The sequence below is a fragment of the Petromyzon marinus genome, chromosome 31, assembly GCF_048934315.1.
Source record: "Petromyzon marinus isolate PM22_M1 ecotype Great Lakes invasive population chromosome 31, UKy_Petmar_22M1.pri1.0, whole genome shotgun sequence".
Classification (NCBI taxonomy): domain Eukaryota; kingdom Metazoa; phylum Chordata; class Hyperoartia; order Petromyzontiformes; family Petromyzontidae; genus Petromyzon; species Petromyzon marinus.
The window spans coordinates 3,075,065-3,216,546 of NC_133697.1; the positions used below are offsets into that span (position 1 = coordinate 3,075,065).

Sequence of the window (141,482 nt, forward strand, 5' to 3'; positions counted from 1 at the left end):
GTGATGGGTGTGACTGCATGGTGTGATGGGTGTGACTGCATGGTGTGATGAGTGTGACTGCGTGGTGTGATGGGTGTGACTGCATGGTGTGATGGGTGTGACTGCATGGTGTGATGGGTGTGACTGCGTGGTGTGATGAGTGTGACTGCGTGGTGTGATGGGTGTGACTGCGTGGTGTGATGGATGTGACTGCGTGGTGTGATGGATGTGACTGCATGGTGTGATGGGTGTGAGTGCGACAGTGACTGTAGTGATGGTGATAATAATATAAAGTGTTTAAAGTGGCGTTCTGTATTCAACTGCATCTGGAGTGCGGAAAGATGACGATGTTTTCTGCAAATTAATGATGAGAGGTATACACGTGGGAGGAAACCGGAGCATGCAGAGAACCTCCGCGTGTTTGCGAGGGGGCAACACTCCATCCCATTAATAAGACACCCATTATATTATTCCGCACTTTGCTGTATCGCGTTCTCCTGGCGATCCACGCTCCTCAACTCCCGACGGGAGGGAGTTTCGCAACGCGTGTGTGATCCACCAGCCCTTGCCTCCACACAACGCTGGATTATAAGCCACGTATCTAGCCACCACCGTCTGTCGATTGTTGAGTGATCAGTGATGGTAGTGACGGCTATTGTACTTACAGTATGGTTGCGGGGTGGGGGTGGCACACGCCTGTAATCTAGCACTGTGGAGGCAGCGAGGGTTGATGGATCGAACGAACAACAAAAGTCTTGCGAGACTCCCTTCCCGTGGGCATCGAGGAACCATATACCCTGGCTCGCCAGCAGAATGCAGTACAGCAAAGTGTTGCCTTAATATCAGCTGTCCCTTCTGTATGATGGGATAGAGTGTTGCCCCCTCGCATGCGTGGGTTTTCTCCGGGTACTCCGATTTCTCCACCGCATTATAAACACTTACTAATTGATTGAGAAACTTTTCATATATAGATAACTGTGGAGCAATTGTTCGCACCTGCTTACCAACTGGCAGTCTTCCAGCTTGGTCTTTGGTTGATCATCGATTGTGAGATGCAATTTGCATACACGACGGCGCAAACATCTAAAATGTATCAATTTGATTATTTTTTTACATAGTATAGTGATGTTAGGGTTAAGTAATGGGAATAATGATGATGATGGCAGTGGTGTGATATTAGGCTTAAATAATGGCAGTGATGGCGCTGGTACTGATGGTTCAGAGATGGCAGTGATGGTAGGGTTAAGTGTTGATAGGTGTAAGTGATGGCAGTGACTGTAGGGTTAAGTGTTGGGGTGATGGTAGTGATGGTCGTGTTAAGTGATGGTAATCATGGCAGGGTTAAGTGATGGTAGTGTTTGTGATTGTAGTGAGAGTAGGGTTAAGTGATGGTAGTGGTGGTAGGATTAAGTGATAGTAGTGAAGGTAGGGTTAAGTGATGGTAGTGATGGTGATGGTAGGGTTAAGTGATGGTAGTGGTGGTAGGGTTAAGTGAGGGTAGTGATGTCAGTGTTAAGTGATGGTAGTGTTTGTGATTGTAGTGAGAGTAGGGTTAAGTGATGGTCGGGTTACGTGACGGCAGTGGTGGTAGTGTAGTGTTTGACTTTACGCGGACACTGTGATGCCGCCGCCACGGAGCCGATCGGCGGGCGGCCCACCTGCGATCTCGCTGCCCCGAGCGACGAGGCCGACATTGCTCCACCCCACCACCTCCCCACCCCCCCACCGGAACACACACGCACGCACTCCCCCCACCATTAGAGCGCGTGGGGAGACACCCTGGCCGACAGGTTTTCACCCAGAAGCCCTCGTAAAGGGATAATCTTCACGGTTTCCTGCGGCCAGGGAATTGGACGGTCTCCTCCGACGCTAACACACACGGTGGCGCCGTGACTTGAGTAAAAATGACATGTTCACGGCGGGGCTGCCCCGCCACCGCGGTTAGTACGCACCTCACGCACACGGGTCGGCAGGGCAGGTAGGGAGGAGGGCAGAGCCACGAGCGGCGGGAAAGCAGGGTCGCCCTCTGGCTGGATGGCCGCTGAGCAGGTAAATTTAGATGCGGACGTCGCTGAAAGCAACGGCCCGGGGGATGCTGGGATACAGATGGGCCTACCGATTGGCGGGTGATCCCAGCGAGCTGATTGGCCCGCGAGTCGGCACCAGGTAGCCCTTTTGATGTAGAAAGAATAAAGCGAGCGAGGGCAAAGGAAAAAGGTCTCTGGCTACTCGAGTCAACCCCAGGCCCGTCAACTCCCGAGTCCAGCCGCGCGAACGTCCGTGGGACGTATCGACGCGCCGCGAGGACCAGCCGGCGGTGACGACGAACCGTGAGGTGTGGAAAGAGAGTGGAAGCGTGGGTGCGCTTGCTGTCGCGGTGGTCGCCGCGTGTGTGGAGCGGCGCCGCGTGGAGTGTGTGCGCTACAAACCGTCGGCTGCGGACTCCCACGTTGCGAGCGGATACCCATCTCGCACGCATGCCCATCGCATAGCCCTTTAAACCCGTTTAATCCAATCCCCCCAATCGCCGGAGTGAGCACGAACGACGTCGCTTACCCTCCGACCTTCAACCCCCTGTTACCCGCGTGTGATTGGTGCGTGGGACTGCGCAGGCGGGGAGCGTCGCTTTTGGGTGCCGGCGAAGCGCTAGCGGGTCCCAGGGCGGTCGAGGGTGATGCCTCACCGGCAGGAAACCCGGACTCGGGGAGGGACAGCACAGGGGGGGGAACAGGAGCGCGACGACCTTTCCCCGCCCGGGGAGGAGTGCGGCGGCGGCAGCTTCCACACTAGTGGAGAGTCTGGGAGCGTCGGTACTTCGCGGACAGGGTCGCAGGCAGGAGAGATCCCGGGGGCCGGCGACCCTAACAATTTGGCGTCAGAAGCGGTACGAACCCCCGCGTTACCCCACGCGAAAATAAGGCATATATTCACTGGCCGGGGTACACCTTCGTGGAAAGCATTTGCCCGCAACGTCCTAGGGGCTAAGGAAATTAATGGGTGGACGGACGCGCAGACGCTACGTCAACTTAATATGAATCTGGATGGGCGGGCAGCCGATTTTGTGGAAGCCCTACCCGCAAGCGCACAGACACAGCTAGAGGAGCTGATGCGCCGACTTGATCTGCGCTTCGGTACGCGCGATGAGGAGGAGGCAAAAGCGGCCTTAGAGGCACGCCATCGCCAACCCGGCGAGGACCTGCGCGATTATGCCGAGGATGTGCGTGAGCTAACAAAGATCGCACGCCCGAGGTACACCACGGAAGCGATTGAGGAGCTGGCCGCAGAGAAAATCCAGCGATACTTAACGCGCACGGCGTGGTGGCAGCCAGACGTGAACTGTACACGCCTCCCCTTTGATGCCCTTGTCGAGCGCGCGCGCAAATGTGAAAGAATTTCTAGCGAACGCGCACAGCTCCGAGGACTGGGACGGGAGCGCACCATCGCAAGTCTGTCCACCGAGGAGGAAGAGGAGGAACAGGAGCTCGCCAGGACAGTAGGAGGTCGGGAAAGGGGGCCTCCGGTATCCCGCGAGACCACCCCGGGATGGGTAGCGGGGATACAGGCGGGCATTGGGGGGATCGACAACAAGGTAACCCAAGTGGACAACAAGGTAACCCAAGTACGGGCACATATGACTACGCTGCAGACTACGGTAGAGACGGTTCAGACCGAGTTGGGAGGGCTGGCTGGGAGGGTAGCCCGACTAGAGGCGGAGTCTGGGCAGCGGCGTACGGGAGGGGAAAGAGGGAGCGGGCGGGGAGGCTCCTACTGGGCCGCCGCCCTTCCCCGAGCATGCTACCTGTGCGACCAGCGAGGGCACCTGGTGAGGGACTGTCCCCAGATCGCCCCCGCTAGAAAGGCGCCGGGGTTAAACGCCAACGCCCCCTAGAGGGTGGACCACCTAGGGGTGCAATCAACGAGGTTCCGACACATATCCACGACAGTGGGAATAATGGTGAGCGAGTGATCTTCACACAGGTTCCAGCGACAACGCCGATGGACGCGGTGACTCCTGGCGACTGGCTACGGGAGCTGGTGGCAGGAATCACGGGGGCCACGTCGCTGGTAGAAGGGCAGGTTAACGGAATGCGTACCCGGATCCTGCTGGATACGGGGGCGGTGGCCTCGCTTTTGAGCGCGGCGCACTGCAGTGCGGTCGGGGTCGACGTGAGCCGCCTGCAGGCCCCGGACCGCGCACTGCACACGGCGAGCGGAGCCGGAATGGGGCTCCTGGGGAGGGCCACCCTGGAGGTCCGCATAGGCCAGCAGGTGTGCACCCAGGAGTTCTACGTCTCGAGTGTGCTGTGCCACGAGTGTATCGCAGGTACCGACCTCCTGGAGAAGCTGGGCCTCAACGTGCAGCCCCGACAGCGGTGCGCCACCGTGGAAGGCAGCGGGGAACGGATTCCATTCCTGGGACGGGAGCCGAATCGCCCCCGCTTCACACCCGTGGCTGCTACCCTGACGGCGGCCGTCAGCATCGGACCGCTCGCCGAGATGCTGGTGCCTGTGGCGACACCCTCCACCGACCCCGCGCACCGACCATCGGGGGAGGTAATGCTAACTCCTCACCCGGAGTTGGCAAAACGATATGGGGTTGTGGGGTCAGCCACGTTGGTAAACGCCGATGGGGGCCGATTGTTTATGCGTGTGTTTAACCCCCACGGCACCCCAGCAATACTACGACGGCGGACCACAGTAGCCACCGTGCACCCCCTACACGCGTGCCACTCCAGCGACTCGGTATTCGCACTCTGGGCGGAGGACCCCGGTCGCCCCGAGGACCAACAGGACCTGGCCTGGCGAGTCGGCCCGACTCCCCACGCCGAGGTCGTCCCCCTTCTTGACGTGGTACACATACCTTGGGCAGATTTACCCAAGGGAGAGGCCGATCAGCTACGCGGGTTACTGCGGGAGTACGCCGACGTGTTCAGCGAACACGATTCAGACGTGGGTCGCACAGATCTCGTTAAGCACCAAATCGACACCGGGGCCGCCCGACCCATAAAACTCCCCGCGTACCGCGTGGGCGCACCCGAACGCGCCCAGATCAAAGAGGCGGTCAGGGACATGCTCCGCGATAACATAATTCAGCCCTCGGCGAGCCCCTGGTCTGCCCCGGTGGTACTAGTAACGAAAAAGGATGGGTCAACCCGTTTTTGCGTCGATTACCGCAAACTAAACGCAGTCACCCTCGGCGACGCCTTTCCCATACCGCGTATCGACGACACCTTTGACAGCCTCGCCGGAGCGCGGTATTTTTCCACCCTCGATCTCGCGTCCGGGTACTAGCAGGTGGAGATGACGGAGGAGGATCGGCCAAAAACCGCATTCACCACCCCGATGGGACTATTCGAGTTTCGAGTACTCCCGTTCGGGCTCACCAACGCGCCCGCGACGTTCCAGCGGCTGATGGAGTTGGTGATGCGGGGCTTGCAGTGGGAGCAATGCCTGATTTACCTGGATGATGTGATCGTGTTCAGTAGATCTCTGTCTGAGCACTGGTCCAGGTTACGGGAGGTGTTCCAGCGACTGCGAGCGGCTCATCTCAAGCTCAAGCCGCGTAAGTGTTACATCGCACAGCGCGAGGTGGGGTACCTCGGACATCGCGTCAGCGAGGCGGGGGTGTGCACCGATCCGGACAAGGTACGCGCCGTAGTGGATTGGCCACAGCCAAGAACCCTGACGGAGATAAGATCCTTTTTGGGGCTCGCCACCTATTATCGTCGATTTGTAAAGGGATTCAGCGAGATTGCACGCCCCCTCACCCAACTCACTTCCCCCAAGAACCCCTATCAGTGGACGGAGGCCTGCCAGACGGCCTTCACCACCCTCAAAGACCACCTCACACACACCCCCACACTGGCTTTCCCCGATTTTACCACCGACTTTATTTTGGACACCGACACCTGCAGCAGCGGGCTGGGTGCGGTGTTTTCGCAGGTGCAGGAAGGAATGGAACGGGTGATTGCGTACGCCAGCCGGACCCTGAGCGGGGCCGAGCTGAACTACTGTGTGACCCGTCAGGAATTGTACGCGGTGATCTTCGCGTGTAAACAGTTTCGGCCGTATTTGTACGGCAGGAAATGTCGGGTGCGCACGGACCATTATGCTCTGCAGTTCCTCCTCACCTTCAAGGAACCGCGGGGGCAGATGGCCCGATGGCTGGCGCAGCTGCAGGAGTACAACCTGCAAATCGAGTACCGGGCGGTGCGGACGCATGCAAACGCGGACGCATTATCACGGTGACCCGCGGTGTGTGCTGAGACGAGGGCGGAGGAGGCCTGCCCGTGCTTCACGGGGGGACGTTGCCGATAGGCAACGGGACCCCCGGGAACCCGCTGAACCTAACCCCCCCCCGGCGAGAGAGAGTGCGGTATGCGCCACAGAGACCCCCACAGGTGGAGGCGCGGACCCAGTCGACCGCCCGGCGAGCGCAGGGCCCACGACTCGGGACCCAGCGGACCACCCCGCCCCGATCGGACGGATCCAGGAGGACGTCGGCTGCGCCTTCCCGGGCCTGAACGACGAGCAGCTGAGGCAGACCCAGCAGCGGGATCCGGAGCTGGCGGCGGTGGAAGCGGCCCTGCGGGAGGGGAAAAGCACCCTACCAGGGCCCTGGAGCGGTTTGTATGCCCGGTTGTGTGTGCAGAACGAGGTGGTACGGGAGTTAACCGAGGCCGGCCAGCCGGGGTGCATCTGTGTTCCCGCCCAGGTGCGACCCCAGCTGCTACGGCTGGTACACGACCACCCGCTCGGGGGCCATGACGGGGAATGGCGCACTCGGGAGACTCTGCGTCGCCAGTATCTCTGGCCCAAATTGACGCAAGATGTGGCCGCCTGGGTAGAGGGCTGCCGCGCTTGTCAGCAGTGCGGACCGAAACCGGCACGATACCAGGTACCCCTAAGGCCGTTCCGCGTCAGTCGGACGAACCAGCTGGTCGGCATCGATCTCCAGGGGCCGTTCCCACGATCCCACCGGGGCAACCGCTATATCCTCGTAGCGGTGGAATACTTCACCCGCTACCCCGTGGCGGTGGCCATCCCCGATAAAACGGACCTGGTAGTGGCCCGGGCGTTCGTGGAGCACTATGTACTTAAGCACGGGATCCCGGAGCGAGTCCTTACCGACCAGGGTAGCGAGTTCGAGGCCGAGTTGTTTCAGGCGCTGTGCCGGGAGTTCGGAATCCAGAAAGACCGAACCACGGCGTACCACCCCCAGGTGAACGGTATGGTTGAGCGTATGAATCAGACTCTGGCCGGAAAGCTCAAGCGTATGGCGGCCGCAAACCAACGGGATTGGGACGAACACCTCCCCTACGCCCTGTTCGCGTACGCCACCACGGTGCACACATCGACAGGACAAACCCCGTTCCTAATGATGTTTGGTCGTGAGTCTCGTCTACCCGCAGACTTGCTGTTCGGCATTCCTCCACCCCAAACGGAGGAAGGGAGTCGCCCCGTGGAGCATCTGATGGAGACCCTACGAGGGGTCCGGGACCGGGCCTACCCGCAAGGGGAGGCCGCGCATCGGCGACAGGAGCAGAGCACCCGACCCCGCGTGGAGCCCCCCCTTTTCTTGACAGGCACCAAAGTGTGGCTACACACCCCTCGCGTCGGGGCCGGACAGGTGGGGAAGCTGACCACCTACTGGCGGGGACCCTGGACCGTGGTACGGCAGATCTCTCCCTGGACGGTATTAATCCAGGGTGGAGAGAGGGGCCGAGAAACGGTGGTTAACGTCCGCCGCTTAAAACCATGGAGGGCAGCCCCGGTGGGGGAGAACCTCGCCGCCCGAGTACCGCGAAATCCCGGTGCCCCTGCGCCACCCGTGCTCGGGGGCCTCGCGCACTACATGGGCCCCGCCGGGCCCCCAGCTCCGAGGCGTCCCGGCCCCGCCAGAGGACGGCGGGGACGCCGCCCCTTAAATCCCGCTGCCGCGGAGTTTGTCCCCCAGCCCCCAGGTGCCGAGGGACAGAAGGAGCCACTGGAGTGGAGAAGGAGACCGCCGCAGGAAACCCCGAGGACGGAGCCACCTCCCCCGAGGCTAGCCACGAGGTCCGGGCGGATCCCCCGGACCCCGCAGCGCTACCTCGTGGGCGCGGCCCAGGCGAGGTGCTCCAGTCAACCCGGGACGGGGACTGGCACCTCGGGGGGCTATGTGATGCCGCCGCCACGGAGCCGATCGGCGGGCGGCCCACCTGCGATCTCGCCGCCCCGAGCGACGAGGCCGACATTGCTCCACCCTACCACCTCCCCACCCCCCCCACCGGAACACACACGCACGCACTCCCCCCACCATTAGAGCGCGTGGGGAGACACCCTGGCCGACAGGTTTTCACCCAGAAGCCCTCGTAAAGGGATAATCTTCACGGTTTCCTGCGGCCAGGGAATTGGACGGTCTCCTCCGACGCTAACACACACCGTGGCGCCGTGACTTGAGTAAAAATGACATGTTCACGGCGGGGCTGCCCCGCCACCGCGGTTAGTACGCACCTCACGCACACGGGTCGGCAGGGCAGGTAGGGAGGAGGGCAGAGCCACGAGCGGCGGGAAAGCAGGGTCGCCCTCTGGCTGGATGGCCGCTGAGCAGGTAAATTTAGATGCGGACGTCGCTGAAAGCAACGGCCCGGGGGATGCTGGGATACAGATGGGCCTACCGATTGGCGGGTGATCCCAGCGAGCTGATTGGCCCGCGAGTCGGCACCAGGTAGCCCTTTTGATGTAGAAAGAATAAAGCGAGTGAGGGCGAAGGAAAAAGGTCTCTGGCTACTCGAGTCAACCCCAGGCCCGTCAACTCCCGAGTCCAGCCGCGCGAACGTCCGTGGGACGTATCGACGCGCCGCGAGAACCAGCCGGCAGTGACGACGAACCGTGAGGTGTGGAAAGAGAGTGGAAGCGTGGGTGCGCTTGCTGTCGCGGTGGTCGCCGCGTGTGTGGAGCGGCGCCGCGTGGAGTGTGTGCGCTACAAACCATCGGCTGCGGACTCCCACGTTGCGAGCGGATACCCATCTCGCACGCATGCCCATCGCATAGCCCTTTAAACCCGTTAATCCAATCCCCCCAATCGCTGGAGTGAGCACGAACGACGTCGCTTACCCTCCGACCTTCAACCCCCTGTTACCCGCGTGTGATTGGTGCGTGGGACTGCGCGGGCGGGGAGCGTCGCGTTTGGGTGCCGGCGAAGCGCTAGCGGGTCCCAGGGCGGTCGAGGGTGATGCCTCACCGGCAGGAAACCCGGACTCGGGGGGGGACAGCACAGGGGGGAGAACAGGAGCGCGACGACCTTTCCCCGCCCGGGGAGGAGTGCGGCGGCGGCAGCTCCCACACTAGTGGAGAGTCTGGGAGCGTCGGTACTTCGCGGACAGGGTCGCAGGCAGGAGAGATCCCGGGGGCCGGCGACCCTAACAACACACCTTCATACTCCACTACAGTAGTAATGGTGATGGTATTAATGGTAGGGTTAAGTGATAGTCGTGTTAGTGATGGTAGTGATGGTAGGATTAAGTGATGGTAGTGATAGTAGTGATGGTAGGGTTAAGTGATGGTAGTAATGGTGATGGTAGGGTTAAGTTATGGTAGTGGTGGTAGGGTTACGTGTTGGTAATGATGATGATTGTAGTAATGGTGATAGTGATGGTAGGGTTAAGTGATGGTCGTGTTAGTGATGGTAGTAATGGTAGGATTAAGTGATAGTGATGGTAGGGTTAAGTGATGGTAGTGATGGTGATGGTAGGGTTAAGTGATGGTAGTGATGGTGATGGTAGGGTTAAGTGATTGTAGTGGTGGTAGGGGTAAGTGATGGTAGTGATGGTGATGGTAGGGTTAAGTGATGGTCGTGATGGTGATGGTAGGGTTAAGTGATAGTAGTGATGGTAATGGTAGGGTTAAGTGATGGTAGTGGTGGTAGGATTAAGTGATAGTAGTGATGGTAGGGTTAAGTGATGGTAGTGGTGGTAGGGTTAAGTGATAGTAGTGATGGTAGGGTTAAGTGAGGGTAGTGATGGTGATGGTAGGGTTAAGTGATGGTAGTGGTGGTAGGGTTAAGTGATGGTAGTGATGGTGATGGTAGGGTTAAGTGATAGTAGTGATGGTAATGGTAGGGTTAAGTGATGGTAGTGGTGGTAGGATTAAGTGATAGTAGTGATGGTAGGGTTAAGTGATGGTAGTGGTGGTAGGGTTAAGTGATAGTAGTGATGGTAGGGTTAAGTGAGGGTAGTGATGGTGATGGTAGGGTTAAGTGATGGTAGTGGTGGTAGGGTTAAGTGATGGTAGTGATGATGATGGTAGGTTTAAGTGATGGTAGTGATGGTGATGGTAGGGTTAAGTGACGGTAGTGATGGTGATGGTAGGGTTAAGTGATGGTAGTGATGGTAATGGTAGGGTTAAGTGATGGTAGTGATGGTAGGGTTAAGTGATGGTAGTGGTGGTAAGGTTAAGTGATGGTAGTGATGGTGATGGTAGGGTTAAGTGATGGTAGTGGTGGTAGGGTTAAGTGATAGTAGTGATGGTAGGGTTAAGTGATGGTAGTGATGGTAGGGTTAAGTGATGGTAGTGATGGTAGGGTTAAGTGATGGTAGTGGTGGTAGGGTGTTTTGTAGAGGCCACGTGACGCGCCCGCTTCTCGGGGTCACGTGGGCGGGGTTTTTACGAGGTCAATGGTTTCCGTAGCAACCAGACGCGTGTCGCCGCGTCTCCCCGTGTCCGCGTCTCCCAGTGTCCGTGTGTCCCCGTGTCCGTGTGTCTGCCTCCCCGTGTCCGTGTCTCCCCGTGTCCGTGTCTCCCCGTGTCCCCGCGTCTCGGAGTGCGGCTATGTGATTGCCACGTGGCACGGATTGATCGAGGAGCTCGCAAAGACAATGTGGCACCCGGGGGAGGGGGGCCCTGGTGGCGCTGAGCAGGGAGGAGTGGGGGGCCCCGAGCGGGGAACAGTGGGGGGCCCTGGCGGCGCGGAGCGGGGAGCAGTGGGGGGCTGCGAGCCGCCAGGAGGCTGGGACGTGGGAGCGCGTCGCCTGCTCACGCTGCACGCCTACAAACTCCTGCAGCTCATCCGCGCCCAGGACGAGGCACAGGTTGGGGGGAGCAGCGTGATGGTGATGATGATGGTGCTGTATGATTGGTGATCCTGTGGTGGTGCTGTGAGTGGTGATGCTGTGATGGTGCTGTGAGTGGTGATGCTGTGATGGTGCTGTGAGTGGTGATGCTGTGGTGGTGCTGTGAGTGTTGATGCTGTGGTGGTGCTGTGAGTGGTGATGCTGTGATGGTGTTGTGAGTGGTGATTGCTGTGATGGTGTTGTGAGTGGTGATGCTGTGATGGTGCTGTGAGTGGTGATGGTACTGAGTAGTGATGCTGTGATGGTGCTGTGAGTGGTGATGCTGTGATGGTGTTGTGAGTGGTGATGGTACTGAGTAGTGATGCTGTGATGGTGCTGTGAGTGGTGATGCTGTGTGATTGGTGATCCTGTGGTGGTGTTGTGATGGTGCTGTGAGTGGTGATGGTACTGAGTAGTGATGCTGTGATGGTGTTGTGAGTGGTGATGCTGTGATGGTACTGTGTGAGTGGTGATGCTGTGATGGTGCTGTGATGGTGCTGTGAGTGGTGATGGTACTGTGAGTGGTGATGCTGTGATGGTGCTGTGAGTGGTGATGCTGTGATGGTGTTGTGAGTGGTGATGCTGTGATGGTGTTGTGAGTGGCGATCCTGTGAGTGGTGATGCTGTGATGGTGCTGTGAGTGGTGATGGTACTCAGTAGTGATGCTGTGATGGTGTTGTGAGTGGTGATGCTGTGAGTGGTGATGCTATGATGGTGTTGTGAGTGGTGATTGCTGTGAGTGGTGATGCTGTGATGGTGTTGTGAGTGGTGATGCTGTGATGGTGTTGTGAGTGGTGATTGCTGTGAGTGGTGATGCTGTGATGGTGTTGTGAGTGGTGATGCTGTGAGTGGTGATGCTGTGATGGTGTTGTGAGTGGTGATGCTGTGATGGTGTTGTGAGTGGTGATGCTGTGATGGTGCTGTGAGTGGTGATTGCTGTGAGTGGTGATGCTGTGATGGTGTTGTGAGTGGTGATGGTGCTGTGAGTGGCGATGGTGTGTTGGTATTTTGAGTAATTCTACCGTAAAGGTATACTGCCATAAGTGGTGGTGCTGGTAATGTGTATGATGGTGATGAGAGCGAAGGTGTTGTGAGTGATGCTGTTGAGTTGGTGTTGCGGGAGATGGTGTGCCGTGAATGATGGTGCTTGTGGGTGGTGTTTGCTGCCCCAGTCACTGACCCTGGAAGTGTCCAGTTTCTGGTCCTGTAGGAGTTGTAGCAGCTGCTCACAGGGGCCCATATCTGTCAACCCCTTATCAGTGGCCTACCGTATTACAGACCTTATTGGTCACCCCGTGCCCTTATACATCTCAACGTTCATCCTACAAAGTCCCATCATAAGGGAGAAACACAAATTGACAAAAATGTTTGCCCGTATTGAAACGGCTGTATGCCGTATGGACCTTAAAACTCTATTTCCCTGTTTAAGAATACGGGTAAACCGTATGGGTTGACACGGTATGCAGGCCGGTTTAACCTTTGTCCTTCTCCGCAAGGTTCGGAAGCTGTGCCGCCTGGGCTCACCGGGCCTGGTGAACACCGCGGAGCCTGAGACGGGCCAGTGTGGCCTGCACGTGGCGGCCGCCATGAACCTCCACGCCATGTGCACCATGCTGCTAGCCCTGGGCGCACGACCAGACGTGCAGGACCACCAGGGCTGGAGCCCCGTGATGGTGGCCGCGGCACTGGGCCACGAGTCCGTGGTGGAGGTGCTGGCCGCCGCCAAGGCCAACATGGCCCTGCTGGACCGCGACGGCAGAGGTATGGCCAAGTGGACGACCGTTCTCAGCCGCAGCGCATCCTTGCCTCGTCACGGCTCTGAACACTTCCTCTGTGACCGAACTCGTGTTGTTTTGGTCTTTTTTTACTGTAATCGCCCAAAGGCCCAGAGAACATCAAACGGCCAGCAAAGCGAACGTAACATAATTCATGTGAATACACGAACCTCTAATTATCACCTCCTGCTCCCTTGTGGACTCACTTTTGATGAACATCTCATAATGCTGGCTGATGATGATGCTGGTTGTAACTACATTTCCATATCCATTGGAGTGAGATTGCTCTCAGACACACCGGTGCACTGAAGCAATGATCGACACATTTGTTTACGTGACTATTGGCTGTGTTGGGTGGAGGAAGGTTTACGACACACATTTTACTTGCGCGATCTGACACTCAAATCAATTAAGAATCAGTGAGTTGAGATTGGGAGACGTAGGTATAGAACGAGTCCATGGAAGATCTAGACAACAGTGAAGTGATGTTGGAGTTCACCCAGGACTGCAATGGGAGCCAAGAGAGGGGTTTGAATATTGGATTGATGCTTACTCATTCACAGGTTTGGGTGAGAAATCTGGCAGCTGTAATTTGGATTATTTTAAGGTGAGGGATGTCAAGAGGCCGTAGTGTATTGAGTTACAGTATTCCAGTTGGGGTGTGATGAAGGCCTGGATGAGGGTCTCACCAGACATCGATGGTGCAAGGAGGTGGTGGATCTGGGCGATGTACAGATGAAGAGAGGAGCTCCTGCAGTGTTCAGAGATGTGAGAGGCGAACAAGAGCTGGGGTTCATTGACAACTCCGTCATAACTGGCACTATTTTCCAACATGATGTCAGGAGTATCGACTGAGAGCATGAGCTTTCAGTCAAGACGTTGCGAATAGGGCCCAATGCACGTAAACTATATTTTTTCTTTCAAGTTCACTCTAACACTGTACACTGTAACTATAGCTGGGAACAAGCTGTACATTCGGAAGATAGACCTACCCATTATTAAAAGTATTCAGTGTTTCCCCTATCATTCTCCTTGCAGAGCGGCATGCCGGGCCTACTGAATATTCAAAATAAATAGCTCGTGTTTAGTTTTGAAGTGCTGTTTTACAATTACATAGTCAATTAAATGATACACAACGCAAGAAGCGGAGATTACAATGTTATTAATCCCCCTGCCCCCCCCCCAAATATAGAAGTCAAACTCTGCCCATAACTGAGAGTAAACTTTTGGATAGTTTTAAGTTTTTTAGTATTCATTCGAAGGAATTTTGAATTCAAAGGCGAAATGTCAAAAGTCGAGAGTGCGGTGCAGCCATGGCAATGCACAACACAGCTCATGCAGCAATCACAGAGTCATTCGAGTCAGCACTTTTCTCCACGTCACACACCAAGGTTACTAAGCTCTCCCACTTGAGGTGGGAGAAGCATGGGGGTGGGGTGAAGGTGCAGTCAGGCGCATTTCACCTCCGTTGGCGTGCCCAGACTCGTAACACTCGCAATAGCGTGGGGGTTGCATCATACCCCCCTCCCCCGTCACTCACTTGGTCATGGGTAGTTGACAGCGTGGCCACCTAAATGAGAGCAGTAAGCAGTAATGTGGTAAATGGTAGCAGAAAATGGGCGCTCCAAATGTGGCCTCTGGCTCTGTACAATTAATGTCAGTTGCCTTCGGTTTATAAATTAGAAAGGCGTGTAAAATGTGAAGACTTGGACGTGGCTAATATCATGTCACTGCTTTGTGATGAAAGAGGTGCCACGTTGGCGAGATGTTAACTACCTCGCTAGGTATACAGGATATCATGGGTTCGATCCCAACTTTAACGCCCGTATATTTTGAGTTTGCATGTTCTCCCCGTGGTCAAGTGGATTTTTCTCCTGGTCCTCTGGTTTTTCTCTCCACATTTAGAAACATGCGTTTAGAGCATTTGGCTGATATCAATTTCAACACGATAAACCACTTAGTTGAGCTATGATTTGTGGCCACGTCGCTTGTGAAAAAGAGCTATGCAGATCAGTGGGCTCACCTGGTAAAATAAAAATAGCTTAGCTTTGAGGTCTGACATCCAGATCTGAATCTGAGATTTAGCCACCCGTGATTAAACTGGGTTGTCAGCCGTAGTGACTTGATGGTTTCATAAAAAATAATGTTAAATTAGTTTCTCACATCATTGAGATTGGTTGACAGTAATGCACACTTTTTAAAGGGCATATTGATGGCGTTCCCCTTGTTGCTATGGGAGTGACTCAGAAGTAATTCTGTAACATTATCTTCTGCAAGACTTGTGAATGGAAAGTTATTCCCCTTGGTCATGATGCCAAAAGCACAATTTGTAGATCCTGCAAATGGGAAGGAAAACAAGGTGATAATTTGGACCTTGTACATTTAGTGCCACGGTGGCAAGATGTTAACTACCTCGCCTGGTATGCAGGAGGTTGTAGGTTGGTTGTAGGTTCGATCCCGACCCTGACACCTGTATATTTGGAGTTTGCATGTTCTCCCCATGGTCGTGTGCATTATTCCCTCCTCATTTGGAAACTTTGCGTTTAAAGAGTATTTGGCTGTTATAAAAAAAAAAAAAACACTTAATTGAGCTATAATTTTGGCCAGGTCGCTTCTGAAAAAAAAGGTACATCCCTTAGTGGGCCTTACCCGGTTAAATAAACAATAGTTTTAGAATATATCATGGGATCTCCTTTGCCAGTACCAAAATATGATCATCGGTTTTTCCTCTTTTTTCTGGCAACAAAACATGTGTTAAGCTGTTAAAACACCAAACTGAAACCTTTTACAAGGAATCATGTCTGCATTAACCACAATGCTTGTGGTCAGAATGCAAACAAAAAACACACTGATAATATATGCATTGTCTTTGAAACTGATTGGTCCACACCAGAGACAGCTTTCTTTTGAGCCTCATCTCAAACGGTGTTGGACCAGAGGACGCCAAAAGAGGACGACGAGGCTCAAAAGAAAGCTGTCTCTGCTGTGGACCAATCAGTTTCAAGGACAATGCATATATTATCAGAGTATGTTTTAGAATAGTTCGTTTTTAAAACATTGCTAATCCATTCCCGCTATACAGTACCGCTGACCCAGCTGGCTGGTCGCTGATGATCACATGCTGCGCGTGCGATTTGAGTGAGACGACAAACCCCAGCCACCCTCTCCATATCATATGAGCATCGCTCTGTGCGGCGTCTTGCAGGGGTTCTCTTCCACTGCTTGCAGCCGTCTCAGCGGCACGAGCGATGCATGCGGCTGGTGCTGCGCGGCAACGCCGATGTGAACGTGGTATCGCGGCCCGGCACACATGCGCTCTTCCTGGCCGCTCAGCTCTCGGCGATCAGCCCCAACATGAGCCTGCAGCTGCTGGAGCACGGAGCCAACGCCAATGCATCCGACAGCGTGAGTAGCTGTGTCACATGACAGCAAGAGTGAGTACGTACACATATTTGTGAATGTTGAACTTCTTTCGCACCGTATGTAGCCAACCGTGCTAATCGGAGGTGCGGGGTGAAGGAAAACAAACCAAACACGAAAAGCAGTTCTGAAAAAATTAGTTTGTCAATCTAAGGAATTTTAAAGTGCATAGCTCCCACCGGCTACCTAATATCGGAAGGAAGAGCATTCCAGATGGCCGCAGAAGTGCATCTGAAAGTGCACAATGCAGCGCCACGTGGCAGCAAGAGTGTCACTGTCATGTGACAGCATAGTCGAGTGGCTTGCCAGAGGACAATGGAGTTACTGTTTCATGTTACAGCATTAACTGCTATATTGTTTGTCATGCGGCAGCAAGAGTTAATCTATGTGTTATGTGACTACACTCCAGTCGCTGACAATTGATGGAATGTGTTTCTTTCATGCCACAGCATTGGTTGAGTATCATACGACAACATTATTGAGTTCCTATGTAATGCCACAGGATAAATCACCGTGTTACGCGGAAACATGAGAAGCTGTGCTGTGTGATCATGGCAGCTTCTCCCTGTGCATGTCAGCGCGCTGGTGTCACATGGAAACTGTAGCTGTTGGAGTGCCACGGTGGCGAGATGTTAACTACCTCTCCTGGCATACAAGATAGTCGTCGGTTCGATCCCGACCCTGACGGCTGTATATTTGGAGTTTGCATGTTTGCTCCGTGGTCGCATGGATTTTTCTTCAGGTCGTCCGTTTTTTATTTCTTCAGGTCTGTTGCTTTTGCAGAAATGCCGCTGAGCGTACACGTCAGCAAAATATGTTTTGCTCTGTTCTAATCGGGCTTGCACTGCTTCCGTGCTATGATAGGGTGGTGATCAACGGTTTATGTTGAAGGTCTGTGAGACTTTTTTTTCTGTAAACAGTTGCTGAGTGCAGGCCAATGGGGCCAAAACGTCAAACGGCCAGCAACAAACGGCAGCATCAAGTTGTAACAGATGAGAGTTGACATGTTTCTTGAATTGAGCAAGGTTATATTATTACCGAATGTGCAAATGGAGTAAAACGGTGCTGGATCATCAATAAACCTGACCGCTGTACCTATTCTTCGAATTCTGTCACGTGCAGTCAGGAAGACACTGGGTGCTCCAGACTAGATAAGACAACATTTTGTGGCTGCCAGGAGTGATGATGTGAATTTCTGCGGCAGTGCTGGAAACTGTCTTCCGTGGGTTGGCTTCAGCGATAACAGTCGCCGTGTGTGCTTAATGGACTCACACTGTGGTTCTGAGACCATAGGTATTGAGATATCTACAGTATTTGTATTCGTATTACGTTGTTTACGCAGTGAATCTCATTCCAATTGTGTAATGTGTGGGTAATTATTCAATGTCGGCTTTTGGCCAATAGCAGTAAGACCTCCGATTAGCATGGTAGGCTACGTGGGGTGCGAAAAAAGTTCAGCATTGTATGGCTTTTTTTAGTTATGGGAGGAAACCAGAGAACCCGGAGAAAATGCATTTAGGACAGAAAACATACAAAGCGCTCAAATCGGGAGCCGAACCCAGGCCCTTGTTGCTGCGTGAGGCGTTACCACTGCACCACCACCACCCTAGCATCCTTGAAGAGACGCACTGTGCGTGCACCAGGCGACTGGCAGGAGCGCCCTCATGGAGGCTGCCGCGGTGGGGGCCGTCGAGGTGGTGCGGGAGATCCTACGCCGCGGCGGTGACGTGAACGCTCGCGACAAGCAAGGCAGCCACTCCGCACACCGCGCCGCCCTCAACGGCCACTTCCAGGTATGACCGTCGGGCACAGGGGCCTGGCGCGCGTGGAGCCTCGCTTGCCAGCAACATGGCCAGAAGGAGGCTGCGTTGCGTGCGCTTACCAGTGCACACATGCCCACGTTACCCTGCATCACGAGGCAACGCGCGAAGCAGCAGCGGTCGCCCTCAGTAAAGTCGGTGTCAGGGTGTGAACGCCGGAGTTTGTGCGCTGGGTGCATATGTACACTGTGGATCTGTGTGTGTTTGCCTGGTGCCTGTAAACTGAGTGCATGCATACCCTGTGTGTGTGTGCATGGTGCCTGTGCACTGGGTGTAATTGTACGCTAGGTGCATGTGTGCCCTGTGTTTGCATGTGTTGCATGTGCACCCTGCTTGTGTGTGCGTGTGTTGTATGTGGCTAAACGGGGGCTCTGGACGGGTGCGAGGGGCTGGTAACCCCTCCACCTTCAAAAAATTACCACGAAATCACGACTAAAATATCTAACTAATAAGCTTGTGCTGGAGGCCCCGGGAGACAGGCGTCTATGACGTGTCCTGGCCAAACCACAATTGGCGGAGCCATGAGATTGAATCTCTACCCTCGGGGCTCCTCCAGAAACAACGAAAAGCCACTTCGTGTGGCCACGTGGAATGCTCAAACGCTCACTGCGGAGGAGAGGCTGCCACTCCTCTGTCGGGAGCTGGACCGGTACCGCCTGGATCTCTGTGGCATTCAGGAGGTCTGGTGGACCAGTTCTGGCTCCTGCCACCATGAGGGGTGGACAGTCCTCTACTCGGGGCAGCAGACTGCCAAACAACAAGATGTGGCTCTTCTTTTGAACAAAAGAATTAAGGGTGTGTGGGAGCGTGGCGGTGATGTGTGGGAAGCTGTAAGCCCCAGGCTACTTTGGGCTGGCCTTCCCATAAACCGGAGGCGAGGAGTGGTGGTCGTGGTTACTTATGCCCCCACCAAAGACGAACATCCATGGAGGGATTCAGGCAAAGCCGATGAGTCAGATGCCTTCTATGACCTGTCACAGGTGCTGGCTAAAGTGGCACCTCGGGATAGAGTCATCTTGTTGGGTGACTTCAATGCCCGAGTTGGTCATGATGCTGGCACCTGGTCTGGAGTGATTGGAGGGCATGGGCCAGATCAGCTCAATAACAACGGTAGGAGGCTGCTAGATTTTTGTACAGCCCATGGGCTTGTAATTACCAACACGCTGTTCCGGCATCGGCGCATCCACACAACATCATGGATACGTGCCGGGTCCAAGCAAAAACATCTGCTGATCTACATAGTGCCGGACCAGCGGATGCGAGCCCATGTCCTTGACACCAGGATCTACCGTGGAGCTGATCTGCCCTCTGACCATCGACTAGTCATCTGTAAGATGCGCCTGCCATTCTTCCACTCTGGCTGTGAGTGTACACCCAGGACCCCATTCCATGGCCTGATCTCAGCCGATGAAAGTTGCAAGTGAGAATTTCATCATCGCTTGCGGTTGGGGTTGGCATCGTCCCCCACTCCTCCTGATGTCGAGGGTAAATGGGCGAGGTTTAGGACTGTGACTCATGCAGCTGCAATGGCTGCTTTGGGTATGCGGTCCAGACCTCCCCAGAGACCCTGGCTGACAGAGGAGGTGTTCAGGATGGTTGAGAAAAAGCGACAGGCCCACTGTCATCGGCTACAGAATCCCACGTCAGAGAATGAGGAGGCTTACCTCAGCCTTCGCTCGGAGGTTCGGAGAGCCGTGAGGCGCTGCATGGATGGGTGGTGGTCGCGGGTTGCTGAGGAGATGGAGTCTGCCTCAGTGGCCCGCGATGACAAATCTCTATTTAACTCCAACAAAAAAGTAACCTGCAGCGCCACACCTATTACCATCATTAGGGGAAAAAATGGTGTTCCAATCTCCGACCCCCAGGAACAGGTTTGCAGATTTGCTGAGCATTTCTGTGAGGTCCTGGGGGAGGGTAAACCCCTCAGCCAGGAAAACATTGTGGCACAAAGTGGGGATGACCCTGCTGAGGCTGCGGTGCCTCAAATATTGGAAGAAGTCACCCCCTGTGAGTGGCTGGCTGAGGTGCCATCTGTTGAGGAAGTACTGAAGGCGATCCGGAGTCTGAGACCAGGAAAGGCACCAGGTAGAGATGATCTCCCAAGCAAAATGCTGAGGGACGGTGGCGTTTGTGCACAGACTGCCCTATATGACATCATAACAACAGTCTGGACCACTGTACGGATTCCGCAGGATTGGAAGGATGCCCTGGTGGTCCCCCTCTTTAAGAAGGGGGACCGCACAGACTGTAACAACTACAGGGGCATCTCACTCCTCAGTGTGCCGGGAAAGGTCCTGGCAAGGATTATTCAACATCGCCTTGCCAGGCACGCTGAGGAGAGGCTTGCAGAGCCCCAATGCGGTTTCAGGAAAGGGCGGTCCTGCACAGATGCCATATTTTCTGTCCGTCTGCTACAGCGGAGGTGTAGGGAATTCCAACAAGACCTACATCTCTGCTTTATTGACCTGGTCAAGGCCTTATTGCTCAACCACGTTATGTATGCCGATGATTTGGTAATAGCTGCTCATTCAGAGGAGAAGTTGGAGACGCTGCTGCTGAGACTGGAGCGTGCCACTAAGAGATGGTGCCTTACCATCAGCCCCACCAAAACTAAGCACCTGCCTGGGTATTTTGTACCATCGGACACTCCATCAATCGGTGATGGGGCAGTTGTGGAGAGAGTGGAGAGCATCCCATACCTGGGCAGTGTGCTTATGACCGGCTCCAGTTTAACAGCAGAGGTCTCACTCCGAATCAGTCGAGCGGCAATATCTTTTCATCGGTTGCGTAACGCTGTGTGGAAGCTACCTGGTCTGTCGCTCCGCACTAAACTTCAGGTCTTTCGGCCACGGTCATTCCCTCCCTTTTCTATGCTTGCGAAACGTGGACCCCCTTAATGGAACATCTTCGCCGGTTAGAAACATTTAGGCTAGCCTGCCTATGATACATCCAGGGTTTAACCAGGCTGGATTGTGTGAGGAGCTCACAAATCCTTGAAAGATCTGGGCAAGGTCCCAACGGTGAGCTCCTCCGGCAGGCAAGGCTGCGTTGGCTGGGTCATGTAGCCCGCATGCCCAGCCACCGCATGCCAAAACAGCTTTTGTTCGGCCGGATCAAGGGGGCTAAACTGGCGCGGCACGGGCTAGAGAAGAGATGGAGTGATGTGGTACAGGAGGATGTGGAGGTGAGTGGACTTGCCGATGACTTGTACCAGCGGTGTCAAGATCGGCCTCTGTGGAGGAGGCTCATGAAGGAAGCTACTGGGCAGTTGGAGGCAGTCGCCCTCCAACAACAACGGAGGGCGGTGGAGCGATGCTCACAACAACGAGCGGAGCGCCGGGTGGCTAAAGCACAGCAGGTTGGCACAGTAGGGGGCACAGGTGGTGCATCAGCCAGTCATCTCAGTCAGTCGACCCGTGGCACCTGGGTCTGCCCCGTGACCTCCTGCCAGCGGGCGTTCAACACTTCACGTCGCCTCAAGGTGCACATGGCCTGGCACAAGCGTCGTGGTGACGTCACCGCCACTTAGTGGAGAATGGCGGTTGTTATTGTTGTATGTGTACCCTGTGTATGTGCCTGAAAAGGTGTTGCATGTGTACCCTGTGTGTGCATGTGTTGTACGTGTAGTGGGGAACGGTAGTGTAGTGGTTAGTGCGCTGCGCTACGAACCTGGCGACCCAGGTTCAAATTCCCGCTCACGGCCAACACCAGTGACGATTATCTGAACCAGTCCTGGGCCTCAGCCTCAAATGAGTACCTGGTGCGATGTGTAAACATCGCCACTAGGGAGACAAAGGCGGCCACCCACCCCCTCGTGTACCGTGCCGGCCTTTATAGGTGCTCGTTAACAGCACTTGCCCCTACAGTCTGCTAAGGCTATAGGGGGATCTTTGTATGTGTACACTGTGTGTGTGCATGTGTTGCATGTGTAGTGAGTTCAAGGAGAGTAGATACGACTTGTAGAGGCAACACGTTTATTCCAATAACAACAGTAACGATCCCTAACACAAAGGGATAGCGGCCCCTCCACCCGATACCTGGGGAGGTATAGCCTCCGGGCTAGCGTGCCCTATCACTGGGGCTACGTACTCTCAGCCCTCCGGCTAAGGGGTCCTAGGGGAGGCTAGCTGACCCGACCCAGCCAAGGTCCTCAGGTCCCAACCACTGACCCACTCGGTCCCGGCCCTTAGAAGGACGTCGGGTCCGGGGTTTCCCAGGGTCCTAGCCGAAGCAGGTCTTCAGTCTTCAGATTGACGATGACTGCCGGACCCATCCAGAGGTCCGGCTTTTATACCTGTTTCAGGGTTTCCCTGCCCCTAGCCACGCCTCCCTTCTGGAACTGTCTCGGGGGCTCTGGAATATCCCCCCAGCCCCTCTCTTAGAGTCTGGGGAGCCCTATTAGCCCAAAAGGCCAACTCATCTCACCCATTCGTTATACCACCCACTATTGACACATGCCTGCTACTACAGGTAAGGATGAGTGGGAAATGTACAGAGCCCAACCACGCTACTACATCATCCCCCCTTGTAGCATTCAGCCGTCCCAGCTGCCAACATACCCCCAAGAACATCAATAAAGCATGTAACCACGTGTGCCTCAATAAAAAATGTTAACAGCAACAAACCGCGTGGTCCCACATAAATACCCCAACCCACCTGTACAAAATTTTACACTATATACATATATACACATTGTCGTACGCCCACCCGCATCCGCATGACACACCCAATGACGACGCGGCCGGCCGTCAGCATGAGAAGGGCAAGACAAGCATCGAACAACGACCAGTCGGACGCAAGGTAAGTGTGCGGTGCGGAGGCCGTGAGAATGTGGGCAAGTTCATGAAAATTGTTTTGATTTCGAGTGAGTCCGTATGGCTGGTCCATCAGGAGCGGTGGAGGGTTGCGGGGGCGGCTTCCTGGTTGGGCGGACAAATGCTCGCCATCTGGAGCGGCCGGCGTGGACAGCCGCGGTGACGTCACTCACGCGGCATCTGAGGGTGCAATGACACGGCTGGGCTGAGGGTTAGTCTCCATAGACGTACGATTCAGCTCGTCAGACACGTCACCTCTCGGCCCCCGTGTAGTTTAGGTAGAGTTTGTGGAGAAACAAAAGGTTTGAGATGCGACAGGTGGACGTATCAGCATCATTTACCATACTGGATTTTCACACACTGGGGCCGGATGACCGGATGATATCTACTTGGCGGCAGTGGAGCCAAGCCCGGTCCCCTTCAACCCAGTCATGGTTAGATACATGAAGGCCCCGCAGGTGTTTGTTAGCCAGCTGACGTGCTTCCGAATTGTGTTTCGCAGCCTCCCGGGCATCCACCAACCTCTGGACGTTCGAACGCATGTGGTCGGCGATTTTAGACTGAGGAGCTGGCTGCTTGATGCGCAATTGGGCGTCCACTGGTGGGTTGACCTCCCTGCCATACATTAGGTAGAATAGCGAGAACCCCATTGCCGTATGAGGTGCCATTCTATACGCGGCCAGGGCACCCGGGATATGCAGGTCCCAATCGATCTGCGACTCGCACACTTGGTGGCTCAACATGGAGGCGAGTGTTCTGTGCAGGCGCTCGATCATACCATCCGTTTGCGGGTGATATGGCGAAGTTCAAATTTTGTGTGTGCCCAGCAGATTGCACATGTCCCGCAACAAGGTAGACGAGAAATTCTTCCCTTGATCGGTCAGCAGCCGTTCGGGAGCACTGTTATCCAGGACATAGCCCTGGAGAAAAGCCTCCGTGATGGCTGCTGCCGATTGGTTGGGGAGTGGCAAGGCCATGGGCCATCGTGTGAAATATTGCACCCCAACCAACAGGTACTTGTTAGCCCAGGGAGTGGCAGGAAATGGCCCAAAAATGTCCAGCACAACTTTGTTGACGCGGGACACGCGAATGGATTGCAGAGGTGGACATGACGGTCTAGCGGGAGGTTTCCACCGTGCACACTGGGTGCAGCCTTGGAGCAAATCGGCCACATCCCTTGCCATGCCTGGCCAGAAGAAGTCCAGCTGGAGCATGGCAAGGGTCCTGTGAATACCCAAATGACAGAGGCGCTCATAAGTAGCCCACACAGCCTTGCCCCGTAGGCAAGTGGGCACCACGAATTTGTATTTTCGTGAGTAGCCATCCCAGCTCATGAGGAGGCCGTCCCGCACGGTCAAAGAAACAAGGCCATCCCGACCTCTGTTCCTGTGCGACTCAGCAATGGGACGGCGAAATTTAAGAAGGGAAACGTCTTGCATTTGGAGACGTCCCCAATCATCCAAACTCAGGCCCAGCAATGCATCCTGCGTGACGGGCGCGTCGGGCACATCAAGGGAACCGACCGCAGCCTCGGCTGCCGCAGCGAGGGGTGGAGGCGAAGTCACGACTGGTTTCTTGCAACGCCCCGAACCCATGAAGCACACGCACGGTGAAGTGCCTACCGTACAGGTATGGCCTGTACTGCTGAACAAAAAAAAATATGGCGAGCTGTTCGCGACGGGTGACGCAATAGCGTTGTTCCGCGGGGGGCAACACCCTTCTGCCATAAGCAATGACACGTTCAACCCCGTCGACGACCTGAGACAGCACCCCCCCAATGCCGGTGTTGCTGGCGTCCGTGTCCAGGACGAACGGCACGGAAAAATTGGGATAACACAAGGGAGGAGCATTTACCAGGGCGTTACGAAGGGCGTCAAATGCGGCCTGTTCCACCTCCCCCCAGTGAAATTTAGCACCGTTTGCAGTCAGTGCATGGAGGGGCTTTGCTATGGACGCGAAACCTGCTACGAACTGCCAATAATAAGAGGCGAAGCCAATGTAACTACGCACCTCCCCACTGAAGTGGGGGTCGGCCACGAGCGGACGCAACTTGTCTTTTCGGGGTCCGTGGCATTGCCAGACCGGCTAACGATGTGGCCAAGGTAACGAACGGAATCCCGGAGGAGATGGCATTTCTGCGGTTAAAATTTGAGATTTGCCGCCCGCATCTTGACAAAAACGGCCTTCAACCGATCGAGATGCTCGTGGAATGTTCGGCTAAAGATGATAACATCGTCCAAATAAATCATGGGCCATAGGACCCAACGGTTACCCTATGGATCGTTATGTTAAAGGGACATACCCCAGACCCCAGAAGGGGAGCTGGGGAATGACATCACTCCCAGATCCTTCTCGAAGGTTTGGAAGGAAGGCGTGGCTAGGGCGGAGCGAGCCACAGGCCGAGGATAAAAGCCGGACCCTGAACGGTCCAAGTTAGTCGTCGTCCAGCTGAAGACAAGAAGCTCCTGAAGATTGAAGAGCCCAAGGGCAGTGTCGTACCCCTGGCAAGGGACAGCTCAGCTTATATACCAGTGAAGTTCCAAGCTCCGCTCAAGGATAACATAGTTAGCCAGTGAGAGGCGTATTAGTCTGGAGGGCACACTCTCCATAGTGTATTGGGTGTGAGGGGCCGTACCCCTCTGTGTTCACTGTTAATTGTTAAAATAAACCTGTATTGCCTCAGATAAGTTTCCTCTCTGTCATTGAACCCACTACACATGTGTACCCTCTGTGTGTATGTGTTGCATGTGTACAGTGTTGCATGTGTTGCATATGTAAACTGTGTTTAACACATAGGCTTTCACAACCAATATCATCCACAATATAGCTGTTTTTGGGTTAAATCGTGTAAGTATAAATGTGTCGTTAAACCCACCACCACCCGACACAGCCAATTAGTAAGGTTTGTCACGTAAACAGAACATGAAATTCGTTACTATTGTAATGAGTCAAACTGAATCACAGACGTTCTTTCGAGGCAACACTTTTATTGTAACATCAACCCTTTAACACAAAGGGGTAACTGCCCCTTCACCAGATACAGCCTAGGGTGGTGACCACCCAGCTAACTACTCTATACGTAGGAGTTATGTTGGGGCCGCCGTCCCCCGTCTCCTCCGTCACGATCATGCTACTGCTCCCTGACTGCTCTGTCAGGTTCGGGCTACCGCCAATTCCTCGCCCCCCTGCACCCCCGACTTTGTTGCTGCCCGCGTATTCATGATTCAATTGGTGGGACCGACCGCTTTACGCTTACGACGTACTACGAGGGCTCAGTGGCGGACGCGCTGCAGTGAGCGCGCCCGTGAAGTAAAACCCCGTCTTGTGCGTAAACAAAAGGGTACAGCGCGCCGACGCGTGACTCCGCGGTCGCACCGAGCACCCACGCACGGGACTCGAGGTCGGGCGTCAGAAGTCAGGGGGCGTCCACCGTGCGCGCGCCGCTGATTGGAGGGAGTCACTCCGCCGTGATTTAAAGGCCGTTTAAACAGCCACGCGTGTACGTGAACACCAGACGCTACACTCTCCCCTTCGCCGTAAACAGCCGCGCATGCACGCGAACACAAAGCACTCCACCCTCTTCACACTCACAAAGACCACACGATACAGTTTATCCTCTACTGGCGATTTTATTCCCCGCGAGTAACCCGCTAAACTACGCGTGATTGAGTGGGTCAGCAGACACTAACTAGCCTATCCCTTGGGGATCCTGGACTCAATTTATCCTGCCTGTCGCTCTACTTTCTACCCTCTGATTAATTATCCCAAACTCACCTCTCTCTTACTTACACTTACGACCAATCTGATGCGCCGGAAGCTGTGGAAGGGCGATGCTGCGCGTCGTCTCCGTGGAGAATTGGGCCTGGCTGCGTTGAACCTCGTCACATGAACGACTCGAACGGCTGGCTCCAACACCCCGCTGATCTCGATGCCTTGAAGGAATCTCCCCTTTACTGCCTGAATCACCCTCTTTTATCGTCCTAGCTCGCATCAAAGAGCAACGTGCTGCCCTGCCCCCCTGGCCTCCTGTCCAATCAGGGGTCCGGATTTTCCCGCTCTTTTGATAGTCGGATGCCAGCTCTGGTGACGTCACCGCAGTGGTCCCCCCGACGTCCGCTTTCTGCTCTTCCCGCTACCGGGATTTTCCCGCTCTTTTGATAGTCAGATCCCAGCTCTGGTGACGTCACCACGCCGGTGGCGGCGTCACGGCGGTGGGCACGGCCCCGACGGAGCGGCTCCGCTGTGGCGGCACCACAGTTACAGCTAGGAAGGGTCAGACCCTCACTCGGGTCCCTGACCACGTGTTGATGCATCGTAGATCTTCCAGCTTGTAGATGTGGAGCTTCCAGCTTGTGGAACAAAGCACCCCGGTCCCTCCCAGGGACCCACCTTATATCCCGCCTTCTCGAGCGTTCTAGCTCGAGAGCTCTCTCTGGACACGTGATCACCCCCTAGCCCCCCCACCTGGGGCCCTCTTTGTGGACACTCCGGATCACGTGTCTACAGGGTCTACCAGAGTGCCATAGACCGGGGCAACTCAGCCCCTGGGCTGACACTCTCCCACTCCACATTGTGGGAGCCCGCACTACACCCAGCGCTCACCAAGCCCCGCTAGGACTGGTACTACATGGTGTACGCGATGACAGTGCATCACACGCCGTGCTGTGCTAGAGCCGGCCTCACACAGCAACCCACACGGTGCTGTCCGCGATGTAGGGACATCGCACGCCACGGCCCTCTCGGGCCGGCACCATACAGTGACATCCCTGATGTCAATACACTATTACAGCACACCGGTGTGTTGGAGAGCAAATCCACAACATTTACAATCTTGAGTACGACGTTTCGCCAGTAATTACAACCAGTATCATCAGGGGACAGCCAGATTTGTGGAGAAATCCTCCTGTTTCATTCCTTAAATAGAAGGACGGATGTGATGACGTCACTTGTGAGCCCTTCTTGTGCGAAGTGGGAGGGGGGGATTAATGAATGGATGTAAACTGTGTTTATGCGTAATAGGTTTTTCCCCTTTTTTCTGGCAACAAAACAGGTGTTAAGATGTTAAAACACCAAACTGAAACCTTTTACAAGGAATCATGTCTGCATTAACCACAATGCTTGCAGTCAGAATGCAAACAAAAAACATACTCTGATAGTATATGCATTGTCCTTGAAACTGATTGGTCCACACCAAAGACCAGAGGACGCCAAAAGGCGTCCTCTTTTGGCGTCCTCTGGTCTAACACCGTTTGAGACCAGGCTCAAAAGAAAGCTGTCTCTGGTGTGGACAAATCAGTGTCAAAGACAATGCATATATTATCAGAGTACATTTTTTGCATTTTGACCACAAGTATTGTGGTTAATGCATATATGATTCTTTGTAAAAGGTTTCAGTTTGGTGTTTTAACATCTTAACACCTGTTTTGTTGCCAGAAAAAAGGGGAAAAACCTATCATCGTATTTTGGTACTGGCAAAGGAGGTCCCATGATGTGTGTGTGCATGTTTTGCATGTGTACACTGTGCGTGTGAGAAGGTGTTGCATGTGTAAACTGTGTGTGAGAAGGTCTTGCATGTGTTCTGTGTGCGTGTATGTGTTGCATGTGTACCCCGTGTGTGTGTGTGAAGGTGTTGCAGGTGCTTGCGGCAATGGGAGCAGACTTGGGCTTGGTTGCTCTCGATGGCAGCACGGCACTGCATCTCGCCGCACTGAAAGGCCACACCGTCTGCTGCCGCTTCCTGGCCCAGCGAGGCGAGGACTGCGTTCTGTGCTCCATCTTTTTACGAGAGGCTTCCGCGACACGCGTGCAGCACTTAGAAAGTGCCGAGGTCGCCAATTGCTTTAGGAGTACTGAGCGAGCCGACGATCTGGCCGACTGGACAAACAAGGAAAATCACTTTAATTGTGCTTTTTTCACTTATTTTGGCTAAATGTATCTCTCCCCTCTACTCTGTGCACGTTTCAGTTTTTGGTCAATTTTCTTCCACTGACGTTCACGTTTAAGATTCACATCACAGGAGGAAGTATGCATTATATATATAAAAGTACTTCCAAGCACACGTCAGGAAGTGTTTCACAATCCATTACGTACGCACGATTTTACTTCCTTGTTTAATGTTCCTCTTGACTTAAAGCTTTCGTGACTGCAGGAATTCATATTCTTTCGGTCTTTCGGTAATGCCACGTAGATAGAAAAAAATTATAAAAATAATAACAATATCACGACGTTTCAATCGCAACACAAGCAAACGTCATCAGTCCACGGTCACTCATGACTACTGCCACTGTGAAGGACTGAGGCACGAGTGTGACGCCTGTGCAATGAACATTTATCTGTAGCAGCACACACGGTGAAGTGTATCCCTGATGTGGACACAAAGGCCTCTTGAAGGAACCTCAGAAGTAGTTCTGTAATATCTTCTACACGCGAGGTTGAGGCACCGCTGTGCAAGAGATCCAAATGCATTCTTAGTCTCATGACGTGACACCGATAACGCACGGTTTATACAATTGGGGAAAACAATACACACACAGTTGTAATTCAGTGGCATCTCAAGATGCTTACAAATACTGGACATCTGTGAAAAAGAGCTTCATGGCTCATTAGATGTCTCCAGGATAAGTAGAGATTCTGCTTCTGATCGGATTCAATCGTACAAATTAACAGAAAATGTTCAGTAAAGTAAACAAAGGATTAAGAACAGGGGCATGGCTGAGCGGTAGCGAGTTGACAGATTCAGCTTATTTTATTTATCACACGGATGATCCCGTTTACATGGGAGGTCCGTGGTTCGTGAGCACAGCAACAACAACAAAACAGAGACAAAATACATCCACATTGTACACGGTCCTTAAGGACTATTGCGTAGGTTTGCAGTTTCAATAAGGTAGTCCGCCTTCGTTAACGTCTTTGGGTGTATTAACCACAAATATCACATTCCGTCCGCTTCATGGTGGATGTTAAATAAGTAATTCGATTAACAGTTGGCCATTGTATGCTGGCGTCATGGTCAACACTTGCCAAATTTAAGAAAATTATTCGCAAACCAATTAATCTGGAAACAATGCAATTGTCGCCCCCTACTGCAGAAACCTGGCAATACCCTCCTGACACTGTCTTGAGACTCAATGAGGCTTTGCTGGGTAAACTGAATAAACACGATTGGGTAATGGTGACAGCACCCACAACTGTCACAACCAGTGCAACCACAAGTGGTGGTTATGACAGAGATGTCTGTCCCAACACCAAAACATCTGCCAATTGTTACGCCAAAGTCTGGAAACTTCCTGTAATGTTTGGGTTTATGCACATGGACTAGGGTATAAGTTTTACAGACTCATTGTTACGTGCCTTCTGAGCGCCAATTTGATGCTAGTGCAGATGCTTGGGTTACCACCTTTCCCACAGACCAAATCCTGATGTATTTCTGAGTCATCCGAGGTCAGGGGTCAGCAGCCTGCTGCTCTGGAGCCGCATGCGTCTCTTTAATGACTACGGTACTTCATGGCGTTATTTATTAAGGACCACCGTTTCGTATTCACATACATTGCGGCTCTTGAAATATTGAAGGGTTTTTACCTAAATTCGAAAAAAATGCCTCTTATTGTTAGTTTACTTTGTCGACCCCTGGCCAAGGTATATCAAACCGTTGCAGTTTACTGTGCTGAAGTTCAACACAACGCCTGCGGATCTTGATACAAATCAATTTCTGCCAACCCGAGCACACAGATGGCAATTCCCGGACTGTCCGGGTCACTCGTCTGGGTCGAAACCCGGACAGGTGGCAACTTTAAGCCTATGTGCACTTTGCGTTGCACCTAGGCTGGTGACCAAGCGCACGTGTGCCACCATCTACATTCAGGTTGTAACCCCAAGCTGAAGAATGCAGAACGCCAGACGGCTCGCATGCTGGCCAAGGAGTCTGGCCACAAGGCGACGGTGAAGGCCCTCCGCAAGGAGGAACGCCTGTTCTCACGCTCCCAACGGCCGCCTGCGGACGGCAAAAAGGGAGTGTGTTCTCAGCCCTGGGCAGTTCGCCTCTACGACTGGACACAGGCAGGGAGTTCGCATGGGCCACTGCAGGGATCATGCAACCTTATTCATTCCCTTTGCAGCTGTGTAGCTGTGCAAATTCAGCTCTTCTTGTGACCATTCTGTCCCTTATGTGTTTCACAGATGTCCTTGTCTGTTTACATATGAGTGCAATTATCACCTTAAACCTAAGTCATTGTTTCTGTAAGTTAATTTTACGATGAATAATTTTTAATAGTCATTTGTCTGCGCCAACTTTCATTCCAGGGAATTATTTAATTTAACATTTAAACATGTCTGTGCACTGCTTTCGATTTCTTCCGTAACATGGTTGTTCTTACTCTGATTTCTATTTGAATGTGTTTGCTCTGATTTCTATTTGCTTCATTACTGCAAATGAAACTCTCCTGGTCTCTTTGAGTCATCACCTGGTCAAAGAAAAAGAACACGAACTTCAAACTCAGTGTCACGTTATGCCGCTTTTGTCATTGTTTGTTTCAAGACATTTCTGTCCTCCATCTGGATGCAGGAGTACAAGGAGGACCTGCGGGCAGAGCTGGGAGCGGTGTGCGGGCCGGACGGCTCCCTGGCCTCGGAACAGCTGCTGGATGCACTGCGTCGGCAACGGGCGCCGCCCTTGGGGCCACCAGAGACGCAGCTCCTCCTTCAGGCTCACGACCTCAACAAAAGTGGAACGGTGGTGTTGGAAGAGTTCTTAAAGGGGAACAAATACCTGGCCAAGTCTTACCTGATGAGTGCCTTCGAGCCCAAAGGGAGGAAAGGGAAGAAGGGTCGCCGCAAGGGGAAGGCCAAGAAATTCACGGTGAAGCATCATACATAAATGTCACCGCACCTTTATTTTACGGCAGCTTTGTTTGAACACAGTGTAATGTTTGCATGCATGCCAACTGTCCTTGCCAGGTGCCCCTGCCCATCTGTGTGGTTCCAGAGGGGGTAACCCCAAGACGGGCAGACGGGGGGCCTCCTTTGCATGCCATTGAGCAGCTGAGTCTCACCACGGACTGTGGACGGTTTGACCGGGACCACCGCCCTGCCCACCCCATCGAGGACGACTCAGCCTGGTCTCTCCCCCCGCACGGTTTTCTCACAACGGAGCTATCACTTGCTAGTCAAGGCTTACAAACACAGGCAACTCATGCTGAGGGTTTTATGGAGTGCAACAAAGAGCCTTGGTAAACACTGCCCGGCGTAAAGTTACGGAACGAGGCACACGAACGGTAACTGTGAACCACGCTACAACGTGAATGACGACACGGAGAGGTGAGCACGGGGCCCACGGTCCCTGCGTATTTACTAGGACTTAAGCACAGCGAGAAATATGAAATGCAAACTCATCAGGCAGGTTTTTGGCAATTCACGTTGTTTACTCGGATTGTTAAACTTTGCTTGTTTTGGTATTTTCAATGAACTGCATGAAAAATTGGTGAATGGCTTCCAGTTTGTATAAATGTCTAGAGCAATACACGTAACGTGCTCACCTTTTTAACTGAGAAATTAAGGGAGCTGCCACATTGTTGGTGTGGGTAACACGCTGGACTTGCCATCCAGAGGCCACCGATTCGATTCCATCCCCTGGTGTGGCAGATGAAACAAATGGGTACATTTTTTTATATTTAACCAGGTAAGGCCCACTAGCTATACAGTTCTTTTTCAGAAGCGACCTGGCCACATATGGTAGCTCAAGGAAGTGGCTTATAACTTGGGAATTAATAGCTGCCTCTCCATGCTGCTGCATGAACAGGTTCACTACATTTAGTCGATCGGCGTGTGGTGATGTAAAATGTGGATACGCCTACTTCTTTCAACACGTCTGCTTAGTGTGGAAGAGTAGACCAAATGCCCTCTAAAACCCTCTCCATTGAATGCCCTGCCACCAGGAGTGGCACAATCAAGCAATTACAGGGCTGCACATTTCTCTTTTAATTATTCGTGGGCCTAATTAACTTATGCTAATCGGTACCTTCATTACCAACATTCCACTGGAATGTTGGCGGCGTCCCGGTGGGATGGGGCGCCGTGAGCATGCCCCCAGCACACGCGCCGTGCCCCTGTCCACCGCAGGTACATGGCAGCGCCAGAGCGCACCTTCGTTGGCGTGACAGCGGCGGTACGCGGCGGTGACTGCGAGTCCCTGCTGCGCGCCTTCTCCCAGGACGTCCCCGTCGATGTGCGAGACCCCTTCTATAAGACGCCGCTCATGGCCGCCGCTGCGCATGGGAACATGGAGCTCGCCGCACACTTGTTACAGCTCGGGTTTGGCCAACACTCCTGCCTGCTTGCACTCACAGTGTGTGTGTGTGCGTGCGAATCCGTGGCTCAGCGGTTGGCAGTCGGTAGGTTGCAAGTTCAAATCCTGGTTGTGGTTGACTCAACCCATAATCCCTTCCTCTGGGTTAATAAAATAAGAACTACTTTGTGAGGAAGTGGGCAGTGATTGTCCTATGAAAATCTTTGCCCTCGTCATGGGAATATGGAATTCCTACCACTGGTTGTAAACGGGAGATGAACACTGCTTCAATGCTCATTTGAGCAGGACATCACTTGGACGTTTGTCATGTGTTGAGCCATACGCCCAAACGGCCTGTCCTGAGGCACACCCTGCCCCTCTGTAGTGAACCATAACCAGCTGTGTGCACTGACCAATTATTAGTGCAGCAAAAGCTCCGTTATCCGGCACTTTACCATCCGGAATGCTCTACGAACTGGCATCTGTCATAGACGCCAATACAAATCTTCCTTTACGTATCCGAAAAAAATTCCGACACCCATCCGGCATCTTGCCGTGCTCTTATCATAGATCTCTTGTTTACGGAAGCTTCAGGACGCTGCCGAGTGTTGGCACGTGTGGCAGTATGTACTGTACATACAGTATTGTGCTACTGTATATTGAGCTCTAAACGCCCTCACTACTCTACAATCAACTTAGAAGGCTCTACAACTGACCGGTGAGTACCTCTGTAAGAGAGTATTTAATATCTTATAGCATAGTTAAAATTTGTGCTTAGTTTCTTTCTTGAAAAGTTTTATGTAAATTTGGTGAACCATAAGCGTATTTGCTTAACCGGTACTCTCCATTCCCTATGGATGCCGGTTAACAGACCATTTGCTGTAATTAGAATAACAATTTACAGGTCTTTGCCCATCCACTGTGGGATGAAGGCCTACCCACGTCAAGTTGGTCCTGTGTATATTATTATTTACCCAGGAAAGCCACAGCCTTACACTGTGTGAACGGAGCCATGGACCCCACCCATGAGTGTACTCGGGCATACACTGTGCGTGTGAACTGAGCTACTCTCCCTGCGGTGACATGGCCCAGTGGTAGCGCATTTGCCACTCATTACAGAGGTTTGTGGTTCTAATCCGGAAGGCCGCCCTGTTTAGTACTGCGAGTGTAATAACCGTAACGGATATATGTGCTGTCAGCTTCATTGTGGACATAATCCAAAGTTGCCAAATTCGAAAAAACTACCCACAATTTACTCAATTGGGATTACACTTGCCAAGAACGTCGCCCCCGACTGCGAAACTAACTAACAGGCTGCGTGAAGCAGAGTTTCTTCCTTCGCGATTATAGCCTTGCACCATAATACCACACGTACTAAATCGCACGTGGTGCTCGCTCCAGGGCCGATGTGCAGGCCCGTGACGCATACCGATGGACGGCGCTGCACCACGCGTGCCACGCGGGGCAGGCGGACATCGCCGCGCTGCTCTTGGACGCCGGCGCCGAGGCCAACGCCATGACGCTCGGTGGCTCCACCGCACTCATGCGAGCCGCTGAGAGTGGCCGCCTGGACTGCGTGACGCTGCTGTTGGAGCGGGGCGCCCGCCTGGCTCAGAGGAACAAGCAAGGTGGTGCCAAGCGCAACACTGCCTTAGCACAAGACGGGTTTGTCAGTCCTCCGTGTCCAAAGAACTGTGCACCTTACAAATTCTCCAGCCATATCTATGGGACCTATTTTTGGCCAATGTCAAATTGGTGAAGAAAGAATATGCTTTATTGCTTTACCCTTTACGGAAATTCTGCGGCATTTGAGATGCAAATGCCCGCGAAACAATTCAATTGTAAAAATAAAAACGTGCTACTGTTCTGCCAGATAATACGGCGCTGGAAGTGGCGCAGGCGTTCGGGGAGCCTCGCATTACCGCCGTGCTGCAGGCGCGGTTCGACGCCCTGCCCAGAGCCAAGGAGAGCCGCGGCGGCAATCGCAAGAAGGGCGACCTGCAGGCGGCATCAGCGAGGGCGAGCTCGCGGCCACACACCTCCCCCACCGAGGCCTCGAGCCAGCCCGCCAGAGACCAGCGCCTCGCTGATAAGGTCGGCAGTCTGCAGAGTTTTAAGGGTCACGTTTTAACTTACGTGGTGCTGCTTCATTGACTCAGTAACTCGGAGCCCTTGCATCACATGTCGTGTCACAAATTCTAAGGGGAACCCACGGTGGAAACTGTTCCTCTCGGGCACAAGGTGGCTCAGCACCTGGCCTGCAAGCTGGAATTAGTCTGCCACCCGGAGGTGGGATGTTGCTTTGTGGAATCCAAATTGAATAATTTTCAGGTCATTTTTTTTACCTTGGCAAAAATTGTCCCATGACACTGGCACATCACGGCCTACTCTTGCAAATGACTCGAGTGGATTTTTTACGTCCACTGTGAAGCACAGAGCGTGTAGAATGTTACAGTTAATAACACCCGCAGCATTGACTAGGGCCGCCTGCCGGATTCGAAACTCGAAACTTTGCAACAAGCGGTGACATGCGCTACCACTGGGCCGTGTCACCGCCGCCTGCAACCCAAAATGAAAGCCACCCCCCCCCCTCGGGCATCCCCATTTGCTACTGATAGGTGGGCACGGTGGAAGAAACCGAGGGAGTCGCGAGGGTGCAGCGAGCACAGCGCAGCAGCATGCTGCACGAGGCGACGCGCTTCGCCAGGAGAGCCAACCAGATCAACGTCACCTTCACTCCCAGGACGGTGAGCTCGCACCGTCGCCACCGCTGCCGCCACCACCAAAGCGGCAACGACCGTCGCATTCCATTCGTCTTCAAACCAACTGGTCATTATTCAATTGAGCGTTGGACCCCAGTGGCACGCTAACAAGGGTGTGTCTTGATTAAAAATAAAAACAGGTTTTACCCTTTCTGGCAATGAAACAGGTTTTGTTCTTGTTGCCTGGTTCTCTGACATTGACATGTTAACATTCTCACTGGCACAGCCCCTGATTGCTGGAGTCGTCTTCAATTGACATGCTAATCTCTTACATTTACATTGAAACTCCATCTCTAGCTCCGCCCACTTACCCTTGGGTTGAGCCCACCTTCAAGCCGATATAACCTTGTGTTGCAGCAGCTCTTTCTCCTGCGTCAGCAGTTCTCCTGCTGTTTTTGTCTCACCTGATGACGGTTGCTTGTGTTGGGATCGAAACGTCGTGACCTATTAATTTTCTATCTACGTGACTTTACCGAAAGTACCAAAGAGTAATGAAACAGGTGTTAAGATGTTCAAATACCAAATAGTTTTGCCACATGTACGTGTGGTTAATGCAGACTTCATGCCTTGCAAAAGGTATATATTAATATATATTTTCATCATTTAGATACTGGCAAAAAGATTGCATAGATGTATCTTGATTATGTGTAGAAATATCTATCAATTCCAGTCATTGTCAATCCAATGCTTGGTGAAGGCCTTCTCATGCTGTGCTGGTTATTGGACTTGTGGCACAATACTGTGAGGGAAAAAAGTATTTGATCCTCTGCTGATTTTGTACGTTTGCCCACTGACAAAGAAATGATCAGTCTATAATTTAATGGTAGGTTTATTTGAACAGTGAGAGACAGAATAACAAAAAAATCCAGAAAAACGCATGTCAAAAGTGTTATAAAATTATTTGCATTTTAATGAGGGAAATAAGTATTTGACCCCTCTGCAAAACATGACTTAGTACTTGGTGGCAAAACCCTTGTTGACAATCACAGAGGTCAGACGTTTCTTGTAGTTGGCCACCAGGTTTGCACACATCTCAGGAGGGATTTTGTCCCACTCCTCTTTACAGATCTTTTCCAAGTCATTAAGGTTTCGAGGCTGACGTTTGGCAACTCGAACCTTCAGCTCCCTCCACAGATTTTCTATGGGATTAAGGTCTGGAGACTGGCTAGGCCACTCCAGGACCTTAATGGGCTTCTTTTTGAGCCACTCCTTTGTTGCCTTGGCCGTGTTTTTTTGGGTCATTGTCATGCTGGAATACCCATCTACGACCCATTTTCAATGCCCTGGCTGAGGAAAGGAGGTTCTCACCCAAGATTTGACGGAACATGGCCCCGTCCATCGTCCCTTTGATGCGGTGAAGTTGTCCTGTCCCCTTAGCAGAAAAACACCCCCAAAGCATAATGTTTCCACCTCCATGTTTGACGGTGGGGATGGTGTTCTTGGGGTCATAGGCAGCATTCCTTCTCCTCCAAACACCGCGAGTTGAGTTGATGCCAAAGAGCTCCATTTTGGCCTCATCTGACCACAACACTTTGACCCAGTTGTCCTCTGAATCATTCAGATGTTCATTGGCAAACTTCAGACGGGCATGTATATGTGCTTTCTTGAGCAGGGGGACCTTGCGGGCGCTGCAGGATTTCAGTCCTTCACTGCGTAGTGTGTTACTAATTGTTTTCTTGGTGACTATGGTCCCAGCTGCCTTGAGATCATTGACAAGAGCCTCCCGTGTAGTTCTGGGCTGATTCCTCACCGTTCTCATGATCATTGCAACTCCACGAGGTGAGATCTTGCATGGAGCCCCAGGCCGAGGGAGATTGACAGTTCTTTTGTGTTTCTTCCATTTGCGAATAATCGCACCACCTGTTGTCACCTTCTCACCAAGCTGCTTGGCAATGGTCTTGTAGCCCATTCCAGCCTTGTGTAGGTCTACAATCTTGTCCCTGACATCCTTGGAGAGCTCTTTGGTCTTGGCCATGGCAGAGAGTTTGGAATCTGATTGATTGATTGCTTCTGCGGACAGGTGTCTTTTATACAGGTAACAAGCTGAGATTAGGAGCACTCCCTTTAAGAGTGTGCTCCTAACCTCAGCTCGTTACCTGTATAAAAGACACCTGGGAGCCAGAAATCTTTCTGATTGAGAGGGGGTCAAATACTTATTTCTCTCATTAAAATGCAAATCAATTTATAACATTTTTGACATGCGTTTTTCTGGATTTTTTTGTTATTCTGTCTCTCACTGTTCAAATAAACCTACCATTAAAATTATAGACTGATCATTTCTTTGTCAGTGGGCAAACGTACAAAATCAGCAGGGGATCAAATACTTTTTTCCCTCACTGTGCATCACTGCACTAGTTATTGCCTTTGCCGAAAATCGAACTCAGATCACCATATTCATAGGGTGGCATATTGATAGCACGTCAAACTTACAGCAATAAGAACCTGCCTGGGTTTGATTCCTGATTCTGGCACCTTTCTTCTGTGTGGAGTTTGTGTTTTCTCTCCCCATTCTGCATCGGTTTCCTCAAGATACTTCAGGTTCCGTCCATAGCTAAAAGTGCACACGGTAATTGGTATTGGACAAACATGCCAATGTGGCAGGCTCCTCTTGGAAAAGAGTCCTCAGACTCAGTTGATATTTTCTTGGGTAAATACGTAATTATTATAGCTCAGTATGCAAACCACTGAACTTTATGAATGCCGTGTGTGTATTTCTATGCACGTGTGGTAGTGGTAGTGTGGTGTTTAGTACACTGCGCTACTAACGCAGCTACCCAAGTTCGATTCCCGCTCACAGCCAACATAAGTAACAGATATCGAAAACCGGTCTTGGGTCTTTCCAAGTTAAATGAGTACCTGGTACAATATATAAACATCATCACTTGGAGGACAAAGACGACTGACCACACTATGTGTCGTGCCGGCCTTGATAGACGATCGCTAACGGCGTGCTGTGTAGGCTATATGTTGGATCGCTGCCTCTGTACGTGTGCGTGTGTTACTGTGGAACTCCAGGACTGGCGCTCCCAAGCCAGCACTCCGGCGCTACTGCATCAGAAAGAGTCCCTGAGGCAGCGCTTCTCAGAAGACATCGATTTCCCAGGATTTCAAATGCCCTTTCAGAAGGGGGTCACACAGCGCGCTGCGCTGTTCGGGGCACTTGACTCAAGGGACTAGTACTCGTCTCAAGGGACTAAACTTGCCCCTGCTTGGTGAGATGGCCGTTGCAAAGGCCACGGTAATGCACTCTACTCTTGCAGGATTATCAAAAACCATAATAAGCCTTGGTGGGGTTTTACCCGGGTTTGACCTGGACAATCCGGAACTTGGCATCTGTGTCCAGGTGGCAAAAATGTATTTGTTACGAGATATCGTGGTATTCTTTGCCTTGAACTTTACAGAAAACTGCACAATTTTGACAGACCTAAGCTGACAGAGATATATGTCTGGGTTTAGTCTGTAAAAAGGGTGCCAAACCATAACTTTGTGTTATTTTAAGCAATGACCTCATAGATCAAACCTATAAGTATAGTTGTCAGTGCCACCGCTGCACATGTGCCCTGTGCATTGTGTAAACTCAGCCATTTGCTGCCCCGTGTTGAGAAGTGAGGATCTGTGGTGCCCCCGTGTGTATCTGGTGCTGCAGGTGACCTTATTTGTGCGGCACACAACGCGGATGTCTGCGTGTGCCTCAATGTAGCTGACACAGCCCGTTGTTTAGGGATATTTCTGTTCTGTATTTCCAAAATAATTTAAAATTTATTCGAGCATTTGCAGTCGTGAATCTGTTTCATCCACCAATGTTGTACCAATAAAAACATTTCAATGCGCACATTGACCATGCGAGATGTAGCCTGTGCCCATGATTCGGATAGGTGCTCCCCACAGGTGCAGCTGAGGAAGTTATGACCTCCCGGGCTCGGAGTCGAGGTGCTGCATACTGGGTTATGCATCTATCAGGCGGTGCTGAGCTCTAGATAAGAGCACCAGGTGGCGCTGTCTAGCAGAGGATGCTATCTCCAGACAGAGCATCAGCCGGGAGCTGTCCAGCAGGGGTGCTGAGCTCCAAGCTGGAACACCAGGGGGGAGCTGTCCAGCGTGGCGTTCTGAATTTCTCCAAGCCGGATCCCTCGCCTTTAACCTTACGCTGGGTTGAGCCTGCCACTGATTACTTAAATATATATAAAACATTGCCTCGTACATGGAAAACACTTCGTTAACCATAGAATGATTACTCAGAATGGCGTGTGAATCTATATCTGGTTATTCTACATCTGGCTCCGAGCTGCGTGCGAGAAGACGACCCTCATACCTACACAGCGGACTATGCAAAGTGTGTGGCTAATAATTCGTTTATATTGATACAAACGTTCCTACATAACACTGCAGTGTGCATATCCTATCAACTTCTTCATCCTCTGATATGTGAAGGTGTCAGTGCTGCCGCCGTTATCAATTGTAGCGCAAGGGGTTAATGTAATAGTGGGTTCTGCACACATACCACAGCTTACTACTACACACGTGGATATTCACTGATCTGATCAAGTCGGAGTGATTTCCTGCTCAAATGAACAATGAGACAGTGCTCATCTCCCGTTTACATCCTTGAGCCCCTGGTGGGAATTCCACGTTACTACGACGGGGCGAGTCTGTCCAGGACAACCACTGTTGACTTTCCTCATATCATCATTGTCCCTTGCAGGTGCAACAGAGCGGTCAAAATAACAGTAGTGGTGGGACGTGTAGTGGCAACCGTGCTCTGGCTTTCGCATATCAAGATCAATGTGTAACCATGGCCAAAGCCGTTGATGCCACAATACCTCACCAAAGTATACAACCATTGGTCTTCCCCTTGGTCGGCGGACTCGTGGAGACCACTTCAATGCTTGTCGTGGCAATTGGCCCTCCCCTGCCCTGCACACACGTTCCACTCAGTGTAACCGTTTTTTTTCTCCGAATCGTATCAAAACGAGTGAAGCGGTGAGATTTTGTTGGGTTGAAGCGTGAGGTGACTGCAGAGTCGTGTAGGCTATCGGCAGCATTGCCTGGAATTGTAACACGGACTGAGAGGGGCGACGTGACGCGGGCAATCCACAGGGACACGGAGCCTCCTCGACTCCTTCATTATTCATGCTCCAGACACGCAGACGCAGTTTGAGATTAAAGCGAGGCCTCAGCCAACAATCCACGTTCAGCAGCTCTCGCCACTGTGATATATGTGCGCCGTGATGCCGAGTTTCCATTAAATATTCATCACTGAGCTGAAATATTTGTCCTGATTCCATACCCCATCAGTATCTTACACCACAAAATGCAAGCGGTGTTCTGAGTTGACATGGAATGGCTCTTAACGTATCGGCTGTGGGCCCCTTAACACATAGGCATTTACTGGCAATTTGTGACTGGATAATGCATGCTGGTGAGTGCTAGGGACAAAACCTATCCGAGTTTACCACGTAATTCATGCAAACCCGTGGATTGAAACATGGCATTTGGAAGATATGTTGACTGATGGATTTTTTTATTCAGAAAACCTCACCTCTAAAACCGTGGTAACGGGACCACGTGTGGACGAGTGGACGCGTGTTAGCGTGTCCGCGTAATAAATAGCAGCCAGTGCGTTGAGTTGCTCTGTGACGCCTCGCATCGATGCCTTCGCGTGTAAATAGTGAAAGGAGCCTCGCATGAATGATTTCAGACACTGGAGGAGATGGGGGGGGGGGAGCGGGCTCCTCCCCCAGTCAGAAACGCGCGGAAGGTCGAGGTCGCCTCGAGTCATCCACTCAGCACGGCTGACCCCACTATCATAGCCACATGATTATAGACCTTCGAGATTGAATCAAGTCGATGTTGTGTCAATAACTCCCAATATTAAAAGCGTTGCTGCGTTGAGATCAATCATCACTGTCGTGACGAACACGCGCACGTACACACAAGGATCCCCCTGGAGCCTGACTGTTGGGACAAGTGCTGTTAGCGAGTACCTTTAAAGACCGGCGCGGAACACGAGGGGATGGTGTGGCTAACATTATTCCTGACCGCCTTTGTCTTCCCAGTGGTGACACCGCACCAGGTAATAATTTAAAGCTGAGTCTACCTAGGGGAGGCCCATACCAGTTCAGATATTCATCATTGATGTTGGCCGTGAGCGGGAACCGAATTCGAATCGCGCATTGCGCTAAGCACTACACTTCCGCTCAACCACAAAATCAACGGCCCCCCATGTATTCCTTGACAGACTCGTGGGGCAATTACTGTTGGGGAGCAACTATCAATACCGGCACTGCACACGTAGGGGTGGGTGGCCATAACCATGCCCGATCGCCTTTGTTTCCCAGTGCTAATGTTAACACACCCCACTCGGCTCTCTTAATCACCCACACGCACATACACGCACACCCAAAAGACCCCCGCCGCGGCGGAGTTTCGCCGCCCCAACGCCGCGACCGGTGATGGTTGATGCAGCGGAAGCCGGGGGCCTCCTCGCCACATTGAGAACCCGAGCACGTGCGAGCGAGCGCAGTTGCTAGGTAACGACGCGGGGCATGTCTGAAGAACCGCTCATGACGCAGGCGGAGGCGGCAGTGAGGGGGTTTCTCAACCAACCCTCACCTCTCCAGCCCCGCCCCCCAACCTCCCACTCCTATACAGCAACTGGGGCTTCATCTGCCCATGCTCGCACGATGGCCGGGCCTTCTGCTGCCCGCATCCTCACGGCTGTGGGGCATCAAGTTCCCTACCCCAATCCCCCTTGGCAGCCCGGCCTTCAAGTCAGCCCCTCCTTACCCCCCATGCCCAACCCTCCCACGGCAGCTGGGAGATGAGGGGGCCACGCTCGTGCTAATCTGAGCCCTCGGGTTGTTCCACGCTCTGTGGATTAGGCGTTGTAGAGCGAGGAATTCCTCTCTGCACGCACCTCGTCGTGATATATATTGGGCACCAGGGGAAACCTGGCGACCTCAGTTCGATTCCCATGAGCCAACACAACTGTATCTATCTTATTGGTTCTTTCGGTAAAGTCACGTAGAATGGAAATAAAATAATAAAGATAAAACATAATAAAATAAGATTCTCACGACGTTTCGGCCACAACACAAGCAGCCCTCCTCAGGTGGAGAAACAGGACTGTCCAAAAGACAGAACTTGAGTGAACACCGTCAAGCATGTGCAGTGTCTTCTAAGTTGTGTGGGAGGAATTAACATATGAACAGGGACAAGCTTCGGAACGGAGGGGGGGGTAAAAAAAGGGGATACTACAACAACAACACCGCCACGGTGCTCTGTCCTGTGCTATAAATTGGACTACTATACAAATTATTAGACTTGTACAAGTCTAATAATTGTACAAGTATAAAAATTTATAGTCTAAAGTATAGTTTATTGCATAGTAACGCATTGTATAATTCAAAGCTGAAATTTGTCTATGGATATGATATTATACCATGTAGTTTAGATTGAAAGGTATAATATTAGATTGTCCCTATTCATATGTTAATTCCTCCCACAGCTTAAAAGACGCTGCACATGCTTGGCGGTGTTCACTCAAGCTCTGTCTTTTGGACAGTCCTGTTTCTTCACCTGAGGAGGGCTGCTTGTGTTGTGGCCGAAACGTTGTGAGAATCTTATTTTATTATGTTTTATTTTTATTATTTTATTTCCATTCTACGTGACTTTACCGAAAGAACCAAGAAGATGAATCCCTGCAGTCACGAAAGCTTTAAGTCGAAATTTAACTGTATCTATATTCTTTGGTTCTTTCGGTAAATTCACGTAGATAGAAGATAGAAGAATAAAGTGAATAAAATACAACTGTATCTACATCTCAATAAACCCACGCAATTCATCGGTCACACTCGCTCGGTGAGCGGGACCAGAGGAGACATTGGATGCGGGATGCCGCTGCACTTCAACGGGGTGCTCAGAGTGGCCCAGGGTGGCATGACCACCGGGTCGTGAGGCCATGCATCGAGGCCACGGGGCCGTGAGGCCACACGTAGCGAGCAGCCTTGCCACCCATAGTGTAAGAGACCGCTGGTGAGGTATTCGTGGTCTCATTCATTCGTTACCTAGAGCCACTGATTGCTATTAACGTTCGTTTCTCCGCCGGCACTTGTCTTCTGAAACGGGTTACAAAGGGGATCTACATTGTTGAATTGTGCAGGACTCAATCGCAAACGCGAGCCCAAAACTGTACAGTCATTGTAGTAACGGAGTGGCAGCCAAAAACTGGAACGCGTCCAGAGGTCGAACCCCTAGGAGACGGAGCGATGATAGCAGCTCGTGTACGCGTGCTTACACGGATTGTTGTATCGCAGGATCGTGAGAGGTGGCGGCGTCTCAGGGATGCATTCATCCAGCAGTGAATTGACCGTGGTTAATGATTATGAGTAAACACTTCCAATCAGTTGCTGAACTCGCCATTTGTTAACTTGAAACAGCATCCGGTGATGGTGCCACGCTGCTAGTGAGGCAAAGGGACAGAGCGACACACCACCTCAACTCTCTTTCCCAATATTGACTCGAGAACCCTCCTGGGTGCTGCGAGGTGACGAGACGGATTCGGTGGCAATCACCCGATGTGGTAATTGTGCCTAATGGATGCTGTGTCTGTGATCCTGGCTCAGCCGTTGTTCGGATGGTGTTTGTGTGGTGGCTCCTGCCTCGTTGCGAACGCGCGAGGCGCGACCGTGGATGACACGGAGCGCGCGCGCTGCACGCTCGTGACGCCTCTTCCATCGCGGCGACTGTCACTCCCCGGCCTGCACGGTGGACTTCGCCGTCCGTCCGGCAGCAAGAGGCAGAGAAGCGGCGCGGGCCACGGGGAAGATGCGCAATGAGGAAAGGGAGGGGGGTGGGTGAGAAGAGGCAGCGTCTGCGAGCGTAGCGCAGCGCTCATCCCGCCCGCGCTGCGCTCGCCTCGCTGATGCGGCGCGGCAGCCAATGGAGCCCTCGGTGCGTCGTGACGCACGGCGCGACGGCTGTGCCCCCCTCCCCGTATTTATGTGCCGCTCTCTCTCTCCCCAGCACCCACCGCAGCTCCATCCAGGACGCGCTTCTACGCGGCTCCTCCATCGGCACTCAGGCAGCGTCCGGCCCGCAGGCTGCGCCGTCCTACAGGTACCCGCTCCTCGCCGCGCACGCACGCACGCGGGCCGCCAGTCGCGATCTGCCTACTCGCGCCTGGCTTTTGCGGCAACTCGAGCAGCGCGTTCCAAAAATAAAAAATCTGCGGGGACGAAGGGCGATTGTGGTTGCAGCATTCACAGAGACAAAGAGTCCCCGTGATTTGTGCGGAATATTTTTTTTTTTGCCAACAGACATCTCGAGGCGACGCCGCGCGTTTCCCCTCCGTATTTATCGCGCTTTGTTGCGACGTTCTCGGCCCCGTGCGAGGGATAAGGGTGGCGGTGCAGGGGGGGGGGGTGCTGCCCCGGGAAGTGGGGGGGGGCACAAGAGTGCCCCCTTTTTCTGGACGGATATAATGGGAGGGGAGGTAGGACCCCCCTTTCCCAAAGCCGTGCGTCATGGCAGGGGCGGGCGGGCGGAGAGGAGGAGGAGGAGGGGGGGGGCGGTGCAGCTGCGCCGCGGGGACTGCAGCAGAGATCAATAACGGCGCGGGGGGCGCTGCTGCTGCTGCGTGCGCCGCCTGCAAAGCGACGCACGCCGCCTTTGTGTGGCGTGCTGCCGTGAGTGGGCGACACAGCACGCGCGTGGTGGGACTTCGAAATCACAATCACGCGAGCGGCTGTGAAATCATGATCACGCGAATGACTGAAATCACAATCACGCGAGCGACTGTGAAGTGACAATCACGCGGACGACTAAAATCACAATCACGCGAGCGACTGTGAAGTGACAATCACGCGAGCGACTGTGAAATCATGATCACGCGAGCGACTGTGAAATCACAATCACGCGGGCGACTGTGAAGTGACAATCACGCGAGCGACTGTGAAGTGACAATCACGCGGGCGACTGTGAAATCACAATCACGCGGGCGACTGTGAAATCACAATCACGCGGGCGACTGTGAAGTGACAATCACGCGAGCGACTGTGAAATCACAATCACGCGGGCGACTGTGAAATCACAATCACGCGGGCGACTGTGGATTCAAAATCACGCGAGCGACTGTTCCATCACAATCAGTCGTGTGGGTAAAATCCTGCGGTGTAAATCTGCCTGTTGAGTGCTGCTGCTGCTGCTGTTGCGTGTTTTCCGTGACCAGGCGACTTCTGTTGCTGTAATTGCGTTGCCGCAGTTGGGGCGGGATGCGGCCAGCTGAGATGAGAGACCTGGGGAGGGAGACCCGCGTGGGATGAGTAACCAGGGCTTAAAGGAGCGGCGATGCGGGAGATCTCGCCATTGCGTCTCCTCCCGGCCTCTGTGCCGCGATCTGGAAATGTACAAAATCCGCGATGGAAACAAAATGGGAATGGATGGGGAGGGGGGGGGCATGCGCACACCGAAGCGGCACAGCGAGATGCACGTCAGCCATTTTGCGATGTGCGATGGGAGCAGAAGAAGAATCGGAGCCGGGCGCTTGCGTCGGGGCGAACTACTCCCTCTGCTGGGGCTCACACACGGGCCGTTCTGTTAAAGGCCCCCTTAAATTGGACGGAAAATTGCACGGTGCGCTCTGACTGCACGGGGCCACGAGAGAGAGAGAGAGACGCTTGCTCTGATGTCTTTGAGAGATTGAGTTTTCCATGATGCAGGCAAGTGCACGTGGACAGGCAGCAGGAGGAGGAGTCGAAACGAGGAGGAATTCGACGGCTTGCAGGCTGATTGACGCCTATGCCGTGTTTATTTGATATATTGATCCTAAAAGCCCCGATTTAAGAAAATAGCATTAGGAGAGCAGACGGGGCGATTGGATTAACTGGGGCGCTTTAGAATACGGAAGCAGATTTGGGTGGCGTGACGAGGCAGTTCTCTCTCTCTGTCACAACCAACCCCACGACTTGCCGTGACGACGCCTCAATCCACGCGAGTTGGAGCCTCGAGCCAGCGGCCCATGGGGTCCGGGGAGGGACCGCGTGGCAGACACCGCGATGATGGGGCAGGGACAGCGGAGCGAGGAAGCGTGCGGGAGCGGATACGGGGGGGGTGGGGGGGGGTGCATTCTCGGGCACACGGAGACACGTGAAGGCAGAGAGAGTTGTGGCGAGATAGACGCTGAGGTACAGAGAGACGACAAAGACAAAGGTCAGGCTCAAAAGGGCAGTTGGGGCAGGTGCTGTTAGCGAGCACCTATTGAAGGCAGTATCGTGATGGAGAGGCGGTCTGCAGGAGCGTGTCTTGGAGACACGATAAGTGTCTCCAAGACAAAGTGTCTTGTAGTGTGGAGAGCGGTGGTGCAGCGGTTAGCGCGCTGCGCCACGAACCCGGCGACCCGAGTACGATTCCCGCTCACGGCCACCAACACCAGTGACGATTATCTTAACCGCTCCCGGACCTTCCCTAGGTCGACTCAGCCTCAAATAAGTACCCGATGCGGCGTGTAAATATCACCACTAGGGAGGCAAAGGCGGCCGGGGGTGGAGTTGGCCACCCACCTCCTCGTGTGCCGTGCAGGTCTTCATAGGTGCTCACTAACAGCACTTGTCCCAACAATCTGTTAAGGCTATAGGAGGGAGCTTTGACGAGAGGAAAATGGAATGCATAGAGGAAGAGGAGGTGGAGGGCAGATAGGAGGAATACAGGGCGGGTGTAAGGCAGGAGAAGAAGGTAGAGGGAGACAGGAGAGGATGGAGATAGGATGAGGAGGAGGGCTCCAGGAGGGGTGGAGGGAGAAGAGGAGGGGGGGAGACGAGAGTCGTTGGACACAGACAGGAGGAGGTGGATGCATTCAGGAAGAGGTGGAGAGGTGGGGGTGGGAGTCAGGTTGCATGTGCACTGTGCTCATTGCTGGAGGACTGCGAGCGCGCGTGGTGATGGGAATGTCAGAGCTGCTCCCCGCGCCAGTGCAGAGCGTGGGCTGCTGGGAGCGCAGCTCCACACAAAATCGCCTCGTCCGGCTCTGCTCCGATTTATCAAGTCGCCGCCTCTGCCTATGAAGCCGCTCTCGAACGAGCAATTGGCGGATGCTCAGGGGCCAGCTGTAAGCTACAGTCTCCATCCCCATCCCTCTCTCACTCCTGCTCATTCAACGTGTGCCTGGTTAAGGGGATAGCGACAAGACGTGGGTTCTACAAGCACGATGTATTTACAACTTCTGCCCTGAGGCATTCGGGTGGCTCTGTGGTTCGAGCGATGAGCTTGGCAACGCTAAGGCCTTGGGATTCGATCCCAGATTGCAGCCGCGCGTGATTCAAGTCAAGGAGATTGTTTCAGCCCGGTCACCAATGATGGCACCTAAAACCCATCGCATTACCTTCTGTTCCGTTTGGCTTCATTCGGCCAAATTTACAGCTCTGAGAATCAAAATTTGACTATGTCAGTGCAGATCTGTGTACACCTATAGCTGTGTATGCAGCTCTGTGTAGCTGTGTCAGTGTGTAGCAGCTGTGTCAGTGTGTAGCAGTGTCAGCGTGTAGCCGTGTCAGCGTGTAGCCGTGTCAGTGTCTAGCTGTGTCAGTGTCTAGCTGTGTCAGCGTGTAGCTGAGACAGTGTGTAGCTGTGTCAGTGTGTAGCTGTGTCAGCGTGTAGCCGTGTCAGTGTGGTGTAGCCGTGTCAGTGTGGTGTAGTCGTGTCAGTGTGTAGCTGTGTCAGCGTGTAGCTGAGACAGTGTGTAGCCGTGTCAGTGTCTAGCTGTGTCAGCGTGTAGCTGTGTCAGTGTGTAGCCGTGTCAGCGTGTAGCTGTGTCAGTGTTTAGCTGTGTCAGTGTCTAGCTGTGTCAGCGTGTAGCTGTGTCAGTGTGTAGCTGAGACAGTGTGTAGCTGTGTCAGTGTGTAGCAGTGTCAGCGTGTAGCCGTGTCAGCGTGTAGCCGTGTCAGTGTGTAGCCGTGTCAGTGTCTAGCTGTGTCAGCGTGTAGCTGTATCAGTGTGTAGCTGAGACAGTGTGTAGCTATGTCAGTGTGTAGCTGTGTCAGCGTGTAGCCGTGTCAGTGTGGTGTAGCCGTGTCAGTGTGGTGTAGCCGTGTCAGTGTGTAGCTGTGTCAGCGTGTAGTTGAGACAGTGTGTAGCCATGTCAGTATCTAGCTGTGTCAGCGTGTAGCTGTGTCAGTGTGTAGCCGTGTCAGCGTGTAACCGTGTCAGTGTGTAGCCGTGTCAGCGTGTAGCCGTGTCAGCGTGTAGCTGTGTCAGTGGTTAGCTGTGTCAGCGTGTAGCTGTGTCAGCGTGTAGCTGAGACAGTGTGTAGCTGTGTCAGTGTGTAGCCGTGTCAGTGTGGTGTAGCCGTGTCAGTGTGGTGTAGCCGTGTCAGCGTGTAGCCATGTCAGCGTGTAGTAGCTGTGTCTGTGTAGCCGTGTCAGTGTGTAGACGTGTCAGTGTGTAGTAGCTGTGTCAGCGTGTAGCCGTGTCAGCGTGTAGCCGTGTCAGCGTGTAGTAGCTGTGTCAGCGTGTAGCAGTGTCAGTGTGTAGTAGCTGTGTCAGCGTGTAGCTGTGTCAGTGTGTAGCCGTGTCAGTGAGTCGCCGTGTCAGTGTGTAGCCGTGTCAGCATGTAGCCGTGTCCGCGTGTAGCTGTGTCAGCGTGTAGCCGTGTCAGTGTGTAGTAGCTGTGTCAGCGTGTAGCCGTGTCAGTGTGCAGTAGCTGTGTCAGCGTGTAGCTGTGTCAGCGTGTAGTAGCTGTGTCAGTGTGTAGCTGTGTTAGGGTGTAGTAACTGTGTCAGTGTGTAGCTGTGTCAGTGTGTAGTAGCTGTGTCGGCGTGTAGCCATGTCAGCGTGTAGCCGTGTCAGTGTGTAGTAGCTGTGTCAGTGTGTAGTAGCTGTGTCAGCGTGTAGCTGTGTCAGTGTGTAGTAGCTGTGTCAGTGTGTAGCCGTGTCAGCGTGTAGCTGTGTCAGTGTGTAGTAGCTGTGTCAGCTTGTAGTAGCCGTGTCAGCGTGTAGCCGTATCAGCGTGTAGCCGTGTCAGCATGTAGCCGTGTCAGCATGTAGCCGTGTCAGTGTGTCACTGTGTTAGTGTGTAGCTGTGTTAGCGTGTAGCCGTGTCAGTGTGTAGTAGCTGTGTCAGTGTGTAGCCGTGTCAGTGTCTAGCTGTGTCAGCGTGTAGCTGTGTCAGTGTGTAGCCGTGTCAGCGTGTAACCGTGTCAGCGTGTAGCCGTGTCAGCGTGTAGCTGTGTCAGTGTTTAGCTGTGTCAGTGTCTAGCTGTGTCAGCGTGTAGCTGTGTCAGTGTGTAGCTGAGACAGTGTGTAGCTGTGTCAGTGTGTAGCAGTGTCAGCGTGTAGCCGTGTCAGCGTGTAGCCATGTCAGTGTGTAGCCGTGTCAGTGTCTAGCTGTGTCAGCGTGTAGCTGTGTCAGTGTGTAGCTGAGACAGTGTGTAGCTATGTCAGTGTGTAGCTGTGTCAGCGTGTAGCCGTGTCAGTGTGGTGTAGCCGTGTCAGTGTGGTGTAGCCGTGTCAGTGTGTAGCTGTGTCAGCGTGTAGCTGAGACAGTGTGTAGCCATGTCAGTGTCTAGCTGTGTCAGCGTGTAGCTGTGTCAGTGTGTAGCCGTGTCAGCGTGTAACCGTGTCAGTGTGTAGCCGTGTCAGCGTGTAGCCGTGTCAGCGTGTAGCTGTGTCAGTGGTTAGCTGTGTCAGCGTGTAGCTGTGTCAGCGTGTAGCTGAGACAGTGTGTAGCTGTGTCAGTGTGTAGCCGTGTCAGTGTGGTGTAGCCGTATCGGTGTGGTGTAGCCGTGTCAGCGTGTAGCCGTGTCAGCGTGTAGTAGCTGTGTCTGTGTAGCCGTGTCAGTGTGTAGACGTGTCAGTGTGTAGTAGCTGTGTCAGCGTGTAGCCGTGTCAGCGTGTAGCCGTGTCATTGTGTAGTAGCTGTGTCAGCGTGTAGCAGTGTCAGTGTGTAGTAGCTGTGTCAGCGTGTAGCTGTGTCAGTGTGTAGCCGTGTCAGTGAGTCACCGTGTCAGTGTGTAGCCGTGTCAGCATGTAGCCGTGTCAGCCTGTAGCTGTGTCAGCGTGTAGCCGTGTCAGTGTGTAGTAGCTGTGTCAGCGTGTAGCCGTGTCAGTGTGCAGTAGCTGTGTCAGCGTGTAGCTGTGTCAGCGTGTAGTAGCTGTGTCAGTGTGTAGCTGTGTTAGGGTGTAGTAACTGTGTCAGTGTGTAGCTGTGTCAGTGTGTAGTAGCTGTGTCGGCGTGTAGCCATGTCAGCGTGTAGCCGTGTCAGTGTGTAGTAGCTGTGTCAGTGTGTAGTAGCTGTGTCAGCGTGTAGCTGTGTCAGTGTGTAGTAGCTGTGTCAGTGTGTAGCCGTGTCAGCGTGTAGCTGTGTCAGTGTGTAGTAGCCGTGTCAGCTTGTAGTAGCCGTGTCAGCGTGTAGCCGTGTCAGCGTGTAGCCGTGTCAGTGTGTCACTGTGTTAGTGTGTAGCTGTGTTAGCGTGTAGCCGTGTCAGTGTGTAGTAGCTGTGTCAGTGTGTAGCCGTGTCAGTGTGTAGCCGTGTCAGCGTGTAGCCGTGTCAGTGTGTAGCCGTGTCAGCGTGTAGCCGTGTCAGTGTGTCACTGTGTTAGTGTGTAGCCGTGTCAGTGTGTAGCCGTGTCAGCGTGTAGCTGTGTTAGCGTGTAGCCGTGTCAGTGTGTAGTAACTGTGTTAGTGTGTAGCCATGTCAGTGTGTAGTAGCTGTGTCAGCGTGTAGCTGTGTCAGCGTGTAGTAGCTGTGTCACTGTGTAGCTGTGTTAGTGTGTAGTAGCTGTGTCAGTGTGTAGCTGTGTCAGTGTGTAGCTGTGTCAGCGTGTAGTAGCTGTGTCAGTGTGTAGCTGTGTCAGTGTGTATCTGTCAGGGTGTAGTAGCTGTGTCAGCGTGTAGCTGTGTCAGCGTGTAGCTGTGTCAGCGTGTAGTATCTGTATCAGTGTTTAGCTGTGTCAGCGTGTAGCTATGTCAGCGTGTAGTAACTGTGTCATTGTGTAGCTGTGTCTGTGTGTAGCTGTGTCAGGGTGTAGTAGCTCTGTCAGTGTGTAGTAGCTGTGTCAGTGTGTAGTAGCTGTGTCAGCGTGTAGCTGTGTCAGCGTGTAGTAGCTGTGTCAGTGTGTAGCTGTGTCAGTGTGTAGTAGCTGTGTCAGGGTGTAGTAGCTGTGTCAGTGTGTAGAAGCTGTGTCAGTGTGTAGCTGTGTCAGGGTGTAGTAGCTGTGTCAGTGTGTAGTAGCTGTGTCAGTGTCTAGCTGTGTCAGCGTGTAGTAGCTGTGTCAGTGTGTAGTAGCTGTCAGTGTGTAGTAGCTGTGTCAGTGTGTAGTAGCTGTGTCAGGGGGTAGTAGCTGTGTCAGTGTGTAGTAGCTGTGTCAGTGTGTAGCTGTGTCAGTGTGTAGCTGTGTCAGGGTGTAGTAGCTGTGCCAGTGTGTAGTAGCTGTGTCAGCGAGTAGCTGTGTCAGCCTGTAGCCGTGTCAGTGTGTAGCTGTGTCAGTGCGTAGCTATGTCAGTGTTTAGTAGCTGTGTCAGTGTCTAGCCCTATCAGCGTGTAGCCGTGTCAGTGTGTAGCTGTGTCAATGTGTAGTAGCTGTGTCATTGTGTAGTAGCTTTGTCCGTGTGTAGCCGTGTCAGCGTGTAGCTGTGTCAGCGTGTAGCCGTGTCAGTGTGTCACTGTGTCAGTGTGTAGCTGTGTCAGCGTGTAACCATGTTAGTGTGTAGCCGTGTCAGTGTGTAGCTGTGTCAGTTTGTAGTAGCTGTGTCAGTTTCTAGCCCTGTCAGCGTGTAGCCGTGTCAGCGTGTAGCTGTGTCAGTGTGTAGCTGTGTCAGTGTGTAGTAGCTGTGTCAGTGTAGCTGTGTCAGTGTGTAGTAGCTGTGTCAGTGTTCAGTAGCTGTGTCAGCGAGTAGCCGTGTCAGTGTGTAGTAGCTCTGTCAGTGTGTAGTAGCTGTGTCAGCGTGTAGCTGTGTCAGTGTGTAGCTGTGTCAGTGTGTAGTAGCTGTGTCAGTATCTAGCCCTGTCAGCGTGTAGCCGTGTCAGCGTGTAGCCGTGTCAGTGTGTAGCTGTGTCAGTGTGTAGTAGCTGTGTCAGCATGTAGCTGTGTCAGTGTGTAGTGGCTGTGTCCGTGTGTAGCTGTGTCAGTGTGTAGCTGTGCAGATGCTGATTGATGGAATCTGCTCGGTCGCCTGCGGGGCCCAAGCTGAATGACCTCACGCACTCGATCCGTTATTGGATCGACTATCGAGTAGCTCCCATTTCACGTGGAATCAAATGGCAGCGAAGCGACTGGAAAATACATCTTCACACCGAACGTCGCTCCCCACAACCAATGCATCTTCATCACTAGTGATGAACCCGCGTGGCACCTGCACGGTTCTCGTTTGCGGAGTCCACGGGGCTCTGGGCCCGAACCTCGGCTGTGGTCCTCTTCACGCAGCATGGACTCCCCCCGCTAGCCCCGCTGGGCCCGATTCCCTTCAAGGCGGACGGACAGCGCCGTCTCCCGACTCTCGTCACAAAACCTGTCCGGGCAGACGCCGGGCTCGTGGTTGATTTGGTTTGATTCATTGCCACCAGGTCTCCCCACACCTCCCTCTCCACGGCAAGATAATCCTCAGTGTCCAAACTGCACCACGTAGCCTCGATCTCTCTTTCTCTCTCCCATTAACCCCCCCCCCCCGCCCCTTCCTTCATCCCCACAATCCATTATCCCTGCGGATGAAATATCAGCGGCACGCCACTCGGAATTCACTGGTCGTCTCACGCACGCATTGCACTGCTTCAACTGTTCACGCACTCCTCCTCCAGGCAGCACTGAGTGTTCAAGCGAAGTCGTGTTCAGTATCGGGTGATACTGTGACCTGGCTTAGTGTCCCTCCTCACTTTGTGTCCCTGCTCACATATTGTCCCTGCTGGATTTGTGTCCCTGCTGGATTTGTGTCCTTGCTCACTTTGTGTCCGTGCTGACTTTGTGTCCGTGCTGACTTTGTGTCCGTGCTGACTTTGTGTCCGTGCTCACTTTGTGTCCGTGCTGACTTTGTGTCCCCGCTGGCTTTGTGTCCCTGATGACTTTGTGTCCGTGATGACTTTGTGTCCGTGCTGACTTTGTGTCTCACATTGTGGCAGCAGCAGCAGCAGCAGGCGTCGTCATTGCATCATCTGTGGGGAGCGGGCCGTAGTTTTATTTTGCTGAGCACAGGACCGAAACGAATAGCGGCCAGCAACAAACAGCACGGTTAATGTTGTTATCGGGGAGCATTGGCACGTGTCTTGAATTGGGCAAGAATGTGTATTCGAAGAGCTTGGGGGGGGGGGGGGAAGCGACGATGGGTGAGGAGGAGGGAATTCCACAGTCGAGCAATGCGATGAAAGAAGCAGGAAGTGGTGTCGTGGTGAGTGAGTGGGTGAGTGAGTGGGTGAGTGAGTGAGTGGGTGAGTGAGTGGGTGAGTGAGTGGGTGAGTGACACTGCCCGGACCAGTTAACACACCGCACTATGAACTCGGTGACCCGAGTTCGATTCCCGCTCAAGGCTAACACCAATGGTAATTATCTGAACCGGTCCAGGGCCTCCCCTACGTCGACTCAGCCTCCAATGAGTACTTGATGGGGTGTGTAAATCTCATCACTGGGGCGACAGAGAGGGTCGAGCGTGGTGCTGGCCACCCACCCCGTCGTGGGCCGTGCCAGCCTAGGTGCTCGCTCACAGCACTTGCTCGCCACGGGTCTGTTCAGGCGGCACGGGGGGATATTTGTCTTTGTAATGTGATCCGTGGTATGGATGAGACCAAACAGTGTGTGGTAGTAAAAAATGTTTCTTGCTGTGGTTGTCACACCTGATGATGATTGCTTATGTTGCAATCGAAACGTCGTGATTTAATTTATTTTATTTTTTTATTTTTTCCACCTACGTGACTTTACCGAAAGAACCAAAGAATATTGATCCTTGCAGTCACGAAAACTTCAAATCTAGAATGAAGTGTGCGGTAGACCGAGTCCTCCTCCACGTTGGTGGAGGAATCAACGAGCCAAGTGCATGGGAAGAGCAACAAAGGTAGTGATGAGGAGGCGCCCGGCAACCGTTGAGCGAATGACAGAATCACTGTTCCGTACCGTATCATCAATCAAGCAGGCCGCTTGACGCTGCATTAAATCAAGTGCGGCGAGCCTCTCCGCCGTGCCCAATGCTGCTTCGCTACCAGCCTCTCCGCGTGTCCTCCTCCCGTGCCCCCGCTGTCCGCAGACCACAGGGATCCCCACGGCCACGCCGCGCCCCCCCCCCCACCCCGCGCTCTTCGTTCGAGGCCGCCTAGTTGGCAAGCGTCACGATGGCCGAGGAAGACATGCGCACCGAGCTGGAGGGCATGCAGCAGCAGGCCGAACAGCTGACCGACGAGGTGACCTCATCACTGGCCGCTCGCGCGACCACACGCTGACACGCACGCACGCGGTTAAAGAGCAAGCGGCGCAGCGCAGGGACGAGGCGTCGTGACCGACCCACGACGGTCTGATCAAATATGCCCCGTAAAAGGCCCTCCCGCCGTCTGACACAGCCAAACAACTGGTGGCGTGGCCTACGAGCGTTTCACGACGCGCAAATACATGCATTTGCTTCAGCTGACCGGTGAGGTGGAGGATCAATTCTTCACAAGCGAGTGTAGGTAACCCGAGGTGGTTTGACTTGTCAGTAATACGGGCTGTGGACACCGCACCAGAGCTCAGCGACTCCACACCGTGCTGGTGGAGCACAGTCCCCGTGTGGCTCTGGGGTCTCTCGGGGCTCGTGGAGATTGTCTGCACATCTGCCTTGTGTCTGAACGTCCCTATGTGTCTGTGTGTGTCTGTACGGCTGTGTCTGAACGTCTCTATGTGTCTGTGTGTGTCTGAACATCTGTGTCTGAACGTCTCTGTTTGTCTGTGTGTGTTTGTACATCTGTCTGTGTCTGAACGTCTCTATGTGTCTGTGTGTGTCTGTACATCTGTCTTGTGTCTGAACGTCTCTATGTGTCTGTGTGTGTCTGTACGGCTGTGTCTGAACGCCTCTATGTGTCTGTGTATGTCTGTACATCTGTCTGTGTTTGAACGTCTCTATGTGTCTGTGTGTGTCTGTACATCTGTCTTGATTGAACGTCTCTATGTGTCTGTGTGTGTCTGTACATGTGTCTGTATCTAAATGTCTCTATGTGTCTGTATGTGTCTGCACATCTGTGTCTGAACGTCTCTATGTGTCTGTGTTTGTCTGTACATCTGTGTCTGAACGTCTCTATGTGTCTGTGTGTGTCTGTACATCTGTCTGTGTCTGAACGTCCCAATGTGTCTGTGTGTGTCTGTACATCTGTCTGTGTCTGAACGTCTCAATGTGTCTGTGTGTGTCTGTACATCTGTCTGTGTTTGAACGTCTCTAGGTGTCTGTGTGTGTCTGCACATCTGTCTGTGTTTGAACGTCTCTATGTTTCTGTGTGTGTCTGTACATCTGTGTATGACGTCTCTATGTGTCTGTGTGTGTCTGTACATCTGTCTGTGTTTGAACGTGTCTATGTGTCTGTGTGTGTCTGTACGTCTGTCTTGTTTGAACGTCTCTATGTGTCTGTGTGGGTCTGTACATCTGTCGGTGTTTGAACGTCTCTATGTGTCTGTGTGTGTCTGTACATCTGTGTCTGAACGTCTCTATGTGTCTGTGTGTGTCTGTACATCGGTCTGTGTCTGAACGTCTCTATGTGTCTGTGTGTGTCTGTACATCTATCTGTGTTTGAACGTCTCTAGGTGTCTGTGTGTGTCTGCACATCTGTCTGTGTTTGAACGTCTCTATGTTTGTGTGTGTCTGTACATCTGTGTTTGAACGTCTCTATGTGTCTGTGTGTGTCTGTACGTCTCTCTGTGTCTGAACGTCCCTATGTGTCTGTGTATGTCTGTACATCTGTCTGAGTTTGAACGTCTCTATGTGTCTGTGTGTGTATGTACATCTGTGTCTGAACGTCTCTATGTGTCTGTGTGTGTCTGCACATCTGTGTCTGAACGTCTCTATGTGTCTGTGTGTGTCTGTACATCTGTCTGTGTCTAAATGTCTCTATGTGTCTGTGTGTGTCTGTACATCTGTCTGTGTCTGAACGTCTCTATTTGCCTGTGTGTGTCTGTACATGTGTCTGTGTCTAAATGTCTCTATATGTCTGTATGTGTCTGCACATCTGTGTCTGAACGTCTCTATGTGTCTGTGTGTGTCTGTACATCTGTGTCTGAACGTCTCTATGTGTCTGTGTGTGTCTGTACATCTGTCTGTGTTTGAACGTCTCTATGTGTCTGTGTGTGTCTGCACATCTGTGTTTGAACGTCTCTATGTGTCTGTGTGTGTCTGTACATGTGTCTGTGTCTCAACGTCTCTATGTGTCTGTGTGTGTCTGTACATCTGTCTGTGTTTGAACGTCTCTATGCATCTGTGTGTGTCTGTACATCTGTCTGTGTTTGAACGTCTCTACGTGTCTGTGTGTGTCTGTACATCTGTCTGTGTTTGAACGTCTCTACGTGTCCGTGTGTGTCTGTACATCTGTGTCTGAACGTCTCTATGTGTCTGTGTGTGTCTGTACATCTGTCTGTGTTTGAACGTCTCTATGTGTCTGTGTATGTCTGTACATATGTCTGTGTTTGAACGTCTCTATGTGTCTGTGTGTGTCTGTACATCTGTCTGTGTTTGAACGTCTCTATGTGTCTGAGTGTGTCTGTACATCTGTGTCTAACGTCTCTATGTGTCTGTGTGTGTCTGTACATCTGTCTGTGTTTGAATGTTTCTATGTGTCTGTGTGTGTCTGTACATCTGTCTGTCTTTGAACGTCTCTATGCGTCTGTGTGTGTCTGTACATCTGTCTGTGTTTGAACGTCTCTATGTGTCTGTGTGTGTCTGTACATCTGTGTCTGAACGTCTCTATGTGTCTGTGTGTGTCTGTACATCTGTCTGTGTTTGAACGTCTTTATGTGTCTGTACATCTGTGTCTAAAAGTCTCTATGTATCTGTGTGTGTCTGTACATCTGTGTCTGAACTTCTCTATGTGTCTCTGTGCGTCCGTACATCTGTCTGTGTTTGAACGTCTCTATGTGTCTGAGTGTGTCTGTACATTCTGTGTCTGAACTTCTCTATGTGTCTCTGTGCGTCCGTACATCTCTCTGTGTTTGAACGTCTCTATGTGTCTATACATCTGTGTCTAAAAGTCTCTATGTATCTGTGTGTGTCTGTACATCAGTCTGTGTTTGAACGTCTCTATGTATCTGTGTGTGTCTGTACATCTGTCTGTGTCTGAACATCTCTATGTGTCTGTGTGTGTCTGTACATCTGTGTCTGAACGTCTCTATGTGTCTGTGTGTGTCTGCACATCTGTGTCTGAACGTCTCTATGTGTCTGTGTGTCTGTACATCTGTCTGTGTTTGAACGTCTCTATGTATCTGTGTGTGTCTGTACATATGTCTGTGTTTGAACGTCTCTATGTGTCTGTACATCTGTCTGTGTTTGAACGTATCTATGTGTCTGTGTGTGTCTGTACATCTGTCTGTGTGTGAACGTCTCTATGTGTCTGTGTGTGTCTGTACATCTGTCTGTGTTTGAACGTCTCTATGTGTCTGTGTGTCTGCACATCTGTGTTTGAACGTCTCTATGTGTCTGTGTGTGTCTGTACATCTGTGTCTGAACGTCTCTATGTGTCTGTGTGTCTGCACATCTGTGTCTGAAAGTCTCTATGTGTCTGTGTGTGTCTGTACATCTGTCTGTGTTTGAACGTCTCTATGTGCCTATGTGTGTCTGCACATCTGTCTGTGTATGAACGTCTCAATGTGTCTGTGTGTGTCTGCACATCTGTGTCTGAACGTCTCTATGCGTCTGTGTGTCTGTACATCTGTCTATGTTTGAACGTCTCTATGTGTCTGTGTGTCTGTACATCTGTGTCTGAACGTCTCTATGTGTGTGTGTGTCTGCACATCTGTGTCTGAACGTCTCTATGTGTCTGTGTGTGTCTGTACATCTGTGTCTGAACGTCTCTATGTGTGTGTGTCTGTACATCTGTCTGTGTCTGAACGTCTTTATGTGTCTGTGCGTGTCTGTACATCTGTCTGTGTTTGAACGTCTCTATGCGTCTGTGTGTGTCTGTACATCTTTCTGTGTTTGAACGTCTCTATGTGTCTGTGTGTGTGTCTGTACATGTCTGTGTTTGAACGTCTCTATGTGTCTGTGTGTGTCTGTACATCTGTCTGTGTTTGAACGTCTCTATGTGTCTGTGTGTCTGTACATGTGTCTGTGTTTGAACGTCTCTATGTGTCTGTGTGTGTCTGTACATCTGTCTGTGTTTGAACGTCTCTATGTGCCTGTGTGTGTCTGTACATCTGTGTTTGAACGTCTCTATGTGTCTGTGTTTGTCTGCACATCTGTGTTTGAACATCTCTATGTGTCTGTGTGTCTGTGCACATCTGTGTCTGAACGTCTCTATGTGTCTGTGTGTATCTGCACATCTGTGTCTGAACAACTCTATGTGTCTGTGTGTCTGTACATCTGTCTGTGTTTGAACGTCTCTATGTGTCTGTGTGTGTCTGCACATCTGTGTCTGAACGTCTCTATGTGTCTGTGTGTGTCTGTACATCTGTCTGTGTTTGAACGTCTCTGTGTGTCTGTGTGTGTCTGTACATCTGTGTCTGAACGTCTCTATGTGTCTGTACATGTGTCTGAACGTCTCTATGTGTATGTGTGTGTCTGTTCATCTGTCTGTGTTTGAACGTCTGTATGTGTCTGTACATCTGTGTCTGAACGTCTCTATGTGTCTGTGTGTGTCTGTTCATCTGTCTGTGTTTGAACGTCTCTATGTGTCTGTACATCTGTGTCTGAACGTCTCTATGTGTCTGTGTGTGTCTGTACATCTGTCTGTGTTTGAACGTCTCTATGTGTCTGTGTGTGTCTGTTCATCTGTTTGTGTTTGAACGTCTCTATGTGTCTGTGTGTCTGTACATCTGTCTGTGTTTAAACGTCTCTATGTGTCTGTGTGTGTCTGTACATCTGTGTCTAACGTCTCTGTGTGTCTGTGTGTGTCTGTACATCTGTCTGTTTGAACCTCTCTATGTGTCTGTGTGTGTCTATACATATGTCTGTGTTTGAACGTCTCTATGCGTCTGTGTGTGTCTGTACATCTGTCTGTGTTTGAAAGTCTCTATGTGTCTGTGTGTGTCTGTACATCTGTCTGTGTTTGAACGTCTCTATGTGTCTGTGTGTGTCTGTACATCTGTCTGTGTTTGAACGTCTCTATGCGTCTGTGTGTATGTGTACATCTGTCTGTGTTTGAACGTCTCTATGTGTCTGTGTGTCTGTACATCTGTCTGTGTTTGAACGTCTCTATGTGTCTGTGTGTGTCTGTACATCTGTGTCTAACGTCTCTATGTGTCTGTGTGTGTCTGTACATATGTCTGTGTCTAACGTCTCTATGTGTCTGTGTGTCTGTACATCTGTCTGTGTTTGAACGTCTCTATGTGTCTGAGTGTGTATGTACATCTGTCTGTGTTTGAACGTCTCTATGCGTCTGTGTGTGTCTGTACATCTGTCTGTGTTTGAACGTCTCTATGTGTCTGTGTGTGTCTGTACATCTGTGTTTGAACGTCTCTATGTGTCTGTATGTCTGTACATCTGTGTCTGAACGTCTCTATGTGTCTGTGTGTCTGTACATGTGTCTGTGTCTGAACGTCTCTATGTGTCTGTGTGTGTCTGTACATCTGTCTGTGTTTGAACGTCTCTGTGTGTCTGTGTGTGTCTGTACATCTGTGTCTGAACGTCTGTATGTGTCTGTACATGTGTCTGAACGTCTCTATGTGTATGTGTGTGTCTGTTCATCTGTCTGTGTTTGAACGTCTGTATGTGTCTGTACATCTGTGTCTGAACGTCTCTATGTGTCTGTGTGTGTCTGTACATCTGTCTGTGTTTGAACGTCTCTATGTGTCTGTGTGTGTCTGTTCATCTGTCTGTGTTTGAACGTCTCCATGTGTCTGTACATCTGTGTCTGAACGTCTCTATGTGTCTGTGTGTGTCTGTACATCTGTCCGTGTTTGAACGTCTCTATGTGTCTGTGTGTGTCTGTACATCTGTCTGTGTTTAAACGTCTCTATGTGTCTGTGTGTGTGTCTGTACATCTGTCCGTGTTTGAACGTCTCTGTGTGTCTGTGTGTGCCTGTACATCTGTCTGTGTTTGAACGTCTCTATGTGTCTGTGTGTGTCTGTACATCTGTCTGTGTTTGAACGTCTCTACGTGTCTGTGTGTATCTGTACATCTGTCTGTGTTTGAACGTCTCTATCGGTCTGTGTGTGTCTCTACATCTGTCTGTGTTTGAACGTCTCTATGTGTCTGTGTGTGTCTGTACATCTGTCTGTGTTTGAACGTCTCTATGTGTCTGTGTGTGTCTGTACATCTGTGTCTAACGTCTCTATGTGTCTGTGTGTGTCTGTACATCTGTCTGTGTTTGAACGTCTCTATGTGTCTGTGTGTGTCTGTTCATCTGTCTGTGTTTGAACGTCTCCATGTGTCTGTACATCTGTGTCTGAACGTCTCTATGTGTCTGTGTGTGTCTGTACATCTGTCCGTGTTTGAACGTCTCTATGTGTCTGTGTGTGTCTGTACATCTGTCTGTGTTTAAACGTCTCTATGTGTCTGTGTGTGTGTCTGTACATCTGTCCGTGTTTGAACGTCTCTGTGTGTCTGTGTGTGCCTGTACATCTGTCTGTGTTTGAACGTCTCTATGTGTCTGTGTGTGTCTGTACATCTGTCTGTGTTTGAACGTCTCTACGTGTCTGTGTGTATCTGTACATCTGTCTGTGTTTGAACGTCTCTATCGGTCTGTGTGTGTCTCTACATCTGTCTGTGTTTGAACGTCTCTATGTGTCTGTGTGTGTCTGTACATCTGTCTGTGTTTGAACGTCTCTATGTGTCTGTGTGTCTGTACATCTGTGTCTGAACGTCTCTATGTGTCTGTGTGTGTCTGTACATGTGTCTGTGTCTGAACGTCTCTATGTGTCTGTGTGTGTCTGTACATCTGTCTGTGTTTGAACGTCTCTGTGTGTCTGTGTGTGTCTGTACATCTGTGTCTGAACGTCTCTATGTGTCTGTACATGTGTCTGAACGTCTCTATGTGTATGTGTGTGTCTGTTCATCTGTCTGTGTTTGAACGTCTGTATGTGTCTGTACATCTGTGTCTGAACGTCTCTATGTGTCTGTGTGTGTCTGTACATCTGTCTGTGTTTGAACGTCTCTATGTGTCTGTGTGTGTCTGTTCATCTGTCTGTGTTTGAACGTCTCTATGTGTCTGTACATCTGTGTCTGAACGTCTCTATGTGTCTGTGTGTGTCTGTACATCTGTCCGTGTTTGAACGTCTCTATGTGTCTGTGTGTGTCTGTACATCTTTCTGTGTTTAAACGTCTCTATGTGTCTGTGTGTGTCTGTACATCTGTCCGTGTTTGAACGTCTCTGTGTTTCTGTGTGTGCCTGTACATCTGTGTTTGAACGTCTCTATGTGTCTGTGTGTCTGTACATCTGTGTCTGAACGTCTCTATGTGTCTGTGTGTGTCTGTACATGTGTCTGTGTCTGAACGTCTCTATGTGTCTGTGTGTGTCTGTACATCTGTCTGTGTTTGAACGTCTCTATATGTCTGTGTGTGTCTGTACATCTGTCTGTGTTTGAACGTCTCTATGTGTCTGTGTGTGTCTGTACATCTGTCTGTGTTTGAACGTCTCTATGTGTCTGTGTGTGTCTGTACATCTGTGTCTAACGTCTCTATGTGTCTGTGTGTGTCTGTACATATGTCTGTGTCTAACGTCTCTATGTGTCTGTGTGTGTCTGTACATGTCTGTGTTTGAACGTCTCTATGTGTCTGTGTGTGTCTGTAAATTTGTCTGTGTTTGAACGTCTCTATGCGTCTGTGTGTGTCTGTACATCTGTCTGTGTTTGAACGTCTCTATGTGTCTGTGTGTGTCTGTACATCTGTGTTTGAACGTCTCTATGTGTCTGTGTGTGTCTGTACATCTGTGTCTGAACGTCTCTATGTGTCTGTGTGTGTCTGTACATCTGTCTGTGTTTGAACGTCTCTATGTGTCTGTGTGTGTCTGTACATGTCTGTGTTTGAACGTCTCTATGTGGCTGTGTGTGTTTGTACATGTGTCTAACGTCTCTATGTGTCTGTGTGTGTCTGTACATCTGTGTCTAACGTCTCTGTGTGTCTGTGTGTGTCTGTACATCTGTCTGTGTTTAAACATCTCTATGTGTCTGTGTGTGTCTGTACATCCGTGTCTAACGTCTCTGTGTGTCTGTGTGTGTCTGTACATCTGTCTGTGTTTGAACGTCTCTACGTGTCTGTGTGTGTCTGTACATCTGTCTGTGTTTGAACGTCTCTATCGGTCTGTGTGTGTCTCTACATCTGTCTGTGTTTGAACGTCTCTATGTGTCTGTGTGTGTCTGTGCATCTGTCTGTGTTTGAACGTCTCTACGTGTCTGTGTGTGTCTGTACATCTGTCTGTGTTTGAACGTCTCTATCGGTCTGTGTGTGTCTCTACATCTGTCTGTGTTTGAACGTCTATATGTGTCTGTGTGTGTCTGTACATCTGTGTCTGAACGTTTCTATGTGTCTGTGTGTCTGTACATGTGTCTGAACGTCTCTATGTGTCTGTGTGTGTCTGTTCATCTGTCTGTGTTTGAACGTCTCTATGTGTCTGTACATCTGTGTCTGAACGTCTCTATGTGTCTGTGTGTGTCTGTACATCTGTCTGTGTTTGAACGTCTCTATGTGTCTGTGTGTGTCTGTTCATCTGTTTGTGTTTGAACGTCTCTATGTGTCTGTGTGTCTGTACATCTGTCTGTGTTTAAACGTCTCTATGTGTCTGTGTGTGTCTGTACATCTGTGTCTAACGTCTCTGTGTGTCTGTGTGTGTCTGTACATCTGTCTGTTTGAACGTCTCTATGTGTCTGTGTGTGTCTATACATCTGTCTGTGTTTGAACGTCTCTATGCGTCTGTGTGTGTCTGTACATCTGTCTGTGTTTGAAAGTCTCTATGTGTCTGTGTGTGTCTGTACATCTGTCTGTGTTTGAACGTCTCTATGTGTCTGTGTGTGTCTGTACATCTGTCTGTGTTTGAACGTCTCTATGCGTCTGTGTGTATGTGTACATCTGTCTGTGTTTGAACGTCTATATGTGTCTGTGTGTCTGTACATCTGTCTGTGTTTGAACGTCTCTATGTGTCTGTGTGTGTCTGTACATCTGTGTCTAACGTCTCTATGTGTCTGTGTGTGTCTGTACATATGTCTGTGTCTAACGTCTCTATGTGTCTGTGTGTCTGTACATCTGTCTGTGTTTGAACGTCTCTATGTGTCTGAGTGTGTATGTACATCTGTCTGTGTTTGAACGTCTCTATGCGTCTGTGTGTGTCTGTACATCTGTCTGTGTTTGAACGTCTCTATGTGTCTGTGTGTGTCTGTACATCTGTGTTTGAACGTCTCTATGTGTCTGTATGTCTGTACATCTGTGTCTGAACGTCTCTATGTGTCTGTGTGTCTGTACATGTGTCTGTGTCTGAACGTCTCTATGTGTCTGTGTGTGTCTGTACATCTGTCTGTGTTTGAACGTCTCTGTGTGTCTGTGTGTGTCTGTACATCTGTGTCTGAACGTCTCTATGTGTCTGTACATGTGTCTGAACGTCTCTATGTGTATGTGTGTGTCTGTTCATCTGTCTGTGTTTGAACGTCTGTATGTGTCTGTACATCTGTGTCTGAACGTCTCTATGTGTCTGTGTGTGTCTGTACATCTGTCTGTGTTTGAACGTCTCTATGTGTCTGTGTGTGTCTGTTCATCTGTCTGTGTTTGAACGTCTCTATGTGTCTGTACATCTGTGTCTGAACGTCTCTATGTGTCTGTGTGTGTCTGTACATCTGTCCGTGTTTGAACGTCTCTATGTGTCTGTGTGTGTCTGTACATCTGTCTGTGTTTAAACGTCTCTATGTGTCTGTGTGTGTCTGTACATCTGTCCGTGTTTGAACGTCTCTGTGTGTCTGTGTGTGCCTGTACATCTGTCTGTGTTTGAACGTCTCTATGTGTCTGTGTGTGTCTGTACATCTGTCTGTGTTTGAACGTCTCTACGTGTCTGTGTGTGTCTGTACATCTGTCTGTGTTTGAACGTCTCTATCGGTCTGTGTGTGTCTCTACATCTGTCTGTGTTTGAACGTCTCTATGTGTCTGTGTGTGTCTGTACATCTGTCTGTGTTTGAACGTCTCTATGTGTCTGTGTGTGTCTGTACATCTGTGTCTAACGTCTCTATGTGTCTGTGTGTGTCTGTACATATGTCTGTGTTTGAACGTCTCTATGTGTCTGAGTGTGTATGTACATCTGTCTGTGTTTGAACGTCTCTATGTGTCTGTGTGTGTCTGTACATCTGTGTTTGAACGTCTCTATGTGTCTGTGTGTCTGTACATCTGTGTCTGAACGTCTCTATGTGTCTGTGTGTGTCTGTACATGTGTCTGTGTCTGAACGTCTCTATGTGTCTGTGTGTGTCTGTACATCTGTCTGTGTTTGAACGTCTCTGTGTGTCTGTGTGTGTCTGTACATCTGTGTCTGAACGTCTCTATGTGTCTGTACATGTGTCTGAACGTCTCTATGTGTATGTGTGTGTCTGTTCATCTGTCTGTGTTTGAACGTCTGTATGTGTCTGTACATCTGTGTCTGAACGTCTCTATGTGTCTGTGTGTGTCTGTACATCTGTCTGTGTTTGAACGTCTCTATGTGTCTGTGTGTGTCTGTTCATCTGTCTGTGTTTGAACGTCTCTATGTGTCTGTACATCTGTGTCTGAACGTCTCTATGTGTCTGTGTGTGTCTGTACATCTGTCCGTGTTTGAACGTCTCTATGTGTCTGTGTGTGTCTGTACATCTTTCTGTGTTTAAACGTCTCTATGTGTCTGTGTGTGTCTGTACATCTGTCCGTGTTTGAACGTCTCTGTGTTTCTGTGTGTGCCTGTACATCTGTCTGTGTTTGAACGTCTCTATGTGTCTGTGTGTGTCTGTACATCTGTCTGTGTTTGAACGTCTCTATGCGTCTGTGTATGTCTGTACATCTGTCTGTGTTTGAACGTCTCTATGTGTCTGTGTGTGTCTGTACATCTGTCTGTGTTTGAACGTCTCTATATGTCTGTGTGTGTCTGTACATCTGTGTTTGAACGTCTCTATGTGTCTGTGTGTCTGTACATCTGTGTCTGAACGTCTCTATGTGTCTGTGTGTGTCTGTACATGTGTCTGTGTCTGAACGTCTCTATGTGTCTGTGTGTGTCTGTACATCTGTCTGTGTTTGAACGTCTCTGTGTGTCTGTGTGTGTCTGTACATCTGTGTCTGAACGTCTCTATGTGTCTGTACATGTGTCTGAACGTCTCTATGTGTATGTGTGTGTCTGTTCATCTGTCTGTGTTTGAACGTCTGTATGTGTCTGTACATCTGTGTCTGAACGTCTCTATGTGTCTGTGTGTGTCTGTACATCTGTCTGTGTTTGAACGTCTCTATGTGTCTGTGTGTGTCTGTTCATCTGTCTGTGTTTGAACGTCTCTATGTGTCTGTACATCTGTGTCTGAACGTCTCTATGTGTCTGTGTGTGTCTGTACATCTGTCCGTGTTTGAACGTCTCTATGTGTCTGTGTGTGTCTGTACATCTGTCTGTGTTTAAACGTCTCTATGTGTCTGTGTGTGTCTGTACATCTGTCCGTGTTTGAACGTCTCTGTGTGTCTGTGTGTGCCTGTACATCTGTCTGTGTTTGAACGTCTCTGTGTGTCTGTTTGTGTCTGTACATCTGTCTGTGTTTGAACGTCTCTATGCGTCTGTGTATGTCTGTACATCTGTCTGTGTTTGAACGTCTCTATGTGTCTGTGTGTGTCTGTACATCTGTCTGTGTTTGAACGTCTCTATATGTCTGTGTGTGTCTGTACATCTGTCTGTGTTTGAACGTCTCTATGCGTCTGTGTGTATCTGTACATCTGTCTGTGTTTGAACGTCTCTATGTGTCTGTGTGTGTCTGTACATCTGTCTGTGTTTTAACGTCTCTATGTGTCTGTGTGTGTCTGTACATCTGTGTCTAACGTCTCTATGTGTCTGTGTGTGTCTGTACATATGTCTGTGTCTAACGTCTCTATGTGTCTGTGTGTGTCTGTACATGTCTGTGTTTGAACGTCTCTATGTGTCTGTGTGTGTCTGTAAATTTGTCTGTGTTTGAACGTCTCTATGCGTCTGTGTGTGTCTGTACATCTGTCTGTGTTTGAACGTCTCTATGTGTCTGTGTGTGTCTGTACATCTGTGTTTGAACGTCTCTATGTGTCTGTGTGTGTCTGTACATCTGTGTCTGAACGTCTCTATGTGTCTGTGTGTGTCTGTACATCTGTCTGTGGTTGAACGTCTCTATGTGTCTGTGTGTGTCTGTACATGTGTCTGAACGTCTCTCTGTGTCTGTGTGTCTGTACATCTGTGTCTGTACGTCTCTATGTGTCCGTGTGTGTCTGTACATGTGTCTGTGTGTGTCTGTACATCTGTCTGTGTCTGAACGTCTCTATGTGTCTGTGTGTGTCTGTACATCTCTGTTTGAACGTCTCTATGTGTCTGTGTGTGTCTGTACATCTGTAGCTGAACGTCTCTATGTGTCTGTGTGTGACTGTACATGTGTCTGAACGTCTCTATTTGTCTGTGTGTATCTGTTCCTCTGTCTGTGTTTGAATGTCTCTATGTGTCTGTACATCTGTGTCTGAACGTCTCTATGTGTCTGTGTGTGTCTGTACATCTGTCTGTGTTTGAACGTCTCTATATGTCTGTGTGTGTCTGTACATCTGTCTGTGTTTAAACGTCTCTATGTGTCTGTGTGTGTCTGTACATCTGTGTGTAACGTCTCTGTGTGTCTGTGTGTTTCTGTACATCTGTCTGTGTTTGAACCTCTCTATGTGTCTGTGTGTGTCTGTACATCTGTGTATAACGTCTCTATGTGTCTGTGTGTGTCTGTACATCTGTCTGTGTTTGTACGTCTCTATGTGCCTGTGGGTGTCTGTACATCTGTGTTTGAACGTCTCTATGTGTCTGTGTTTGTCTGCACATCTGTGTTTGAACGTCTCTATGTGTCTGTGTGTCTCTGCACATCTCTGTCTGAACGTCTCTATGTGTCAGTGTGTATCTGCACATCTGTGTCTGAACAACTCTATGTGTCTGTGTGGTACATCTGTCTGTGTTTGATCGTCTCTATGTGTCTGTGTGTGTCTGCCCATCTGTGTCTGAACGTCTCTATGTGTATGTGTGTGTCTGTACATCTGTCTGTGTTTGAACGTCTCTATGTGTCTGTGTGTGTCTGTACATCTGTGTCTAACGTCTCTATGTGTCTGTGTGTGTCTGTACATCTGTCTGTGTTTGAATGTCTCTATGTGTCTGTATGTCTGTACATCTGTGTCTGAACGTCTCTATGTGTCTGTGTGTGTCTGTACATGTGTCTGTGTCTGAACGTCTCTATGTGTCTGTGTGTCTGTACATCTGTCTGTGTTTGAACGTTTCTGTGTGTCTGTGTGTGTCTGTACATCTGTGTCTGAACGTCTCTATGTGTGTGTGTGTCTGTACATGTGTCTGAACGTCTCTATGTGTCTGTGTGTGTCTGTTCATCTGTCTGTGTTTGAACGTCTCTATGCGTCTGTGTGTATCTGTACATCTGTCTGTGTTTGAACGTCTCTATGTGTCTGTGTGTGTCTGTACATCTGTCTGTGTTTGAACGTCTCTATGTGTCTGTGTGTGTCTGTACATCTGTGTCTAACGTCTCTATGTGTCTGTGTGTGTCTGTACATATGTCTGTGTCTAACGTCTCTATGTGTCTGTGTGTGTCTGTACATGTCTGTGTTTGAACGTCTCTATGTGTCTGTGTGTGTCTGTAAATTTGTCTGTGTTTGAACGTCTCTATGCGTCTGTGTGTGTCTGTACATATGTCTGTGTTTGAACATCTCTATGTGTCTGTGTGTGTCTGTACATCTGTGTTTGAACGTCTCTATGTGTCTGTGTGTGTCTGTACATCTGTGTCTGAACGTCTCTATGTGTCTGTGCGTGTCTGTACATCTGTGTCTGAACGTCTCTATGTGTCCGTGTGTGTCTGTACATGTGTCTGTGTGTGTCTCTACATCTGTCTGTGTCTGAACGTCTCTATGTGTCTGTGTGTGTCTGTACATCTGTGTTTGAACGTCTTTATGTGTCTGTGTGTGTCTGTACATCTGTAGCTGAACGTCTCTATGTGTCTGTGTGTGACTGTACATGTGTCTGAACGTCTCTATTTGTCTGTGTGTGTCTGTTCCTCTGTCTGTGTTTGAACGTCTCTATGTGTCTGTACATCTGTGTCTGAACGTCTCTATGTGTCTGTGTGTGTCTGTACATCTGTCTGTGTTTGAACGTCTCTATATGTCTGTGTGTGTCTGTACATCTGTCTGTGTTTAAACGTCTCTATGTGTCTGTGTGTGTCTGTACATCTGTCTGTGTTTGAACGTCTCTATGTGTCTGTGTGTGTCTGTACATCTGTCTGTGTTTGAACGTCTCTATACGTCCGTGTGTGTCTGTTCATCTGTCTGTGTTTGAACGTCTCTATGTGTCTGTGTGTGTCTGTACATCTGTGTATAACGTCTCTATGTGTCTGTGTCTGTACATCTGTCTGTGTTTGAACGTCTCTATGTGTCTGTGTGTATCTGTACATCTGTCGGTGTTTGAATGTCTCTATGTGTCTGTGTGTGTCTGTACATCTGTCTGTGTTTGAACATCTCTATGTGTCTGTGTGTGTATGTACATCTGTGTATAACGTCTCTATGTGTCTGTGTGTGTCTGTACATCTGTGTCTGAACGTCTCTATGTGTCTGTGTGTGTCTGTACATGTGTCTGTGTCTGAACGTCTCTATGCGTCTGTGTGTCTGTACATCTGTCTGTGTCTGAACATCTCTATGTGTCTGTGTGTGTCTGTACATCTGTGTCTGAACGTCTCTATGTGTCTGTACATGTGTCTGAACGTCTCTATGTGTATGTGTGTGTCTGTTCATCTGTCTGTGTTTGAACGTCTGTATGTGTCTGTACATCTGTGTCTGAACGTCTCTATGTGTCTGTGTGTGTCTGTACATCTGTCTGTGTTTGAACGTCTCTATGTGTCTGTGTGTCTGTTCATCTGTCTGTGTTTGAACGTCTCTATGTGTCTGTACATCTGTGTCTGAACGTCTCTATGTGTCTGTGTGTGTCTGTACATCTGTCCGTGTTTGAACGTCTCTATGTGTCTGTGTGTGTCTGTACATCTGTCTGTGTTTAAACGTCTCTATGTGTCTGTGTGTGTCTGTACATCTGTCCGTGTTTGAACGTCTCTGTGTGTCTGTGTGTGCCTGTACATCTGTCTGTGTTTGAACGTCTCTATGTGTCTGTGTGTGTCTGTACATCTGTCTGTGTTTGAACGTCTCTACGTGTCTGTGTGTGTCTGTACATCTGTCTGTGTTTGAACGTCTCTATCGGTCTGTGTGTGTCTCTACATCTGTCTGTGTTTGAACGTCTCTATGTGTCTGTGTGTGTCTGTACATCTGTCTGTGTTTGAACGTCTCTATGTGTCTGTGTGTGTCTGTACATCTGTGTCTAACGTCTCTATGTGTCTGTGTGTGTCTGTACATATGTCTGTGTTTGAACGTCTCTATGTGTCTGAGTGTGTATGTACATCTGTCTGTGTTTGAACGTCTCTATGTGTCTGTGTGTGTCTGTACATCTGTGTTTGAACGTCTCTATGTGTCTGTGTGTCTGTACATCTGTGTCTGAACGTCTCTATGTGTCTGTGTGTGTCTGTACATGTGTCTGTGTCTGAACGTCTCTATGTGTCTGTGTGTGTCTGTACATCTGTCTGTGTTTGAACGTCTCTGTGTGTCTGTGTGTGTCTGTACATCTGTGTCTGAACGTCTCTATGTGTCTGTACATGTGTCTGAACGTCTCTATGTGTATGTGTGTGTCTGTTCATCTGTCTGTGTTTGAACGTCTGTATGTGTCTGTACATCTGTGTCTGAACGTCTCTATGTGTCTGTGTGTGTCTGTACATCTGTCTGTGTTTGAACGTCTCTATGTGTCTGTGTGTGTCTGTTCATCTGTCTGTGTTTGAACGTCTCTATGTGTCTGTACATCTGTGTCTGAACGTCTCTATGTGTCTGTGTGTGTCTGTACATCTGTCCGTGTTTGAACGTCTCTATGTGTCTGTGTGTGTCTGTACATCTTTCTGTGTTTAAACGTCTCTATGTGTCTGTGTGTGTCTGTACATCTGTCCGTGTTTGAACGTCTCTGTGTTTCTGTGTGTGCCTGTACATCTGTCTGTGTTTGAACGTCTCTATGTGTCTGTGTGTGTCTGTACATCTGTCTGTGTTTGAACGTCTCTATGCGTCTGTGTATGTCTGTACATCTGTCTGTGTTTGAACGTCTCTATGTGTCTGTGTGTGTCTGTACATCTGTCTGTGTTTGAACGTCTCTATATGTCTGTGTGTGTCTGTACATCTGTGTTTGAACGTCTCTATGTGTCTGTGTGTCTGTACATCTGTGTCTGAACGTCTCTATGTGTCTGTGTGTGTCTGTACATGTGTCTGTGTCTGAACGTCTCTATGTGTCTGTGTGTGTCTGTACATCTGTCTGTGTTTGAACGTCTCTGTGTGTCTGTGTGTGTCTGTACATCTGTGTCTGAACGTCTCTATGTGTCTGTACATGTGTCTGAACGTCTCTATGTGTATGTGTGTGTCTGTTCATCTGTCTGTGTTTGAACGTCTGTATGTGTCTGTACATCTGTGTCTGAACGTCTCTATGTGTCTGTGTGTGTCTGTACATCTGTCTGTGTTTGAACGTCTCTATGTGTCTGTGTGTGTCTGTTCATCTGTCTGTGTTTGAACGTCTCTATGTGTCTGTACATCTGTGTCTGAACGTCTCTATGTGTCTGTGTGTGTCTGTACATCTGTCCGTGTTTGAACGTCTCTATGTGTCTGTGTGTGTCTGTACATCTGTCTGTGTTTAAACGTCTCTATGTGTCTGTGTGTGTCTGTACATCTGTCCGTGTTTGAACGTCTCTGTGTGTCTGTGTGTGCCTGTACATCTGTCTGTGTTTGAACGTCTCTGTGTGTCTGTTTGTGTCTGTACATCTGTCTGTGTTTGAACGTCTCTATGCGTCTGTGTATGTCTGTACATCTGTCTGTGTTTGAACGTCTCTATGTGTCTGTGTGTGTCTGTACATCTGTCTGTGTTTGAACGTCTCTATATGTCTGTGTGTGTCTGTACATCTGTCTGTGTTTGAACGTCTCTATGCGTCTGTGTGTATCTGTACATCTGTCTGTGTTTGAACGTCTCTATGTGTCTGTGTGTGTCTGTACATCTGTCTGTGTTTGAACGTCTCTATGTGTCTGTGTGTGTCTGTACATCTGTGTCTAACGTCTCTATGTGTCTGTGTGTGTCTGTACATATGTCTGTGTCTAACGTCTCTATGTGTCTGTGTGTGTCTGTACATGTCTGTGTTTGAACGTCTCTATGTGTCTGTGTGTGTCTGTAAATTTGTCTGTGTTTGAACGTCTCTATGCGTCTGTGTGTGTCTGTACATCTGTCTGTGTTTGAACGTCTCTATGTGTCTGTGTGTGTCTGTACATCTGTGTTTGAACGTCTCTATGTGTCTGTGTGTGTCTGTACATCTGTGTCTGAACGTCTCTATGTGTCTGTGTGTGTCTGTACATCTGTCTGTGGTTGAACGTCTCTATGTGTCTGTGTGTGTCTGTACATGTGTCTGAACGTCTCTCTGTGTCTGTGTGTCTGTACATCTGTGTCTGTACGTCTCTATGTGTCCGTGTGTGTCTGTACATGTGTCTGTGTGTGTCTGTACATCTGTCTGTGTCTGAACGTCTCTATGTGTCTGTGTGTGTCTGTACATCTCTGTTTGAACGTCTCTATGTGTCTGTGTGTGTCTGTACATCTGTAGCTGAACGTCTCTATGTGTCTGTGTGTGACTGTACATGTGTCTGAACGTCTCTATTTGTCTGTGTGTATCTGTTCCTCTGTCTGTGTTTGAATGTCTCTATGTGTCTGTACATCTGTGTCTGAACGTCTCTATGTGTCTGTGTGTGTCTGTACATCTGTCTGTGTTTGAACGTCTCTATATGTCTGTGTGTGTCTGTACATCTGTCTGTGTTTAAACGTCTCTATGTGTCTGTGTGTGTCTGTACATCTGTGTGTAACGTCTCTGTGTGTCTGTGTGTTTCTGTACATCTGTCTGTGTTTGAACGTCTCTATGTGTCTGTGTGTGTCTGTACATCTGTCTGTGTTTGAACGTCTCTATGCGTCTGTGTTTGAACCTCTCTATGTGTCTGTGTGTGTCTGTACATCTGTGTATAACGTCTCTATGTGTCTGTGTGTGTCTGTACATCTGTCTGTGTTTGTACGTCTCTATGTGCCTGTGGGTGTCTGTACATCTGTGTTTGAACGTCTCTATGTGTCTGTGTTTGTCTGCACATCTGTGTTTGAACGTCTCTATGTGTCTGTGTATCTCTGCACATCTCTGTCTGAACGTCTCTATGTGTCTGTGTGTATCTGCACATCTGTGTCTGAACAACTCTATGTGTCTGTGTGGTACATCTGTCTGTGTTTGATCGTCTCTATGTGTCTGTGTGTGTCTGCCCATCTGTGTCTGAACGTCTCTATGTGTATGTGTGTGTCTGTACATCTGTCTGTGTTTGAACGTCTCTATGTGTCTGTGTGTGTCTGTACATCTGTGTCTAACGTATATATGTGTCTGTGTGTGTCTGTACATCTGTCTGTGTTTGAATGTCTCTATGTGTCTGTATGTCTGTACATCTGTGTCTGAACGTCTCTATGTGTCTGTGTGTGTCTGTACATGTGTCTGTGTCTGAACGTCTCTATGTGTCTGTGTGTCTGTACATCTGTCTGTGTTTGAACGTTTCTGTGTGTCTGTGTGTGTCTGTACATCTGTGTCTGAACGTCTCTATGTGTGTGTGTGTCTGTACATGTGTCTGAACGTCTCTATGTGTCTGTGTGTGTCTGTTCATCTGTCTGTGTTTGAACGTCTCTATGCGTCTGTGTGTATCTGTACATCTGTCTGTGTTTGAACGTCTCTATGTGTCTGTGTGTGTCTGTACATCTGTCTGTGTTTGAACGTCTCTATGTGTCTGTGTGTGTCTGTACATCTGTGTCAAACGTCTCTATGTGTCTGTGTGTGTCTGTACATATGTCTGTGTCTAACGTCTCTATGTGTCTGTGTGTGTCTGTACATGTATGTGTTTGAACGTCTCTATGTGTCTGTGTGTGTCTGTAAATTTGTCTGTGTTTGAACGTCTCTATGCGTCTGTGTGTGTCTGTACATATGTCTGTGTTTGAACATCTCTATGTGTCTGTGTGTGTCTGTACATCTGTGTTTGAACGTCTCTATGTGTCTGTGTGTGTCTGTACATCTGTGTCTGAACGTCTCTATGTGTCTGTGTGTGTCTGTACATCTGTGTCTGAACGTCTCTATGTGTCCGTGTGTGTCTGTACATGTGTCTGTGTGTGTCTCTACATCTGTCTGTGTCTGAACGTCTCTATGTGTCTGTGTGTGTCTGTACATCTGTGTTTGAACGTCTTTATGTGTCTGTGTGTGTCTGTACATCTGTAGCTGAACGTCTCTATGTGTCTGTGTGTGACTGTACATGTGTCTGAACGTCTCTATTTGTCTGTGTGTGTCTGTTCCTCTGTCTGTGTTTGAACGTCTCTATGTGTCTGTACATCTGTGTCTGAACGTCTCTATGTGTCTGTGTGTGTCTGTACATCTGTCTGTGTTTGAACGTCTCTATATGTCTGTGTGTGTCTGTACATCTGTCTGTGTTTAAACGTCTCTATGTGTCTGTGTGTGTCTGTACATCTGTCTGTGTTTGAACGTCTCTATGTGTCTGTGTGTGTCTGTACATCTGTCTGTGTTTGAACGTCTCTATACGTCCGTGTGTGTCTGTTCATCTGTCTGTGTTTGAACGTCTCTATGTGTCTGTGTGTGTCTGTACATCTGTGTATAACGTCTCTATGTGTCTGTGTCTGTACATCTGTCTGTGTTTGAACGTCTCTATGTGTCTGTGTGTATCTGTACATCTGTCGGTGTTTGAATGTCTCTATGTGTCTGTGTGTGTCTGTACATCTGTCTGTGTTTGAACATCTCTATGTGTCTGTGTGTGTATGTACATCTGTGTATAACGTCTCTATGTGTCTGTGTGTGTCTGTACATCTGTGTCTGAACGTCTCTATGTGTCTGTGTGTGTCTGTACATGTGTCTGTGTCTGAACGTCTCTATGCCTCTGTGTGTCTGTACATCTGTCTGTGTCTGAACATCTCTATGTGTCTGTGTGTGTCTGTACATCTGTGTTTGAACGTCTCTATGTGTCTGTGTGTGTCTGTACATCTGTGTCTGAACGTCTCTATGTGTCTGTTTGTGTCTGTACATGTGTCTGAACGTCTCTATGTGTCTGTGTGTGTCTGTTCATCTGTCTGTGTTTGAACGTCTCTATGTGTCTGTACATCTGTGTTTGAACGTCTCTATGTGTCTGTGTGTGTCTGTACATCTGTCTGTGTTTGAACGTCTCTATGCGTCTGTGTGTATGTGTACATCTGTCTGTGTTTGAACGTCTATATGTGTCTGTGTGTCTGTACATCTGTCTGTGTTTGAACGTCTCTATGTGTCTGTGTGTGTCTGTACATCTGTGTCTAACGTCTCTATGTGTCTGTGTGTGTCTGTACATATGTCTGTGTCTAACGTCTCTATGTGTCTGTGTGTCTGTACATCTGTCTGTGTTTGAACGTCTCTATGTGTCTGAGTGTGTATGTACATCTGTCTGTGTTTGAACGTCTCTATGCGTCTGTGTGTGTCTGTACATCTGTCTGTGTTTGAACGTCTCTATGTGTCTGTGTGTGTCTGTACATCTGTGTTTGAACGTCTCTATGTGTCTGTATGTCTGTACATCTGTGTCTGAACGTCTCTATGTGTCTGTGTGTCTGTACATGTGTCTGTGTCTGAACGTCTCTATGTGTCTGTGTGTGTCTGTACATCTGTCTGTGTTTGAACGTCTCTGTGTGTCTGTGTGTGTCTGTACATCTGTGTCTGAACGTCTCTATGTGTCTGTACATGTGTCTGAACGTCTCTATGTGTATGTGTGTGTCTGTTCATCTGTCTGTGTTTGAACGTCTGTATGTGTCTGTACATCTGTGTCTGAACGTCTCTATGTGTCTGTGTGTGTCTGTACATCTGTCTGTGTTTGAACGTCTCTATGTGTCTGTGTGTGTCTGTTCATCTGTCTGTGTTTGAACGTCTCTATGTGTCTGTACATCTGTGTCTGAACGTCTCTATGTGTCTGTGTGTGTCTGTACATCTGTCCGTGTTTGAACGTCTCTATGTGTCTGTGTGTGTCTGTACATCTGTCTGTGTTTAAACGTCTCTATGTGTCTGTGTGTGTCTGTACATCTGTCCGTGTTTGAACGTCTCTGTGTGTCTGTGTGTGCCTGTACATCTGTCTGTGTTTGAACGTCTCTATGTGTCTGTGTGTGTCTGTACATCTGTCTGTGTTTGAACGTCTCTACGTGTCTGTGTGTGTCTGTACATCTGTCTGTGTTTGAACGTCTCTATCGGTCTGTGTGTGTCTCTACATCTGTCTGTGTTTGAACGTCTCTATGTGTCTGTGTGTGTCTGTACATCTGTCTGTGTTTGAACGTCTCTATGTGTCTGTGTGTGTCTGTACATCTGTGTCTAACGTCTCTATGTGTCTGTGTGTGTCTGTACATATGTCTGTGTTTGAACGTCTCTATGTGTCTGAGTGTGTATGTACATCTGTCTGTGTTTGAACGTCTCTATGTGTCTGTGTGTGTCTGTACATCTGTGTTTGAACGTCTCTATGTGTCTGTGTGTCTGTACATCTGTGTCTGAACGTCTCTATGTGTCTGTGTGTGTCTGTACATGTGTCTGTGTCTGAACGTCTCTATGTGTCTGTGTGTGTCTGTACATCTGTCTGTGTTTGAACGTCTCTGTGTGTCTGTGTGTGTCTGTACATCTGTGTCTGAACGTCTCTATGTGTCTGTACATGTGTCTGAACGTCTCTATGTGTATGTGTGTGTCTGTTCATCTGTCTGTGTTTGAACGTCTGTATGTGTCTGTACATCTGTGTCTGAACGTCTCTATGTGTCTGTGTGTGTCTGTACATCTGTCTGTGTTTGAACGTCTCTATGTGTCTGTGTGTGTCTGTTCATCTGTCTGTGTTTGAACGTCTCTATGTGTCTGTACATCTGTGTCTGAACGTCTCTATGTGTCTGTGTGTGTCTGTACATCTGTCCGTGTTTGAACGTCTCTATGTGTCTGTGTGTGTCTGTACATCTTTCTGTGTTTAAACGTCTCTATGTGTCTGTGTGTGTCTGTACATCTGTCCGTGTTTGAACGTCTCTGTGTTTCTGTGTGTGCCTGTACATCTGTCTGTGTTTGAACGTCTCTATGTGTCTGTGTGTGTCTGTACATCTGTCTGTGTTTGAACGTCTCTATGCGTCTGTGTATGTCTGTACATCTGTCTGTGTTTGAACGTCTCTATGTGTCTGTGTGTGTCTGTACATCTGTCTGTGTTTGAACGTCTCTATATGTCTGTGTGTGTCTGTACATCTGTGTTTGAACGTCTCTATGTGTCTGTGTGTCTGTACATCTGTGTCTGAACGTCTCTATGTGTCTGTGTGTGTCTGTACATGTGTCTGTGTCTGAACGTCTCTATGTGTCTGTGTGTGTCTGTACATCTGTCTGTGTTTGAACGTCTCTGTGTGTCTGTGTGTGTCTGTACATCTGTGTCTGAACGTCTCTATGTGTCTGTACATGTGTCTGAACGTCTCTATGTGTATGTGTGTGTCTGTTCATCTGTCTGTGTTTGAACGTCTGTATGTGTCTGTACATCTGTGTCTGAACGTCTCTATGTGTCTGTGTGTGTCTGTACATCTGTCTGTGTTTGAACGTCTCTATGTGTCTGTGTGTGTCTGTTCATCTGTCTGTGTTTGAACGTCTCTATGTGTCTGTACATCTGTGTCTGAACGTCTCTATGTGTCTGTGTGTGTCTGTACATCTGTCCGTGTTTGAACGTCTCTATGTGTCTGTGTGTGTCTGTACATCTGTCTGTGTTTAAACGTCTCTATGTGTCTGTGTGTGTCTGTACATCTGTCCGTGTTTGAACGTCTCTGTGTGTCTGTGTGTGCCTGTACATCTGTCTGTGTTTGAACGTCTCTGTGTGTCTGTTTGTGTCTGTACATCTGTCTGTGTTTGAACGTCTCTATGCGTCTGTGTATGTCTGTACATCTGTCTGTGTTTGAACGTCTCTATGTGTCTGTGTGTGTCTGTACATCTGTCTGTGTTTGAACGTCTCTATATGTCTGTGTGTGTCTGTACATCTGTCTGTGTTTGAACGTCTCTATGCGTCTGTGTGTATCTGTACATCTGTCTGTGTTTGAACGTCTCTATGTGTCTGTGTGTGTCTGTACATCTGTCTGTGTTTGAACGTCTCTATGTGTCTGTGTGTGTCTGTACATCTGTGTCTAACGTCTCTATGTGTCTGTGTGTGTCTGTACATATGTCTGTGTCTAACGTCTCTATGTGTCTGTGTGTGTCTGTACATGTCTGTGTTTGAACGTCTCTATGTGTCTGTGTGTGTCTGTAAATTTGTCTGTGTTTGAACGTCTCTATGCGTCTGTGTGTGTCTGTACATCTGTCTGTGTTTGAACGTCTCTATGTGTCTGTGTGTGTCTGTACATCTGTGTTTGAACGTCTCTATGTGTCTGTGTGTGTCTGTACATCTGTGTCTGAACGTCTCTATGTGTCTGTGTGTGTCTGTACATCTGTCTGTGGTTGAACGTCTCTATGTGTCTGTGTGTGTCTGTACATGTGTCTGAACGTCTCTCTGTGTCTGTGTGTCTGTACATCTGTGTCTGTACGTCTCTATGTGTCCGTGTGTGTCTGTACATGTGTCTGTGTGTGTCTGTACATCTGTCTGTGTCTGAACGTCTCTATGTGTCTGTGTGTGTCTGTACATCTCTGTTTGAACGTCTCTATGTGTCTGTGTGTGTCTGTACATCTGTAGCTGAACGTCTCTATGTGTCTGTGTGTGACTGTACATGTGTCTGAACGTCTCTATTTGTCTGTGTGTATCTGTTCCTCTGTCTGTGTTTGAATGTCTCTATGTGTCTGTACATCTGTGTCTGAACGTCTCTATGTGTCTGTGTGTGTCTGTACATCTGTCTGTGTTTGAACGTCTCTATATGTCTGTGTGTGTCTGTACATCTGTCTGTGTTTAAACGTCTCTATGTGTCTGTGTGTGTCTGTACATCTGTGTGTAACGTCTCTGTGTGTCTGTGTGTTTCTGTACATCTGTCTGTGTTTGAACCTCTCTATGTGTCTGTGTGTGTCTGTACATCTGTGTATAACGTCTCTATGTGTCTGTGTGTGTCTGTACATCTGTCTGTGTTTGTACGTCTCTATGTGCCTGTGGGTGTCTGTACATCTGTGTTTGAACGTCTCTATGTGTCTGTGTTTGTCTGCACATCTGTGTTTGAACGTCTCTATGTGTCTGTGTGTCTCTGCACATCTCTGTCTGAACGTCTCTATGTGTCAGTGTGTATCTGCACATCTGTGTCTGAACAACTCTATGTGTCTGTGTGGTACATCTGTCTGTGTTTGATCGTCTCTATGTGTCTGTGTCTGTCTGCCCATCTGTGTCTGAACGTCTCTATGTGTATGTGTGTGTCTGTACATCTGTCTGTGTTTGAACGTCTCTATGTGTCTGTGTGTGTCTGTACATCTGTGTCTAACGTCTCTATGTGTCTGTGTGTGTCTGTACATCTGTCTGTGTTTGAATGTCTCTATGTGTCTGTATGTCTGTACATCTGTGTCTGAACGTCTCTATGTGTCTGTGTGTGTCTGTACATGTGTCTGTGTCTGAACGTCTCTATGTGTCTGTGTGTCTGTACATCTGTCTGTGTTTGAACGTTTCTGTGTGTCTGTGTGTGTCTGTACATCTGTGTCTGAACGTCTCTATGTGTGTGTGTGTCTGTACATGTGTCTGAACGTCTCTATGTGTCTGTGTGTGTCTGTTCATCTGTCTGTGTTTGAACGTCTCTATGCGTCTGTGTGTATCTGTACATCTGTCTGTGTTTGAACGTCTCTATGTGTCTGTGTGTGTCTGTACATCTGTCTGTGTTTGAACGTCTCTATGTGTCTGTGTGTGTCTGTACATCTGTGTCTAACGTCTCTATGTGTCTGTGTGTGTCTGTACATATGTCTGTGTCTAACGTCTCTATGTGTCTGTGTGTGTCTGTACATGTCTGTGTTTGAACGTCTCTATGTGTCTGTGTGTGTCTGTAAATTTGTCTGTGTTTGAACGTCTCTATGCGTCTGTGTGTGTCTGTACATATGTCTGTGTTTGAACATCTCTATGTGTCTGTGTGTGTCTGTACATCTGTGTTTGAACGTCTCTATGTGTCTGTGTGTGTCTGTACATCTGTGTCTGAACGTCTCTATGTGTCTGTGTGTGTCTGTACATCTGTGTCTGAACGTCTCTATGTGTCCGTGTGTGTCTGTACATGTGTCTGTGTGTGTCTCTACATCTGTCTGTGTCTGAACGTCTCTATGTGTCTGTGTGTGTCTGTACATCTGTGTTTGAACGTCTTTATGTGTCTGTGTGTGTCTGTACATCTGTAGCTGAACGTCTCTATGTGTCTGTGTGTGACTGTACATGTGTCTGAACGTCTCTATTTGTCTGTGTGTGTCTGTTCCTCTGTCTGTGTTTGAACGTCTCTATGTGTCTGTACATCTGTGTCTGAACGTCTCTATGTGTCTGTGTGTGTCTGTACATCTGTCTGTGTTTGAACGTCTCTATATGTCTGTGTGTGTCTGTACATCTGTCTGTGTTTAAACGTCTCTATGTGTCTGTGTGTGTCTGTACATCTGTCTGTGTTTGAACGTCTCTATGTGTCTGTGTGTGTCTGTACATCTGTCTGTGTTTGAACGTCTCTATACGTCCGTGTGTGTCTGTTCATCTGTCTGTGTTTGAACGTCTCTATGTGTCTGTGTGTGTCTGTACATCTGTGTATAACGTCTCTATGTGTCTGTGTCTGTACATCTGTCTGTGTTTGAACGTCTCTATGTGTCTGTGTGTATCTGTACATCTGTCGGTGTTTGAATGTCTCTATGTGTCTGTGTGTGTCTGTACATCTGTCTGTGTTTGAACATCTCTATGTGTCTGTGTGTGTATGTACATCTGTGTATAACGTCTCTATGTGTCTGTGTGTGTCTGTACATCTGTGTCTGAACGTCTCTATGTGTCTGTGTGTGTCTGTACATGTGTCTGTGTCTGAACGTCTCTATGCGTCTGTGTGTCTGTACATCTGTCTGTGTCTGAACATCTCTATGTGTCTGTGTGTGTCTGTACATCTGTGTCTGAACGTCTCTATGTGTCTGTACATGTGTCTGAACGTCTCTATGTGTATGTGTGTGTCTGTTCATCTGTCTGTGTTTGAACGTCTGTATGTGTCTGTACATCTGTGTCTGAACGTCTCTATGTGTCTGTGTGTGTCTGTACATCTGTCTGTGTTTGAACGTCTCTATGTGTCTGTGTGTCTGTTCATCTGTCTGTGTTTGAACGTCTCTATGTGTCTGTACATCTGTGTCTGAACGTCTCTATGTGTCTGTGTGTGTCTGTACATCTGTCCGTGTTTGAACGTCTCTATGTGTCTGTGTGTGTCTGTACATCTGTCTGTGTTTAAACGTCTCTATGTGTCTGTGTGTGTCTGTACATCTGTCCGTGTTTGAACGTCTCTGTGTGTCTGTGTGTGCCTGTACATCTGTCTGTGTTTGAACGTCTCTATGTGTCTGTGTGTGTCTGTACATCTGTCTGTGTTTGAACGTCTCTACGTGTCTGTGTGTGTCTGTACATCTGTCTGTGTTTGAACGTCTCTATCGGTCTGTGTGTGTCTCTACATCTGTCTGTGTTTGAACGTCTCTATGTGTCTGTGTGTGTCTGTACATCTGTCTGTGTTTGAACGTCTCTATGTGTCTGTGTGTGTCTGTACATCTGTGTCTAACGTCTCTATGTGTCTGTGTGTGTCTGTACATATGTCTGTGTTTGAACGTCTCTATGTGTCTGAGTGTGTATGTACATCTGTCTGTGTTTGAACGTCTCTATGTGTCTGTGTGTGTCTGTACATCTGTGTTTGAACGTCTCTATGTTTCTGTGTGTCTGTACATCTGTGTCTGAACGTCTCTATGTGTCTGTGTGTGTCTGTACATGTGTCTGTGTCTGAACGTCTCTATGTGTCTGTGTGTGTCTGTACATCTGTCTGTGTTTGAACGTCTCTGTGTGTCTGTGTGTGTCTGTACATCTGTGTCTGAACGTCTCTATGTGTCTGTACATGTGTCTGAACGTCTCTATGTGTATGTGTGTGTCTGTTCATCTGTCTGTGTTTGAACGTCTGTATGTGTCTGTACATCTGTGTCTGAACGTCTCTATGTGTCTGTGTGTGTCTGTACATCTGTCTGTGTTTGAACGTCTCTATGTGTCTGTGTGTGTCTGTTCATCTGTCTGTGTTTGAACGTCTCTATGTGTCTGTACATCTGTGTCTGAACGTCTCTATGTGTCTGTGTGTGTCTGTACATCTGTCCGTGTTTGAACGTCTCTATGTGTCTGTGTGTGTCTGTACATCTTTCTGTGTTTAAACGTCTCTATGTGTCTGTGTGTGTCTGTACATCTGTCCGTGTTTGAACGTCTCTGTGTTTCTGTGTGTGCCTGTACATCTGTCTGTGTTTGAACGTCTCTATGTGTCTGTGTGTGTCTGTACATCTGTCTGTGTTTGAACGTCTCTATGCGTCTGTGTATGTCTGTACATCTGTCTGTGTTTGAACGTCTCTATGTGTCTGTGTGTGTCTGTACATCTGTCTGTGTTTGAACGTCTCTATATGTCTGTGTGTGTCTGTACATCTGTGTTTGAACGTCTCTATGTGTCTGTGTGTCTGTACATCTGTGTCTGAACGTCTCTATGTGTCTGTGTGTGTCTGTACATGTGTCTGTGTCTGAACGTCTCTATGTGTCTGTGTGTGTCTGTACATCTGTCTGTGTTTGAACGTCTCTGTGTGTCTGTGTGTGTCTGTACATCTGTGTCTGAACGTCTCTATGTGTCTGTACATGTGTCTGAACGTCTCTATGTGTATGTGTGTGTCTGTTCATCTGTCTGTGTTTGAACGTCTGTATGTGTCTGTACATCTGTGTCTGAACGTCTCTATGTGTCTGTGTGTGTCTGTACATCTGTCTGTGTTTGAACGTCTCTATGTGTCTGTGTGTGTCTGTTCATCTGTCTGTGTTTGAACGTCTCTATGTGTCTGTACATCTGTGTCTGAACGTCTCTATGTGTCTGTGTGTGTCTGTACATCTTTCCGTGTTTGAACGTCTCTATGTGTCTGTGTGTGTCTGTACATCTGTCTGTGTTTAAACGTCTCTATGTGTCTGTGTGTGTCTGTACATCTGTCCGTGTTTGAACGTCTCTGTGTGTCTGTGTGTGCCTGTACATCTGTCTGTGTTTGAACGTCTCTGTGTGTCTGTTTGTGTCTGTACATCTGTCTGTGTTTGAACGTCTCTATGCGTCTGTGTATGTCTGTACATCTGTCTGTGTTTGAACGTCTCTATGTGTCTGTGTGTGTCTGTACATCTGTCTGTGTTTGAACGTCTCTATATGTCTGTGTGTGTCTGTACATCTGTCTGTGTTTGAACGTCTCTATGCGTCTGTGTGTATCTGTACATCTGTCTGTGTTTGAACGTCTCTATGTGTCTGTGTGTGTCTGTACATCTGTCTGTGTTTGAACGTCTCTATGTGTCTGTGTGTGTCTGTACATCTGTGTCTAACGTCTCTATGTGTCTGTGTGTGTCTGTACATATGTCTGTGTCTAACGTCTCTATGTGTCTGTGTGTGTCTGTACATGTCTGTGTTTGAACGTCTCTATGTGTCTGTGTGTGTCTGTAAATTTGTCTGTGTTTGAACGTCTCTATGCGTCTGTGTGTGTCTGTACATCTGTCTGTGTTTGAACGTCTCTATGTGTCTGTGTGTGTCTGTACATCTGTGTTTGAACGTCTCTATGTGTCTGTGTGTGTCTGTACATCTGTGTCTGAACGTCTCTATGTGTCTGTGTGTGTCTGTACATCTGTCTGTGGTTGAACGTCTCTATGTGTCTGTGTGTGTCTGTACATGTGTCTGAACGTCTCTCTGTGTCTGTGTGTCTGTACATCTGTGTCTGTACGTCTCTATGTGTCCGTGTGTGTCTGTACATGTGTCTGTGTGTGTCTGTACATCTGTCTGTGTCTGAACGTCTCTATGTGTCTGTGTGTGTCTGTACATCTCTGTTTGAACGTCTCTATGTGTCTGTGTGTGTCTGTACATCTGTAGCTGAACGTCTCTATGTGTCTGTGTGTGACTGTACATGTGTCTGAACGTCTCTATTTGTCTGTGTGTATCTGTTCCTCTGTCTGTGTTTGAATGTCTCTATGTGTCTGTACATCTGTGTCTGAACGTCTCTATGTGTCTGTGTGTGTCTGTACATCTGTCTGTGTTTGAACGTCTCTATATGTCTGTGTGTGTCTGTACATCTGTCTGTGTTTAAACGTCTCTATGTGTCTGTGTGTGTCTGTACATCTGTGTGTAACGTCTCTGTGTGTCTGTGTGTTTCTGTACATCTGTCTGTGTTTGAACGTCTCTATGTGTCTGTGTGTGTCTGTACATCTGTCTGTGTTTGAACGTCTCTATGCGTCTGTGTTTGAACCTCTCTATGTGTCTGTGTGTGTCTGTACATCTGTGTATAACGTCTCTATGTGTCTGTGTGTGTCTGTACATCTGTCTGTGTTTGTACGTCTCTATGTGCCTGTGGGTGTCTGTACATCTGTGTTTGAACGTCTCTATGTGTCTGTGTTTGTCTGCACATCTGTGTTTGAACGTCTCTATGTGTCTGTGTGTCTCTGCACATCTCTGTCTGAACGTCTCTATGTGTCTGTGTGTATCTGCACATCTGTGTCTGAACAACTCTATGTGTCTGTGTGGTACATCTGTCTGTGTTTGATCGTCTCTATGTGTCTGTGTGTGTCTGCCCATCTGTGTCTGAACGTCTCTATGTGTATGTGTGTGTCTGTACATCTGTCTGTGTTTGAACGTCTCTATGTGTCTGTGTGTGTCTGTACATCTGTGTCTAACGTATATATGTGTCTGTGTGTGTCTGTACATCTGTCTGTGTTTGAATGTCTCTATGTGTCTGTATGTCTGTACATCTGTGTCTGAACGTCTCTATGTGTCTGTGTGTGTCTGTACATGTGTCTGTGTCTGAACGTCTCTATGTGTCTGTGTGTCTGTACATCTGTCTGTGTTTGAACGTTTCTGTGTGTCTGTGTGTGTCTGTACATCTGTGTCTGAACGTCTCTATGTGTGTGTGTGTCTGTACATGTGTCTGAACGTCTCTATGTGTCTGTGTGTGTCTGTTCATCTGTCTGTGTTTGAACGTCTCTATGCGTCTGTGTGTATCTGTACATCTGTCTGTGTTTGAACGTCTCTATGTGTCTGTGTGTGTCTGTACATCTGTCTGTGTTTGAACGTCTCTATGTGTCTGTGTGTGTCTGTACATCTGTGTCAAACGTCTCTATGTGTCTGTGTGTGTCTGTACATATGTCTGTGTCTAACGTCTCTATGTGTCTGTGTGTGTCTGTACATGTATGTGTTTGAACGTCTCTATGTGTCTGTGTGTGTCTGTAAATTTGTCTGTGTTTGAACGTCTCTATGCGTCTGTGTGTGTCTGTACATATGTCTGTGTTTGAACATCTCTATGTGTCTGTGTGTGTCTGTACATCTGTGTTTGAACGTCTCTATGTGTCTGTGTGTGTCTGTACATCTGTGTCTGAACGTCTCTATGTGTCTGTGTGTGTCTGTACATCTGTGTCTGAACGTCTCTATGTGTCCGTGTGTGTCTGTACATGTGTCTGTGTGTGTCTCTACATCTGTCTGTGTCTGAACGTCTCTATGTGTCTGTGTGTGTCTGTACATCTGTGTTTGAACGTCTTTATGTGTCTGTGTGTGTCTGTACATCTGTAGCTGAACGTCTCTATGTGTCTGTGTGTGACTGTACATGTGTCTGAACGTCTCTATTTGTCTGTGTGTGTCTGTTCCTCTGTCTGTGTTTGAACGTCTCTATGTGTCTGTACATCTGTGTCTGAACGTCTCTATGTGTCTGTGTGTGTCTGTACATCTGTCTGTGTTTGAACGTCTCTATATGTCTGTGTGTGTCTGTACATCTGTCTGTGTTTAAACGTCTCTATGTGTCTGTGTGTGTCTGTACATCTGTCTGTGTTTGAACGTCTCTATGTGTCTGTGTGTGTCTGTACATCTGTCTGTGTTTGAACGTCTCTATACGTCCGTGTGTGTCTGTTCATCTGTCTGTGTTTGAACGTCTCTATGTGTCTGTGTGTGTCTGTACATCTGTGTATAACGTCTCTATGTGTCTGTGTCTGTACATCTGTCTGTGTTTGAACGTCTCTATGTGTCTGTGTGTATCTGTACATCTGTCGGTGTTTGAATGTCTCTATGTGTCTGTGTGTGTCTGTACATCTGTCTGTGTTTGAACATCTCTATGTGTCTGTGTGTGTATGTACATCTGTGTATAACGTCTCTATGTGTCTGTGTGTGTCTGTACATCTGTGTCTGAACGTCTCTATGTGTCTGTGTGTGTCTGTACATGTGTCTGTGTCTGAACGTCTCTATGCGTCTGTGTGTCTGTACATCTGTCTGTGTCTGAACATCTCTATGTGTCTGTGTGTGTCTGTACATCTGTGTTTGAACGTCTCTATGTGTCTGTGTGTGTCTGTACATCTGTGTCTGAACGTCTCTATGTGTCTGTTTGTGTCTGTACATGTGTCTGAACGTCTCTATGTGTCTGTGTGTGTCTGTTCATCTGTCTGTGTTTGAACGTCTCTATGTGTCTGTACATCTGTGTCTGAACGTCTCTATGTGTCTGTGTGTGTCTGTACATCTGTCTGTGTTTGAACGTCTCTATGTGTCTGTGTGTGTCTGTACATCTGTGTCTAACGTCTCTGTGTGTCTGTGTGTGTCTGTACATCTGTCTGTGTTTGAACGTCTCTATGTGTCTGTGTGTGTCTGTAAATCTGTCTGTGTTTGAACGTCTCTATGCATCCGTGTGTGTCTGTACATCTGTGTTTGAACGTCTCTATGTGTCTGTGTGTGTCTGTGCATCTGTGTATAACGTCTCTATGTGTCTGTGTGTGTCTGTACATCTGTCTGTGTTTGAACGTCTCTATGTGTCTGTAAATCTGTCTGTGTTTGAACGTCTCTATGTGTCTGTGTGTGTCTGTACATCTGTGTATAACGTCTCTATGTGTCTGTGTGTCTGCACATGTGTCTGTGTCTGAACGTTTCTATGCATCTGTGTGTGTCTGTACATCTGTCTGTGTCTGAACGTCTCTGTGTGTCTGTGTGTGTCTGTACATGTGTTTGAACGTCTCTATGTGTCTGTGTGTGTCTGTACATCTGTGTCTGAACGTCTCTATGTGTCTGTGTGTGTCTGTACATGTGTCTGAACGTCTCTATGTGTCTGTATCTGTTCATCTATCTGTGTTTGAACGTCTCTATGTGTCTGTACATCTGTGTCTGAACGTCTCTATGTGTCTGTGTCTGTACATCTGTCTGTGTTTGAACCTCTCTATGTGTCTGTGTGTGTCTGTACATGTCTGTGTTTAAACGTCTATATGTGTCTGTATATCTGTGTCTAACGTCTCTGTGTGTCTGTGTGTATCTGTACATCTGTCTGTGTTTGAACGTCTCTATGTGTCTGTGTGTATCTGCACATCTGTGTCTGAACAACTCTATGTGTCTGTGTGGTACATCTGTCTGTGTTTGATCGTCTCTATGTGTCTGTGTGTGTCTGCCCATCTGTGTCTGAACGTCTCTATGTGTCTGTGTGTGTCTGTACATCTGTCTGTGTTTGAACGTCTCTATGTGTCTGTGTGTGTCTGTACATCTGTGTCTAACGTCGCTATGTGTCTGTGTGTGTCTGTACATCTGTCTGTGTTTGAATGTCTCTATGTGTCTGTATGTCTGTACATCTGTGTCTGAACGTCTCTATGTGTCTGAGTGTGTCTGTACATGTGTCTGTGTCTGAACGTCTCTATGTGTCTGTGTGTCTGTACATCTGTCTGTGTTTGAACGTTTCTGTGTGTCTGTACATCTGTGTCTGAACGTCTCTATGTGTGTGTGTGTCTGTACATGTGTCTGAACGTCTCTATGTGTCTGTGTGTGTCTGTTCATCTGTCTGTGTTTGAACGTCTCTATGTGTCTGTGTGTGTCTGTACATCTGTCTGTGTTTGAACGTCTCTATGTGTCTGTGTGTGTCTGTACATCTGTGTCTAACGTCTCTATGTGTCTGTGTGTGTCTGTACATATGTCTGTGTCTAACGTCTCTATGTGTCTGTGTGTGTCTGTACATGTCTGTGTTTGAACGTCTCTATGTGTCTGTGTGTGTCTGTAAATTTGTCTGTGTTTGAACGTCTCTATGCGTCTGTGTGTGTCTGTACATATGTCTGTGTTTGAACATCTCTATGTGTCTGTGTGTGTCTGTACATCTGTGTTTGAACGTCTCTATGTGTCTGTGTGTGTCTGTACATCTGTGTCTGAACGTCTCTATGTGTCTGTGTGTGTCTGTACATCTGTCTGTGGTTGAACGTCTCTATGTGTCTGTGTGTGTCTGTACATGTGTCTGAACGTCTCTCTGTGTCTGTGTGTCTGTACATCTGTGTCTGAACGTCTCTATGTGTCCGTGTGTGTCTGTACATGTGTCTGTGTGTGTCTCTACATCTGTCTGTGTCTGAACGTCTCTATGTGTCTGTGTGTCTGTACATCTGTGTTTGAACGTCTTTATGTGTCTGTGTGTGTCTGTACATCTGTAGCTGAACGTCTCTTTGTGTCTGTGTGTGACTGTACATGTGTCTGAACGTCTCTATTTGTCTGTGTGTGTCTGTTCCTCTGTCTGTGTTTGAACGTCTCTATGTGTCTGTACATCTGTGTCTGAACGTCTCTATGTGTCTGTGTGTGTCTGTACATCTGTCTGTGTTTGAACGTCTCTATATGTCTGTGTGTGTCTGTACATCTGTCTGTGTTTAAACGTCTCTATGTGTCTGTGTGTGTCTGTACATATGTGTGTAACGTCTCTGTGTGTCTGTGTGTGTCTGTACAACTGTCTGTGTTTGAACGTCTCTATGTGTCTGTGTGTGTCTGTACATCTGTCTGTGTTTGAACGTCTCTATGCGTCCGTATGTGTCTGTTCATCTGTGTTTGAACGTCTCTATGTGTCTGTGTGTATCTGTACATCTGTCGGTGTTTGAATGTCTCTATGTGTCTGTGTGTGTCTGTACATCTGTCTGTGTTTGAACATCTCTATGTGTCTGTGTGTGTATGTACATCTGTGTATAACGTCTCTATGTGTCTGTGTGTGTCTGTACATCTGTGTCTGAACGTCTCTATGTGTCTGTGTGTGTCTGTACATGTGTCTGTGTCTGAACGTCTCTATGCGTCGGTGTGTGTCTGTACATCTGTCTGTGTCTGAACGTCTCTATGTGTCTGTGTGTGTCTGTACATCTGTGTTTGAACGTCTCTATGTGTCTGTGTGTGTCTGTACATCTGTGTCTGAACGTCTCTATGTGTCTGTTTGTGTCTGTACATGTGTCTGAACGTCTCTATGTGTCTGTGTGTGTCTGTTCATCTGTCTGTGTTTGAACGTCTCTATGTGTCTGTACATCTGTGTCTGAACGTCTCTATGTGTCTGTGTGTGTCTGTACATCTGTCTGTGTTTGAACGTCTCTATGTGTCTGTGTGTGTCTGTACATGTGTCTAACGTCTCTGTGTGTCTGTGTGTGTCTGTACATCTGTCTGTGTTTGAACGTCTCTATGTGTGTGTGTGTCTGTAAATCTGTCTGTGTTTGAACGTCTCTATGCATCCGTGTGTGTCTGTACATCTGTGTTTGAACGTCTCTATGTGTCTGTGTGTGTCTGTGCATCTGTGTATAACGTCTCTATGTGTCTGTGTGTGTCTGTACATCTGTCTGTGTTTGAACGTCTCTATGTGTCTGTGTGTGTCTGTAAATCTATCTGTGTTTGAACGTCTCTATGTGTCTGTGTGTGTCTGTACATCTGTGTATAACGTCTCTATGTGTCTGTGTGTCTGCACATGTGTCTGTGTCTGAACGTTTCTATGCGTCTGTGTGTGTCTGTACATCTGTCTGTGTCTGAACGTCTCTATGTGTCTGTGTGTTTCTGTACATGTGTTTGAACGTCTCTATGTGTCTGTGTGTGTCTGTACATCTGTGTCTGAACGTCTCTATGTGTCTGTGTGTGTCTGTACATGTGTCTGAACGTCTCTATGTGTCTGTGTCTGTTCATCTATCTGTGTTTGAACGTCTCTATGTGTCTGTACATCTGTGTCTGAACGTCTCTATGTGTCTGTGTCTGTACATCTGTCTGTGTTTGAACCTCTCTATGTGTCTGTGTGTGTCTGTACATCTGTCTGTGTTTAAACGTCTATATGTGTCTGTATATCTGTGTCTAACGTCTCTGTGTGTCTGTGTGTATCTGTACATCTGTCTGTGTTTGAACGTCTCTATGTGTCTGTGTGTGTCTGTACATCTGTCTGTGTTTGAACGTCTCTATGCGTCTGTGTGTGTCTGTACATCTGTCTGTGTTTGAACGTCTCTATGTGTCTGTGTGTGTCTGTACATCTGTCTGTGTTTAAATGTCTCTATGTGTCTGTGTGTGTCTGTACATCTGTGTCTAACGTATCTGTGTGTCTGTGTGTGTCTGTACATGTCTGTGTTTGAACGTCTCTATGTGTCTGTGTGTGTCTGTACATCTGTCTGTGTTTGAACGTCTCTATGCGTCCGTGTGTGTCTGTTCATCTGTCTGTGTTTGAACGTCTCTATGTGTCTGTGTGTATCTGTACATCTGTGTATAACGTCTCTATGTGTCTGTGTCTGTACATCTGTCTGTGTTTGAACGTCTCTATGTGTCTGTGTGTATCTGTACATCTGTCGGTGTTTGAATGTCTCTATGTGTCTGTGTGTCTGTACATCTGTCTGTGTTTGAACATCTCTATGTGTCTGTGTGTGTCTGTACATCTGTGTATAACGTCTCTATGTGTCTGTGTGTGTCTGTACATCCGTGTCTGAACGTCTCTATGTGTCTGTGTGTGTCTGTACATCCGTGTCTGAACGTCTCTATGTGTCTGTGTGTGTCTGTACATGTGTCTATGTCTGAACGTCTCTATGCGTCTGTGTGTGTCTGTACATCTGTCTGTGTCTGAACGTCTCTATGTGTCTGTGTGTGTCTGTACATCTGTGTTTGAACGTCTCTATGTGTCTGTGTGTGTCTGTACATCTGTGTCTGAACGTCTCTATGTGTCTGTTTGTGTCTGTACATGTGTCTGAACGTCTCTATGTGTCTGTGTGTGTCTGTTCATCTGTCTGTGTTTGAACGTCTCTATGTGTCTGTACATCTGTGTCTGAACGTCTCTATGTGTCTGTGTGTGTCTGTACATCTGTCTGTGTTTGAACGTCTCTATGTGTCTGTGTGTGTCTGTACATCTGTGTCTAACGTCTCTGTGTGTCTGTGTGTGTCTGTACATCTGTCTGTGTTTGAACGTCTCTATGTGTCTGTGTGTGTCTGTAAATCTGTCTGTGTTTGAACGTCTCTATGCGTCCGTGTGTGTCTGTACATCTGTGTTTGAACGTCTCTATGTGTCTGTGTGTGTCTGTTCATCTGTGTATAACGTCTCTATGTGTCTGTGTGTGTCTGTACATCTGTCTGTGTTTGAACGTCTCTATGTGTCTGTGTGTGTCTGTAAATTTGTCTGTGTTTGAACGTCTCTATGCGTCTGTGTGTGTCTGTACATCTGTCTGTGTTTGAACGTCTCTATGTGTCTGTGTGTGTCTGTACATCTGTGTATAACGTCTCTATGTGTCTGTGTGTCTGCACATGTGTCTGTGTCTGAACGTTTCTATGCGTCTGTGTGTGTCTGTACATCTGTCTGTGTCTGAACGTCTCTATGTGTCTGTGTGTGTCTGTACATGTGTTTGAACGTCTCTATGTGTCTGTGTGTGTCTGTACATGTGTCTGAACGTCTCTATATGTCTGTGTCTGTTCATCTGTCTGTGTTTGAACGTCTCTATGTGTCTGTACATCTGTGTCTGAACGTCTCTATGTGTCTGTACATCTGTCTGTGTTTGAACCTCTCTATGTGTCTGTGTGTGTCTGTACATCTGTCTGTGTTTAAACGTCTATATGTGTCTGTGTGTCTGTATATCTGTGTCTAACGTCTCTGTGTGTCTGTGTGTATCTGTACATCTGTCTGTGTTTGAACGTCTCTATGTGTCTGTGTGTGTCTGTACATCTGTCTGTGTTTGAACGTCTCTATGCGTCTGTGTGTGTCTGTACATCTGTCTGTGTTTGAACGTCTCTATGTGTCTGTGTGTCTGTACATCTGTGTCTAACGTCTCTATGTGTCTGTGTGTGTCTGTACATATGTCTGTGTTTGAACGTCTCTATGTGTCTGTGTGTGTCTGTACATCTGTCTGTGTTTGAACGTCTCTATGTGTCTGTGTGTGTCTGTACATCTGTCTGTGTTTGAACGTCTCTATGCGTCTGTGTGTGTCTGTACATCTGTCTGTGTTTGAACGTCTCTATGTGTCTGTGTGTGTCTGTACATCTGTGTCTAACGTCTCTATGTGTCTGTGTGTGTCTGTACATCTGTCTGTGTTTGAACGTCTCTATGTGTCTGTGTGTGTCTGTACATGTGTCTGTGTCTTAATGTCTCTATGTGTCTGTGTGTGTCTGTACATCTGTCTGTGTCTGAACGTCTCTATGTGTCTGTGTCTGTAAATCTCTGTTTGAACGTCTCTATGTGTCTGTGTGTGTCTGTTCATCTGTCTGTGTTTGAACGTCTCTATGTGTCTGTACATCTGTGTATAACGTCTCTATGTGTCTGTGTGTGTCTGTACATCTGTCTGTTTGAACGTCTCTATGTTTCTGTGTGTGTCTGTACATCTGTCCGTGTTTGAACGTCTCTATGTGTCTGTGTGTGTCTGTACATCTGTCTGTGTTTGAATGACTCTATGTGTCTGTGTGTGCCTGTACATCTGTGTCTAACGTCTCTATGTGTCTGTGTGTGTCTGTACATCTGTCTGTGAGTCTACACAAAAATACAAAGACTAAGATCTCCCGTATTGCCTGAACAGACTGTTGGGGCAAGTACTGTTAGTGAGCACCTGCTGCACACACACCCACTACATTGTATGGGGGAGCATTACCATCTACAACTACATAATCCTATGCCATACACCCAATTCCATCCACACTTTTGCAGTGTGTGGCTCAGCTTGGTCAGCTCGCCCAGATATGCAACAAATACTCCGTTTTTTCCCAACGTCCAGTGAATGCAGTGCTGAGTGAATATGAGTGGTGGAGAATGGACGAGGTTCGGTTTAAGTATCGCATGACGTTTGGTTCTGCGTCTTCTCCCCACAGTCTCTGGAAAGCACCAGGCGCATGCTGCAACTGGTGGAAGAGGTGAGGTTCACAGAATGCACACGCAGTTATTTTTGCTCCGCTTCCTATTCGCTTCATTGTAGTGCTTGTTTTTTAGATTCTTGCTTTTGTCACGTTGGTGACCCAGGCGGTCACTCTTGCAAAATGACTCATCCTGGTCTCTTCGAGTTCTCGCCATCCAGTTACACAGAATCGACCTGAAACTTGAGCCGTTCGCGAATCATCAGCCCAATATCTCCTACACTGGCTGCGTTGCGAGTGCCAAATGCCGCGTGATTAATTCTAAACACCGAGGGAGTATTTTTAGCAAAGTTGTCTGCAGGCGCCCGGCGTGCCGCTTAATCTCCCCCGAGCGCCGCAGAAAAACAATCATCGCAGCCCTGCTTACCCCCCGGGACACTTCCGCGGCGCAGCTGTTTTTATCGCAAAGCAGATGAAAAGTCGTCATCGTCATGATTGTCGCCATCGTAGTCGTCACCAGCCACTGGCTAACGCGGTGAAGTATGGCCACACGTCGCACGCAACTCCTATGATGTCATGAGACGTGAAGACGCCACCCAGGGGGCTTAGGGTGTGGGCAACGGAGCGGTCTCTCAAATTTCCAGTGGTGGGGCGCGGGGGGGTGCGTGGGGGAGGATCAACGAGAGAAAGGCTTGCGCTGACCCCCATTGACCAGGGTAGTGAAGTATGGTCAAACAATCTCGATGACCGAAAGCTCGTGAGGAAGAGGAGGCCTTCATCTGATGAGAGATTTACAAATAGCTTAAAATGAAAATGTAATGCTGTGCATAGAGCAGGTGACATCGCCTGCATGTGTTACATGCACCTTGAGATTACCGTACTACTATAATGAGCCAGGAATTTGTGTGTAACGCGCGTGACGTCACTGCACATGCCGCACCCCCCCCCCCATCATTAATATTCATGAGCGGGTGGATTTTTACACTAACGCAGAAGGTCGAGCGGAAATAATTTTTTTCGCAAATTCGCTTTAAGTTTCACGTTTCTTTATTGAAAGTGAATCTGATAAATAATTATACGCAGCAACAAAGTGGATTTGGTGTCTTTATTTATTTCTTTAGCACTTGAGACAAGACATAAGTCTAATTTATGCTTCTACAGTATGGTAAAATAGACATTCCTCGGTGATTTTCCAGATGTTGTATAGATTTCCAATTAATGTCAACTCCAGCAACCGAAAGCAGAAGAGAATAAGGTATCAGAGAAGTGAATTTGAGCAAATTGAAGGTCAGTTATATACAGTGCTACAGTGAAATGCAGTGAAGTGTTTGATGACTTCATTTTGTGCAAGATTCACTGCCATTAAATTTACACAAGATACAATTTCGTAAATATTACTGCTTCCGTCCTAGGATGGGCGAAAGGCTAGTCATAGTAATAATAATAATGATAGTCATTCAGTTTACTATGGGAGCCTCACCGAGTCTCAAGCCTGTTTCAGGAGGGTCCTGCCACATTAGGAGGTTTGGCAAATGTGAGAATAAACGGAAAAACCCAGAGAAAACTCGCGCTGCAAGTGAAGGGGTGACACTTACAGCTCTGCACAAACAGATTCAATAATCCATTACTAAACTTGTCTCCTGACCACCTGGTAGCCAGCCCCAACCCTGCAACACCTGCAGCTCCGAAGCCGTGTTAGCCAGGCTCAATCTCGGTGGTGAGATGTTCACTACCTCGCCTGGTATGCAGGCGTTCGTAGGTTCAATCCCGACCCTGACGCATGTATGCATGTTCTCCCCGTGGTCCCGAGGATTTTTCTCCACGTTCTCCAGTTTTTCCCTCCAAATTTCGAAACATGCGTTTAGAGTCTTTGGCTGCTATCCATTTCCACATAAGGCCACTTCGTTGAGCTATCATTTGTGGTCAAGTCGCTTCTGAAAAAGTGCTACATAGCTCAGTGGGCCTGACCTGGTAAAATAAAAAACAGTTTATTTTTCGATTTAAAACTTTCGTGACTTCAGGGCTTCATATTCTTGGTTCTTTCGGTAAAGTCACGTAGAAGGGAAATAATAAAATAATAAAAATAAAACAATAAAATAAAATTCTCACGACGTTTCGGCCACAACGCAAGCAGCCGTCCTCAGGTGAAGAACAAAAAAATAGTTTAGTCGTAGAATAGTCGTTAGATTTCTCGGTCACCTTGCATCGATCAAAAGTTCAGTATCCTGTACCGGTACCAGAACCCGCTACAAATAAATTCCTGCAGCCACCCGAACACACATGGCAATTTCCCAGACCAACTGGGTCAAACCCGAACAGGTGGTGACCCTTATTCTTAGTTTTTTCGGTAAAGTCACGTTGAAGAGAAACAACAAAATAACAAAAACCCTATTTGTATCCAATGGCATATTTGGGTTCAGAGGCTCATGATTTATCGTTGCTGTCTCTGCCCCCCACCCCTCCTGTTGCTTCGTGCCCTTTTTGCCTCTTCTGCCTTCGATGCAAACTCCCTGTGCATAGAGCAAAGATGCTGGGATACGCACGCTGGTCATGCTGGACGAGCAAGGAGGTGAGGCCCTGGTGGAACGCTACAGTATCAACACAGCCCCAGTTCACCACAAACCTCAAACACCCCACCATGCCAAAACCCCTTGGGTCAGGCTTACAAAAATAACAGAGAAACAGATCGCCCCATGGACTATAATGGAAAACAGAATTTCCAAGAGTCTATTGGGCATTGCTTTTTTTTCCAACGCAGTCAATTGGCATTGTTTCCGTTTGCAGCCGATGGGCATTCATTTCCCGTTGTACGTTTCAATGCATCTCCGAATCCTGTGAGATGAATATTAATGTTACCCAAGTGCGGTTTTTCCAGGCTGGGCTGCGTGCCGAACATTTATTCTCTCAATTCAACTCCTGAACACGCCGGCAAGTAGTGTGGGTGGCGATGAACAGCCCGACCCGGAATCGCGCAAGTGGATTACGAGCGGATGCGAGAGAACTCGCGTGTGAAATGCAAACGCTGTTCCTGAAAGAGGAGCGATTATTGCCAAGACCAGACGCTTAAATACCAATTCCCTGCAGAGCAACTGGAGCGCATTGAGGAGGGCCTCGACCAAATCAACAAGGACATGAAGGAGGCCGAGAAGAACCTATCTGACCTGGGCAAGTGCTGCGGTCTGTGCAGCTGCCCTTGCGAAAAGTACGCACGCACACACATGCACGCACACACGTACACGCACAAAATAAACCACACAAGGGCTCCCTGCACCGCCCCCCCCGACCTGGGCAGTCTGCTTGCCAACTCCTTCTGCCGTATGCCTCACGTGTGCATAGTCACTCACCCCAGCTGCTAGGTGCCTCCATTCTTCCCATTTGTGCCTCCCAATTGTCCCCACGTGTCCTTCTGCGCAGCAATCATTCATCCCCTCCTCTCCCCCGCATCCTGGCTTTGCCTCCTGGGAGCTCACGGCCCCTCGCTCTGCTGCCGCTGTTCCCCTGCAATCCCCTCCAGGCTAAAGAATTTCGAGTCTGGCGACGCCTACAAGAAGGTGTGGGGCAAGAAAGAGGATGGCGTTGTGTCCAGCCAGCCGGCACGCGTCTGCGACGAGCGGGAGCAGATGGCCATGAGCGGCGGCTACATTCGGAAGTACGCGGCGACGTTCTAAACCGATCCGTCAGTTGTCCGAGACCAGAATAAAAATAAAGATATTTATTTATACTGCAGGAGGAATCCGATGAGCTACGAAGCTTTTTTTTCACAGGTGTCCAGTAGGGCCACGGGGTCAGAACGTTACCACAACAAGCGATACAAAAGCACGATATGAGTACAAAGTATAGGAGGTAAACGCACAAGAGCGCTGCGGATCTTGCAGTTGGCACTTTGTGCCCTGTTTAAGGCAACACTGGCACAGGGCTCGCGCAGTCTTGCGTCGAACAGGGACCCAGATCTGCAAATAAACACCTGGCAATTCGCCAGCATTGGTTCAAGCAGGCCTGACTCTGCTGATGAGACGCTGAATGCCAAAGCCGGTACAGTTTCCTTTTATTGGACCAATGCTGCTGGAAGAATGAACTCACAGACGGCCGTGTGGCTGATGCGATGCATAGTTTTGTTTTAATGATGAGAGACGTACAGCAGCGTGTACAATCTGCTGATTTATTTTTTCGTACAGTCGAAATGGGTCACCCAAGGCAGTGATTGAACCCAACAGGAGCGCGCTCACCACTTGTTGCAGAAGTTAGCAGATAAATACCTGGCGATGTGTTAACTAGACGCTGGGGATTCCGTGAAGTCACTGAGAGATGAGGAGGCCATTGTGTGCCGACGTCACGATAAAAATTTACCAACTTTGAAACGTTACTTGTAAATGTTCTTAATTGAGTGTATAATTAGGCGCCACGGTGGCGATATGTTAACTACCTCGCCTGGTATACAGGAGCTCGTGGTTTCAATCATGACCCAGACGCCTGTACACTTGGAGTTTGCGTGTCCTCCCGTTGCGTGGATTTTTTTCCCACATTTAGAAACATGTGTCTCGAGTATTTGGCTGCTCTACATTTCCACACGATAAGCCACTTGGCTGAGCTATCATTTGTGGCCAGGTCGCTTCTGACAAAGAGCTATATAGCTCAGTGGGCCTTATCTGGTGAAATTTAAAAAAGATTAGTTTGAAAGTTTATCAACATCGCCATACAATTGCAAAACTTAGCAGGACACGCCTTGAAATAGGGTCTTGAGGCTAAGGCGTTTCTGCGTAATTAAGCGCGGCGATGATAGCGACTCGCGTTGCGAAGTCAACTACCCGTGACACGGCCGTCCGCAACTGGTGTGCAGGGTGACCAACGACGCACGCGAGACCGAGATGGACGATAACCTGGAGCAGGTGAGCGGCATCATCGGCAACCTGCGCCACATGGCGCTCGACATGGGCAACGAGATCGATACGCAGAACCGCCAGCTGGAGCGCATCACCAACATGGTACGAGCCGCACCAGCCCCACCGCACCGGTTCTCGCGCCCGCTCGTCGCACCCAACAAGGGACATGGACTCCCGGACAGCCCCACACGTCGTGCTCACTAACAGCATGCCCCCCAACAGTCTGTGAAGGCTATACGGGGGATCTTTGTCTTGGTGGTGGGGGGGAGCGGAAGTGCAACGGTTAGCGCGCTGCACGACGAACCCGGCACCCCGAGTTCGATTCCTGCTCGTGGACAATACCGGTGACGATAACCTGAGTCGGTCCTGGGCCTCCGCGAGGTCGACTCAGCCTCAAATGAGTACCTGGTGTGGTGTGTAGTAAACATCGCCACTGGGGAGACAAAGGCGGTCGTGCGTGGTTGGTGGCCACCCCACCCCCTCGTGTACCATTCCGGCCTTTATAGGTGCTTGCTAACAGCACTTGCTCCAACAGTCCGTCAAGGCTATACGGGGGGGGGGGGGGGATCTATGTTCTTGTGTCGTTACGTCTTTTGCTTTGTCAGTGGACACCCTGAACACTCTTGTAAACGAGGTGTTCCATCTTCAGCGAGCCTGCAAGTGAATATTGTGACAATAACCGTCCCCACCACCCCCACCCCTCCGCAGGCCGATTCCAACGAGGCCCGCATCAAGGAGGCCAACACACGCGCTACCAAGATCTTGGGCAGTGGCTAAAGGATGGGGGGGCCCGGGCCGTGCCCCCCCCCCCCCAACACCCCCTTCCCACCGTCGGTGACCCCACCCACCCCCCCAAACCCAACCTTCCTTTTCTTAATGCCGCACATCGTGTAAGGTGTCTTACCATAGCTTTAGACGAGCATGCCGTCCCGTGTGGAGGAGCACACAAGTTCACCGCGAGCAGCAAATACGGCAGAGTCGAGATGCAACGCCACTCGTAATGCAGAGAAGGTTACTGACAAAATTAGAAGGAAAAAAAATGCTTTAAGTTAGTTAATTTTACATGTTGTAAATAATGACTGGGACCAGCAAGATGTAACGTCTTAAAATGTAGCAACTTTTTAAAAGGGCGCAAAAACGAGCTCGTTTATTTATTTATTTACAGCACTTTCCTCGGGCTCGGCCGCAGCCCGCCCTGCACTCGACTGTCGCAAGTCGCGCACAGACAAAAGCGTCTCTTCGTTTATTCACTCACTCCTTTGTTTATACTCGCAGTATATACACAGTACACACCGTCAGTATACACCAGTGCGTTTGTTACACACACGTCCGTGTCAGTATTAACCGTTTCATTTTGGAGGCGTAGTATTGTTTAGCCGTTGCTCGTCGTCGTCCCCTACCCCCCCCCCCACCCCGGGTGGGTTCAAGAAGCTGGACGGGCCCGGGCCTCACGCTCCTCTCTGTCACCGTCCCCCCTCAGCCCAGGGTCCAGAGACCCGGGGCCCGACCGCCAGGGAGCACAATCGGGCCGGGTGGCCACAGGGGCCTCTTCCGCCCCCCCCCCCACCCCCGGCTCCAACCCCGCCAGCCCCTGGTCTCTGGCGGCCACGCCGGCCGGGCCTTGGCCACCGCTTGCACGGGCTGCTGGTTCGTGTGATTTACGGCGATTCTTGTGAAAGCACAGAGTAGCTGCCGCCGGGCTGCCGCTAGAACCCCCACTGCTGAACCCCTGTAGACCCCGCTGGGCACGCATTGTAGTCCCGTTGCACCACTCCCCCGCCCGCTCCCCTCGACCCGGCCAGCACCCCGGGCCATGAAAGCTCTTCTGCGCTGTCCTCCCACCCCTGCCACCTAATTATGTTTCACCCAGAATGCATGCCAAGTAGCTGTTACCTGTAATCTCAATTCTGAATGTGAATCCCTAAATGTACGAAACATATCTCTATGCATGACGAAAATGTAAAGTAAAAACGTACAGACGAGGCACTAAATCTAGGCATTTTTGTGAGTTTTTGAATGTAACACGTGTCGGACCGCTCGCTGTCTGGAATAAACGCGGCGGTGAAAGCGACTCTCCCAGTGCGTGGTGGCTACGTTCGTTAGTGCCGGCCTTGATGGGGGGGGGGGGCTCCTATTCTTCTGTCCGTGATGTGCCCGGGCTTTGTCGGTGCTTCGTCTGGGAATTGGCGTTTTGTAATCGGGTGCCAGGATTTGATTTGCATTGGGTGGAACTCTACGTCACTAAGCGGCTGTTTGCTGATGCAGTCTCAGCCTTGGCTTAAACCTCTCCCCTCCTCTTGCGCCACATTCATTGCAGTACAAACAGTGAGACTACATCACCAGCCAGTGAGACAACATATTGGTGCAACCGATTTTACTATAAAGGTAGCAACCCTACATTGTAAGCAGAGTAGCCGTGACAATGACAACTCCGAGCATCTCCAGCAAACAGGACGGGCCTGTGCCAACCAAAAAGCCCCAACGCGTGGGCTTCTTGCTCCTCGGCCACCTATAGGCACCTTGCATTTTAACTGCTCGAGGGGTTTTAGTGCCAGGATCGGACCGATCGATGCAGCAGATACATGCACGCATACAGATACACAGCTACCACATTTGATGCGAGAGCGAAACCTTTCAGACTTGCGCGCCAACATTTTTGTGGCAAATGTAACAAACCAGCATCAGACTTTTGGCAAAGTCAGAAAAACCCATTCCAGGTCCTCAAGCTGGGTGCCCGGAAGTGTGTTGAGGTGTGGACACGGTCCACTATTTACCAAGGCTCACGGGGAACTCTACAGCCCCCCTCATTCACACTTGAGCCCCCTAGTCACTGCTACATGTACACTGAGGCAGAAAAAAATATTACATTCGGTCTTTATTTAAAATTGTAACTGGAGAAATATATTTCCTGTGGTCTACAGGTCCGATCAGAGCAGCAGTAGGTGATAACCTGACATTCTTGTGCTGCAGAGACCATTCCAATGTGCCTCCAGTTAAGATTTCTCTCACCAATTTAATTCAATCCAGTAGCTATATACACGTAATTCTGAATTGATTTTTCTGCACTTGCAATCTCCACAGGCATGTTTATATCGATCAAAGCGCTTCTTCATTACACATGACGCACGGCACAGACTATGCAGGCCAGCTCACTGTCACGCGGCTGACCTCTCGCCGACTGCGATGCGATGAGGGGATTGAGCCAGGCTCTACAACGCCGATCGTGTCCTCGGCGAGCACATGGCAGCACGGCAAAATAAACGAGGGGGCAAACGTGTAAATCTGGTGCACCATGCTGGATCAGGAGTGCCCATTAAAATGTTATCCCGGTTATTGGTAGCCAATGTTGCACACTTCACAACGACAGTCGGGGACACATGGGCTTGCAAGACATGGAGTCAAATGAGAGTGGGATCTGTAATGTTCTGGTTATCTCGAGTGGGCTTGGGGGCAGCTTGCTCGGGCATTGTGCTGCCACCTTCCCCTGGTCACCCAGATCCCTGCATTGTGCCGACCCTGCCGCCTGCCGCCTGCCGCCTGAGACATCGCCATCAGGATGCTGCTGCTGCCCACTCTAGTTGAATTTCTTCTTGGCTGCTGTGAATCTCTCCATGTACTGCAGAATACAACCATGACAAGATATTAAAATCAAGGAGTTTAACAATGAGGGACAGTCACAAAAAACATTAATTTTGCTCTGGACAACGAAATTATTTCAGTTGGGCATTGAGGCAGCGCTTACCATCTGCTTACAGCCCTGACTGAGCCAGTAGTAGAAATTCCACATTCACATTGGCATGGGTGAGACTGGCCATATGGCCACTATTGACTCCCCACAAATGTGTATGCATTCTATCAGCAACTGAGGGCAGATGGGTCGAGTCAATCCCCAAACCAGGATTTGACATCAAGCTTCCGATTGTCACGTATCCTGTGAATTAAAACACTTTTCTCAAGCACTATTAAGTGAATTAAAGTACATACATATGTAGCTGCTCCTAAGGCTCTTGTGGTCAGGGCACTATATGCATACACGACATCAGGAATGCTTTTACCTCTCAGAAGGCAATGATATGAAAATCTAGAAGTCAAGCTGTGACTCAACCACTACTACTGCATGACCCGACAGCGCTATGGGGGCCTGACAGAACTGTGCTGAAGCTGTGCGTAATAAAAACCCAAACCCAGTTGGGTACCTGCTCATATCCATCCAGCTCTCTAAATTTCTTCATCTCAAAGAGGTTTCCATCGAGGGTGAGCAGAGAGACATTGGAGGAGGTGAGGAGGGCGGATGGCACGGCTGGAAGCTCCAGGCAGTTTTCCTCCAGGCGAAGCACTTTCAGCCGCTGGCAGGTCGCCACATCAGCCGAGATGCGGGAGATCTGAAACACAGAGATCAAGCCTTGTTGAGACCCTTGTCGAGCACATCGCGTGTGATTTGCATGCTGGTGGGCAGCCAATTAATCGACGGATTGCTGTCTTGGCAGGGCCAATGAAAACATTGCATAGACAGTGGATTGCTCACACAAACTTCAGTGGCCCTCAAGTCATTCACTACTCACTCAACATAACTCAGATTCTGACATCCCAAAAAACGTATTTGGATAAACGAGGTTATTTGGACAAAATAAAACATTTTACAGCCTTGCAATGTGGGGTGCACCCCAATGGGTTTACACAATATAAAATAATCCTGAGTCGACTGATGAGACACTTAATTTTGAAATGGCCTAAAGGTTTGCTTGTGCCAAACAAATACTGCTGAAATTATGCACTCCAAGCAGGTGTGGCTAATGAGATATTTTAAAAAATGCCTTTCACATTTTACGTGGAGGAATTGATATGAGGCATAGCCTGCGTAGTTACCATATGCTTAGCATATGTTATCAAATCATAAACCCTGTAAAAGCCACTCGTCGATAAATGATGAGCACTTTAGCTCCACCTGGTTCTGGTTGAGGTTGACTTCCACAGCCTGCAGCTGCCCAATGCCATCGGGCACAGCCTGGATCTTGTTTCTGGACAGGTCGACAAGGTCCAGATGACGCAGTGAGCACAGCTGCAGGGGGAAGGCCGTCAGCTGGTTGCCGGACAGGCAGAGGGTCTTGAGGGCGCACAGTTGGTCCAGCCTGGAGGGAAGGCTCCTAAGCAGGTTGTTGTTCACGTGGATCGACTCCAGCTTCTTCACCTTGCACAGTTCCTCGGGAAGGCTGGCTGAAACGAGGGCAGAATTCTCACCACGATGGCTGTGTTGTGAAACGTTTCACGTGGCCTCCCTAAGGGGGCTCCGTGAGGCCAAATAACGGTGAGCGCAAACAAAAACGTCGCCCATAATGCAGGTTCTTTTTAAGGTTAGATCGTGTAAATATATGTCGTTAAATCCGCCACCACTCAACACAACCAATTAGTAAGCTTTGTCACGTAAAGAGTACATGCCCATTCGTTATTAGTACAGCACACCGGTGTGTTGGAGAGCAAAGCCATAACATTTAAAATCTGCGTACAAATCTGACGAGACATTCATATATTTACGCGATCTAACCCCCAAAAAAAAACCTGTATTATGGATGATATTGTTCACGAACGGCCTACGTGTTAAAAACATCGTCATTTTAATGAAACGTATGTCGGCGGAGAGGCCGCAGGGTGCCGTGACCTACTCAGACGGTTGTTGCTCAGCGTGAGGCTTCTCAGCACCTGGAACTCCCCAACAAAGGAAGACAATGCCGGGATCTTGTTGTGGGACAGGTCCACAGTCCGCAGGTTCTTCGCCAACTTTTGCAGATCTTCTGGAAACTGCGAAGGACGCAACAACGACAACAACAACAAAAACATCGTAACGGCAACAATTCGCGAGCGGGGTCTATCAGCGGCATCCGCAGCGACAGCTGCCCGGATGGCGCGGCAGGGTGCCGCCCCACAGCAAGCGGCCTGGTTCAACTCCCGACTAGGGCGCCTTGCTCTGTGAAGTTTCTATGTTCTCCGCCTGTTTGTGTACTCTTGTGTTGTTGTTGTTGTTTTTTACCGGGTTCTCTGGTAACCTCCAATAGCTCAACACACAGACACAGGGTGTCATTACTGTTGGCCAAACAGGATCCTCCTGCTGTCCTGCATGGAGGTCTTGGGACTCGGTGCAGCTCACCTGGGTAAACGACTCATTATTCTCATACCTTCATTTGCCATGATGATGATGATCATTATTATTATTATACAATACGCTCTCGGTGGTGGCACGGGATTGACGATGGGAAGGTCTGGTGAGTGGTGATGGAGGTGAGTGGTGAGGGAGGTGAGTGGTGAGGGTGAGGGAGGTGAGTGGTGAGTGGTGAGGGAGGTGAGTGGTGAGGGAGGTGAGTGGTGAGGGAGGTGAGTGGTGAGGGAGGTGAGTGGTGAGGGTGAGGGAGGTGAGTGGTGAGGAAGGTGAGTGGTGAGAGTGAGGGAGGTGAGTGGTGAGGAAGGTGAGTGGTGAGGGTGAGGGAGGTGAGTGGTAAGGGAGGTGAGTGGTGAGGGAGGTGAGGGTGAGGGAGGTGAGTGGTGAGTGGTGAGGAAGGTGAGTGGTGAGGGTGAGGGAGGTGAGTGGTGAGGGTGAGGGAGGTGAGTGGTGAGTGGTGAGGGAGGTGAGTGGTGAGTGGTGAGGGAGGTGAGTGGTGAGGGAGGTGAGTGGTGAGGGAGGTTAGTGGTGAGGGTGAGGGAGGTGAATGGTGAGGGAGGTGAGTGGTGAGGGTGAGGGAGGTGAGTGGTGAGTGGTGAGGGAGGTGAGTGGTGAGGGAGGTAAGTGGTGAGGGAGGTGAGTGGTGAGTGGTGAGGAAGGTGAGTGGTGAGGGTGAGGGAGGTGAGTGGTGAGGGTGAGGGAGGTGAGTGGTGAGTGGTGAGGGAGGTGAGTGGTGAGTGGTGAGGGAGGTGAGTGGTGAGGGAGGTGAGTGGTGAGGGAGGTTAGTGGTGAGGGTGAGGGAGGTGAATGGTGAGGGAGGTGAGTGGTGAGGGTGAGGGAGGTGAGTGGTGAGTGGTGAGGGAGGTGAGTGGTGAGGGAGGTAAGTGGTGAGGGAGGTGAGTGGTGAGGGTGAGGGAGGTGAGTGGTGAGGGTGAGGGAGGTGAGTGGTGAGGGAGGTGAGTGGTGAGTGGTGAGGGAGGTGAGTGGTGAGGGTGAGGGAGGTGAGTGGTGAGGGAGGTGAGTGGTGAGGGAGGTGAGGGAGGTGAGTGGTGAGGGAGGTGAGTGGTGAGGGAGGTGAGTGGTGAGGAAGGTGAGTGGTGAGGGTGAGGGAGGTGAGTGGTGAGGGTGAGGGTGGTGAGTGGTGAGGGAGGTGAGTGGTGAGGAAGGTTAGTGGTGAGGAAGGTTAGTGGTGAGGGAGTTGAGTGGTGAGGGAGGTGAGTGGTGAGGGAGGTGAGTGGTGAGTGGTGAGGGAACTGAGTGGTGAGGGAGGTGAGTGGTGAGGGAGGTGAGTGGTGAGGGAGGTGAGTGGTGAGAGGAGGGAGGTGAGTGGTGAGGGTGATGGAGGTGAGTGGTGAGTGGTGAGGGAGGTGAGTGGTGAGGGAGGTGAGTGGTGAGGGAGGTGAGTGGTGAGGGAGGTGAGTGGTGAGGGTGATGGAGGTGAGTGGTGAGGGAGGTGAGTGGTGAGGGTGAGGGAGGTGAGTGGTGAGGGAGGTGAGTGGTGAGGGAGGTGAGTGGTGAGGGTGATGGAGGTGAGTGGTGAGGGTGATGGAGGTGAGTGGTGAGGGTGAGGAGGTGAGTGGTGAGGGAGGTGAGTGGTGAGGGAGGTGAGTGGTGAGGGTGAGGGAGGTGAGTGGTGAGAGAGGTGAGTGGTGAGGGTGATGGAGTTGAGTGATGAGAGGAGGGAGGTGAGTGGTGAGGGTGATGGAGGTGAGTGGTGAGTGGTGAGGGAGGTGAGTGGTGAGGGTGAGGGAGGTGAGTGGCGAGTGGTGAGGGAGGTGAGTGGTGAGGGTGAGGGAGGTGAGTGGTGAGGGAGGTGAGTGGTGAGGGTGATGGAGGTGAGTGGTGAGAGGAGGGAGGTGAGTGGTGAGGGTGATGGAGGTGAGTGGTGAGGGTGGAGGTGAGTGGTGATGGAGGTGAGTGGTGAGGAAGGTTAGTGGTGAGGAAGGTTAGTGGTGAGGGAGTTGAGTGGTGAGGGAGGTGAGTGGTGAGGGAGGTGAGTGGTGAGGGAGGTGAGTGGTGAGGGAGGTGAGTGGTGAGAGGAGGGAGGTGAGTGGTGAGGGTGATGGAGGTGAGTGGCGAGTGGTGAGGGAGGTGAGTGGTGAGGGAGGTGAGTGGTGAGGGTGATGGAGGTGAGTGGTGAGGGAGGTGAGTGGTGAGGGTGAGGGAGGTGAGTGGTGAGGGAGGTGAGTGGTGAGGGAGGTGAGTGGTGAGGGTGATGGAGGTGAGTGGTGAGGGTGATGGAGGTGAGTGGCGAGTGGTGAGGGAGGTGAGTGGTGAGGGTGATGGAGGTGAGTGGTGAGGGTGATGGAGGTGAGTGGTGAGGGTGAGGAGGTGAGTGGTGAGGGAGGTGAGTGGTGAGGGAGGTGAGTGGTGAGGGTGAGGGAGGTGAGTGGTGAGGGAGGTGAGTGGTGAGGGTGATGGAGGTGAGTGATGAGAGGAGGGAGGTGAGTGGTGAGGGTGATGAAGGTGAGTGGTGAGTGGTGAGGGAGGTGAGTGGTGAGGGTGAGGGAGGTGAGTGGCGAGTGGTGAGGGAGGTGAATGGTGAGGGTGAGGGAGGTGAGTGGTGAGGGAGGTGAGTGGTGAGGGTGATGGAGGTGAGTGGTGAGAGGAGGGAGGTGAGTGGTGAGGGTGATGGAGGTGAGTGGTGAGGGTGGAGGTGAGTGGTGATGGAGGTGAGTGGTGAGGAAGGTTAGTGGTGAGGAAGGTTAGTGGTGAGGGAGTTGAGTGGTGAGGGTGAGGGAGGTGAGTGGTGAGGGTGAGGGAGGTGAGTGGTGGGTGGTGAGGGAACTGAGTGGTGAGGGAGGTGAGTGGTGAGGGTGATGGAGGTGAGTGGTGAGGGAGGTGAGTGGTGAGGGAGGTGAGTGGTTAGAGGAGGGAGGTGAGTGGTGAGGGTGATGGAGGTGAGTGGTGAGTGGTGAGGGAGGTGAGTGGTGAGGGTGAAGGAGGTGAGTGGTGAGGGAGGTGAGTGGTGAGGGAGGTGAGTGGTGAGAGGAGGGAGGTGAGTGGTGAGGGTGATGGAGGTGAGTGGTGAGGGTGATGGAGGTGAGTGGTGAGGGTGAGGGAGGTGAGTGGTGAGGGAGGTGAGTGGTGAGGGTGATGGAGGTGAGTGGTGAGGGTGAGGAGGTGAGTGGTGAGGGTGATGGAGGTGAGTGGTGAGGGTGGGGGAGGTGAGTGGTGAGGGAGGTGAGTGATGAGGGTGATGGAGGTGAGTGGTGAGGGTGAGGGAGGTGAGTGGTGAGGGAGGTGAGTGGTGAGGGGGATGGAGGTGAGGGTGAGGGAGGTGAGTGGTGAGGGAGGTGAGTGGTGAGGGTGGTGAGTGGTGAGGGACGTGAGTGGTGAGTGGTGAGGGAGGTGAGTGGTGAGGGTGAGGGAGGTGAGTGGTGAGGGAGGTGAGTGGTGAGGGAGGTGAGGGAGGTGAGTGGTGAGGGTGAGGGAGGTGAGTGGTGAGGGAGGTGAGTGGTGAGGAAGGTGAGTGGTGAGGGTGAGGGAGGTGAGTGGTGTGGGTGATGGAGGTGAGTGGTGAGGAAGGTGAGTGGTGAGGGTTAGGGAGGTGAGTGGTGAGGGTGGTGAGTGGTGAGGGAGGTGAGTGGTGAGGAAGGTTAGTGGTGAGGAAGGTTAGTGGTGAGGGAGTTGAGTGGTGAGGGAGGTGAGTGGTGAGGGTGAGGGAGGTGAGTGGTGAGTGGTGAGGGAACTGAGTGGTGAGGGAGGTGAGTGGTGAGGGAGGTGAGTGGTGAGGGAGGTGAGTGGTGAGAGGAGGGAGGTGAGTGGTGAGGGTGAAGGAGGTGAGTGGTGAGGGAGGTGAGTGGTGAGGGAGGTGAGTGGTGAGAGGAGGGAGGTGAGTGGTGAGGGTGATGGAGGTGAGTGGTGAGGGTGATGGAGGTGAGTGGTGAGGGTGAGGGAGGTGAGTGGTGAGGGAGGTGAGTGGTGAGGGTGATGGAGGTGAGTGGTGAGGGTGAGGAGGTGAGTGGTGAGGGTGATGGAGGTGAGTGGTGAGGGTGAGGGAGGTGAGTGGTGAGGGAGGTGAGTGGTGAGGGAGGTGAGTGGTGAGGGAGGTGAGTGGTGAGGGTGATGGAGGTGAGTGGTGAGGGTGAGGGAGGTGAGTGGTGAGGGAGGTGAGTGGTGAGGGTGATGGAGGTGAGGGTGAGGGAGGTGAGTGGTGAGGGAGGTGAGTGGTGATGGAGGTGAGTGGTGAGGGAGGTGAGTGGTGAGGGTGAAGGAGGTGAGTGGTGATGGAGGTGAGTGGTGAGGGTGAGGGAGGTGAGTGGTGATGGAGGTGAGTGGTGAGTGGTGAGGGAGGTGAGTGGTGAGGGTGATGGAGGTGAGGGTGATGGAGGTGAGGGTGATGGAGGTGAGTGGTGAGGGTGAGGGAGGTGAGTGGTGAGGGTGATGGAGGTGAGGGTGAGGGAGGTGAGTGGTGAGGGTGATGGAGGTGAGGGTGATGGAGGTGAGTGGTGAGGGTGATGGAGGTGAGTGGTGAGGGTGAGGGAGGTAAGTGGTGACAGGAGGGCAGAGGGCAGAGTTAGGGGGCAGCAGTAGGACGAGCTGGGATCCGGCGCTCCCACCTCGCTCAGGCCCTTGCCCGTGAGCTGGAAGGCCCCCGTCTTCTCCGCGGTCTCCAAGTGGGCCTTCAGGGCGCTGTTCCCCATGCCTGTGCCCTCGGCAACGCCGGCCTCCCGCGCAGGCGAGGAAGGCTCCGGTCACAGGCGAGGCCGCTCGGGTCCCGCAAGGCCGCGCAGGCCGCTAGGAGACGGCGCTGAGCGGCCAGGGCCGCCCCCACGCCTCCAGCCCCCACAGCGGCCTCAAAAGCCGTCGGCGCTACATTCAGGGTCGTCTTGGAGAGGAGACGCAGCAACAACAACAGCAGCAACACAGCAACAACAGCAGCAGCAGCCGAGCGAGTAGCGGCAGCAGCGACGGCGGCAGCAGGAGGATGAGGGAGCCGCGGCCTGGAGCCTGCGAAGCCTCGCGGACTCAGGGCGGCAACAGCGCCCCCACTCGGTGACAGCCTCTAGTCACTACAGCCTCTAGTCACTACAGCCTCTAGTCACTACAGCCTCTAGTCACTACAGCCTCTAGTCACTACAGCCTCTAGTCACTACAGCCTCTAGTCACTACAGCCTCTAGTCAATACAGCCTCTAATCACTATAGCCTCCAGTCACTGCAGCCCCCACTCGGTGACAGCCACTAGTCACTACAGCCTCTAGTCACTACAGCCACTAGTCACTGCAGCCTCTAGTCACTACAGCCTCTAGTCACTGCAGCCCCCACTCGGTGACAGCCTCTAGTCACTACAGCCTCTAGTCGGTGACAGCCTCTAGTCACTACAGTCTCTGTCACTACAGCCTCTAGTCACTACAGCCTCTAGTCACTGCAGCCTCTAGTCACTACAGCCTCTAGTCACTGCAGCCCCCACTCGGTGACAGCCTCTAGTCACTACAGCCACTAGTCACTGCAGCCTCTAGTCACTACAGCCTCTAGTCACTACAGCCTCTAGTCACTGCAGCCCCCACTCGGTGACAGCCTCTAGTCAATACAGCCTCTAGTCACTACAGCCACTGCAGCCTCTAGTCACTACAGCCTCTAGTCATTACAGCCTCTAGTCACTGCAGCCTTTAGTCACTACAGCCTCTAGTCATTACAGCCTCTAGTCACTACAGCCCCCACTCGGTTACAGCCTCTAGTCACTGCGGCCTCTAGTTACTACAGCCTCTAGTCACTACAGCCTCTAGTCACTACAGCCCCCCCTCGGTGACAGCCTCTAGTCACTGCAGCCTCTAATCACTACAGCCTCTAGTCACTACAGCCTCTAGTCACTGCAGACTCTAGTCACTGCAGTCTCTAGTCACTACAACCTCTAGTCACTACAGCCTCTAGTCTCTGCAGTCTCTGTCACTACAGCCTCTAGTCACTACAGCCTCTAGTCACTGCAGCCTCTAGTCACTACAGCCTCTAGTCACTACAGCCCCCACTCGGTGACAGCCTCTAGTCACTACAGCCCCCACTCGGTGACAGCCTCTAGTCACTGCGGCATCTAGTCACTACAACCACTAGTCACTGCAGCCTCTAGTCACTACTGCCACTAGTCACTGCAGCCTCTAGTCACTACAGCCTAATGTCACTACAGCCCCCACTCGGTGACAGCCTCTAGTCACTACAGACTCTAGTCACTACAGCCCCCCACTCGGTGACAGCCTCTAGTCACTGCAGCCTCTAGTCACTGCAGCCTCTAGTCACTGCAGTCTCTAGTCACTGCAGCCTCTAGTCACTACAGCCTCTAGTCACTACAGCCTCTAGTCACTGCAGTCTCTGTCACTACAGCTTCTAGTCACTACAGCCTCTAGTCATTGCAGCCTCTAGTCACTACAGCCTCTAGTCACTACAGCCCCCACTCGGTGACAGCCTCTAGTCACTGCGGCCTCTAGTCACTACAGCCTCTAGTCACTACAGCCTCTAATCACTACAGCCTCTAGTCGGTGACAGCCTTTAGTCACTGCAGCCTCTAGTCACTGCAGCCTCTAGTCACTGCAGCCTCTAGTCACTGCAGCCTCTAGTCACTACAGCCTCTAGTCACTGCAGGCTCTAGTCACTACAGCCTCTAGTCACTACAGCCTCTAGTCACTGCAGTCTCTGTCACTACAGCCTCTAGTCACTACAGCCTCTAGTCACTACAGCCTCTAGTCACTACAGCCCCCACTCGGTGACAGCCTCTAGTCACTACAGCCCCCACTCGGTTACAGCCTCTAGTCACTGCGGCCTCTAGTTACTACAGCCTCTAGTCACTACAGCCTCTAGTCACTACAGCCCCCCCTCGGTGACAGCCTCTAGTCACTGCAGCCTCTAATCACTACAGCCTCTAGTCACTACAGCCTCTAGTCACTGCAGACTCTAGTCACTGCAGTCTCTAGTCACTACAACCTCTAGTCACTACAGCCTCTAGTCTCTGCAGTCTCTGTCACTACAGCCTCTAGTCACTACAGCCTCTAGTCACTGCAGCCTCTAGTCACTACAGCCTCTAGTCACTACAGCCCCCACTCGGTGACAGCCTCTAGTCACTACAGCCCCCACTCGGTGACAGCCTCTAGTCACTGCGGCATCTAGTCACTACAACCACTAGTCACTGCAGCCTCTAGTCACTACTGCCACTAGTCACTGCAGCCTCTAGTCACTACAGCCTATAGTCACTACAGCCCCCACTCGGTGACAGCCTCTAGTCACTACAGACTCTAGTCACTACAGCCCCCCACTCGGTGACAGCCTCTAGTCACTGCAGCCTCTAGTCACTGCAGCCTCTAGTCACTGCAGTCTCTAGTCACTGCAGCCTCTAGTCACTACAGCCTCTAGTCACTACAGCCTCTAGTCACTGCAGTCTCTGTCACTACAGCTTCTAGTCACTACAGCCTCTAGTCATTGCAGCCTCTAGTCACTACAGCCTCTAGTCACTACAGCCCCCACTCGGTGACAGCCTCTAGTCACTGCGGCCTCTAGTCACTACAGCCTCTAGTCACTACAGCCTCTAATCACTACAGCCTCTAGTCGGTGACAGCCTTTAGTCACTGCAGCCTCTAGTCACTGCAGCCTCTAGTCACTGCAGCCTCTAGTCACTGCAGCCTCTAGTCACTACAGCCTCTAGTCACTGCAGGCTCTAGTCACTACAGCCTCTAGTCACTACAGCCTCTAGTCACTGCAGTCTCTGTCACTACAGCCTCTAGTCACTACAGCCTCTAGTCACTACAGCCTCTAGTCACTACAGCCTCTAGTCACTACAGCCCCCACTCGGTGACAGCCTCTAGTCACTACAGCCCCAACTCGGTGACAGCCTCTAGTCACTCCGGCCTCTAGTCACTACAGCCACTAGACACTGCAGTCTCTAGTCACTGCAGCCTCTAGTCACTACAGCCCCCACTCGGTGACAACCTCTAGTCACTACAGCCTCTAGTCACTACAGCCCCCCACTCGGTGACAGCCTCTAGTCACTGCAGTCTCTAGTCACTGCAGTCTCTAGTCATTGCAGCCTCTAGTCACTGCAGCCTCTAGTCACTGCAGCCTCTAGTCACTACAGCCTCTAGTCACTACAGCCTCTGTCACTACAGCCTCTAGGCACTACAGCCTCTAGTCACTGCAGCCTCTAGTCACTATAGCCTCTAGTCACTACAGCCCCCACTCGGTGACAGCCTCTAGTCACTGCAGTCTCTAGTCACTGCAGTCTCTAGTCAGTGCAGCCTATAGTCACTGCAGCCTCTAGTCACTGCAGCCTCTAGTCACTACAGCCTCTAGTCACTACAGCCTCTGTCACTACAGCCTCTAGGCACTACAGCCTCTAGTCACTGCAGCCTCTAGTCACTATAGCCTCTAGTCACTACAGCCCCTACTCGGTGACAGCCTCTAGTCACTACAGCCCCCACTCGGTGACAGCCTCTAGTCACTGCGGCCTCTAGTCACTACAGCCAATAGTCATTGCAGCCTCTAGTCACTGCAGCCTCTAGTCACTGCAGTCTCTAGTCACTACAGCCACTAGTCACTGCAGCCTCTAGTCACTACAGCCACTATTCACTGCAGCCTCTAGTCACTACAGCCTCTAGTCACTACAGCCCCCACTCAGTGACAGCCTCTAGTCACTACAGCCTCTAGTCACTACAGCCCCCACTCGGTGACAGCCTCTTGTCACTGCAGCCTCTAGTCCAGGGGTCGGGAACCTTTTTGACTAAGAGAGCCATGAAAGCAAAAAATTTGGAAATTTATTTCAGTGAGAGCCATATAATATATTTTAAAAGTGAATTCAACTAAATGTCAGTATAATAAGCCTTTGAATTTATTCTTTTAAATAATGTTGTTATAACACTCACCATTAATGCGACTTCTGGTGCTGCATGGATTTGCTGATGTCTTTGTAGTCGGGTTGGTACTTTGTAGTCGGGTTGGTACTTGGTGAGGTTAAGCTTCATGCAAGCGTTGAGGCTTTCATCCGTTAAACGTGATCGTAGGTTGGACTTGATGTTTTTAAGATGTGAGAATGACTGCTCACATGCATACGTAGATCCAAACATGGTCAATACAGCAATACTCACACGCTGCAGTGTGTGGTATGTGACAGGAAGCGCGTTCCAAGTTTTGAGAATCAGCTGGTCTTCGGGTTGGAGTTTTTTCATTTCTGTCCACATGTGCTTGCTCGCCAACTCCGCTTTCTGTCGTGTGATTCTTTCCAAATCTTCATTCAGTGACTTGAACTTATTCACCCACATGTCTGAGGCCTTCAGGTCAGCCACTTCTGCTTCAAAATCTCTGACGGAGACACCAGGGATGTAATTCAGGTCGGCTGTGTTCAGTGAACACTCGTTTGGATGGGTTATGAACTTAAAAAGACGAGTGTGCTCACGAAATTCTCCAAAGCGTGCTTTGAAGGACTGTAGGAGACTGGATGTGCAGCCAGCTAGCTGGTGGAGATCAAGGTTTTGAATGGGCTCACTTGCTGTGCATGCATCTTTAAATTGGCTCAGTTTTTCAAAATGTAGTAAACGACCTGTTTCAAGATCCGTGATGAAAAGCTCCAGCTTGTTTTCAAAAGCAAATACAGCTTGTTGAAGGGATAACACTGTATTTCCAATGCCTTGCATTTTCACGTTGAGCTGGTTCAGATGTTCAGTCAGATCTACGAGATAGTAAAACTTGAGGAGCCACTCGGTGTCGGCTAGCTCAGGATGCCCGACGCCTTTCATTTCAAGGAAAGTCCGGATTTCGTTCAGGCAAGCCGCAAAACGGCTAAGCACCTTCCCTCTTGACAACCAACGCACATTGCTGTGCAAAAGCAGACCAGGATAGTTATTTACAACTTCATCCAGCAGTGTTTTAAACTGGCGATCATTTAAGGCTCGGGCAACAATAAAGTTGATCACACGAATGACCAGCGACATCACTTCGCCAAACTGCCTGTCACACATCTGAGCACAAAGTGCCTCCTGGTGTATAATGCAATGGAAACTTAGGATGGGTCTATTTTCATGTTCACGGAGAAGCGCCACAAATCCTTTGTTTTTCCCCACCATACACGGAGCACCATCAGTACACACTGAGAGAAGTTTATCCATAGGTAGACTTTTTTCTTGAGCAAACTCCATGAAAGACTTGAATAAATCCTCACCTCTTGTGGACCCTTTTAATGGCAGAACAGCAAGACTTTCTTCGCGCAGTGTGTCACCAACAGCATATCTTGCAATCACGCTGAACTGCGACAAATGGCTCACGTCTGTTGACTCATCCAAAGCCAGAGAAAAGAACGACGCTGCATTTATGTCCTTCACTTGCGTTTCCTCCACTTTGTTTGCCATCACGATGGTACGATCATGAACAGTTCTTGCCGACAGAGGCATGTCTTGTATCCGTTTGATTATCTTGTCTTTGTTCGGAAGATCATCAAAAAGTTCATTGGCTACATCCAGCATGAACGTTTTAGCATACTCGCCATCTGTGAATGGTTTTCCGTTCCTCACTATTGCTAAAGAACCAGCAAAGCTAGCCGAATTATAGTCACCTTGCCGGGTCCATACGTTGAGTTGCTGCTGGCTAGCTTGCACCCTGCTCAGAAGCTCTTGGCACGCTTTCTTTCTGCTGTCTCCCGCAGGGTATTTTGATGCAAAGGTAGCGTGGCGCGTGTCGAAGTGCCGCTTTACATTCGACCGTTTCAACGATGTAATTTTGTCATTGCAAATTAGACACACCGCAGAACCCGCTCTCTCCACAAAGGCGAATTCTTCGGTCCATTCGTCCTGAAATGTACGATACTCGTCGTCTTTTTTTCTTTTCGCTATCTTCTTCGTCGAAGGGTTAGCTTTGAGCTAATGACCGAGCAGACGCAGTCTCAGACTGATTCAAAAGGGGGCGTTTACCTGTTTTACCCAGCAACGGCAAACGTAGGCCAGTATCATCCAATTAAAATAATGGACAATTGCTCCTGCAGCCCTGAACAGGACATGCGCAGTGAAAAATCGATGGATGGATTAAAACAAGTGAGAATATTTTGTTTTATCTGCGAGCCATATGCAATCATCAAAAGAGCCACATCTGGCTCGCGAGCCATAGGTTCCCGACCCCTGCTCTAGTCACTACAGCCTCTAGTCACTGCAGCCTCTAGTCACTGCGGCCTCTAGTCACTGCGGCCTCTAGTCACTGCGGCCTCTAGTCACCGCGGCCACTAGTCACCGCAGCCTCTAGTCACAGCAGCAACTAGTCACCGCAGCCTCTAGTCACCGCAGCCTCTAGTCACTGCAGCCTCTAGTCACTGCAGCCTCTAGTCACTACAGCCAGTAGTCACTGCAGCCTCTAGTCACTGCAGCCTCTAGTCACTACAGCCACTAGTCACTGCAGCTTCTAGTCACTGCAGCCTCTAGTCACTACAGCCACAAGTCACTGCAGCCTCTAGTCACTACAGCCTCTAGTCACTGCAGCCTCTAGTCACTGCAGTCTCTAGTCACTGCAGCCTCTAGTCACTGCAGCCTCTAGTCACTGCAGTCTCTAGTCACTGCAGCCTCTAGTCACTACAGCCTCTAGTCACTGCAGTCTCTGTCACTACAGCCTCTAGTATCTACAGCCTCTAGTCACTGCAGCCTCTAGTCACTACAGCCTCTAGTCACTGCAGGCTCTAGTCACTACAGCCTCTAGTCACTACAGCCTCTAGTCACTGCAGTCTCTGTCACTACAGCCTCTAGTCACTACAGCCTCTAGTCACTACAGCCTCTAGTCACTACAGCCTCTAGTCACTACAGCCCCCACTCGGTGACAGCCTCTAGTCACTACAGCCCCAACTCGGTGACAGCCTCTAGTCACTCCGGCCTCTAGTCACTACAGCCACTAGTCACTGCAGTCTCTAGTCACTGCAGCCTCTAGTCACTACAGCCCCCACTCGGTGACAACCTCTAGTCACTACAGCCTCTAGTCACTACAGCCCCCCACTCGGTGACAGCCTCTAGTCACTGCAGTCTCTAGTCACTGCAGTCTCTAGTCAGTGCAGCCTCTAGTCACTGCAGCCTCTAGTCACTGCAGCCTCTAGTCACTACAGCCTCTAGTCACTACAGCCTCTGTCACTACAGCCTCTAGGCACTACAGCCTCTAGTCACTGCAGCCTCTAGTCACTATAGCCTCTAGTCACTACAGCCCCTACTCGGTGACAGCCTCTAGTCACTACAGCCCCCACTCGGTGACAGCCTCTAGTCACTGCGGCCTCTAGTCACTACAGCCAATAGTCATTGCAGCCTCTAGTCACTGCAGCCTCTAGTCACTGCAGTCTCTAGTCACTACAGCCACTAGTCACTGCAGCCTCTAGTCACTACAGCCACTATTCACTGCAGCCTCTAGTCACTACAGCCTCTAGTCACTACAGCCCCCACTCAGTGACAGCCTCTAGTCACTACAGCCTCTAGTCACTACAGCCCCCACTCGGTGACAGCCTCTTGTCACTGCAGCCTCTAGTCCAGGGGTCGGGAACCTTTTTGACTAAGAGAGCCATGAAAGCAAAAAATTTGGAAATTTATTTCAGTGAGAGCCATATAATATATTTTAAAAGTGAATTCAACTAAATGTCAGTATAATAAGCCTCTGAATTTATTCTTTTAAATAATGTTGTTATAACACTCTACCATTAATGCGACTTCTGGTGCTGCATGGATTTGCTGATGTCTTTGTAGTCGGGTTGGTACTTGGTGAGGTTAAGCTTCATGCAAGCGTTGAGGCTTTCATCCGTTAAACGTGATCGTAGGTTGGACTTGATGTTTTTAAGATGTGAGAATGACTGCTCACATGCATACGTAGATCCAAACATGGTCAATACAGCAATACTCACACGCTGCAGTGTGTGGTATGTGACAGGAAGCGCGTTCCAAGTTTTGAGAATCAGCTGGTCTTCGGGTTGGAGTTTTTTCATTTCTGTCCACATGTGCTTGCTCGCCAACTCCGCTTTCTGTCGTGTGATTCTTTCCAAATCTTCATTCAGTGACTTGAACTTATTCACCCACATGTCTGAGGCCTTCAGGTCAGCCACTTCTGCTTCAAAATCTCTGACGGAGACACCAGGGATGTAATTCAGGTCGGCTGTGTTCAGTGAACACTCGTTTGGATGGGTTATGAACTTAAAAAGACGAGTGTGCTCACGAAATTCTCCAAAGCGTGCTTTGAAGGACTGTAGGAGACTGGATGTGCAGCCAGCTAGCTGGTGGAGATCAAGGTTTTGAATGGGCTCACTTGCTGTGCATGCATCTTTAAATTGGCTCAGTTTTTCAAAATGTAGTAAACGACCTGTTTCAAGATCCGTGATGAAAAGCTCCAGCTTGTTTTCAAAAGCAAATACAGCTTGTTGAAGGGATAACACTGTATTTCCAATGCCTTGCATTTTCACGTTGAGCTGGTTCAGATGTTCAGTCAGATCTACGAGATAGTAAAACTTGAGGAGCCACTCGGTGTCGGCTAGCTCAGGATGCCCGACGCCTTTCATTTCAAGGAAAGTCCGGATTTCGTTCAGGCAAGCCGCAAAACGGCTAAGCACCTTCCCTCTTGACAACCAACGCACATTGCTGTGCAAAAGCAGACCAGGATAGTTATTTACAACTTCATCCAGCAGTGTTTTAAACTGGCGATCATTTAAGGCTCGGGCAACAATAAAGTTGATCACACGAATGACCAGCGACATCACTTCGCCAAACTGCCTGTCACACATCTGAGCACAAAGTGCCTCCTGGTGTATAATGCAATGGAAACTTAGGATGGGTCTATTTTTATGTTCACGGAGAAGCGCCACAAATCCTTTGTTTTTCCCCACCATACACGGAGCACCATCAGTACACACTGAGAGAAGTTTATCCATAGGTAGACTTTTTTCTTGAGCAAACTCCATGAAAGACTTGAATAAATCCTCACCTCTTGTGGACCCTTTTAATGGCAGAACAGCAAGACTTTCTTCGCGCAGTGTGTCACCAACAGCATATCTTGCAATCACGCTGAACTGCGACAAATGGCTCACGTCTGTTGACTCATCCAAAGCCAGAGAAAAGAACGGCGCTGCATTTATGTCCTTCACTTGCGTTTCCTCCACTTTGTTTGCCATCACGATGGTACGATCATGAACAGTTCTTGCCGACAGAGGCATGTCTTGTATCCGTTTGATTATCTTGTCTTTTTTCGGAAGATCATCAAAAAGTTCATTGGCTACATCCAGCATGAACGTTTTAGCATACTCGCCATCTGTGAATGGTTTTCCGTTCCTCACTATTGCTAAAGAACCAGCAAAGCTAGCCGAATTATAGTCACCTTGCCGGGTCCATACGCGGAGTTGCTGCTGGCTAGTTTGCACCCTGCTCAGAAGCTCTTGGCACGCTTTCTTTCTGCTGTCTCCCGCAGGGTATTTTGATGCAAAGGTAGCGTGGCGCGTGTCGAAGTGCCGCTTTACATTCGACCGTTTCAACGATGTAATTTTGTCATTGCAAATTAGACACACCGCAGAACCCGCTCTCTCCACAAAGGCGAATTCTTCGGTCCATTCGTCCTGAAATGTACGATACTCGTCGTCTTTTTTTCTTTTCGCTATCTTCTTCGTCGAAGGGTTAGCTTTGAGCTAATGACCGAGCAGACGCAGTCTCAGACTGATTCAAAAGGGGGCGTTTACCTGTTTTACCCAGCAACGGCAAACGTAGGCCAGTATCATCCAATTAAAATAATGGACAATTGCTCCTGCAGCCCTGAACAGGACATGCGCAGTGAAAAATCGATGGATGGATTAAAACAAGTGAGAATATTTTGTTTTATCTGCGAGCCATATGCAATCATCAAAAGAGCCACATCTGGCTCGCGAGCCATAGGTTCCCGACCCCTGCTCTAGTCACTACAGCCTCTAGTCACTGCAGCCTCTAGTCACTGCGGCCTCTAGTCACTGCGGCCTCTAGTCACTGCGGCCTCTAGTCACCGCGGCCACTAGTCACCGCAGCCTCTAGTCACAGCAGCAACTAGTCACCGCAGCCTCTAGTCACCGCAGCCTCTAGTCACTGCAGCCTCTAGTCACTGCAGCCTCTAGTCACTACAGCCAGTAGTCACTGCAGCCTCTAGTCACTGCAGCCTCTAGTCACTACAGCCACTAGTCACTGCAGCTTCTAGTCACTGCAGCCTCTAGTCACTACAGCCACAAGTCACTGCAGCCTCTAGTCACTACAGCCTCTAGTCACTGCAGCCTCTAGTCACTGCAGTCTCTAGTCACTGCAGCCTCTAGTCACTGCAGCCTCTAGTCACTGCAGTCTCTAGTCACTGCAGTCTCTGTCACTACAGCCTCTAGTATCTACAGCCTCTAGTCACTGCAGCCTCTAGTCACTACAGCCTCTAGTCACTGCAGGCTCTAGTCACTACAGCCTCTAGTCACTACAGCCTCTAGTCACTGCAGTCTCTGTCACTACAGCCTCTAGTCACTACAGCCTCTAGTCACTACAGCCTCTAGTCACTACAGCCCCCACTCGGTGACAGCCTCTAGTCACTACAGCCCCAACTCGGTGACAGCCTCTAGTCACTCCGGCCTCTAGTCACTACAGCCACTAGTCACTGCAGTCTCTAGTCACTGCAGCCTCTAGTCACTACAGCCCCCACTCGGTGACAACCTCTAGTCACTACAGCCTCTAGTCACTACAGCCCCCCACTCGGTGACAGCCTCTAGTCACTGCAGTCTCTAGTCACTGCAGCCTCTAGTCACTGCAGCCTCTAGTCACTGCAGCCTCTAGTCACTACAGCCTCTAGTCACTACAGCCTCTGTCACTACAGCCTCTAGGCACTACAGCCTCTAGTCACTGCAGCCTCTAGTCACTATAGCCTCTAGTCACTACAGCCCCTACTCGGTGACAGCCTCTAGTCACTACAGCCCCCACTCGGTGACAGCCTCTAGTCACTGCGGCCTCTAGTCACTACAGCCAATAGTCATTGCAGCCTCTAGTCACTGCAGCCTCTAGTCACTGCAGTCTCTAGTCACTACAGCCACTAGTCACTGCAGCCTCTAGTCACTACAGCCACTATTCACTGCAGCCTCTAGTCACTACAGCCTCTAGTCACTACAGCCCCCACTCAGTGACAGCCTCTAGTCACTACAGCCTCTAGTCACTACAGCCCCCACTCGGTGACAGCCTCTTGTCACTGCAGCCTCTAGTCCAGGGGTCGGGAACCTTTTTGACTAAGAGAGCCATGAAAGCAAAAAATTTGGAAATTTATTTCAGTGAGAGCCATATAATATATTTTAAAAGTGAATTCAACTAAATGTCAGTATAATAAGCCTCTGAATTTATTCTTTTAAATAATGTTGTTATAACACTCTACCATTAATGCGACTTCTGGTGCTGCATGGATTTGCTGATGTCTTTGTAGTCGGGTTGGTACTTGGTGAGGTTAAGCTTCATGCAAGCGTTGAGGCTTTCATCCGTTAAACGTGATCGTAGGTTGGACTTGATGTTTTTAAGATGTGAGAATGACTGCTCACATGCATACGTAGATCCAAACATGGTCAATACAGCAATACTCACACGCTGCAGTGTGTGGTATGTGACAGGAAGCGCGTTCCAAGTTTTGAGAATCAGCTGGTCTTCGGGTTGGAGTTTTTTCATTTCTGTCCACATGTGCTTGCTCGCCAACTCCGCTTTCTGTCGTGTGATTCTTTCCAAATCTTCATTCAGTGACTTGAACTTATTCACCCACATGTCTGAGGCCTTCAGGTCAGCCACTTCTGCTTCAAAATCTCTGACGGAGACACCAGGGATGTAATTCAGGTCGGCTGTGTTCAGTGAACACTCGTTTGGATGGGTGATGAACTTAAAAAGACGAGTGTGCTCACGAAATTCTCCAAAGCGTGCTTTGAAGGACTGTAGGAGACTGGATGTGCAGCCAGCTAGCTGGTGGAGATCAAGGTTTTGAATGGGCTCACTTGCTGTGCATGCATCTTTAAATTGGCTCAGTTTTTCAAAATGTAGTAAACGACCTGTTTCAAGATCCGTGATGAAAAGCTCCAGCTTGTTTTCAAAAGCAAATACAGCTTGTTGAAGGGATAACACTGTATTTCCAATGCCTTGCATTTTCACGTTGAGCTGGTTCAGATGTTCAGTCAGATCTACGAGATAGTAAAACTTGAGGAGCCACTCGGTGTCGGCTAGCTCAGGATGCCCGACGCCTTTCATTTCAAGGAAAGTCCGGATTTCGTTCAGGCAAGCCGCAAAACGGCTAAGCACCTTCCCTCTTGACAACCAACGCACATTGCTGTGCAAAAGCAGACCAGGATAGTTATTTACAACTTCATCCAGCAGTGTTTTAAACTGGCGATCATTTAAGGCTCGGGCAACAATAAAGTTGATCACACGAATGACCAGCGACATCACTTCGCCAAACTGCCTGTCACACATCTGAGCACAAAGTGCCTCCTGGTGTATAATGCAATGGAAACTTAGGATGGGTCTATTTTTATGTTCACGGAGAAGCGCCACAAATCCTTTGTTTTTCCCCACCATACACGGAGCACCATCAGTACACACTGAGAGAAGTTTATCCATAGGTAGACTTTTTTCTTGAGCAAACTCCATGAAAGACTTGAATAAATCCTCACCTCTTGTGGACCCTTTTAATGGCAGAACAGCAAGACTTTCTTCGCGCAGTGTGTCACCAACAGCATATCTTGCAATCACGCTGAACTGCGACAAATGGCTCACGTCTGTTGACTCATCCAAAGCCAGAGAAAAGAACGGCGCTGCATTTATGTCCTTCACTTGCGTTTCCTCCACTTTGTTTGCCATCACGATGGTACGATCATGAACAGTTCTTGCCGACAGAGGCATGTCTTGTATCCGTTTGATTATCTTGTCTTTGTTCGGAAGATCATCAAAAAGTTCATTGGCTACATCCAGCATGAACGTTTTAGCATACTCGCCATCTGTGAATGGTTTTCCGTTCCTCACTATTGCTAAAGAACCAGCAAAGCTAGCCGAATTATAGTCACCTTGCCGGGTCCATACGCGGAGTTGCTGCTGGCTAGCTTGCACCCTGCTCAGAAGCTCTTGGCACGCTTTCTTTCTGCTGTCTCCCGCAGGGTATTTTGATGCAAAGGTAGCGTGGCGCGTGTCGAAGTGCCGCTTTACATTCGACCGTTTCAACGATGTAATTTTGTCATTGCAAATTAGACACACCGCAGAACCCGCTCTCTCCACAAAGGCGAATTCTTCGGTCCATTCGTCCTGAAATGTACGATACTCGTCGTCTTTTTTTCTTTTCGCCATCTTCTTCGTCGAAGGGTTAGCTTTGAGCTAATGACCGAGCAGACGCAGTCTCAGACTGATTCAAAAGGGGGCGTTTACCTGTTTTACCCAGCAACGGCAAACGTAGGCCAGTATCATCCAATTAAAATAATGGACAATTGCTCCTGCAGCCCTGAACAGGACATGCGCAGTGAAAAATCGATGGATGGATTAAAACAAGTGAGAATATTTTGTTTTATCTGCAAGCCATATGCAATCATCAAAAGAGCCACATCTGGCTCGCGAGCCATAGGTTCCCGACCCCTGCATTACAGCCTCTAGTCGCTACAGCCCCCATTCGGTGACAGCCTCTAGTCACTGCAGTCTCTAGTTACTGCAGCCTCTAGTCACTGCGGCCTCTAGTCACTACAGCCAATAGTCATTGCAGCCTCAAGTCACTACAGCCTCTGTCACTCCAGCCTCTAGGCACTACAGCCACTAGTCACTGCAGCCTCTAGTCACTACAGCCACTAGTCACTGCAGCCTCTAGTCACTACAGCCTCTAGTCACTGCAGCCTCTAGTCACTACAGCCACTAGTCACTGCAGCCTCTAGTCACTGCAGCCTCTAGTCACTACAGCCACTAGTCACTGCAGCCTCTAGTCATTACAGCCACTAGTCACTGCAGCCTCTAGTCACTGCAGCCTCTAGTCACTACAGCCACTAGTCACTGCAGCTTCTAGTCACTGCAGTCTCTAGTCACTGCAGCCTCTAGTCACTACAGCCACTAGTCATTACAGCCACTAGTCACTGCAGTCTCTAGTCACTGCAGCCTCTAGTCACTGCAGCCTCTAGTCACTGCAGTCTCTAGTCACTGCAGCCTCTAGTCACTACAGCCTCTAGTCACTGCAGTCTCTGTCACTACAGCCTCTAGTCACTACAGCCTCTAGTCACTGCAGCCTCTAGTCACTACAGCCTCTAGTCACTACAGCCCCCACTCGGTGACAGCCTCTAGTCACTACAGCCCCAACTCGGTGACAGCCTCTAGTCACTTCGGCCTCTAGTCACTACAGCCACTAGTCACTGCAGCCTCTAGTCACTGCAGCCTCTAGTCACTGCAGTCTCTAGTCACTACAGCCTCTAGTCACTACAGCCTCTAGTCACTACAGCCTCTAGTCACTACAGCTTCTAGTCACTACAGCCCCCACTCGGTGACAGCCTCTAGTCACTACAGCCCCAACTCGGTGACAGCCTCTAGTCACTCCGGCCTCTAGTCACTACAGCCACTAGTCACTGCAGTCTCTAGTCACTGCAGCCTCTAGTCACTACAGCCTCTAGTCACTACAGCCTCTGTCACTACAGCCTCTAGGCACTACAGCCTCTAGTCACTGCAGCCTCTAGTCACTATAGCCTCTAGTCACTACAGCCTCCAATCAGTCACTACAGCCTCTAGTCACTACAGCCCCCACTCGGTGACAGCCTCTAGTCACTACAGCCCCAACTCGGTGACAGCCTCTAGTCACTCCGGCCTCTAGTCACTGCAGTCTATAGTCACTACAGCCACTAGTCACTGCAGCCTCTAGTCACTACAGCCACTAGTCACTGCAGGCTCTAGTCACTACAGCCTCTAGTCACTACAGCCCCCACTCGGCGAGAGCCTCTACTCACTACAGCCTCTAGTCACTACAGCCCCCACTCGGTGACAGCCTCTAGTCACTGCAACCTCTAGTCACTATAGCCTCTAGTCACTGCGGCCTCTAGTTACTGCAGCCTCTAGTCACTACAGCCTCTAGTCACTGCAGCCGCTAGTCACTACAGCCTCTAGTCACTACAGCCTCTAGTCACTACAGCCTCTAGTCACTGCAGTCTCTAGTCACTGCAGCCTCTAGTCACTACAGCCTCTAGTCACTACAACCTCTAGTCACTGCAGTCTGTCACTACAGCCTCTAGTCACTACAGCCTCTAGACATTGCTGCTTCTAGTCACTACAGCCTCTAGTCACTACAGACCCCACTCAGTGACAGCCTCTAGTCACTACAGCCTCTAGTCACTACAGCCTCTAGTCACTACAGCCCCCACTCGGTGACAGCCTCTAGTCACTGTGGCCTCTAGTCACTACAGCCTCTAGTCACTACAGCCTCTAATCACTACAGCCTCTAGTCGGTGACAGCCTCTAGACACTGCAGCCTCTAGTCACTGCAGCCTCTAGTCACTGGAGCCTCTAGTCACTACAGCCTCTAGTCACTACAGCCTCTAGTCACTGCAGTCTCTGTCACTACAGCCTCTAGTCACTACAGCCTCTAGTCACTGCAGCCTCTAGTCACTACAGCCTCTAGTCACTACAGCCCCCACTCGGTGACAGCCTCTAGTCACTACAGCCCCAACTCGGTGACAGCCTCTAGTCACTCCGGCCTCTAGTCACTACAGCCACTAGTCACTGCAGCCTCTAGTCACTGCAGCCTCTAGTCACTGCAGCCTCTAGTCACTGCGGCCTCTAGTCACTACAGCCAATAGTCATTGCAGCCTCTAGTCACTACAGCCTCTGTCACTACAGCCTCTAGGCACTACAGCCACTAGTCACTGCAGCCTCTAGTCACTACAGCCACTAGTCACTGCAGCCTCTAGTCACTACAGCCTCTAGTCACTACAGCCTCTAGTCACTGCAGCCTCTAGTCACTACAGCCTCTAGTCACTGCGGCCTCTAGTCACTGCGGCCTCTAGTCACCGCGGCCACTAGTCACCGCAGCCTCTAGTCACCGCAGCAACTAGTCACCGCAGCCTCTAGTCACCGCAGCCTCTAGTCACTGCAGCCTCTAGTCACTGCAGCCTCTAGTCACTACAGCCACTAGTCACTGCAGCCTCTAGTCACTGCAGCCTCTAGTCACTACAGCCACTAGTCACTGCAGCCTCTAGTCACTGCAGCCTCTAGTCACTACAGCCACTAGTCACTGCAGCTTCTAGTCACTGCAGCCTCTAGTCACTGCAGCCTCTAGTCACTGCAGTCTCTAGTCACTGCAGCCTCTAGTCACTGCAGTCTCTAGTCACTGCAGCCTCTAGTCACAACAGCCTCTAGTCACTGCAGTCTCTGTCACTACAGCCTCTAGTCACTACAGCCTCTAGTCACTGCAGCCTCTAGTCACTACAGCCTCTAGTCACTACAGCCCCCACTCGGTGACAGCCTCTAGTCACTACAGCCCCCACTCGGTGACAGCCTCTAGTCACTGCGGCCTCTAGTCACTACAGCCACTAGTCACTGCATCCTCTAGTCACTGCAGCCTCTAGTCACTGCAGTCTCTAGTCACTACAGCCACTAGTCACTGCAGCCTCTAATCACTACAGCCACTAGTCACTGCAGGCTCTAGTCACTACAGCCTCTAGTCACTACAGCCCCCACTCGGTGACAGCCTCTAGTCACTACAGCCTCTAGTCACTACAGCCCCCACTCGGTGACAGCCTCTAGTCACTGCAACTTCTAGTCACTATAGCCTCTAGTCACTGCGGCCTCTAGTCACTGCAGCCTCTAGTCACTACAGCCTCTAGTCACTACAGCCTCTAGTCACTGCAGCCTCTAGTCACTGCAGCCTCTAGTCACTGCAACCCCCACTCGGTGACAGCCTCTAATCACTGCAGCCTCTAGTCACTGCACCCTCTAGTCACTACAGCCTCTAGTCACTACAGCCTCCACTCGGTGACAGTCTCTAGTCACTAAAGCCTCTAGTCACTACAGCCTCTAGTAACTACAACCTCTACTCACTACAGCCACTAGTCACTACAGCCTCTAGTCACTAAAGCCTCCAGTCAGTCACTACAGCCTCTAATCACTACAGCATCTAGTCACTACAGTCTCTAGTCAGTTAATACAGCCTCTAGACACTACATCCTCTAGTCACTACAGCCTCTAGTCACTACAGCCTCCAATCAGTCACTACAGCCTCTAGTCACTACAGCCTCTAGTCACTACAGCCTCTAGTCACTACAGCCTCCACTCCAATACAGCCTCTAGTCACTACAGCCTCCACTCAGTCACTACAGCCTCTAGTCACTACAGCCTCTAGTCACTACAGCCTATAGTCACTATATCCTCCAGTCACTACAGCCTACACTCGGTCACTACAGCCTCTAATCACTACAACCTCTAGTCACTACAGTCTCTAGTCACTACAGACTCCATTCAGTCACTACAGCCTCTAGTCACTACAGCCTCTAGTAACTACAGCCTCTAGTCACTACAGCCTCCACTCAGTCACTACATCCTCTAGTCACTACAGCCTCTAGTCACTACAGCCTCTAGTCACTACAGCCCCCACTCGGTGACAGCCTCTAGTCACTACAGCCCCAACTCGGTGAAAGCCTCTAGTCACTCCGGCCTCTAGTCACTACAGCCACTAGTCACTGCAGTCTCTAGTCACTGCAGCCTCTAGTCACTGCAGCCTCTAGTCACTACAGCCTCTAGTCGCTACAGCCCCAATTCGGTGACAGCCTCTAGTCACTACAGCCTCTAGTTACTACAGCCCCCCACTCGGTGACAGCCTCTAGTCACTACAGCCTCTAGTCACTACAGCCCCCACTCGGTGACAGCCTCTAGTCACTGCAACCTCTAGTCACTATAGCCTCTAGTCACTGCGGCCTCTAGTTACTGCAGCCTCTAGTCACTACAGCCTCTAGTCACTGCAGCCGCTAGTCACTACAGCCTCTAGTCACTACAGCCTCTAGTCACTACAGCCTCTAGTCACTGCAGTCTCTAGTCACTGCAGCCTCTAGTCACTACAGCCTCTAGTCACTACAGCCTCTAGTCACTGCAGTCTGTCACTACAGCCTCTAGTCACTACAGCCTCTAGACATTGCTGCATCTAGTCACTACAGCCTCTAGTCACTACAGACCCCACTCAGTGACAGCCTCTAGTCACTACAGCCTCTAGTCACTACAGCCTCTAGTCACTACAGCCCCCACTCGGTGACAGCCTCTAGTCACTGCGGCCTCTAGTCACTACAGCCTCTAGTCACTACAGCCTCTAATCACTACAGCCTCTAGTCGGTGACAGCCTCTAGACACTGCAGCCTCTAGTCACTGCAGCCTCTAGTCACTGGAGCCTCTAGTCACTACAGCCTCTAGTCACTGCAGTCTCTGTCACTACAGCCTCTAGTCACTACAGCCTCTAGTCACTGCAGCCTCTAGTCACTACAGTCACTGCAGCCTCTAGTCACTGCATCTAGTCACTACAGTCTCTAGTCAGTTAATACAGCCTCTAGACACTACATCCTCTAGTCACTACAGCCTCTAGTCACTACAGCCTCCAATCAGTCACTACAGCCTCTAGTCACTACAGCCTCTAGTCACTACAGCCTCTAGTCACTACAGCCTCCACTCCAATACAGCCTCTAGTCACTACAGCCTCCACTCAGTCACTACAGCCTCTAGTCACTACAGCCTCTAGTCACTACAGCCTATAGTCACTATATCCTCCAGTCACTACAGCCTACACTCGGTCACTACAGCCTCTAATCACTACAACCTCTAGTCACTACAGTCTCTAGTCACTACAGACTCCATTCAGTCACTACAGCCTCTAGTCACTACAGCCTCTAGTAACTACAGCCTCTAGTCACTACAGCCTCCACTCAGTCACTACATCCTCTAGTCACTACAGCCTCTAGTCACTACAGCCTCTAGTCACTACAGCCCCCACTCGGTGACAGCCTCTAGTCACTACAGCCCCAACTCGGTGAAAGCCTCTAGTCACTCCGGCCTCTAGTCACTACAGCCACTAGTCACTGCAGTCTCTAGTCACTGCAGCCTCTAGTCACTGCAGCCTCTAGTCACTACAGCCTCTAGTCGCTACAGCCCCAATTCGGTGACAGCCTCTAGTCACTACAGCCTCTAGTTACTACAGCCCCCCACTCGGTGACAGCCTCTAGTCACTACAGCCTCTAGTCACTACAGCCCCCACTCGGTGACAGCCTCTAGTCACTGCAACCTCTAGTCACTATAGCCTCTAGTCACTGCGGCCTCTAGTTACTGCAGCCTCTAGTCACTACAGCCTCTAGTCACTGCAGCCGCTAGTCACTACAGCCTCTAGTCACTACAGCCTCTAGTCACTACAGCCTCTAGTCACTGCAGTCTCTAGTCACTGCAGCCTCTAGTCACTACAGCCTCTAGTCACTACAGCCTCTAGTCACTGCAGTCTGTCACTACAGCCTCTAGTCACTACAGCATCTAGACATTGCTGCATCTAGTCACTACAGCCTCTAGTCACTACAGACCCCACTCAGTGACAGCCTCTAGTCACTACAGCCTCTAGTCACTACAGCCTCTAGTCACTACAGCCCCCACTCGGTGACAGCCTCTAGTCACTGCGGCCTCTAGTCACTACAGCCTCTAGTCACTACAGCCTCTAATCACTACAGCCTCTAGTCGGTGACAGCCTCTAGACACTGCAGCCTCTAGTCACTGCAGCCTCTAGTCACTGGAGCCTCTAGTCACTACAGCCTCTAGTCACTGCAGTCTCTGTCACTACAGCCTCTAGTCACTACAGCCTCTAGTCACTGCAGCCTCTAGTCACTACAGCCTCTAGTCACTACAGCCTCTAGTCACTACAGCCCCCACTCGGTGACAGCCTCTAGTCACTACAGCCCCAACTCGGTGACAGCCTCTAGTCACTCCGGCCTCTAGTCACTGCAGTCTATAGTCACTACAGCCACTAGACACTGCAGCCTCTAGTCACTACAGCCACTAGTCACTGCAGGCTCTAGTCACTACAGCCTCTAGTCACTACAGCCCCCACTCGGCGAGAGCCTCTACTCACTACAGCCTCTAGTCACTACAGCCCCCACTCGGTGACAGCCTCTAGTCACTGCAACCTCTAGTCACTATAGCCTCTAGTCACTGCGGCCTCTAGTTACTGCAGCCTCTAGTCACTACAGCCTCTAGTCACTACAGCCTCTAGTCACTACAGCCTCTAGTCACTACAGCCTCTAGTCACTGCAGTCTCTAGTCACTGCAGCCTCTAGTCACTACAGCCTCTAGTCACTACAACCTCTAGTCACTGCAGTCTGTCACTACAGCCTCTAGTCACTACAGCCTCTAGACATTGCTGCTTCTAGTCACTACAGCCTCTAGTCACTACAGCCCCCACTCGGTGACAGCCTCTAGTCACTACAGCCCCAACTCGGTGACAGCCTCTAGTCACTCCGGCCTCTAGTCACTGCAGTCTATAGTCACTACAGCCACTAGTCACTGCAGCCTCTAGTCACTACAGCCACTAGTCACTGCAGGCTCTAGTCACTACAGCCTCTAGTCACTACAGCCCCCACTCGGCGAGAGCCTCTACTCACTACAGCCTCTAGTCACTACAGCCCCCACTCGGTGACAGCCTCTAGTCACTGCAACCTCTAGTCACTGCAGCCTCTAGTCACTGCAGCCTCTAGTCACTACAGCCACTAGTCACTGCAGCCTCTAGTCACTGCAGCCTCTAGTCACTACAGCCACTAGTCACTGCAGCCTCTAGTCACTGCAGCCTCTAGTCACTACAGCCACTAGTCACTGCAGCTTCTAGTCACTGCAGCCTCTAGTCACTGCAGCCTCTAGTCACTGCAGTCTCTAGTCACTGCAGCCTCTAGTCACTGCAGTCTCTAGTCACTGCAGCCTCTAGTCACAACAGCCTCTAGTCACTGCAGTCTCTGTCACTACAGCCTCTAGTCACTACAGCCTCTAGTCACTGCAGCCTCTAGTCACTACAGCCTCTAGTCACTACAGCCCCCACTCGGTGACAGCCTCTAGTCACTACAGCCCCCACTCGGTGACAGCCTCTAGTCACTGCGGCCTCTAGTCACTACAGCCACTAGTCACTGCATCCTCTAGTCACTGCAGCCTCTAGTCACTGCAGTCTCTAGTCACTACAGCCACTAGTCACTGCAGCCTCTAATCACTACAGCCAATAGTCACTGCAGGCTCTAGTCACTACAGCCTCTAGTCACTACAGCCCCCACTCGGTGACAGCCTCTAGTCACTACAGCCTCTAGTCACTACAGCCCCCACTCGGTGACAGCCTCTAGTCACTGCAACTTCTAGTCACTATAGCCTCTAGTCACTGCGGCCTCTAGTCACTGCAGCCTCTAGTCACTACAGCCTCTAGTCACTGCAGCCACTAGTCACTACAGCCTCTAGTCACTGCAACCCCCACTCGGTGACAGCCTCTAATCACTGCAGCCTCTAGTCACTGCACCCTCTAGTCACTACAGCCTCTAGTCACTACAGCCTCCACTCGGTGACAGTCTCTAGTCACTAAAGCCTCTAGTCACTACAGCCTCTAGTAACTACAACCTCTACTCACTACAGCCACTAGTCACTACAGCCTCTAGTCACTAAAGCCTCCAGTCAGTCACTACAGCCTCTAATCACTACAGCATCTAGTCACTACAGTCTCTAGTCAGTTAATACAGCCTCTAGACACTACATCCTCTAGTCACTACAGCCTCTAGTCACTACAGCCTCCAATCAGTCACTACAGCCTCTAGTCACTACAGCCTCTAGTCACTACAGCCTCTAGTCACTACAGCCTCCACTCCAATACAGCCTCTAGTCACTACAGCCTCCACTCAGACACTACAGCCTCTAGTCACTACAGCCTCTAGTCACTACAGCCTATAGTCACTATATCCTCCAGTCACTACAGCCTACACTCGGTCACTACAGCCTCTAATCACTACAACCTCTAGTCACTACAGTCTCTAGTCACTACAGACTCCATTCAGTCACTACAGCCTCTAGTCACTACAGCCTCTAGTAACTACAGCCTCTAGTCACTACAGCCTCCACTCAGTCACTACATCCTCTAGTCACTACAGCCTCTAGTCACTACAGCCTCTAGTCACTACAGCCCCCACTCGGTGACAGCCTCTAGTCACTACAGCCCCAACTCGGTGAAAGCCTCTAGTCACTCCGGCCTCTAGTCACTACAGCCACTAGTCACTGCAGTCTCTAGTCACTGCAGCCTCTAGTCACTGCAGCCTCTAGTCACTACAGCCCCCACTCGGTGACAGCCTCTAGTCACTACAGCCTCTAGTCACTACAGCCCCCACTCGGTGACAGCCTCTAGTCACTGCAACTTCTAGTCACTATAGCCTCTAGTCACTGCGGCCTCTAGTCACTGCAGCCTCTAGTCACTACAGCCTCTAGTCACTGCAGCCACTAGTCACTACAGCCTCTAGTCACTGCAACCCCCACTCGGTGACAGCCTCTAATCACTGCAGCCTCTAGTCACTGCACCCTCTAGTCACTACAGCCTCTAGTCACTACAGCCTCCACTCGGTGACAGTCTCTAGTCACTAAAGCCTCTAGTCACTACAGCCTCTAGTAACTACAACCTCTACTCACTACAGCCACTAGTCACTACAGCCTCTAGTCACTAAAGCCTCCAGTCAGTCACTACAGCCTCTAATCACTACAGCATCTAGTCACTACAGTCTCTAGTCAGTTAATACAGCCTCTAGACACTACATCCTCTAGTCACTACAGCCTCTAGTCACTACAGCCTCCAATCAGTCACTACAGCCTCTAGTCACTACAGCCTCTAGTCACTACAGCCTCTAGTCACTACAGCCTCCACTCCAATACAGCCTCTAGTCACTACAGCCTCCACTCAGACACTACAGCCTCTAGTCACTACAGCCTCTAGTCACTACAGCCTATAGTCACTATATCCTCCAGTCACTACAGCCTACACTCGGTCACTACAGCCTCTAATCACTACAACCTCTAGTCACTACAGTCTCTAGTCACTACAGACTCCATTCAGTCACTACAGCCTCTAGTCACTACAGCCTCTAGTAACTACAGCCTCTAGTCACTACAGCCTCCACTCAGTCACTACATCCTCTAGTCACTACAGCCTCTAGTCACTACAGCCTCTAGTCACTACAGCCCCCACTCGGTGACAGCCTCTAGTCACTACAGCCCCAACTCGGTGAAAGCCTCTAGTCACTCCGGCCTCTAGTCACTACAGCCACTAGTCACTGCAGTCTCTAGTCACTGCAGCCTCTAGTCACTGCAGCCTCTAGTCACTACAGCCTCTAGTCGCTACAGCCCCAATTCGGTGACAGCCTCTAGTCACTACAGCCTCTAGTTACTACAGCCCCCCACTCGGTGACAGCCTCTAGTCACTACAGCCTCTAGTCACTACAGCCCCCACTCGGTGACAGCCTCTAGTCACTGCAACCTCTAGTCACTATAGCCTCTAGTCACTGTGGCCTCTAGTTACTGCAGCCTCTAGTCACTACAGCCTCTAGTCACTGCAGCCGCTAGTCACTACAGCCTCTAGTCACTACAGCCTCTAGTCACTACAGCCTCTAGTCACTGCAGTCTCTAGTCACTGCAGCCTCTAGTCACTACAGCCTCTAGTCACTACAGCCTCTAGTCACTGCAGTCTGTCACTACAGCCTCTAGTCACTACAGCCTCTAGACATTGCTGCATCTAGTCACTACAGCCTCTAGTCAATACAGACCCCACTCAGTGACAGCCTCTAGTCACTACAGCCTCTAGTCACTACAGCCTCTAGTCACTACAGCCCCCACTCGGTGACAGCCTCTAGTCACTGCGGCCTCTAGTCACTACAGCCTCTAGTCACTACAGCCTCTAATCACTACAGCCTCTAGTCGGTGACAGCCTCTAGACACTGCAGCCTCTAGTCACTGCAGCCTCTAGTCACTGGAGCCTCTAGTCACTACAGCCTCTAGTCACTGCAGTCTCTGTCACTACAGCCTCTAGTCACTACAGCCTCTAGTCACTGCAGCCTCTAGTCACTACAGCCTCTAGTCACTACAGCCTCTAGTCACTGCAGTCTCTGTCACTACTGCCTCTAGTCACTACAGCCTCTAGTCACTGCAGCCTCTAGTCACTACAGCCTCTAGTCACTACAGCCCCCACTCGGTGACAGCCTCTAGTCACTACAGCCCCAACTCGGTGACAGCCTCTAGTCACTCCGGCGTCTAGTCACTACAGCCACTAGTCACTGCAGTCTCTAGTCACTGCAGCCTCTAGTCACTGCAGTCTCTAGTCACTGCAGCCTCTAGTCACTGCAGCCTCTAGTCACTGCGGCCTCTAGTCACTACAGCCAATAGTCATTGCAGCCTCTAGTCACTACAGCCTCTGTCACTACAGCCTCTAGGCACTACAGCCACTAGTCACTGCAGCCTCTAGTCACTACAGCCACTAGTCACTGCAGCCTCTAGTCACTACAGCCTCTAGTCACTACAGCCTCTAGTCACTACAGCCTCTAGTCACTGCGGCCTCTAGTCACCGCGGCCACTAGTCACCGCAGCCTCTAGTCACCGCAGCAACTAGTCACCGCAGCCTCTAGTCACCGCAGCCTCTAGTCACTGCAGCCTCTAGTCACTGCAGCCTCTAGTCACTACAGCCACTAGTCACTGCAGCCTCTAGTCACTGCAGCCTCTAATCACTACAGCCACTAGTCACTGCAGCCTCTAGTCACTGCAGCCTCTAGTCACTACAGCCACTAGTCACTGCAGCTTCTAGTCACTGCAGCCTCTTTGTCACTACAGCCTCTAGTCACTGCAGCCTCTAGTCACTGCAGTCTCTAGTCACTGCAGCCTCTAGTCACTGCAGCCTCTAGTCACTGCAGTCTCTAGTCACTGCAGCCTCTAGTCACAACAGCCTCTAGTCACTGCAGTCTCTGTCACTACAGCCTCTAGTCACTACAGCCTCTAGTCACTACAGCCTCTAGTCACTACAGCCTCCACTCCAATACAGCCTCTAGTCACTACAGCCTCCACTCAGTCACTACAACCTCTAGTCACTACAGCCTCTAGTCACTACAGCCTCCACTCCAATACAGCCTCTAGTCACTACAGCCTCCACTCAGTCACTACAGCATCTAGTCACTACAGCCTCTAGTCACTACAGCCTATAGTCACTATATCGTCCAGTCACTACAGCCTACACTCGGTCACTACAGCCTCTAATCACTACAACCTCTAGTCACTACAGTCTCTAGTCACTACAGACTCCATTCAGTCACTACAGCCTCTAGTCACTACAGCCTCTAGTAACTACAGCCTCTAGTCACTACAGCCTCCACTCAGTCACTACATCCTCTAGTCACTACAGCCTCTAGTCACTACAGCCTCTAGTCACTACAGCCCCCAAACGGTGACAGCCTCTAGTCACTACAGCCCCAACTCGGTGACAGCCTCTAGTCACTCCGGCCTCTAGTCACTACAGCCACTAGTCACTGCAGTCTCTAGTCACTGCAGCCTCTAGTCACTGCAGCCTCTAGTCACTACAGCCTCTAGTCGCTACAGCCCCAATTCGGTGACAGCCTCTAGTCCAGGGGTCGGGAACCTATGGCTCGCGAGCCAGATGTGGCTCTTTTGATGATTGCATATGGCTCGCAGATAAAACAAAATATTCTCACTTGTTTTAATCCATCCATCGATTTTTCACTGCGCATGTCCTGTTCAGGGCTGCAGGAGCAATTGTCCATTATTTTAATTGGATGATACTGGCCTACGTTTGCCGTTGCTGGGTAAAACAGGTAAACGCCCCCTTTTGAATCAGTCTGAGACTGCGTCTGCTCGGTCATTAGCTCAAAGCTAACCCTTCGACGAAGAAGATAGCGAAAAGAAAAAAAGACGACGAGTATCGTACATTTCAGGACGAATGGACCGAAGAATTCGCCTTTGTGGAGAGAGCGGGTTCTGCGGTGTGTCTAATTTGCAATGACAAAATTACATCGTTGAAACGGTCGAATGTAAAGCGGCACTTCGACACGCGCCACGCTACCTTTGCATCAAAATACCCTGCGGGAGACAGCAGAAAGAAAGCGTGCCAAGAGCTTCTGAGCAGGGTGCAAGCTAGCCAGCAGCAACTCCGCGTATGGACCCGGCAAGGTGACTATAATTCGGCTAGCTTTGCTGGTTCTTTAGCAATAGTGAGGAACGGAAAACCATTCACAGATGGCGAGTATGCTAAAACGTTCATGCTGGATGTAGCCAATGAACTTTTTGATGATCTTCCGAACAAAGACAAGATAATCAAACGGATACAAGACATGCCTCTGTCGGCAAGAACTGTTCATGATCGTACCATCGTGATGGCAAACAAAGTGGAGGAAACGCAAGTGAAGGACATAAATGCAGCGCCGTTCTTTTCTCTGGCTTTGGATGAGTCAACAGACGTGAGCCATTTGTCGCAGTTCAGCGTGATTGCAAGATATGCTGTTGGTGACACACTGCGCGAAGAAAGTCTTGCTGTTCTGCCATTAAAAGGGTCCACAAGAGGTGAGGATTTATTCAAGTCTTTCATGGAGTTTGCTCAAGAAAAAAGTCTACCTATGGATAAACTTCTCTCAGTGTGTACTGATGGTGCTCCGTGTATGGTGGGGAAAAACAAAGGATTTGTGGCGCTTCTCCGTGAACATGAAAATAGACCCATCCTAAGTTTCCATTGCATTATACACCAGGAGGCACTTTGTGCTCAGATGTGTGACAGGCAGTTTGGCGAAGCGATGTCGCTGGTCATTCGTGTGATCAACTTTATTGTTGCCCGAGCCTTAAATGATCGCCAGTTTAAAACACTGCTGGATGAAGTTGTAAATAACTATCCTGGTCTGCTTTTGCACAGCAATGTGCGTTGGTTGTCAAGAGGGAAGGTGCTTAGCCGTTTTGCGGCTTGCCTGAACGAAATCCGGACTTTCCTTGAAATGAAAGGCGTCGGGCATCCTGAGCTAGCCGACACCGAGTGGCTCCTCAAGTTTTACTATCTCGTAGATCTGACTGAACATCTGAACCAGCTCAACGTGAAAATGCAAGGCATTGGAAATATAGTGTTATCCCTTCAACAAGCTGTATTTGCTTTTGAAAACAAGCTGGAGCTTTTCATCACGGATCTTGAAACAGGTCGTTTACTACATTTTGAAAAACTGAGCCAATTTAAAGATGCATGCACAGCAAGTGAGCCCATTCAAAACCTTGATCTCCACCAGCTAGCTGGCTGCACATCCAGTCTCCTACAGTCCTTCAAAGCACGCTTTGGAGAATTTCGTGAGCACACTCGTCTTTTTAAGTTCATCACCCATCCAAACGAGTGTTCACTGAACACAGCCGACCTGAATTACATCCCTGGTGTCTCCGTCAGAGATTTTGAAGCAGAAGTGGCTGACCTGAAGGCCTCAGACATGTGGGTGAATAAGTTCAAGTCACTGAATGAAGATTTGGAAAGAATCACACGACAGAAAGCGGAGTTGGCGAGCAAGCACATGTGGACAGAAATGAAAAAACTCCAACCCGAAGACCAGCTGATTCTCAAAACTTGGAACGCGCTTCCTGTCACATACCACACACTGCAGCGTGTGAGTATTGCTGTATTGACCATGTTTGGATCTACGTATGCATGTGAGCAGTCATTCTCACATCTTAAAAACATCAAGTCCAACCTACGATCACGTTTAACGGATGAAAGCCTCAACGCTTGCATGAAGCTTAACCTCACCAAGTACCAACCCGACTACAAAGTACCAACCCGACTACAAAGACATCAGCAAATCCATGCAGCACCAGAAGTCGCATTAATGGTGAGTGTTATAACAACATTATTTAAAAGAATAAATTCAGAGGCTTATTATACTGACATTTAGTTGAATTAACTTTTAAAATATATTATATGGCTCTCACTGAAATAAATTTCCAAATTTTTTGCTTTCATGGCTCTCTTAGTCAAAAAGGTTCCCGACCCCTGCTCTAGTCACTACAGCCTCTAGTTACTACAGCCCCCCACTCGGTGACAGCCTCTAGTCACTGCAGTCTCTAGTCATTGCAGCCTCTAGTCACTGCAGTCTCTAGTCACTGCAGCCTCTAGTCACTGCAGCCTCTAGTCACTGCGGCCTCTAGTCACTACAGCCAATAGTCATTGCAGCCTCTAGTCACTACAGCCTCTGTCACTACAGCCTGTAGGCATTACAGCCACTAGTCACTGCAGCCTCTAGTCACTACAGCCACTAGTCACTGCAGCCTCTAGTCACTACAGCCTCTAGTCACTACAGCCCCCACTCAGTGACAGCCTCTAGTCACTGCAGCCTCTAGTCACAACAGCCTCTAGTCACTGCAGTCTCTGTCACTACAGCCTCTAGTCACTACAGCCTCTAGTCACTGCAGCCTCTAGTCACTACAGCCTCTAGTCACTACAGCCCCCACTCGGTGACAGCCTCTAGTCACTACAGCCCCCACTCGGTGACAGCCTCTAGTCACTGCGGCCTCTAGTCACTACAGCCACTAGTCACTGCAGCCTCTAGTCACTGCAGCCTCTAGTCACTGCAGTCTCTAGTCACTACAGCCACTAGTCACTGCAGCCTCTAGTCACTACAGCCACTAGTCACTGCAGGCTCTAGTCACTACAGCCTCTAGTCACTACAGCCCCCACTCGGTGACAGCCTCTAGTCACTACAGCCTCTAGTCACTACAGCCCCCACTCGGTGACAGCCTCTAGTCACTGCAACTTCTAGTCACTATAGCCTCTAGTCACTGCGGCCTCTAGTCACTGCAGCGTCTAGTCACTACAGCCTCTAGTTACTGCAGCCGCTAGTCACTACAGCCTCTAGTCACTACAGTCTCTAGTCACTGCAGCCTCTAGTCACTGCAGCCTCTAGTCACTGCAACCCCCACTCGGTGACAGCCTCTAATCACTGCAGCCTCTAGTCACTGCACCCTCTAGTCACTACAGCCTCTAGTCACTACAGCCTCCACTCGGTGACAGTCTCTAGTCACTAAAGCCTCTAGTCACTACAGCCTCTAGTAACTACAACCTCTACTCACTACAGCCACTAGTCACTACAGCCTCTAGTCACTAAAGCCTCCAGTCAGTCACTACAGCCTCTAATCACTACAGCATCTAGTCACTACAGTCTCTAGTCAGTTAATACAGCCTCTAGTCACTACATCCTCTAGTAACTACAGCCTCTAGTCACTACAGCCTCCAATCAGTCACTACAGCCTCTAGTCACTACAGCCTCTAGTCACTACAGCCTCCACTCCAATACAGCCTCTAGTCACTACAGCCTCCACTCAGTCACTACAGCATCTAGTCACTACAGCCTCTAGTCACTACAGCCTATAGTCACTATATCCTCCAGTCACTACAGCCTACACTCGGTCACTACAGCCTACAATCACTACAACCTCTAGTCACTACAGTCTCTAGTCACTACAGACTCCATTCAGTCACTACAGCCTCTAGTCACTACAGCCTCTAGTAACTACAGCCTCTAGTCACTACAGCCTCCACTCAGTCACTACATCCTCTAGTCACTACAGCCTCTAGTCACTACAGCCTCTAGTCACTACAGCCCCCACTCGGTGACAGCCTCTAGTCACTACAGCCCCAACTCGGTGACAGCCTCTAGTCACTCCGGCCTCTAGTCACTACAGCCACTAGTCACTGCAGTCTCTAGTCACTGCAGCCTCTAGTCACTGCAGCCTCTAGTCACTACAGCCTCTAGTCGCTACAGCCCCAATTCGGTGACAGCCTCTAGTCACTACAGCCTCTAGTTACTACAGCCCCCCACTCGGTGACAGCCTCTAGTCACTGCAGTCTCTAGTCACTGCAGCCTCTAGTCACTGCAGTCTCTAGTCACTGCAGCCTCTAGTCACTGCAGCCTCTAGTCACTGCGGCCTCTAGTCACTACAGCCAATAGTCATTGCAGCCTCTAGTCACTACAGCCTCTGTCACTACAGCCTGTAGGCATTACAGCCACTAGTCACTGCAGCCTCTAGTCACTACAGCCACTAGTCACTGCAGCCTCTAGTCACTACAGCCTCTAGTCACTACAGCCCCCACTCAGTGACAGCCTCTAGTCACTGCAGCCTCTAGTCAAAACAGCCTCTAGTCACTGCAGTCTCTGTCACTACAGCCTCTAGTCACTACAGCCTCTAGTCACTGCAGCCTCTAGTCACTACAGCCTCTAGTCACTACAGCCCCCACTCGGTGACAGCCTCTAGTCACTACAGCCCCCACTCGGTGACAGCCTCTAGTCACTGCACCCTCTAGTCACTGCAGCCTCTAGTCACTACAGCCTCCACTCGGTGACAGTCTCTAGTCACTAAAGCCTCTAGTCACTACAGCCTCTAGTAACTACAACCTCTACTCACTACAGCCACTAGTCACTACAGCCTCTAGTCACTAAAGCCTCCAGTCAGTCACTACAGCCTCTAATCACTACAGCATCTAGTCACTACAGTCTCTAGTCAGTTAATACAGCCTCTAGTCACTACATCCTCTAGTAACTACAGCCTCTAGTCACTACAGCCTCCAATCAGTCACTACAGCCTCTAGTCACTACAGCCTCTAGTCACTACAGCCTCCACTCCAATACAGCCTCTAGTCACTACAGCCTCCACTCAGTCACTACAGCATCTAGTCACTACAGCCTCTAGTCACTACAGCCTATAGTCACTATATCCTCCAGTCACTACAGCCTACACTCGGTCACTACAGCCTCCAATCACTACAACCTCTAGTCACTACAGTCTCTAGTCACTACAGACTCCATTCAGTCACTACAGCCTCTAGTCACTACAGCCTCTAGTAACTACAGCCTCTAGTCACTACAGCCTCCACTCAGTCACTACATCCTCTAGTCACTACAGCCTCTAGTCACGACAGCCTCTAGTCACTACAGCCCCCACTCGGTGACAGCCTCTAGTCACTACAGCCCCAACTCGGTGACAGCCTCTAGTCACTCCGGCCTCTAGTCACTACAGCCATTAGTCACTGCAGTCTCTAGTCACTGCAGCCTCTAGTCACTGCAGCCTCTAGTCACTACAGCCTCTAGTCGCTACAGCCCCAATTCGGTGACAGCCTCTAGTCACTACAGCCTCTAGTTACTACAGCCCCCCACTCGGTGACAGCCTCTAGTCACTGCAGTCTCTAGTCACTGCAGCCTCTAGTCACTGCAGTCTCTAGTCACTGCAGCCTCTAGTCACTGCAGCCTCTAGTCACTGCGGCCTCTAGTCACTACAGCCAATAGTCATTGCAGCCTCTAGTCACTACAGCCTCTGTCACTACAGCCTGTAGGCATTACAGCCACTAGTCACTGCAGCCTCTAGTCACTACAGCCACTAGTCACTGCAGCCTCTAGTCACTACAGCCTCTAGTCACTACAGCCCCCACTCAGTGACAGCCTCTAGTCACTGCAGCCTCTAGTCAAAACAGCCTCTAGTCACTGCAGTCTCTGTCACTACAGCCTCTAGTCACTACAGCCTCTAGTCACTGCAGCCTCTAGTCACTACAGCCTCTAGTCACTACAGCCCCCACTCGGTGACAGCCTCTAGTCACTACAGCCCCCACTCGGTGACAGCCTCTAGTCACTGCACCCTCTAGTCACTGCAGCCTCTAGTCACTACAGCCTCCACTCGGTGACAGTCTCTAGTCACTAAAGCCTCTAGTCACTACAGCCTCTAGTAACTACAACCTCTACTCACTACAGCCACTAGTCACTACAGCCTCTAGTCACTAAAGCCTCCAGTCAGTCACTACAGCCTCTAATCACTACAGCATCTAGTCACTACAGTCTCTAGTCAGTTAATACAGCCTCTAGTCACTACATCCTCTAGTAACTACAGCCTCTAGTCACTACAGCCTCCAATC

General features: G+C 50.1%; 3 protein-coding genes and 2 long non-coding RNA genes across 6 annotated transcripts; 2 read left to right on the forward strand and 3 right to left on the reverse strand.

Annotated features, from left to right (window-relative positions):
• The first annotated feature begins 10,604 nt into the window (after positions 1-10,604).
• On the forward strand, positions 10,605-39,788 carry ANKEF1 (ankyrin repeat and EF-hand domain containing 1). Of its 2 annotated transcripts, XM_032963633.2 has the most exons (13): positions 10,610-11,051; positions 12,569-12,833; positions 16,053-16,252; positions 17,911-18,060; positions 28,528-28,651; positions 30,763-30,956; positions 31,462-31,755; positions 31,854-32,014; positions 33,015-33,206; positions 34,582-34,808; positions 35,054-35,274; positions 35,799-35,927; positions 38,958-39,788. In XM_032963633.2, exons 1-13 carry the CDS (start codon positions 10,638-10,640, stop codon positions 39,117-39,119), a joined length of 2,733 nt encoding a protein of 910 aa, XP_032819524.2. In that variant the 5' UTR covers positions 10,610-10,637; the 3' UTR covers positions 39,120-39,788. The 2 variants fall into 2 exon arrangements, with proteins under 2 accessions (XP_032819525.2, XP_032819524.2); XM_032963634.2 differs by lacking the exons at positions 35,799-35,927; positions 38,958-39,788 and having other exon boundaries at positions 10,605-11,051; positions 34,582-34,845; positions 35,054-35,160.
• Positions 29,628-31,562, reverse strand: LOC142929568 (uncharacterized). Its single transcript, XR_012945706.1, has 2 exons — positions 31,477-31,562; positions 29,628-30,891 (listed from the first exon to the last, which is right to left on the reverse strand). It is a non-coding gene; the product is annotated as an uncharacterized LOC142929568 (long non-coding RNA).
• Positions 39,789-44,906: 5,118 nt separating the features above from the next.
• LOC116947656 (synaptosomal-associated protein 25-like) lies at positions 44,907-100,525 on the forward strand. The gene is made up of 8 exons (XM_032963632.2): positions 44,907-45,059; positions 55,163-55,316; positions 93,593-93,634; positions 96,095-96,143; positions 96,659-96,776; positions 97,089-97,223; positions 98,412-98,556; positions 99,163-100,525. Exons 2-8 carry the CDS (start codon positions 55,248-55,250, stop codon positions 99,229-99,231), a joined length of 627 nt encoding a protein of 208 aa, XP_032819523.1. The 5' UTR covers positions 44,907-45,059; positions 55,163-55,247; the 3' UTR covers positions 99,232-100,525.
• On the reverse strand, positions 56,204-93,639 carry LOC142929569 (uncharacterized). The gene is made up of 2 exons (XR_012945707.1): positions 60,315-93,639; positions 56,204-58,039 (listed from the first exon to the last, which is right to left on the reverse strand). It is a non-coding gene; the product is annotated as an uncharacterized LOC142929569 (long non-coding RNA).
• Positions 100,526-100,813: 288 nt separating the features above from the next.
• Positions 100,814-109,588, reverse strand: LRRC57 (leucine rich repeat containing 57). Its single transcript, XM_032963631.2, has 5 exons — positions 109,168-109,588; positions 104,115-104,250; positions 103,400-103,668; positions 102,651-102,836; positions 100,814-102,070 (listed from the first exon to the last, which is right to left on the reverse strand). The coding sequence occupies exons 1-5, from the start codon at positions 109,249-109,251 to the stop codon at positions 102,029-102,031; spliced, it is 717 nt and encodes a 238-aa protein (XP_032819522.1). The 5' UTR covers positions 109,252-109,588; the 3' UTR covers positions 100,814-102,028.
• Positions 109,589-141,482: the final 31,894 nt, after the last annotated feature.

Bases quoted from the DNA above. Each gene is read 5' to 3' on its own strand.
- ANKEF1 (XM_032963633.2), top strand. From the start codon at position 10,638: ATGGTTTCCGTAGCAACCAGACGCGTGTCGCCGCGTCTCCCCGTGTCC. The intron at 11,052-12,568 runs GTTGGGGGGAGC...CTTCTCCGCAAG, and splicing joins GCGCCCAGGACGAGGCACAG to GTTCGGAAGCTGTGCCGCCT. The intron at 34,809-35,053 runs GTGGTGCCAAGC...CTGTTCTGCCAG, and splicing joins GGCTCAGAGGAACAAGCAAG to ATAATACGGCGCTGGAAGTG.
- LOC116947656 (XM_032963632.2), top strand. From the start codon at position 55,248: ATGGCCGAGGAAGACATGCGCACCGAGCTGGAGGGCATGCAGCAGCAG. The intron at 55,317-93,592 runs GTGACCTCATCA...TTCTCCCCACAG, and splicing joins CCGAACAGCTGACCGACGAG to TCTCTGGAAAGCACCAGGCG. The intron at 98,557-99,162 runs GTACGAGCCGCA...ACCCCTCCGCAG, and splicing joins TGGAGCGCATCACCAACATG to GCCGATTCCAACGAGGCCCG.
- LRRC57 (XM_032963631.2), bottom strand. From the start codon at position 109,251: ATGGGGAACAGCGCCCTGAAGGCCCACTTGGAGACCGCGGAGAAGACG. The intron at 103,669-104,114 runs GTAGGTCACGGC...CCCTCGTTTCAG, and splicing joins GCTGAGCAACAACCGTCTGA to CCAGCCTTCCCGAGGAACTG. The intron at 102,071-102,650 runs GTACCCAACTGG...TGTATTCTGCAG, and splicing joins AGCTGGATGGATATGAGCAG to TACATGGAGAGATTCACAGC.